The sequence below is a fragment of the Lepus europaeus genome, chromosome 6 (assembly GCF_033115175.1).
Source record: "Lepus europaeus isolate LE1 chromosome 6, mLepTim1.pri, whole genome shotgun sequence".
Lineage (NCBI taxonomy): Eukaryota > Metazoa > Chordata > Mammalia > Lagomorpha > Leporidae > Lepus > Lepus europaeus.
The window spans coordinates 10117946-10262124 of record NC_084832.1 but is presented as its reverse complement, the minus strand read 5'-3'; the positions used below and the strand labels follow the sequence as shown (position 1 = coordinate 10262124).

The 144179-nt window shown below is 39.5% G+C and overlaps 1 protein-coding gene and 1 long non-coding RNA gene across 4 annotated transcripts; one reads left to right on the top strand and one right to left on the bottom strand.

Moving 5' to 3' along the window:
• Positions 1-40859: 40859 nt before the first annotated feature.
• On the bottom strand, positions 40860-52356 carry LOC133761564 (uncharacterized). Its single transcript, XR_009866182.1, has 3 exons — positions 51905-52356; positions 41979-42328; positions 40860-41099 (listed from the first exon to the last, which is right to left on the bottom strand). It is a non-coding gene; the product is annotated as an uncharacterized LOC133761564 (long non-coding RNA).
• A 140-nt stretch (positions 52357-52496) lies between these two features.
• On the top strand, positions 52497-140305 carry TPP2 (tripeptidyl peptidase 2). 3 transcript variants are annotated; one of them, XM_062193961.1, is made up of 30 exons: positions 52498-52739; positions 60311-60439; positions 69764-69859; positions 71536-71640; positions 74660-74784; positions 80130-80293; positions 81874-82028; positions 82530-82606; positions 84287-84414; positions 85554-85653; positions 88755-88903; positions 92453-92568; positions 93099-93267; positions 93867-94024; positions 95000-95076; positions 97038-97144; positions 108981-109135; positions 110245-110361; positions 110593-110693; positions 113329-113425; positions 114259-114396; positions 115661-115905; positions 116147-116225; positions 118091-118129; positions 124321-124472; positions 129942-130038; positions 131010-131140; positions 136234-136441; positions 137143-137262; positions 139384-140305. In XM_062193961.1, the coding sequence occupies exons 1-30, from the start codon at positions 52575-52577 to the stop codon at positions 139471-139473; spliced, it is 3789 nt and encodes a 1262-aa protein (XP_062049945.1). In that variant the 5' UTR covers positions 52498-52574; the 3' UTR covers positions 139474-140305. The 3 variants fall into 3 exon arrangements, with proteins under 3 accessions (XP_062049947.1, XP_062049945.1, XP_062049946.1); XM_062193962.1 differs by lacking the exon at positions 118091-118129; XM_062193963.1 differs by lacking the exons at positions 137143-137262; positions 139384-140305 and having other exon boundaries at positions 52497-52739; positions 131010-131151; positions 136234-136360.
• The last annotated feature ends 3874 nt before the right edge of the window (positions 140306-144179 follow it).

The following is a 144179-nucleotide window of genomic DNA, read 5'->3' as shown; positions in this document are numbered from 1 at the left end:
TCTCTCTCTCACTGTCTATAACTCTGCCTGTCAAAAAAATTATTTTAAATTAAAAAATAAAATACAAATTAAAAAAAGAGTAAAAGTGCTCTCTATACACAAATGTAAAAAGATCTTTAGAAAACATCAATTGGAACAAAGCCAGAATGGTTGACATGCTAACTTTTATATTTTTAAAAAAAGAAAATATGTATACTTGTGTCTGTGTTTATTTCTGTCTGCATAAACCCTACAGGGATACACATGGAATTAATGATTATCAATTGTGGATTAATTGGACGGGGGTAGGAGGTGGATGGAAGCATAAGTATGAGCTACACCTCCCAAGATGAATTCTTTACACATTGCCTTAATTTGGAACAATGTGTTCCTATTACCTATTCAAATCAATAAATAAAGATTTAGGAAATAAAGATAAATAGGACATGGGAGGTCCTTGAGAATAAAGCAATTAAGTCCTGTTTAAATTTATATTCTAACCATCTAGCATAAAGAAATGTTAAATCCTTGAAAGGATAAATATATTTACCATGATTGGATATTACACAATGAATATGCATAATGCAGCATCACATCATATCCCAGAAGTATGTACAATTTTTATATGTCTTCATTTTAAAACACAATTTAAAATGTTTATTTTCTTTTAATAAAAATAAAATAAATTATTAAAAACTTTAAAAAACTTAAATGAAAAAATGAATACTTAAATATTCATTAAAATAATGTAATTCAAGCCAATAGCTTTTAGGCTATTTGGTACTTACATTAACATCATATATTCATAAGTATTGGGCTAGTTGAAAAGTAAATGAAATTATACCTTATACTCTTTGATCTCATGGAGGTTACTGTCAGGTATAGAAACAGCCACATAATGGTTAAAAAACAACTCAATTGTTTGGGTGATTTCATGGGGGAAACATAAATTTCACACTATAGATTTTCAGAAAAATGTGAGTTAAACTAGGTTGTGAGTCAATTGATCAACTGCTCCTCTCATTGAACATATAGATGTGTTCTGTGTGAATCTGCAAAGACATCTGACTTTGATTCACAGGTTTGCTATTTTAGTTAACGGATTGAAGCACAGATTAAGACAGTGACATCACAACAAACTCCACCAGAGAAAACAAAGCAAATAAGCTGCTCCCTCTTCACTGAAACATGACATCACCCCGTCCAGGGAACCTGTCGCTCAGCACTGAGGGATTGCTGCCCCCAAGAGTTTCATCAAAAAACTCCAAAGTGAAAGGATATTAAATTTCTTTTTTTTTTAACCCAGAAACATTTTAGTTAAGGTATACCAACTTCATGCATTTCATAAATACAAATTCAGGAACACAGTGATTCTTCTGATCTTACCTGCCCTCCCACCCACACGCCCACCCTTCTTCCTCCCTCTCCTAGTCTCATTCTTATTTTTTTTTACTATGATCTACTTTCAATTAATTTTATACCTATTAGATTAACCTTAAAGGGGGCCAGCACTGTGGCATAGCGGGTAAAGCCACTGTCTGCAGTGCCAGCATCCCATATGGGCACCAATTCATATCCAGGCTGCTCCACTTCCAATCCAGCTCTCTGCTGTGGCCTGGGAAGGCAGCAGAAGATGGCCCCAGTCCTTCGGCCCCTGCACCTGTGTGGAAGACCGGGGAGAAGCTCCTGGCTCCTGGCTTCAGATGGGCTCAGCTCTGTCCATTGTGGCCAAATGGGGAGTGAACCAGCGGATGCAAGACACCTCTCTCTCCCTCTCTCTCTCTCTCTCTCTCTCTCTGCCTCTCCTTCTCTCTCTGTGTAACTCTGACTTTCAAATAAATAAATAAATCTTTTTTAAAAAAAGATTAACCTTATACTAAGTAAAGAGTTCACTCCTCAACAATGGAGACAAGGGCTGTTCAATGTCATCACATTTAGTTTCAATAGTCAAGCCATGGAGGAAAGAAGACATGGCGGAGCTTCACTTTAGAATATGAGGAATAAACTCTGGAATAAAACAAAGAGAAGTTTGTTTGGAACTCCTAAGGGTAGAGATGAGCTGGTATAGCAATGGACAGTGACCATGGGGGCATGCCATCCAGTAACCAGGGGAGCAGCTGCATTGGGAACGTTAACTTGCAAGATTTTATTTTTTTTTTCTTGTTTCTGCCTCATTTTTCTCCATAGCTGCTAATGGTTAAAACCCATTAAACATTCTTAAAGGGCTCTGTGCTTGCTTCAATGATTTGGGAAAAGTTGTGAGATTTTATTCTGCTCATCAGTAAGCCAGGGGAGATAGGAGGGCGGGTCCAACAAGGATCAGAATCAATTGGGAATCACCATGGAAATGGCAGCCTGAACAGTGGACTTCAGGCAAGAGTGCTTCCTCGTCCAATAGGCAGAAGAAGGACGTTTGGAGCCCACAGCTGTCTCCTGGTGTCAGAGCCAACAAAGGATCAAAAACTGCCCCATGGGCCTTTTTGCTTCCCATGCCCCAGCTCTCTTTTTCAGGACCTTGAGCTGCTAATTCCCAAGAAATCCTACCAAGCCAAGGAGAACTCAGTTGGTTTCCAGTAACTAAGGGTTCAAGTTCCCAGATTCTGCTACCTCAAATGGGTAGGACATTTGCAAAGTAAATGTCCTATGTGTAAAATTCCTATGTAAACATTTATCAACTGTGTGTGCTGTTGTATAGGTACACTGTAGATTAAAATACATGGGGGGTGTTGTTTCTCAGAAAAAATATATTCCTAATGTCAAATTGTTGACTTGCAGAAATTTCTGAAGAAGCAGAATGGCCCTACAGAAAGGCTTGAAGCTGTGAAATCAAAAAGACAGCAATCTCAATTATTAATTTGCCTTATGTCAGCTGATTGTTCACTGAACCTTAAATTCATAATTTATAAAATATGGATAAAACTTTGCATTATGAGGCTAATTCAGAAAGTTCATGGAAAAAGGGAGTCAAAGATAAGGTATTTTGTTAAAAAAAGAAATTTTGAAATTCATGAATAGGTTTTCCATCATACACAGTTCCCATGAGTATTTTGAAGATCCCTCAAATTGCTTGAAGGACTTAGAAATTACATATATTAAGCACATACTATATTCTCAGCAAATAGTAGCTATTATAATACAATCATGACTAATTGGACTATGTTTCACAATGCAGGAACAAGTTAATTGATGTGCTAAAACATTCCATCTAGCCACTGAAGGGCCACAGGCCCATTAGGAAGGGGATACCAATGTTGGCAAGAAATAGGAATTGCTGTTATAAATAAGTGAGTTGAAATTTGATCAAAACCTTAATATTTCACTTGGAAAAAAAATTACAACCTTTAAATATCTGTAGAGGTCAAAGATATAAAATGTATCCTGTGCATTTAGGCTTGTTTAAGTATTAGACAGTTGGGACTGAAATGTTAAAATTGACAATAAACTATTCCTTGTTTTCCCTAAAGGCTGTAGACTTATATCAGGCATAAACAATAGTGTGTGCTGGGGGCTGAGGGAAGGGGTGTAGAAAATAGCATCCTGAATTATTACAAAAATTATCTTGACCTCGGGATCCCCAAAGGGCCTCATGAAATCTCAGGAGATCAAGGATATCTTTGGAACTTACTCTTTTAACTATTTAAATACCCTAAAAACAGGTGAAAAGACTGTTTTGAGAGATTATTGTTATACTTGTGTGAATCTAACTTCCACAAAATTGTGAATTTGTTGATTATCTCTATTCATACTTGAAAACCTTCTAAAGGTTACAATCTAATCCCTCAGCTAAGAGAAACAGAATTGCTGGATTTTATGCTATAAGATATGGGAGCTGAGAGCTGCCTCAGGGATCATTCAGGATGAGCTACATCTACACCCTGAGCAGCTTCTTACAGTGTAAGAACTTCGCATGATCCAACTTCTTAGACAGCTTTTTTTGATTGAGTTGATAAGATTCAGAACTCCTAAATCCATTTTATACTTTTCCACTATGATCTGAGCAGATTAAATTCTACACCCTCTATCTACAGTCCAGCACTCTCATGGGGTTCTTGTGATTTACCTTATTAGTCATCACATTGACAATCAGGTAATGGCTAAGCTGATGATCCCTCCTAAAAGTAATAAATGTGTAATTTCACAGAACCTTTATTCAAATAAGAAAGAGAATTTAAAGTTAAGAATTTTATGATTTAATGTCAATAGGAGCATAACAGGTTTTTGCTATTTGGAGAATGCAAGAAAAACTTACCCATAACCATATAATACAACAGCTAGTAACAATTTTAATTATTTCCTTTAAATAACTCTTAGCCAGAGCAATCACAGTACACATATGATTTAGAGACTGCTTTTTAAATTTTAATATTTATCATAAGCAGTTACCCAAAAGCTTCAAAATTTCCTTGTAACACGGCATCAAATGTATTATTCATTCTCTTGAAGCCACCTCACTCTTTTGTTTCCAGTATTTCACTCTTACAAGTAAATTTGTAACATATTCAGACACACAAGAAAGAAGAAAATTTTAGGAACAATGGCAGACTACTGGAGAAAGATGACCAGATTCTTCGATCCTAGGGATATTTTTCTACCTTAGTCAAGCTCCCTGGGTCCTGGGTTCAGAGAAATAAACCAATAGATACTGCAGCAGAGAAATCCTGGGAATTGGACAGGTGATCCAAGCTAGGGCTGCCTGGTTTTGCCAGCTGTAAGGGCCCTAAGCAATGAAGCCAACTAAAGAAGAGGGACAAGCATCCAGTCCAAGTTCAAGACTATATCCTGATTTGAACAAAGATAATAACTACTAGGTAAGTCCAGTGCAATGTGTCTTATTTTTCCCTCAAAACCAAAAGCAGAGATCGGTCAAGCCAATTATAGAATGAGAACTGACAGTTCAGATCTCAGAAACAGAGCAGAGTCAAGAAGGGAGGGTGATGGAATTAAAGACCAATATATGGGAGCGTCCAATGAAGAGACAGAGAGAAATCCAGAAGCCATGGGAGATTGATTTTAAGACTGTTGAATAGAGGTGACCGTGTAGTTAAGATAGTCAAACAATCAGAAAGGCTCTCTAGGGACAAATAAGCCCAAAATGACTCTCATGGAAAATGCAGCTTTTTAGGAAGTCTAACTTAGAGCTCATAGGTTCTAACGTGATTGTTAGGTCCAAACTTTCCAACACCTTCTTTGGATGCATGATACAGGCAAGGAACACAGAGTTGAATATGTCCTTGCTACTTTCTGTCACTCAATTATTTTTTCCTTGTTTCCTGAAGTATTTAAGAGGCATGCATTTGTTATGAGGGTAGGTATCCAAATGAAATAGACATAATGTCATAGATGCAATTGTTCTGAGCCAAGAATGAGATTTCTAATGTATCTTACATAGTTATTGTAAAGGAGAATTTGTCAAAATGTCCAACCTTACAGTAGACTCACAGCTGGCCTTTAATAAATATTAAATTGTTTTAGCTTTATAGACGTTCAGATCATCGACTACGAATAAAAAGTTAAAATCAGAGCCAAAGAATCTTTTTAACTTAGAAAATCCTTTGAAGGCCACAGAAACCCAGAAAACTAATGGGGAAGCCAAAGGGGTTGTGGAGGACCCAGCAATGAGCCACCAAGGCCTCACTTCAATGAGGAGATGTGACCCTACTGCTGCCTCCAGGGGTCAGCCCCTCCTGGAGAAGTCACTGCTGCAGGGGAAGGGGCAAGGTCTGGAAGGAGCTGCTGGAAACCAGAGAGAACAGCTGTAATAGAAGAGTGACAGTCAATAAGAACCTTTGGTAGATAGATGAAGCCAATGGCAAACACCCAGAAAAAGAGAAGCCATGGAAATTAATGCCCCGCCCCAATTCTCCTGTCTCTATCCCATCTCTGCTAAGGTCTCCCATTGGCCAGAAGCTAGGAAGGAAGGAGCCCATGGGCAATAGAGGTCACATGGAGCATGGAGCAGGGTGGAAAATGATAGAAAGGGGACCTGGAGGGAGATAGAAAGTGTCCAGTGCATAGTGATCTCTCCTTTCCAACAGAGCCTTTCTCCTGGGCAATCTAGATTCCCCAGCCCCCAAATGACCAAGATGTCCCACCCTGAGCTGGCCTGAAGATAAGCTGACTTGAATATGCAGAATGAGCACCCTCTTATCTCAGCAGGGGAGCTTTTCCCAATCTCATCTTCCCACCATTCTGGCGGCTTTGTTCCTCCAGCCCCCCAAAGTCACATACCAGACCCAGACTGAGTTCTGGGTTCCTGGCTTTGGGCTTATATAGCCCCAGCTATATAAGCTATATAAGCCCCATCTCTATGCCTTTAAAATAAAAATAATTTTTTTAAGTTGAAAATGTTACTTGTGATCTACTGCAGCTGGATCGCCCAGTTAGCATCCCTCCCACGTCTCTTCCTGCAGCCCTCAGACACCATGCCCCTCATCGGGACACACTCTCTCTGCCCTCCCCATAACCTTCTCCTTCCTGCCCCAGGCCCTTCTTTATTACTGTATTTGTCTTCGCATCTCTACTCCAATAAGTGTGATCACTCATACTAGCATAGAGGGAACACAGATGCCAAGGGATGGAAAATGCAAATCTGGCATCTGGCAGAAATGCCAAAAATGCATGCATCACATACCCAATCAAGAAATATGAGTCCAGTTTTATGCCAGTGTAAAAATTCTACGTTTTCTCATGGTGGCAAACCAAAATGGAGGACAACTACTTCTCTCTTGGGAAGACACTTTCTGCTATGAAGATCTCCATTTTTCCAACATTGCTGTTAGGTTAGCCACAGTTTACACCTACAATGTAGCCATTTTCAGATACATGGTTGTCACCCAATATAAATTTATAAATAACATTATTTTCTGTTGTTAGCTAACTCTTACATATTGCTGTTACAGATACCAATTAGAAGTAAATTCTCATGTATCACTAAAGCACACTTAAAAAGTTACCTGTTCATGCATTCTTATTACAGTAGTGATGCATATTCCAAGTAAGTTAATTGAATTTATTACTTTAGAAAGGAATCAAAAGCTTGAATCATTATTTCTTAGAAGCAAATTTTCAACTTACTAAAATGCAACTTACAAGAGTAGGTGTTTAGCCCAGTGGTTAAGATGCCAGTTATGATACCTGTATTGCACATCAGAGTTCCTGGGTTCATTCTCAGCTTCTGCTCCTGACTCCATATTTCTGCTAATTTAGATCCTGGGGGGCAGCAGTGATGGATCAAGCAACTGCGTTTGTCGTCCTCACCTGGGAGACCTCTATTGTTTCCAGGTCCTGCCTTGGGGCCAGCCAGGGAGCATTGCAAGCACCTGGAAAGTGGACCAGCAAATGAGGGGGCTCTCTCTGTCTCCCACTATCTCTGATCATTAAAAAATGTAAACAACTATAAAAATTCCCCCTCTCGATATAAATGTTATTAGATATCTTATTTGGGGCTAACAGTGAGAATTGATTGTTCTGATTCATTAATACACTCATGTCCTCGTGATTTTTATCCCAGGAGTAAATCTTTCCAAATATTTGGTTGACAAATTCTCCTTTCTGATCAGTTCACATTATAATTAAAGAATTACTATTTTTAGTTAGCAGAAGCTTATCCTCACCTTAGCATTTAGGGTAAGCATAAAATGTCAACTCCCTAGATTATCCAGAAATAAATTCCACGTGTGGAATATTCTACTGAAAAGGAAAAGCAAGAAGCTTCTCCTCTGGTGCACTCCTTTGTTCCAAAGATCTAATTTAATGTCAAAGTGAAGACATTTTTAGCATATTTTCCCAGCTTGGGACCGAACAGACGACTTCCCGTTTGAGGGGGTGTCACAGGGAGTCCTCTGAGCAGTCGTCGCATATGTATGTTCACCAGACTTCAGCGTAAACAATCGGGAAATTGCAGCCTGCCAGGGAGTTTGTGATCAGCTTGTTCCCTCAGGTATATCCATAGATCCACACTTGGAAATTCAGGGCTTGCTCTGTGTCTAAGCATTGCCATTTCTCCAGCCTCCAGGATGGTGGGCTGTAAAAATGGCATCAGCAACACAAGTCCTAGAAACCATTCCTCATAAATATTTATGGAGTATTTGTTCTCCTCAAGGCACTTTGCTCAGAAAACCTAAGAGTCTAGTCTATCAAAGGCGCCTTGCAACACCCAGCAGCTGGTAGTGCACTGCATGGCTTCCACTAACAGCAAAGAAGAGAGGCTTGGTTGTACGTGACATCTGCCATGGAAGATGTCTCCCAGCATGGATTCTATCCTAAGTCTTCTGCCTAGGGATGAGTATTAGGAATTCAGCTTAGCAGTCAAGTTGACGGGGGCTGGGGTAAAGTTAGGGCAACGCCCCAACAATGAAGACTGTAGTAGATGCAAAAACTGTGGTTCAAGGTTCACCAAGGACATGTCAGGTTTCTGTGGATGTTAGCCCTGTGATTCACAGGATGGTCTGTACCAGCCATCCCTGAGGGTTGTGCCCTCACAAGGCAAGACCCCATTGCCCCATTCTGGTGATGCCCTACGTTCTGTGTGGCATCCCTCTGCAGCACTGTTAAATACAAAAATGAAAATACAGCTGCTCCATCTCCTGCTTTCAGTTCTTCTCACGCGTGTCTCAGCCCCTAATTCCCATCAACTTACCTGATTTTCGACCTTCAAATTTTAAAAATTCATAACATTGGGGCCAGCACTGTGGCATAGCAGGTGAGGCCATCGCCTGCAGTGCGTGGGCACCAGTTCGAATCCCAGCTGCTCCACTTCCAATCCAACTCTCTGCTATGGCCTGCGAAGGTAGTAGAAGATGGCCCAAGTCCTTGGGCCCCTACACCCACATGGGAAACGTGGAAGAAGCTCCTTGCTCTTGACTTCAGATTGGCCCAGATCTGGCCATTGCAGCCATTTGGAGAGTGAACCAGCAGATGGAAGACCTCTCTCTCTCCTCTCTCTGCCTCTGCCTCTCTGTAACCCTGACTTTCAAAGAAATAAATAAATCTTAAAAAAAGAAGAAGAAGAAGATGTCCAGTGCCGTGGCTCACTTGGCTAATCCTCCGCCTGCGGCGCCAGCACCCCGGGTTCTAGTCCTGGTTGGGGCACCAGATTCTGTCCCGGTTGCTCCTCTTCCAGTCTAGCTCTCTGCTGTGGCCTGGGAAGGCAGTGGAGGATGGCCCAAGCGCTTGGGCCCTGCACCCGCATGGGAGACCAGGAGGAAGCACCTGTCTCCTGGCTTCAGATCAGCGCAGTGCACCGGCCGTAGCAGCTATTTGGGGGGTGAACCAACAGAAAAGAAAGACCTTCTCTCTTTCTCTCTCCCTCTCTCTCTCTCTCTGTCTAACTTTGCCTATAAAAAAAAAAAAAAGATGATGATGAAGAAAGGATGAGGGCACTTCAATTTGTGGGGAAACTTCATAAAAGATTATTTATTTCTGGGCCGGCGCCATGGCTCACTTGGCTAATCCTCCACCTGTGGCGCCGCACCCCAGGTTCTAGGCCTGGTTGGGTTCTGTCCCGGTTGCTCCTGTTCCATTCCAGCTCTCTGCTGTGGCCTGGGAGTGCAGAGGAGGATGGCCCAAGTGCTTGGGTCCCTGCACCCGCATGGGAGACCGGGAGGAAATACCCAGCTCCGCTTCGGATTGGTGCAGCGCTGGCTGTAGTGGCCAATAGGGGAGTGAATCAACGGAAGGAAGACCTTTCTCTCTGTCTCTCTCTCACTTTTTTTTTTTTTTTTTTTTTTGGACAAGCAGAGTGGATAGTGAGAGAGTCTCTCTCACTTTCTATAACTCTCTCTCTCTCTCACTGTCTAACTCTGCCTGGTAAAAATATTTTAAAAAAAAGATTACTTATTTCAGTGCAAAAATATTTTGAAATCCATGCTTAGTTTTTTTCACAACACATATTTTCTATGAACTTTTTGAAGAACCCAAGACTTTCTCCAGAAATATTATCCATTCATTCTTCATTGACGGTCATGCAAAACAATCATGATGTATACAGTGAATACCCATTGTCTGAATTACTTAGGAGCAGGAGTTTTTCCTACTTTGGGATATTTGTCTAGACTTTATCAATTAAGCACTCCTAATCTGAAAACCAACATGGCACTCAAAAAGTTTCAGCTTTTGGAGTCCTTTGGATCTTGGATTTTTCCTACTTCAGATATCCAATCTGTATAAGGCATTTTCTTTTCAATCTAAAAATATTGAAATATTCACAGTAGGAGCTGTTACTGTAGAGTAGGCATGACTGCCACTCTTCCATGGGAGGAACAGAGTCTCTTGAGATGGTATATTGAAAACTCTGGATTGCATTTGCAAGAGGCTTTAAATGTCATATTTCAAGAATATATATTGATTGACAGAACAAATAGAAATGAATTAGTGGGTTTTCAGAATGTGTAAGCAGCTTAATGAGGAAAATAAGCCAGGACAAACCTCACAGCTTGCTGCAAATTAAAATTACAGCGCAGGCACAGTATCAAATTTATACTCCTCTGCAACTGTCATTGGCTGAGGACAGGAAAGGATCCTGGAGAGGACTGAGAGAGACAGGATCTGGGTAGGCAGGATAAAGCCAAATAGCACCAGCCAGGACAGACAGACGGGGCCATCAGCCTGGAGATGGAAGCCCACCCACCAAAGCTGTCCTGCTCTGCTGACCTTGTGAGGATGCAGCAAAGAACACGGGGTGGGATGGGTCACTTGGCTCTGAAGAAATTGCGCATCAGATCATTTGCATCATCAGTTATAGGAAACCCAAAAATCATTGGCAAAGGTAATACCTGAGGATAAAAATGCAAGATAAGAAAGCCAGATTTGCAAATACAGAAAAGGAACTCAGCTTAGTACCTTGGAGCATTTGTACCAATAAACCAGAGCCACTGGAGGTCCAGGACTGGCTTTATGACTCACTGTTAGGAAACGGCCAATACAGAGATTTTATTTTAACAAGAAACACAGTTATATTAAAATAGCTCTTTGTTTTATGATAAATTAGGGCTTAGAAAAATCAAATGGTAGCTCTCCTCAGTCTAAACATGCAGTTTATGGTTTTTCAAAACCTTCAAGAAGGACATATATTCAGTTTGTAAGCTTAAATTTGTTGAAATTTTCCCCTCATTCTTAATTTAACTTGATGTGCTATAGATAAGTCTTAGAGACTTTCAAAGAAAATCTCTCTATTCATTCTGAAGTTTTCAAAATACTTCATTTTAACTGATGATATTAATTGTACATATTTATGGAGTTCAGTGTGATACAGCAACACATGTTTATGATGTATAAAGATTAGATTGAGGTAACTGGCATATCCTTCACCTTAACATTTATCATTTCTTTGTGGTGGGAACATTCAAAATGCTCTCTACTAGTTGAGATATACACTAATTTTCCTCTAAAGTTACCCTACTGTATGACAGAATATTACAAGTTATTTTTCCTACCAATTGCACCCCTAGATCCATTAACATGTTCTCCCCGCACCTGCCTTTCCCAGCCTCTGGTAACCCTACTATCGGCTCCCGATTTCTAGGATAAAAGGTGTGTGCATTCAGCGCTTTGAAAATAGTTAAAGGAGAGCAAATCAAATATTAACTTCCTTACTGAAAGAGAGAGAGAGACGTCTCGCCCAACTGAAGCATCTGGGAAACAATAAATTGAGGAAAAAAATAATTGATCAACCTTAACTGGGGAGATCTCCCACAGTCCTTGAAATACTTTTGTGTAGGAGATAAATAGTACAGTTAATGAGCTCACAGAGCAGATATAAATGATGAACTGGAGACACCTACAGGTTCTTGCCTGTGTAGAACACTGCTCAGGCCCTTGTTCCCTGCAGGAAATCTGTATGTATGGGCCCCCAATCAAGCCTGCCAAGTATACTTTCAGCTTTGATTACTGACTGACACCCAGATGACATGAACAGTTTTCACAGGTGAATATATAAGTGTATGTACAAAAATTGAAACTTTCCTATCATCCGATTTTAGAGAACAAATAAAATTAAAAATAAAGCATAAAGAGAATTGAAAATGAATCATGATGTGATTGGAAGGGGAGAGGGAGCGGGAAAGGGGAGGGTTGTGGGTGGGAGGGAAGTTTTGGGGGGGGAAGCCATTGTAACCCATAAGCTATACTTTGGAAATTTATATTCATTAAATAAAAGTTTAATAAAAAAATTAAAAAATAAAGCATAAATGTCTTAATATTTACATATCAACACGGGACTAAATTTGTGTATGTGTGCCTGAGAGTGATAGCAACAGACAATTTTTTTTTTAAGACAGAGATTTTTTTTAAAGATTTATTTATTTATTTATTTGAAAGTCAGAGTTACACAGAGAGAGAAGGAGAGGCAGAGAGAGAGAGGTCTTCCATCCAATGGTTCACTCCCCAATTGGCCACAGAGGCCAAAGCTGCGCCAATCCGAAGCCAGAAGCCAGGAGATCCTTCCGGGTCTCCCATACGGGTGCAGGGGCCCAGGGACTTTGGTCATCTTCCACTGCTTCCCAGGCCATAGCAGAGAGCTGGATTGGAAGTGGAGCAGCCGGGTCTCGAACCAGCGCCCATATGGAATGCCAGCACTTCAGGCCAGGCGTTAACCCTCTGTGCCACAGCCCCAGCCTCATCAACAGACCCTTTAACCTGCTTTGTTTCCAGATATTATTTGTTTCTACCACAAAAAGATAAGTATAGGAGGTGATTGATATGTAAATTAGCTTTCTTTAATCATTTACTATGTATATATACTCATATATACAAACATCACATTCTACATCATAATACAATGTAAGTATAAATATATATATATACGATTTTTGTTTTTCAATTTAAAATAAATCAATTTCTAAAGCCTAGGTGGAATGTCTCAACATGCTCTGGGTGGTTTTCAGCTCAATAGATTCCACTGATTTGGGCTAGGGGTAGTTTGAAGCAGGCAGAGCAGTTCTCATTTGATCACTCAGGGGGTTAATGATGACCATATTTGTATTGTGCTTTTCGGTTTGTAAGGAACTTTTATCAACATTTTCCCATTTAATCCTCAAGTAATGTCAATGGGTAGGAAGCAAGCACTACTTCCTCATACCATAAATGAGGACGTTGAGGAACAAGGAGGTTAGATAAGAAGGGCAACTCAGGAAATCATGAGGGAAAATCTGATAGCTCAACAAATTGTCTCTCAATATCTACCTTTGCATAGGCATCGAACTGAGTTGAGATATCTGCTTTTCTCCTTCCTCTGGTGGCTTTGAGTCAATGCTCACAGTCTAGAAATGCGAATGACAGAACCTCTGGGAAGCACTCCTCCAAGTCCATGAGAGCAAGTTAAGTGGGCAGAGGACCTGAACAAAATCCATACAGAGTAGACACACTTGTGAAGAAAGATTCTCATACACCTGCTCTCAAAACTGCAAAGAAAAGTCACAATGAGATTTCATCTTCCACTAATTAGATGGAGAGAAATCAGAAACCTGAGGATCCACTGCTAGCAGAGAGATGGGGCTACAGGGATGTCCATATTGCTGATGAGCCTTGACCCTGGCAGCTGTCTGGGGAACAAATGGGTCACAAAAAGGCTGTGGCCTTGCAAATATGAAACCTAAGTGTGACTGTCACAGGAATTCATATCTACGTCTTTAAGAGAGTGTGCTCGTCTGTTTTCTGTCACTATGATGAAAGACCTGAGGCAGGCTAATAAAGAAAAGAGATTTACTGAGCTCACAGTTCTGGAGGCTAAACTCCAAAATCAAGTGGCTCCGTGGGTTCAGCAGCCTTGGCCGAGGGTGTGACAGTGGATATCATGCTGGTGGGAGCATAGACAAGAGTGAGAGATGATATCAAGATATGAAGCCAGAGAGCAAGACTGGGCTCCTAAAATCTCTTCTGAGGGTAGTGCCCCAGTGAGCTCGGGACCATCCATGAAGCCCTTCCTGTTAAAGGCCCCATCACCTCCCAACACAGCCACCCAGAGGACAAAGATGGGATCAAGCCTTGGAGGACAAACCACATGCAAACTGTAGCAGAGGGCATGCCTGGGTGTGCGCACTGCTCTGCAACCCCTGGGGAAGTGCTAAGCCGTGAAGCAGCACGCGGGGAGGGGAGGGCTGTTAGCAACAATCAACAAGGTTTGCACAGGGAATTATAAGGCAATGCTGAGTGGGCAAAATAAGAAACAAAATGAGACAGTAACACAGCCTATGTTAGAATACAGGCAAAGAAGGCCAGCGCCGTGGCTCACTAGGCTAATCCTCTGCCTGCATCCCATATGGGTGCCGGGTTCTAGTCCCGGTTGCTCCTCTTCCAGTCCAGCTCTCTGCTATGGCCTGGGAAGGCAGTGGAGGATGGCCCAAGTGCTTGGGCCCTGCACCCGCATGGGAGACCAGGAGGAAGCACCTGGCTCCTGGCTTCAGATCAGCGCAGCGCACCGGCTGTAGCGGCCATTTGGGGGGTGAACCAACGGAAGGAAGACCTTTCTCTCTGTCTCTCTCTCTCTCACTGTCTAACTCTGCCTGTCAAAAAGAAAAAAGAAAAAAAAAAGAATACAGGCAAGGTCAACAGGAATACACATCCAAAAAACGTTCATGGAAATCATACTGTTTTTAAAAACTAAAAAGATTTTGAAATTATCTTGCACCAACGTAAATTTATCTTTAAATTCCATTTTTCCACAAATTTTTTAAAGTACCTTAATAAATGCACATGGAAATGTACTGCATGGGATAGAACTGCACCTTAAGGAGTGGGAGTCTAAACTAACATATAAGCAAGAGAGAAAAGGAAAGAAAGGAAGATTCTGTTCTTGGAGAAGACAAATGACAATAATAATATATCATCAAGGCATGTCTGAGCTCAAAGAAGACAAAAAAAAAAGCCTGTGATTAAATAATACTAGTTTTATTTTTAAAAAAGATTTATTGATTTATTTGAAAGGCAGAGTTATGCACAGAGAGAGAGAGGGGTCTTCCATCCACTGGTTCACTCCCCAATTGGCTGCAATGGCTGGAGCTGTGCTAATCCGATGCCAGGAGCCAGGAGCTTCTTCCAGGTCTCCCACCCTGGTGTGAGGGCCCAAGGACTTGGGCCATCTTCCACTGCTTTCCCAGGCCGTACCAGAGAGCTGGATCAGAAGCGGAGCAGCCGGGACTTGAATCAGTATCCATATGGGATGCCAGTGCTGCAGCCAGCGGCTTTACCTGCTACGCCACAGTGCCGGCCCCAATAATATTATTTTTATAAACTATATGAAGCAGATGGATCGTTTGCATGTGGGAAGGTGATTATGGGGGAAGAACCACTATAATCCAAAAGTTGTACATTCGAAATTTATATTTATTAAATAAAAGTTTTCTATTAAAAAATAAAAGATAAACTATACTAAGCTATCCATGTAAAAGTATTTGGCATAATTCATGGTACAAAGTAAATGCTAAAAGAACATTGGCTCATATTTCATGTTTTTTTTTCCTTCTAGAAATCAGAATATAATAGTAAAATAAAATGAAAGTGGGAGAGGGGGAGATTGGTGGATTATATGTTATACTGGCGTGAGTTTAGCCTTTGGGGTCCAAGACACAGTTGTCACTTATTAAATCTATAACTTGATCAAGATATTTAACTTTTTTGAGCTTCTGTTTTCTCATATCTGAAAGGACAAGACCAGTTGTAAGGCATGACTAGTGAATTAAATTACATAATATGTGTAAAATGCCTACTAGAGAGAATTTCACATTTTATTTCCCTTAATCATCCACTCTAAGGAGTCTATTGAAGTTACTATAATTTGTAGAGTCTTGCACTATCTTTTACCCTCTGGCTTCAACAGGTTGCCTTTGTCCCAGATTTTCATAATTATTTTTCCTGAAACACTGCATTCCTTGTCTCTCCACTCAAAACTGTAGAAAAATCCTGTCTTTGGGGCACATTTTATTTGTGTTTTTCTGCAGTGTGTTCAGTCAAATCACATCTCTTGACAGGAGAATGGAGCAACTCGAAGCAAGCAAGCATTCCAATCTTCACCATTGGTTGGTTTATATGCTTAGCATAACTCTTCATTCTTTTTCCTTTATGGAACCCTGAATTCTGTATGCTTTGTCATCTTCTAATAGAAATCAGGCCAGTGTCTTCGGGGGTAATTTTGTGACAATTGTTTACCACAGCTCACTCAAGTATCCCCCAGAGCAGAATTGTAATTCAACAGACACCCATGGGTGATTCAAGACACACTGGCTTGTAAAGGTGGACTCTAACCAGAAGATGGCACTGTTGCAAAACCAATGATGAATAAAAATATCTGAATCGTTTTTGATGTATGACATGTTGAAGGACTTGCTGGAGCACACACATGTACAGAAACAGAAAAAGATATTGGATGAAAATTTATACTTAAAGCAATCAAGAATCACAAACTCATAAATGAGGAAATTATAATTGCAAAACACATGTCTTAAAAGTTTGCTGTTAAACTTCTTATGCGATGGAAGTATTAAGCCTTTTTACTGTAATGTAAATTTAAAATATGTTATCTCAAAAACCAAAAAGAAAAAAAGGGAGAAGGAAGGAGAGTGGAAGGGAGGAAGGAGGGAGGGAGCGAGGGAGCAAAGGAATATCATTATGTTCTTAGAATTGTATCTACCAAGCACATGGAATCTGTTAAGAGCTAATTAAAATTTTTTGAAGTTTGCTGCCACAATAGTATGTGTATGTACATTTGACATTTACTATCCATTGTAGCCAGCTGCAAATATTACAGCTGTTTAAGCAAAGTAGCAGACAATTTTCTGGCCCTCATCATATAACAGGAAAAGCTCTAAGCATTTTACACAATGTCATGCAATTTTTGCAGCATCCCTATAGAAATGGCATCATGGCTATATTTGCATCCAAATTTTTCTAGAGGACAAAACAAACAGAGGTGAAGTCACTGGCCCCAGGTCACAGAGCCAAGGTTCAAACCATTGAGCCCAGTTCCCATCTGTGGACATAACATTGCACCATGCTACCTCTGAATGTTAGAAGGGACAATAAAGGTCATCATGTCCTATGTGCCCCCCTTTTCTGAAACAGAAGCCCTTCTTAGCCACTCTGTCAGGACAACTGAAAGTCCATCCCTTCAACATAGGCGCAATTCTAGGTTCCATGGGCTAAAGCTCCACCACCCACTTTGTACACTTTTTGAGCTACTGTGAGTATGACCTGCAAGACCAGGCTCTCTCCTCTCCCTTCTGTTTCCACTGGAGCCTGCCAACCCCCCATAGTCACCCTCGTTCTTTCTTGAACTTGTGACATGAATGCAGCTGTCTGAATCCCAGTGGTGGCCTGAGTTCAGCTTCTCCACCACAGATCCAGGGACCTGCGTGAACGTGGCAATGTGGTCTGTGTTCTTGACCTGTGAGTACCAGTGAAGAAGCTTCCTGGGGAGACCATCTGCCCAGGATTCAGAGAGGTCATCTAAGGACAGTGAGGACCTACAGCCAGGTGGGTCAGTCAGCGTTTTACCCTGGAGACGACCTAAGCATTTAGAACGGGGAGGGCAGGAGGGACAGAGGCACAGCACAGTTCCATGCTGTCTTTGAAATCAGAGAGAGTCCTTTGCTGAAGGCCAGGAAAGAGCTCGTGCAGGAGAAGTCTTCAGAAACATGGGACAGGTGCAACATACTTTTGATGGGTGTGAGAGGGGACGTGTTCCTGATGCCTGTCAGTTGGAATCTGGATCCTTATCATCCAGTGGACCTAGTATGCATGGAGCCTGCAGACAGACTTCACAGAAGAGCCCATCTGTGTGATCATGTGTTTCAATCCCTGCTCACCTCTGAAAGCTGCTGGAGTGTGGTTGGGTGGCGGAGGACTGGTTTCATGAGGGTTTAAGTGGAAGTGATGGTCAGAGGTCACAGGAGTTGAACACAGGCCAGCAGGTGCTTAAGGATGATCATGAGTCCGTTATTGCAAGACCTGTGTTACACAAATACTGAAGGGGAAGGTGGGGTTGAGTCCAGTGGTTAAGACACCCATGTCCCATGTCAGAGTGCCTGTGTTTGGTCCCCAGCTTTATCTCCTGCCTCCAGCTCTCCACCAATGCAGATGATAGGAAGCAGCAGTGATGGGTCACTCAATGGGTCTCCTGCCACCCATGCGGAGGACCTAGATTGGGATTCTGGCTCCCAGCTATGGTCCCAACCCAGCGCCGGCTGCTGTGGGCATCTGGGGAGTGTGCTAGCAGATGACAGTTCTGCTTCTCAAATAAATAAAACATAATTTTTCAAAAAGAAGTGCTAAAGGTAATTCTTCAGGCAGGAACAAATATGTGCTAAACAACCACACAAAAACATATAAAAGTACTAGTAAAGGTGCATGTACAAAATGAACACTATTATGATACTGTAATGATGGCAAGGAAGGCAACCTTAGACCTAGGATAAAAGTCCAAAGATGAAAGTATTTAGAATAATTATGACCATGAAACCTTGCTAAAAGACACACCACATAAAAAGAAATAACCATGAAGTGAGAAGGAGGGGGTAAAAGCATAGAGCTTTCATATGCAACTGAAATTGTAAGCTAACACCAGCAAGCCATTTGATTCAAGTCTCATGGCAATCATGTTGTATTACTGGACACCAACAGGAACTGTCCAAAAAAGATACCAAGAAAACAATTCTATTTACAACAGCAGCAAAAAGCATAGAATATTTACAAATAAACTTAACCAAAGAGATGAAAGACACCCTGAAAATACATAACCCTGCAGAAAGAAATTAAACAGTACACAGACATTCAGTGTTCACGGGAGACCCAGACTGAGTTCCTGGCTCCCAGCTTCTGCCTGGCCCAGCCCTAGTCATTGTGGGCATTTGAGGAGTAAATTAGCAGATGGAATCTCTGTCTCTCTCTTCTCTTTCAAACCCCCCCTTTTTGTCCACCCCCCACTCCCTCCCTTCTTCCCTCTCTGTATCTCTCTCTCTCCCTCTCTTTTCTCTTTCTCTCACTGGTTCCCCCTCTTTGTACATACCTCTGCCTTTCTCTCTCTCCTTCCCTTCTCCCTCTCTCTCTCTTTTCCCTGTTTCTCTCTCCCTCTCTCTTCTCTCTCTTTCCCCTACTCTCTGTATATAGCTCTGTTTCTCCCTCTCTCTCCCACCTCTCTCTCCCTCCCTTTCCAACTCTTTTTCCCTTGCTCCTTCTGTCTCTATTCTGTCTCTCTCCCCTCCAAGAGTCTATTCAATGGAGCCTTTTTCTAGCAACTTTAGGTGTATCTTAAAGACATTTTTAAAATATAATTTTTTAAAATATTTTATGCTAAATATGTTTTGGAGAAACAATATCATAGCTCTCTTCAAGAATAACGAGAACTCAGGGAAAGTGATTGACTTTAAAACCATTTAGAATAATTATGACCATGAAACCTCGCTAAAAGACACACCACATAAAAAGAAATAACCATGAAGTGAGAAGGAGGGGGTAAAAGCATAGAGCTTTCATATGCAACTGAAGTTGTAAGCTAACACCAGCAAGCCATTTGATTCAAGTCTCATGGCAATCACGTTGTATTACTGGACAATGTAGATGTAGATGTAGATGTAGACTTGAAAACCATACATCTGCTAAGGAATTAATTTCTTAAATATATAAGGAATTCAAACAACATAATAGCTAGAAAATTAATAACTTTATTTTAAAATGGGCAAAGGACTTGGGTAGATATTTCCCAAGGAAGATACACAAATGGCCAGTAGATACTTGAAAAAACTCTCAGCATGACTCATCATCAGAAAAATGTAAACAAAAACCACAGTGAGATAACCTCACACCTATTAGGATGCCTATTATCAGAACCACAAAAAAATAACAAGCATTGTTGGATTATGGAGAAACTGAAGCCCCTGACACTGTTGGTGGGAAAGGAAAATGCTGTAATCACCATGGAAAAACAATATGAAATTTCCACAAAAAATCAAAACTACAACTATCATGTAATTCAGCAACTTCTCCACTGGGTATATATATATCCAAGAGAATTGAAATTAGACTCTCAAAGAGAAATTTGCACTTCTGTTTCATTACAGAATTGTTCTCAATAGCCAGGCTCAGGAAATCCCAAATGTCCACCAACCTGTGAACTGCAACTTTACAAAAGAATGGAACTCTGCCGTGTGAGACCGTGTAGATGGACCTGAGGATGCTATGCTGAGTGACATGAGCAAGGCATAGCAAGACAAATACTTCATATTCTTCCTACATGGCATGTTAAAATAGTCAAAGGTATAAAAGCAGACTGGATTGGTGGTCATCAGGCGACTAGGGAAAGGGAAAGTGGGGGATTGTCGTTCAGTGAGCACAAGGTTACAGCTATATGAGTGCAACACAGATCTGCAATTAACCACAAAGTACTGTTTATTTAAATTTCTGTTAAGAGGGTAGGTCTCACATTAATGTCCTTCATACACACACACACACACACATACACAAAGGGACAGAAGAGAATTTTGGAGGTGACAAGTGCCTATCATCTGGATTTTGGGGATGCCAGCATGAGTATACATACATATACACACACGCATATTTCCAAACTCATCAAATTGTACACCTTAATTATGTGTATTTTATATGCTAATTACACCTTAAAAAGCTGGGGGGAAGGAATTTAAGGCATAGATACCCAATCACATGCATATGTTCAATGACTGTGAATAACCAGTACTATAATTGTACTCATATAATCAGTGCATTGTGACATCCTATATTGTAACTATATCTGTTACCTAAGTATTCTCTTAGGTTTTATTCCTAAAGTTGCTTAGTGGTGTGATACCAGCCAGATATTGACAAACCAAGATCTACTCTTATTTATTTACTTAAGGAACACTGTTACTCCTTGAGTTATTTTTTATTATGAGTGCATCATTTCCATGAAGTATATTCCACTGAGGTATAAAAAAATAAGTGTATATATATATATATATGTGTGTGTGTGTGTGTGTGTGTGAGAGAGAGAGAGAGAGAGTTTTCACTTTATCTGTTCTCCTAAAATAACCACTTTTTGGAGAACTTTATGTAATTAACTGCTTAGAGGTTTTGGGTAGGAATTAGGGACTTCTAAAATTTGTGTGTGAATTTTTTTAAAAAAAAGATTTATTTATTGGAAATGCAGAGTTAGAGAGAGGCAGAGAGAGAGAGAGAGAGAGAAACAGAGACAGAGAGACAGAGAGAGATCAAGATCTATCCACTGGTTTACTCCCCAAATGGCCACAATAGCCAGAGCTGGGCCAATCCGAAGCCAAGAACCAGGAGCTTCTTCCAGGTCTCCCATGTGGGGGCCCAAGCACTTGAGTCATCCTCCGCTGCTCTCCCAGGCACATCAGCAGGGAGCTGGATCAGAGGTGGAGAGTCTGGGCCACACACATGGGATGCCAGCACTGCAGGCGGTGGCTTTACGGACTATACCATAGTGTTGGCCCTGTGTGTGAATCTTTAAAAGTCTAATATCCATAATTTCTTCAGGGTTCAAAATTTTTGGTGGGATCTGTAACAGTTACCAAGTACAGTTATTTTTCTTCCTCTAAGTCATTCTACTATCAATTTCACTGAATGAGTTTTGTGCTTAAGCCTCTCACAACTGACGGGGTGTTCAAATTTACCAATCTAATATTCACCATTTAGCAGAATATACTTTGTGATGTTATGCTACTCTTCTTTCTTTACAGTGTTCATCAATTTGCAAATAAAACCGTGAAACTCTCTTCTTACTTTTTTTTTTTTTTTTGACAGGCAGAGTGGACAGTGAGAGAGAGACAGAGAGAAAGGTCTTCCTTTTCCATTGGTTCACCCCCCAATGGCCGCTGTGGCCGGCACAAGGCGCCGATCCGAAGCCAGAAGCCAGGTGCTTCCTCCTGGTCTCCCATGTGGGTGCAGGGCCCAAGCACTTGGGCCATCCTCCACTGCCCTCCCAGGCCACAGCAGAAAGCTGGACAGAAAGAGGAGCTACCGGGACAGTATCCGGCGCCCTGACCGTTGGTTCACCCCCCAAATGGCTGCTACAGCCAGCGTGCTGCGCCAATCTGAAGCCAGGAGCCAGGTGCTTCCTCCTGGTCTCCCATGCAGGTGCAGGGCCCAAGCACTTGGGCCATCCTCCACTGCCTTCCCAGGCCATAGCAGAGAGCTGGACTGGAAGAGGAGCAATCGGGAAGAATTTGGTGCCCCAAATGGGAATAGAACCCGGGGTGCCGCTGCCGCAGGTGGAGCATTAGCCTAGTGAGTCACAGTGCTGGCCCTTATCATGGACTTTATGCCTCCTTCCTTATGTTATTTCTTACAGCTAACACTGTATCTGTGTTACAAGCAAATTGAAAGCATGATTTTCCAACTGTGGAACATTTCTGGTCCAATTCAGAGTGACATGAATATCACTACATGAATGTAGATGGTTGGAATTGACATTTACTGAGTACCTTCTACATAGTAAACCTTGCCATATACTCTGTTAGAATATGATCCCTACTATTATCAAAACATAACTTAAGTTAGCATGAATGTGGAGAAAAAGAACTCTTAAACATTGTTGGTGGTAATGTAAATCATTACATTCATCATGCAGAATAGTATGGAGACCGAAAACAAATTCATCATACGGCCCAGACATTCTACTTCTGGATATATAACCAAAGGAATTGAAGTCAGCATATCAAAGAGAACCTGCACTCCCATGTTCACTGCAGCATTATTCCAGTAACCAAGACATTGAATGAATCTCGGTGTACATCAGTGGATGAATGGATAAAGAAAATATGTATATGTACAGGATGGAGTATTATTCTGCCATAAAAAGAATGAAATTATGATATCCACAGCAAAATGAATGGACCTGGAAGTCATTATGTTAAGTGAAATAAGCCAGACACAAAAAAAATGCCACTGTTCTTTCTCATACATACAAATCAAAAATTATAAACATATATAAATTACAAATTTTATAAACATATGTATATTAGATCTGAATGTACAACAGTAATTACTAGAGGCTGGGAAATGAGAGGGGAGGGGTCTAGATAATATCTACTAAAACACAGTAGGGTGAAGATTAGAGGTTGTAGTGTTTTGCAGCATAGTGGGGTGACTATAACTCATGATGATGTGTAATGTTCTGCACAAAGAACTGGAAGAGAAGGTTTAGTGCTGAGATCTAGCAAGTTATGTCATCACCTGTGTCACTGGCATCTCATATCAGAGCACCATGTTGAGTCTTGGCTGCTCTGCTTCTGATCTAGCTCCCTGCTGGTGCACCTGGGAATCAGCAGAGGATGGCTCAAGCACTTGGTCCACTGCCATCCATGTGGGAGACCCAGACGGAGTTCCTGGCTCCTGGGTTTGGCCTGGTCCAGCCTGGCTGTTGTAGCCATTTGAAGAGTGAACCAGCTGGTGGAAGATATCTTTCTCGCTGTGTTTCTCCCTCTGTGTCACACTGCTTTTCAAAAAAGTAAAATACATCATTAAGTTGTTAGACTCCAAATACAAGGAAAAGATAAGGAAGTAGAAAGCCTGCCTGGTATAGTCAGTTTATATAAATATAAATCAAAATATTGGGTTGCATGGCTTAAAATGTACAAGTGTTAAATGTTACTACAAAATTTAAAAGACACATTAAAAAAAAATGATCCCTATATTGTGAGTCAGGCATAGGAATCACCTTTTAGAAAGGAACAAATCGGGTCACTTTAACTGAAGTTGCCCAGCCAGTAAGCAACAGACAGAATTTAAACATAGTCCCCTAAATGTAGGCTTTTTCAGTGTTGCCTTTCTATACAATTCCCAGTATTTTTCTTTCTTGCTGGTTTGAGGGTGAGTAATTACTGCTTACTGCATGACCAAAATAAAACAAAACCAGGGACTGAGTAAAAAGTGGGACAGAGAGAATTTATTTCAGACAAAGAGGCCCACGGATGAATAGATAAACTCAGGAGACTCTCAGCCAGAAATTCTGAGGCACAAACACCCAGCCCAGGATCTCTGCAGGCTGAAAGGACAGCTTCAGTGTGGACCTTGGGACACTTCACAAACGACCTCTCACAGCTGAGATGAAAGCAAGAACAGCAGCTCAGCCTGTCTGAACAGTGGACTCAATTCACAGGCACAGGATCCTCATGTGGCCTGACAGGGACATCCTTGCTCCCTGCTGTGCCTCCTAGAACATTTGGCCTCCAGTTTGTGGCATTTTGTATAGCAGTTAATACTCCACTTGGCATGCCTGTGTCCCATATCCGAGTGCCTGGGTTCAAGTCCCAGCTCCAGTATTGATTTCAGCTTCCTGCTAATGTGCACCCAGGGAAGCAGCAGGTGATGGCTCTGCTTCTTGGGTACCTGCCATTCATGTGAGACCCAAATTGAGTTCCTGGCTCTTGGTATTGGCCCGACTCAGCCCTGGATGTTGTGGGTTTTTGTGGAGTAAACCAGCACAAGAGATATCCTTCTCTGAATCTCTCTCTCTCTCTCTCTCTATCTCTCATTGCCTTTTTAAATTTTAAAAGAAAAGGAAAATTGGTCAAACATCAGTAAAAATAAAAACAGTTTTCAAATGACTATCAAAAAGTAAAAGAATACAGAGTGCAGGCTAGGGTTAAATAATTCGGCAAGAAAGAGCCTACTGAGAAGATGACATTTGAGCAAAGCATGAAGGAAACAAGGGACAAGCCACCAGAACACCCAGGGAAGGAACATTCCAGGTCGGGAGGGAGACCTTGTGAGCACAGCGAGGAGTCTGGTGGGTGGGCATGCAGAGGGCCTTGTAGGCCCCTGAAGTTCTTTAGCCATCATTCCAAGCATCATGTGTAGCTTTCAGAAAGGCTTGAGCAGAGGAGCAACGTGACCACAGTTGATTTATGACAGAATCACTCTGGCTACTGCGTTCAGAACACAGTGCTAGGGGCCACTACAGGCTCAGGAGGACCAGTCAGGTAGGGTGACACAGTCACATTCCATCACTGTTCAGGAGTCACTGGTGATTCTCCCTGAGGGAGGACAACAGCACTCAATCTCATTAATCGTGGATTCCATATTTACAAATCTGCCTGTTTGCTAGAATTTATTTTTAACTCCCAAATCAGTATTTGAGGTGGTAAAAAATTAGCATTACCCAGTGGACAAGTTCTCAATTGAGAACAGACAAAGCAAAACTCTCCCTTCCTGTTTCAGCTCTTACACCATAAGAAAGTATCCCTTTCGAGTTCTATTCACTGCCATGAGGCTTGTTTTTTTTTTTTTATTTTGCATTTTTGAAATTTTTGTTGGCAATTTCACTGTTTGTAGGAGCCCTGAGTACAGCGCAAACCACAAGAAGACTGTGACATGTTTTACGGACAAAATCTATGTGTGAGATAAGCTTCATCCAGTCAGGAGGTATAGTGTCCAGGCCATCAGTTCAGTGTTACTGAATCAGCAATATGGACATCCAGAAAAGGAAAGAGGAAATTCGTTGATTACGTCTAGGGCCACTCCAGAAAGAAACATATACATATGTGATAAAAAGCTAAGGAAAAGGTGGGAGAGAGGCTAAATTTGTGGACTGAAGACATGACTACTGATTTAAAACACAAAGGACAGTATGGTTTTCAGACTGAAAGCCAAGAGAATTTGTCATGTGACATGACTTCAGGAAAATTTCCAACTCTTCTCAATTAATTTCAAAAAGCCACCTAGCATAAAACTGTGAAATGTACACATGAGGGGAGTTCTGCAGATCAATAGGCTCCTGGAGCAGCCTAGTTGTTAAGGTGCCCTCATCCTACAGAGTCCCTGGGTTCAATTCCTGGCTCCTGATTGCAGCTTCCTGCTAATGACAACTCTGTTCAGGTGATAGCTCAAGTATTTGTGTTCCTGCCACCTACATGGGAAACCTGAACTGAGCTCCCTGCTCCTGGATCTAGCATTTTCCAAACACATTTTATTGCCTCTAGTCTTCTTTAGCCTTATAGAACAAAATACTACCATTCATTAAGTCCCTGAATTTGATCGCTTTTAGTTCTGTTCTCCCAATATAAAAGTATACATACAAAAAACACCAGCAGAGTGTTACCTGGTACAAAGGTTCCAAGGGAAAACAGGCTCTCCATATTGACAAGGCTGGCTTGTTTGACAGGGATGTTGGCGAAGGAACCAATATGACACAAATGGCATTTCTATTGTCAAAAAATGTTGGCACAAGAGAATGGTGTATTCCCTAGTGCAGGAGCAAGGGCTCCATATTTGCTAACATGTTGGCTACGAACTTAAATAGCATGACTATTATAACTAACAGGAAATATCTGTACATCCCAATCTGTGTAGGACTCAGGCATGCTTGTGCTTCAAACAATAAAATGGAAGCAGAACAAATGTGTTTCTTACATTCATGCATATCATTCAGAGCTATCGTATCATTCACCACACTCTGCTTTTACTTGGTCACGTGATAGGCCAGCAATGTTTTAGCCCACTCTGCCACCCAGGGTCTGAACCTGTTGTGAGCCACTAAGATTCAGGGGGTCACTCTGAATACAACATAATCCAGCCTCTCTTGATAAAGGAGGTTCCTGTCTAATCCACATAAAGCATCACATTAGTGTGGGTGAAGAAGTTAGCAGTGGAAACGATGAGAAATAATAAAATTCTGGGTATATCTTGGAGGTACAATAAACAGGTTTTGTTAACTGATTCAATGGATGAAAAGAGAGAAAGAAGGTGGAAGTTTGATGTAGCAGTTAACTTACTGCTAGGGATGACTGTGTCCAATAAGGTATTGCCTGGTTCAATTCCCAGCTATGCAGGTTCCTGCTACTGTGCAATGAGGGGCAGCGGGTGATGGTTTAGGTACTTGAATCCGTGCTACCTACACAGGAGGTCTAGAACCCCTGGTTGTTACAAGCATTTAGGGAATATACTAGCAGATAGGCTCACTTGTTCCCACTCTTGCTATCTTTCCCATTTACAAAGAGCTCAAGAAATTCAAAAACAACAAAACAAACAATCCAGTTAAGAAATAGGAAAGGGATTTGAACAGGCATTTTTGAAAAGAGGAAATTCAAATGGCCAATGAAACTTGAAGAAATGCTCAGAATCACAAGCAATCAGGGAAACGCAAATCAAAACCAGAGTAAGGTTTCACCTCACTCCAATTAAAATGGTTCTCATAGAGAAACCAATAAACAATAAGTGCTGTCCAGGATGTAGGGGAAAACGTGCCCTAATCCACTGTTGGTGGGAATGTAAACTGCTACAGCTGTTGTGGAAGACAGTATGGAGATTCCTCAAAAATCTGAATATAGATCTAACACATGGCCCACCATCCCACTCCTGGGAATTTACCCAAAGGAAATGAAATCAGCATATAAAAGAGTTATCTATACCCCCATGTTCACTGTAGCTTAATTCACAATAGCTAAGATATGGAATCAACCCAGATGTCCATCAACAAATGACTGGAGAAAGAAAATGTGGTATGTAAACACTATGGAATACTACTTAGCAATAAAAAAGAATGAAATCCTGTCTTTTGAAACAAAATTAATACAACTAGAAACCATTATACTTAGCTCTCACAACAAAGAAAAGCCCAGGACCGGATGTATTCACTGCTGAATTCTACCAGACATATAAAGTAGAACTAACTCCAATTCTTGTCAAACTATTCAGAACAATACAAAGAGAGGGAATCCTCCCAAATTCTTTCTATGAAGCCAGCATCACCTTAATTCCTAAACCTAAAAAGCTGTGGCAGAGAAAGAGAATTACAGACCAATTTCCCTGATGAACATAGACACAAAAATCCTCAATAAAATTCTGGCCAATAGAATGCAACAACACATCAGAAAGACCATCCACCCAGACCAAGTGGGATTTATCCCTGGTATGCAGGAATAATTCAACGTTCACAAATCAATCAATGTGATACACCATTAACAAACTACAGAAGAAAAACCATACGATTATCTCAATAGATGCAGAGAAAGAATTTGATAAAATTCAACACCCTTTCATTATGAAAACTCTCTAAGCAAACTGGGTATAGAAGGAACATTCCTCAATACAATCAAAGCAATTTATGAAAAACCCACAGCCGACATCCTATTGAATGGGGAAAAGTTGGAAGCATTTCCACTGAGATCTGGTACCAGACAGGGATGCCCACTCTCACCACTGCTAGTCAATATAGTTCTGGAAGTTTTAGCCAGAGCCATTAGGAAAAAAAAAAAAAAGAAAGAAATTAAAGGGATACAAATTGGGAAGGAAGAACTCAAACTATCCCTCTTTGCAGATGATATGATTCTTTATTTAGGGGATCCAAAGAACTCTACTGAGAAACTATTGGAACTCACAGAAGAGTTTGGCAAAGTAGCACAAAAATCCACAGCCTTTGTATGCAGAGGCAATGCCACCAGCTGAGAAAGAACTTCTAAGATCAATCCCATTCACAATAGCCACAAAAACAATCAATCCCATTCACAATAGCTACAAAAACAATCAAATACCTTGGAATAAACTTAACCAAGGATGTCAAAGATCTCTACAATGAGAATTACAAAACATTAAAGAAAGAAATAGAAGAAGACACAGAAAATGGGAAAATCTTCCATGCTCATGGATTAGAAGAATCAATATCATCAAAATGTCCATTCTCCCAAAAGCAATTTATAGATTCAATGCAATACCAATCAAGATACCGAAGACCTTCTTCTCAGATCTGGAAAAAATGATGCTGAAATTCATATGGAGGCACAGGAGACCTTGAATAGCTAAAGCAATCTTGTACAACAACAACAACAACAACAAAAAACTGCCAGAGGCATCACAATACCAGATTTCAAGACATACTACAGGGCAGTTATAACCAAAACAGCATGGTACTGTTGGATAGACCAATGGAACAGAACAGAACAGAAACACCAGAAATCAATCCAAACATCTATAGCCAACTTATATTTGATCAAGGATCTAAAACCAATTCCTGGAGCAAGGACTGTCTATTCAACAAGTGGTGCTGGGAAAACTGGATTTCCACATGCAGAAGCATGAAGCAAGACCCATACCTTTCACCTTACACAAAATTCCACTCAACATGGATTAAAGATCTAAATCTATGACTCAACACCATCAAATTATTAGACAACATCAGAGAAACCCTCCATGATATAGGCACAGGCAAAGACTTCTTGGGAAAGACCCCAGAGGCACAGGTAGTAAAAGCTAAAATTAACAATTGGGATTGCATCAAATGAGAAGTTTCTGTACTGCAAAAGAAACAGTAAGGAAAGTGAAGAGGCAACTAACAGAATGGAAAAGATATTTGCAAATTATGCAACAGATAAAGGGTTAATAACCAGAATCTACAAAGAGATCAAGAAACTCCACAACAACAAAACAAACACCCCACTTAAGAGATGGCCCAAGGACCTCAATGGACATTTCTCAAAAGAGGAAATCCAAATGGCCAACAGACACATGAAAAAATGTTCAGGATCACTAGCAATCAGGGAAATGCAAATAAAAACCACAATGAGGTTTCATCTCACCCCGGTGAGAATGGCTTACATACAGAAATCTATCAACAACAGATGCTGGAGAGGATGTAGGGAAAAAGGGACACTAACCCACTGTTGGTGGGAATGTAAACTGGTAAAACCACTATGGAAGTCAGTCTGGAGATTCCTCAGAAACCTGAATATAGCTCTACCACATGACCCAGCCATCCCATTCCTTGGAATTTACCCAAAGGAAATTAAATTGGCAAATAAAAAAGCCATCTGCACATTAATGTTTATTGCAGCTCAATTCACAATAGTTAAGACATGGAATCAACCTAAATGCCCATCAACAGAAGACTGGATAAAGAAATTATGGGATATGTACTCTATAGAATACTATACAGTGGTTAAAAAATGAAATCTGGTCATTTGCAACAAAATGGAGGAACCTGGAAAACATCATGCTGAGTGAATTAAGCCAGTCCCAAAGGGACAAATATCATTTGTTCTCCCTGATCAGTGACAACTAACCAAGCACCAAAAAGGAAACCTGTAGAAGTGAAATGGACACTATGAGAAACAATGAATTGATCAGCCCCTGTCCTGATTGTTGAGGAACAAGTTACTATTTTATTCTTTTTAGTATTTTTTTGTTCTACTTAGTACCATTGGTTGAACTCTTTAATTAACATAAAATCATTCCTAGGCATATAAAATTAACTTAAAAGTGATCCCTGTTAAATATAAGAGTGGAAATAAGAGAGCGAGGAGATGTATAGTTCAGCACATCCTTACTTGGACTTACCCCTAATGGTGGAGTTAGAAACATGCCAGGGGATTCCAATTCAATCACATCAACGTGGCATGTACCAATGCCATCTTACTTGTTAAAGTAATCAGTTTAAGTTCATAATCAATCAAAAAGATAGGATTAAGTGTCAAAGGGATTACATAAATAAGACCAGTGTCTGTAAATAATAATTGATAGAATTAAAAAGGAGAGAATGATCCAACATGGGAAGCAGGATACACAGCAGACTCATAGAATGGCAAATGCCCTAAACAACACTCTGGCCTCAGAACAAGCTCTTGAGGCATTCAGATCTGGCTAAAAAGCTCATGAGAGTTTCACAGGCATAGAAAGCCAAGACACTGTGGCAAAAAAAAATAAAATTATCTAAATGAAAGATCTCTGTGAGTGAGATCCCAGCAGAAAGAATGGGCCATCAAAGGAGGTACCTTTCTCTGAAGGGAGGAGAGAATTTCCACTTTGACTACGGCCTTGTCTAAATAAGATCGGAGCTGGTGAACTCAAGAGGTTTCCATAGCTTTGGCAGCTCATGACAAGAGCCTCGGGTGATTACTGATGTCATAAATAAGAATGTCAATTGTTAAATCAAGAACAAGAGTCACTGTACACTTGCTCTCCATGTAGGATATCTGTCCTTAATGTGTTGTACTATGAGAATTAATGATAAAACTACTACTCAGTACTCTATACTTTGTGTTTCTGTGTGGGTGCAGTCTGTTGAAATCTTTACTTCTCTCTCTCTCTCTCTCTCTCTCTCACTCTCTCTCTCTCACTGTCTACATCTCTACCTGTCAAAAAAAATCTTTAGTTAGTATATACTAAGTTGATCTTCTGTATATAAAGATAATTGAAAATAAATCTTGATGAAGAATGGGATTGGAGAGGGAGTAAGAGATGGGATGGTTGCGGGTGGGAGGGAGGTTATGGGGGGAAAAGCCGCTATAATTCAAAAGTTGTAACTTGGAAATTTATATTTATTAAATAAAAGTTGAAAAAATAAAATCAATTAACCAAATGTGAGGGCTTATATCTTGACTCTGTTCTATTCCATTGGTCTACATGGTGTTTCTCATGCAGTACTTCACTGAATTTTCTACTTATCATATTTTGGCATTATCCTATCATTGTAAAATTCTAAAATTGAATTGAAACATACTTCACTATTAAAGAAGGAAATCATGGGGTTGGCACTGTGGCTCACTTGGTTAATTCTCCGCCTGTGCTGTCAGCATCCCATATGGGTGCCAGTTCTAGTCCTGGTTGCTCCTCTTCCAGTCCAGCTCTCTGCTGTGGCCCAGGAGGTCAGTGGAGGATGGCCCAAGTGCTTGGACCTCTCCACCCACATGGGAGATCATGAGGGCGCATATGGCTTCTGGCTTCAGATCAGCACAGCGCTGGCTGCAGCGGCCATTTGGGGAGTGAACCAGTGGAGGGAATACCTTTCTCTCTGTCTCACTGTCTATAACTCTACCTGTCAAAAAAAAAAAAAAAAAAAAAAGAAACCATTATACTTAGTGAAATAAGCCAGTCCCCAAAAGACAAATGCCATATGTTTTCCCTGATCTGTGGTAACCAATAGAGTACAAAAATGTAATGTATACGAGCAAAATTGACACTGAGATTTGATAATTGTTTATAGCCCTTGTCTCTACTGTTTAGAAACAGTGTTTTCTTATTATTTGTTGAAATCTTTACATAGTGGAGGTTAAGTCTATAAAATAAACTGAAATTATGTCATTGTCAAAATTAAGAGAATAAGAAAGGAATGAGGAGAGAGAGTGGGAGCATGGATGGGAGAGGGAGGGGAGGAGAAATATCACTGTGTTCCTAAATCTGTATAGATGAAATAGAAGAAATTTGCTCACCTTATATACATAAAAAATACAGAAAAAGAAGAAAAATAAAATAAAAATAAATTTTGTAGTAAAAAAAGAAGAAAGTAAGGAGAGAAGGGTTTGACCTGAGTAACTAGGAACATGGCGTTTCCATTAACTGAGAGGAGGAACAGGAAGAAGAGCAGATTTGGGGAGATCAGCAGTTAAGTTAGGAGTACATCAAGTTTGATATTCCTGTCAGCTATCCAAGTGGAGATATCAAGCAGGCAGTTGGAATTCGAGAGAAAGGTCAAATTAGAGATTCAAATGTTGGCATCTTCAGGTAGTAAAAGTGATACAGGTCATGGAACAAGTTTTCATCATCAAAGAAGTTAAGTGTAGATAAGCCAAGACTTAAACATTCAGAGATCAATAAAAAGGGGGGAACCAGTAGAGAAGGCTGAAGCTGTGAAACAGGAAAACAAGGAGGGTGGAGTTCAGATCAGAAAACCAAAGAAGGAAAGGCTATGAAAGAGGAAGCAGCATTTGACTGCATCAGTGCCACAGCTGATACAAGTACAAAGATAAGAACCAACCTTTGGATGTAGCAGATTAGAGATCCTTGAAGAAACAGTTTCAAAGGAAAACCTAAGGCTAGTGGGTTTCAAAGAAAACTATAAATCTCAAGTTCCAAAGGAGAACAAAAACAAGACCCTAAACCTAGAGGGTTCTTTAAAAAATGAGCAGGCTAAACTAAGACAGCAAATATAGAAAATCGGTAAAGTTTAAATTGTACCAGTGGGGCTGGCATTATGGTACAGTGTGTTAAACCACCCACCTGCAATGCTAGCATCTCATGTGGGCACTGGTTCACATCCCAGCAGCTGCACTTTAATCCACACCTTACATTCATTCCCTCACTGGCTAAAGCATCAGGAGGTGGTACAGGACTGTATAATATATTTTTTTTTGCTATTTTTTGTTATGTTTTCCAAAGTTTCATTCATTTATTTGAAAAGCAGAGTTAGAGAGAGAGAGAGCTTCCATATGCTGTTTCACTCTCCAGATGGCTACATTGGTCAAAACTGGGCCTGGCAGAAGCCAGGAGCCAGGAGTTTCATTTAGGTCTCCCATGTGGGTGGCAGGGACCCAAACACTTGGGCCAACTTCTGCTGATTTTCCCCATCCATTATCAGGGAGCTGGAACCCACATGGAGTGTCACAGCCAGCAGCTTTACCTGCTATGCCACAACAGTGGCCCCAAGATATTTTTATTTTAAATTAACAAATACACATCCATCAAAACTTTGAAAAATCATTAATAAAGACTTTAATTTTTTTAAAAAGCTCTTTTTCCTTGCTATCTTCCCCCTAATTACTTTTGTATTTCCCCAAACTCATCTTAAAGAACCAAGAAAGTATAATGAACTTACTGGAAATTGGTTGGTGCTCAACAAACACAGTAAACTTCAAAAGACATTAGAGAAACTCAGTTCAGTCTGGAGCCCCAAAATGCTACCACTGCATGTGGTACAAACAGACACACACACAGAGTAACTTTTATGACCAGTTCTCCATCTGTCATTCTTGTATTAAAGGAAAATAGAATAATTCCATGAAATCAAGATGTATTTTGTTAAAAAATTTATTTAAAAACTTTTCTGATTATACTCTATTTCATAAATTGTGGAGTAAGTTGTTTCATCTATCAAAGCCATCGATCAAGGCTTACAATATACCTCAATAGATTTTTAAAAATATTTCTTGCCAATTCAATACTTAGTTTTTTTTAAAAAAATCACCTTGTCTACTTTACCTAAGTCTTAACTCGAGGTGGTGGAATGTTACCAGGATCTGTCTTAGTTTATTGAATCTTTACTGCATGCCACCACTTTATGATCATAGCAATTGTTTATTGTCACTTGGAAGGTGTGTTTTTCTCATGCAACTCTTCTAACCCCTCCAGATATACAGGGGAGGCAACTGAGGCTCTGCTAAATTTAAGTGACTAGTTAGCAGCAGACTGTGACTCAGAAGGGAAGACCCTCTAACTTCTGTCTGAACAGTTCTGCATCCTCTGCATCTCTTGTTCAATTCAGTATGCTTGAGATCATTACTTGGATTTGATTTTAATTGGGATTCTAAACCTAACATGTTTTTAGGCCCTCAAAGTGTGGGCAGATGGATGGCATGTATGGAATCCAGTGCAGGTGCTGCAAATAACAAAGGTGTCAGTTATGTAGGGCCAAGACTGAGCCCATCCAGAGACTGGAGACTGTCCAAGGTTTGTCCTGCAATGCAGCAATGGAGGGCAGGAACTACACCTTGAACAACTGCTGCATTGTCTCATTTGATATGTTTGTCATCATCATGGTGACTCGCTGTCAAAGAACTCGGTGGGAGTATGTTTTTGCTGCTTAATATGTATCAGGAATTGGAGTGAAACAAAATAAGTATCATATGACCTATTCTAGTACAAGGCTTTATGATTAAGTAAGAAAATTTCAAAGACCTTCAAGTAAGAGTGGTGTGTGTGTGTGTGTGTGTGTGTGATTTCCCTTCTTTTAATTTTATTTGTTATACAAGTTTCATATATTTCAAATATACACATTTAGGAACATAGTGATACTTCCCACTCTACCCTCTCTCTTGCCCATGTTCCACATATCTTCCTCCTCCATTTCCCATTCCCACTCTTAATTTTTCCAAATATCTATTTTCAGTTTATTTAATGATTGTAGTTAAACCTACAATAACTAAAAGAGTTCAGCAAATAGTATGAAGAAAAAAATACTGTTCTACAACAGAAGAGACAAGGGCTGTAAACAATCATCAAACCTCAAAATGTCCATTTCACTCCAATATATTACATATTAGGTACTATATTAGCCACCTTAGATCAGTGAAAACATATGATATAAGTGTTTTGGGGACTGGTGTATTTCATTAAGTATAATGGTTTCAAATTGCATCCATTTTTTTTTGCAAAAGACAGAATTTCTTTTTTTCAGTTGTGTAGTACTCCATAGTGAATGTATACCATAATTTCTTTACCTAGTCAACAGTTGATGATATCAGAGTTGATTCTATGTCTTAGCTATTGTGAATTGTGCTGCAATAAACACGAGAGCAAAGATAACTCTTTCATATGCTTATTTCTTCTGGTTTGGGTAAATTCCCAGGAGTGGGATAGCTGAGTCATATGGTAGGTCTATATTCAGATTTCTGAAGTATCTCCATACTGTCTTCCACAGTGGCTGCACCAGTTTACATTACCACCAACAGTGAATTAGGGTGCATTTGTTGTTTATTCATTTCTGTGTGAGAACCATTCTAACTGGAGTGAGTTGAAATGTCATTATGGTTTTGATTTGCATTTCCCTGATGGCTAGTGATCCTGAGCATTTTTCCAAGCGTCTGCCAGCCATTTGAATTTCCTCTTTTGAAAAATGCATGCTCAATTCCTTTGTCTATTTCTTAACTGGATTTTTTGTTTTGCTGTTGTTGAGCTCTTTATAGATTCTGCATATTAACCCATTATCAGTTGCTTAGTTTACAAATATTTTTTCCCATTCTGTTGGTTGTCTCTTCACTTTGCTAAGTGTTTCTTTTCCAGTTCAGAAGCTTCTTAGCTTGGTGTAATCTCATTTTTCAATTTGGCTTTGATTGCTGTGCTTCTGGGGTCTTCTCCAAGAAGTCTTTTCCTATGCCAATGTCTTCCAGAGTTCCCCAATGTTCTCTAGTAACTTGATAGCATCAGGTTGTAGATTTAGGTCTCTAATCTATTTTGAGTGATTTTTGTGTAAGGTGTAATGTAGGGGGTCAGGCTTCTACTTCTGCACAGGGAGATCCAGTTTTCCCAGCACCAGTTGTTGAAGAGACTATTGTTGCTCCAGGAATTGACTTTACCTCATTTGTCAGAGATAAGTTGGTTGTAGATGTGTGGATTGATTTCTGGAGTCTCTATTCTGTTCTATTGGTCTACATGTCTGTTTTTGCCAGTACCAGGCTGTTTTGATTATAACTGCCCTATAATATGTCTTGTAATCAGGTATTGTGATGCCTCCAGTTTTGTTTTTGTTCTATAAGATTGTTTTAGCTATTCAGGGTCTGTTATATTTCCATATGAATTTCAGAATCATTTTTTCTAGATCTGAGAAGAATGACATTGGTATTTGGATTGGGATCACATCGAATATATAAATTGCTTTTGGTAGTATGGACCTTTTGATGATATTGATTCTTCTACTCATGAACATGGAAGATTTTTCCATTTTTTGTGTCTTCTATTTCTTTCTTTAATGTTTTCTAATTTTCATTGTAGAGGTCTCTGGCATCTTTAGTTAAATTTATTACAAGGCATTTAATTCTTTTTGGAGCTATTGTGAATAGGATTGATGGATTTTAAAAGTTCTTTCTCAGTCATGGCATTGTCTGTGTATACAAAGGCTATTGATTTGCCTGTGTAGATTTTATATCCTGCCACTTTACCAAAACTCTTTTAAGAGTTCCATTAGTCTTCCAGTGGAGTCTTTTGGATACCATACAAAGAGACTCATGTAATCTGTAAATAGAGACAGTTTGATTTCCTCCTTTCCAAGTTGCATCCCTTTGACTTCTCTTTCTTGTCTAACAGCTCTGGCTATAACTTCCAGGACTATATAAAATAGTAAAGATGAGAGTGAGCATCCCTGTTTGGTTCCTGATCTTAGGGGGAATGCTTCCAGCTTTTCCCCATTCAAGAAGATGCTGGTCATGGGTTGGTCATAAATTGCCTTGATTGTGTTGAGTAATGTTCATTCTAAACACAATTTGCTTAAGGTTTTCATCATGAAACGGTGTTTTATTTTACCAAATGATTTCTCTGCACCTATTGAGATAACCATGTGGTTTCTGTTCTTCAGTTTGTTAATGTGATGTATCACATTTATTGATTTGTGAATGTTGAAGCATCCCTACATACCAGGGATAAATCCCACTTGGTGAATGATCTTTCTGATGTACTGTTGGATTCAATTAGCTAATATTTAATTGAGGATGTTTGCATCTATGTTCAACAGGGATATTAGTCTATAGTTCTATTTTCCTGTTACATCTTTTTCTGGCTTAGGAATTAAGGTGATGCTGCCTTCATAAAAGGAGTTTTGGAGTATTCCCTCCAATTTTTTTGAATACCTTGAGAAAATTGGAATTAGTTCTTCTTTAAACATCTGGTAGAATTCAGCACTGAATCCATCCAGTCCTGGGCTTCTCTTTTTTGGAAGGATCTTTATTACTGATTCAATTTCTATCTTGGTTATTGGTGTGTTTAGGTTTTCTACATCTTCATGACTCAATTTTGGTAGATTGTATATGTCCAGGAATCTATCCATTTCTTCCAGGCTTCCCAATTTATTGGCATATAGCTCTCTGTAGTGATTCTTGATTATTCTTTTTTATTTCTGTAATATCTTTTGTTACATTTCCATTTTCATCTCTGATTTTATTAATTTGGTTCTTCTTCCTCTGTTTTTGGTTAGTTGGGCCAATGGTGCATCAATTTTATTTTTTCAAAAAAAACCGGCTCTGTATTTTCCTGAGGTTTTGTTTTTTTTTTTTTTTTGTTTCAATTTTATGAATTTTTTCTCTAATTTTAATTATTTCCTCCTATTAATTTTAGGTTTGGTTTTATGTTGTTTTTCTAGGCCTTTGAGATGCATTGATAGCTCATTTATTTGGTGCCTTTCCAACTTCTTGATGTAGGCACCAATTGTTACAAACTTCTCTCAACATTGCCTTTGCTCTATCTTATAAATTTTGATATGTTGTATTGTCATCTTCATTCATTTCCAGAAATTTTTGATTTCTCTTTTGATTTCTTCTATGACTCACTGTTCATTCGGAAGCATGTTGTTCAGTCTCCATGTGTTTGCATATGATCTAGAGATTCTTGAGTTGTTGAATTCCAGCTTCATTCCATTGTTGTCAGAGAAGAAGCATAGTTTGAATTCAATATTTTTGAATCTGCTGAGACTTGCTTTATGGCCGAGCATGTGGTCTATCCTAGAGAAACTCCTATGCACTGATGAAAAGAATGTGTGTTCTACAACTGTGGGGTGAAAAGTTCTGTTGGTATCACTCACGCCCATTTTGTTCTTAGTGTCAATTAGCTCTGCTGTTTCTTTGTTGATTTTCTAAGTTGTCCTGTCCACTGATGAAAGTTGGGTGTTGAAATCCCCCACTATTATTGTATTGGTGTCAATGTCTCCCTTTAGATCCATAAATGTTTCTTTTAAATAGCCAGGTGCCCTGTAATTGGGTGCATATACATTTATTATAGTCACATCTTCCTGTTGAATTGATTCCTTAACCATTACATAGTGTCCTTGTCTCTTTTAATAGTTTTTGGGCTAAAGTTTATTTTGTCTGATATCAAGATGGCTACATCTGCCTTTTTTGGCTTTCCATTACCATGCAATAACTTTTCCATTCTTTCACTTTCTGTCTGCATGTATCTGCACGGTGAGATTTGTTTCTTGTAGGCAGCAAATAGATGTGTCTTATTTTTTAATCCATTCAGCCAGTCTGCATCTTTCAACTGGGGAGTTGGGACTGTTTACATTCAAGGTGACTCTTGATAAGTAAGACTTGACCCTGCCATTTTTCCATAAATATTCCTATTGTTTACTTTGGATTTCTTTTGTACTTTTACTGGGATATTTTGTGCCTCCACATTCTTTCAGAGTGATGACTATGTTTCTGTGTGTAGCATATCCTTAAGTATCTTTTGTAAGGCTGGATGAGTAGGGAAAAATTCTTTCAATTTCTGTTTGTTGTGGGAGGTCTTTATTTCACCTCCATTCGTATGTGAGAGCTTTACCAGGTACTGTATTCTGGGTTGAGAGTTACTTTCTCTTAAGACTTGGATAATGTCTCGCTATTCTCTTTTAGTCTGTAAGGTTTCTGATGAGAAATCAGCTGTGAGTCTTAAGTGGAGATCCTCTGAAAGTAATCTGGCATTTCTCTCATGCACATTTTAGAATCTTTTCTTTACATTTTACTGTGGAAAGTTTGACTACAATGTGTCATGGTGACTATCTTTTCTGATCATGCCTACTAGGAGTTCTATGTGCTTCCTGTACTTGGATGTCCAAGTGGATTTTCTCATTTAGCCACTGAGTGCCCACAATCTCAGAATACACAGCTCCCACAGTAGCTGGGTGCAGAGGTTTGGCTCTGCCCTACCACCCTGTCCAGTTAACAGAGAAGCAGGTGTTCCCTGAGCCAGCTCTGCTAGACAGTTTGAGCCCCAGAGCCTGTGGTATGTTGGGAGGCTGGAGGACACCCCACTGTACTGTGTGGGTGCCCACCCACCTGTCAATCCTCCCAGTCAGTGGGTCTGCAGATTTTTCTCTCTGCTAGAATCTCTGGATCACACACATGAACAAGAGCCACTGGCTGAATGTTGCCCTCTCCCTGCCACTGCCACTGCCACCAGTACTGCCAAGAAGATGGCGCCCTGTCTCAGTCAGTTACTGTGTGCGTGCACAAAGGCTCCCGAGCTGCTGCCCAAGCCCAAAATGGCACCTGCCTTTTCTCAGCTGGTCAGTGGATGCTGCTGTGGGGGAGGATTAGATGAGATAAACATGCCCTTTATAATTCCACTGGGCCACTAGCCCCTGGGGCTCCAGTCCAGACTCACACCACACTCTCCTTCTGCTATATCACCACAAGTTGCTATAGTCTGTTCTCACCTCCACCTCCTAGTTGCCACTCACTCTGGCTCTCTGCTGCTGCAGTCTTGTGTTGTGTCTGTGTTAGTGCTGCACGTCTGCACCTTCCCCACAAGTCCATGGCATTCCTCTTCCTTTTGTAGAATTTCCAGTGCTGTTTTCTCTTTAATTCTCCTGAGTGTCCACTTCCTACACTTCTTTCTATTCACTATTTATCCGTAGCCTAGCACAGTATGTTGTTCCCTGATCCTCCTTGGAATCTCCTTCCCTTTTTTTTTTTTTTTTTTGTAAGATTTATTTACTTGAAAGGCAGAGGAGAGAGAGAGAGAGAGAGAGAGAGAGAGTCTTCCATCTGATGGTTCACTTCCCTGTATGAATGTTTAATATAAAGACATAGAGGAATCACAGGTCAATCCAAGAGCAGATGCTGAGGGGCCAGTGCTGTGGCTCACTTGGTTAATCCTCCGCCTGCAGTGCTGGCACCCCATATGGGCGCTGGTTCTAGTCCTGGTTGCTCCTCTTCCAGTCCAGCTCTCTGCTGTGGCCCGGGAAAGCAGTGGAGGATGGCCCAAGTCTTTGGGCCGCTGCATCTGCATGGGAGACCAGGAAGAAGCACCTGGCTCCTAGCTTTGGATTGGCGCAGCGCTGGCCGTAGCGGCCATTTGGGGAGTTAACCAACAGAAGGAAGATCTTTCTCTCTGTCTCTCTCTCTCACTGTCTATAACTCTACCTGTCAAATTAAAAAAAAAAAAAAAGCAGATGCTCAGTGGACTGGGCATTTCTGAAAGTAGAGCCGTAGAGTATGTGGTAACCCTGGGGTTCTAAGCAGGTCCTGGGGATATAGCTCTTGTGGAGCTGAATCTATGCCTTTACCATACACTGCAAAGCTGCCTGGTCCACTGTTTATTGCAGGTCAGGAGTCCAATTCTGGTTAAATCTCCTCTGGTCAGAAAGCAGGTGTGTTACTTTCTTCCTGCCCACTTAGTGGGGATCATAGGTGGGACTTATATAAATTGCATACAGAAATTTGGCTTCACCAAAATGAAAGTAGTTTTTAAGTTTATTTAATGTCTTTTTAAATATTTTATTTATTTATTTGGAAGTCAGGATTACAGAGTGGGGGAGAAACAGAGATAGAGATATGGTTCACTCTCCAGATGGCTGCAAAAGCCAGGAAACAAGAGCTTCTTCCAGGTCTCCCGTGTGCAAAGCAGGGGCCCAAACCCTTGGGTCATCTTCCAACGGCTTTTCCCAGGCCTTTAGCAGAGGGCATCCAGGACTCATGTGATGCCAGCATTGCAGGCAGCGCAATTACCTGTTAAACCACAACACCAGCCCTGGTTTATTCGTTGTCATACTTAACAGGCAGAGTGACAGAGAGAGAGAGAAACATCTTTCATATTCTGGTTCACTCTCCAAATGCCTGCAACAGCCAGAGCTGAGCCAGGCTGAAGCCAGAAGCCAAGAACTCTATCTGGGTCTCCTACAGGGGTGGCAGAGCCTCAAGTATTCCAGGATGCATTATCAAGAAGCTGGGTCAGAAATGGCAGCCAAGACTGGAACTGGCACTCTGATATGGGATACAGGTGTCCTAAGTGTCAAATTAACTTGCTGTGCCACAATGCCTGCCCCTAAATGTAGATTTTGCATTGCCTGAGAGATTTCTGGTTTAGAAGCAACTGTATTTGTTGAGAGAATCAATTTCCAACATCAAAGAGACTTAAAAATAAACCCACAGGGTTAAATAAATGGTGACACATTTAGAGAAATTTATAGTATGCAGGATTAAAAATAAATAGTACTTCTACATACTAATATTCATCAGGAAATATTGTAATGTTTAAAAAGTATAGAACAGAGATGTGTAAAAAATGAAAGAGGAAAAATATAAACATGCATATTTATGAATATGTATGTCATTTTATACACATAAGACATTTCAGGAAGGATATAAAGAAATTGAGATATAAAGAAATTGCTTTTCACATGACATTCCTAACTTCCTACAGCACCACAAGGCAGTTAGTCTTCATTTGCTTTCCCAGAATTTTTTATTTTCTCACTTAAAGTGACAGAACCAGAGACTATGTAATCAGTTATATCAAAAAGGGTTAACACTTGAATATTAAAAATCATATTCTGAATTAGAAACAATATAATAAATAATGAGTTGTTAAAGGTCACAATTATTTACCTGGGAAGGGCACAGTGTAGTTCAACTTCTATTTATTAAGCAGTTATTGGCCCACGCCATGGCTCACTTGGCTAATCCTCCGCCTGCGGTGCCGGCACCCCAGGTTCTAGTCCCGGTCGGGGCGCCAGATTCTGTTCCAGTTGCTCCTCTTCCAATCCAGCTCTCTGCTATGGCCCGGGAAGGCAGTGGAGGATGGCCCAAGTGCTTGGGCCCTGCACCCGCATGGGAGACCAGGAGAAGCACCTGGCTCCTGGCTTCAGATCGGTGCTATGTGCTGGCTGTAGCGGCCATGGCTGTAGCGGCCATTTGGGGGGTGAACCAACGGAAAAGGAAGACCTTTCTAATTCTGCCTGTCAAAAAAAAAAAAAAAGCAGTTATGTGCTGGGTACTATACAAGTGGAAAAAAGACTCCTACACAAAGTGGAGTAAATGAGGTACTATTTATTGATTTATTTATTTGAAAGGTAGAGTTACATAGATAAGGGGGGGGGGAGGGGGGGAGAGGGGGAGGGAGGGGAGAGAGAGATAGATATATATATATATCTTCCATCAGCTGGTTCACTTCCCAAACGGCCACACCACCAGCGGGTGGGCCAGGCTAAAGCCAGTATCCTAGAACTCACCCAGGTCTCCCATGTGGGTATATGGATCCAAGGATTTGGGCCCCTCCTGTGGACTTCCCAGTTGCATTAGCAGAGAGCTAGATTGGAAGTACAGCAACCAGGACTTGAAATGAGGCGCATATAGCATGCCAGCATTTCAGGCAGCAGATTAACTCATCGCATTATAATGCCAGCCCCATAGGTACTATTTCTTTAAGTATTCAGGGATTGTTATGTCCCTCACTCTCTATCTAGCAGTTCACCTACAATGATCACAGAGGGAGGTACACCTTTGTTATACATATCACATCACCAATGTTTGACTAGAGCGGAAAAAACATGTAACACCAATGAGACTGTGGTGGTAATCAGGACTGGTCAAACAAAATTATTATTCCTGCTATAGACTGTGTATGTATGTCTCCCCAAATTCATATTAAAGCCTAATCCCCAAAGTGATGGTATCTGAAGGCAGGGCCACTGAGTGGTATTTAAGGTTCAGTGAGGACTGAGTGGAGCCCCTCCCAATGCGGGAATGTGGTGAAAAAGACAGCCATCTATGAACCTGGAAGTAGACCCTTACAAAATATTGAATTTACCTGCAACTTCTTGCTGGATTTTCCAGCATCTAGAAATGTGAGAAATAAATTTCTGTTATTTATAGGCCTCCTAGTTTGTGATATTTTTATAGTACCCTAACCAGATTAAGACTGTTCCCTTGAGTACATGATATAACTGCATTTTTCTCCCTGGATCTTGGGCTTGGCCTTGAGATTTGTTTTGGTCAATGAAATGTGAGCTGAAGCAATGAAGGCTGTCAGTGCTAGTGCCTGCTTCTTGGTGCTCTTATTCCCTTGCAGGTGACCAGCTACATTCCTGTCAGTGCCAGCTCCTTCAGCCTGAATCCAAGGCTGACAATATCTGGGAGCAAGGTCCCCAGTGGCCTGCAGTGGAGATTGGTATGAAATGTCAAGTCATCACACCTCGGTCTTTCACGTTGCCACAGCAAAGCCCTTCTTGATGGACAGAGGTTCTCTGCAGGTCCTTACTGCAGTTCCAGGGAGTGTTGCAAAGCTGGAGAAGCTCCAGAGTAGGGGGATAGAGTTGAGTCTTGCACCAGTGATCATGATGTCCCCTCTCTCAGTGCTGCAATCAGAGGTAGCCCGCTGTGCAAAGTCACTCCCATGCTTCCCAGGACACGCCATTCACCCTATATGAGGCCAACACACTTTTGTCTTTAACTCTCCATGCCCTAATGGCTTCTAGAAATTGAGACTTCTGCTCCACCCAGTGTTTCTACTAGCTCTGTAGACAGGTGTAGACCTCTGAACCCAACAATAGCTGTCAACATGTTGTGAGAAGAAGGTCTCACAGGTTAGAGAGAAGCAGTGGAAGACTTCCACTGTGGATTGTAACTTGTTTACCTCCACCGCACTCCTGAGATGAGATGTATATCACTGCTCCACATTTCCCTACAGAGACTCCTATCTTTCCTATATGAAAAATTTAAATTTTCCTATTTACAGAATGTTAGATCTATGTCTGTAAATGAATAACCCTTTCTTACTATGCTAAGAGTACACCTTTGGCATATCAGCCTAATTCAGTTGCTACTTTCTCCTTTTCCCAGATAACGAAAGGAATTTGGGACATTTTGATTCCATTTATCTCCTGTCCAAATTTTTTGGTTTTTGCCACTATTGTTAGGTATCTTAATTCTATGTGTATCTTAAATGTTTATTTTTTATTTATTTGACATATAGAGTAACAAAGAAAAAGAGATATGGGGATGGCAATGTGGCATAGCAGGTAAAGCCACCGCCTGCAGTGCTGGCATCCCATATGGGTGCTAATTCAAGTCCCAGCTGTTCCACTTCTAATCCGGCTCTCTGCTATGGCCTGAGAAAGCAGAAGATGGCCCAAGTCCTTGGGCCCCTGCACCTGCACGGGAGACCCAGAAGAAGCTCCTGGCTCTTGGCTTCGGATTGGTGCAGCTCCAGCCATTGCGGCCATATGGGGAATGAACCAGTGGAAGAACCTTCTCTCTGACTCTTCCTTTCTGTAACTCTGCCTTTCAAATAAAGGAATAAATCCTAAAAAAAAAAAAAAAAAAGGGAGGGAGGGAGGCAGGGAGGGAGGGAGGCAGGCAGGCAGGCAGGCAGGCAGGCTTATCTGCTGGTTCATTCCCCAAATGCCTGCAACAGCAGGGGCTAGGCCAGGCCCAAGCCAAAAGTCAGGAACTTCATCCATGTCTCCCATGTGGGTGGCAAGGATCCAAGTCCTGGAGCTATCATCTGCGGCCTCCCAGGTTGTGCATTAGCAGGACACTGGATTGGAAGCAGAGGCAGGACTGCAACTCAGGCATTCCAATGTGGTATGCAAGTAAGTGGCAGCTTATCCCACTGAGCCACAATACCTGCCATGTGTATCTTTTCAGAATATATTAGGTACCACTAGCTGAGTAGATTTCAGCCTGGGCTGCCCATTAGAGCAAGGTAGGCACACAGAAAACATGCAACACCCAGGCTAAAACTCAAACCAATTAAATCAGAATCTCTGGGTTCTGGGAATCTTTGGACCCAAGTATTGTTATTTTAGGGTTTTCTAGGAGAGTCTATTCAATAGCCAAGCTTCAGAATCATCACCTTAATTCAAGCTTAGAACTAAATATAATTTATAATGTGCTAGCCTTGTTAGGAATGGTCAAGATTTTCTTTGAATTCATTCCTAAGTTTAGGGTATAGTACACTTTGCAGTCACAACCCAAAACTTGGGAAGTTTACCGTTGCTGCCACTACTCTTGTACCCATTATCCATTCCAAGTCTCTCAACTATATTCTTAAGAATTTGCAAAATCTCTGAAAGGCAACATTGTCTCAAATGTTAGGCTTAAGTCTTTGAATATACATCTTCTCCAGAAATTCTGATGCATTCAGGGAGGTATTTTTCTTTTGTGGCCCACGTTTCCTCATTATTCTCATCAATATGCTTAGTCCAAATCACCTGATTTACTAATTTATTGCTGAAGGCACAAGTACTGGAACGTGGTGCTGCATGAATTAATTTGTTTAGGAGATAGCAGGAATGCAAGACAAGGATCCTTTAAAGGATTCAGTTGTAGAAGTCTCAGGCTAAATGGATACACATACATATGAATGTGCATTTATACATACACACATACATATGTTGGCATAGTTGATGGTTGTCATTATTTGTTGGCATCTTATGAAAAGTCTTCCTATGCTTACGGAATTTTCCACAACGTAAGTCCTGCATTTCCACCTAGGAAGTCAGAATTTGATCTCTCCAGCTCCCTCTACAGTTAGACACAAGCATGTGACTTAAACTTTGCCCATCATGTAGCTCCCCTGGCTTTGGATTTGAGAACTGGTTAGGAGGCAATGGATTTTGCCACGAGGGGGCAGCAGTCGTGAAGTGTTGGGAATCTAAATCTCAAACTTTTTGTTATGAACTATTTCCCTCTGAGACCTCTGAGCAGCAGAGACAAAACTAGATTATATGAACAAGGATTCCTTTAGGGGAAGTGTGTTGGCCGGCGCCGCGGCTCAATAGACTAATCCTCCGCCTTGCGGTGCCGGCACACTGGGTTCTAGTCCCGGTTGCCCCTCTTCCAGGCCAGCTCTCTGCTGTGGCCCGGGAGTGCAGTGGAGGATGGCCCAAGTCCTTGGGCCATGCACCCCATGGGAGACCAGGAGAAGCACCTGGCTCCTGGCTTCAGATCAGCACAATGTGTCGACCGCAGCGGCCATTGGAGGGTGAACCAATGGCGAAGGAAGACCTTTCTGTCTGTCTGTCTCTCTCTCACTGTCCACTCTGCCTGTCAAAAAAAAAAAAAAAAAAAGGGAAGTGTGTGCACACAGTAAACTAGTCAAAAGTCCACAAAAGGTGGAGAGGCATCAGACCACGATATATGTCTGACTGCCAGTGAAAAAGAAGGTTGGGTGGCAGCATCCTAGACCTCCCTACAGTTTAGAGTAGGGGCCCCTGGAGCCCAACATAGCTTTCAAGGAAGCTTCCTGTCTTCCAGGATCCCTGTGCCCCAGTATTCCTGCTCTGCTTACTCTCTAGGAGCCACACCTGGGAGGTATAGTCTCACTGCAAATGCTGAAAATTTCTAAGTCCAATAGCTGGAATATTTTGGATGCTTACATGGAATTTGGATAAACAGATTGAAAAAATACTCTCTAAATGCTACAATGCAGAAACAGTTACAAAGGCGATGCATAGCAAACAATTGCTTTTTACCATACCTGTGCACTGCCTTGCAGTCTTAAATAGGGCAGGTGATGAGAAAGAGAACTTTGATCACATCTGACTCAGCATTGTCTGCTTTGAAAATTCTGTGTGGGAATTTCTTGTGCATCCAGACTATTACTTTACCCCACATAAGGTGACTGATGCCTTGGTCTACTGACCCTGTTTTGTACTATCCTCTTCTACCTCTTCCTCCCATGTAGAAGCCTTTTCTTTATTTATCTCTATCTTAATTGTGTCTTCCAAGTATCTTCTACCTGTTTGCTCCCAGTAGCCAATGAACTATCAAGTTGCGCAAGCTGACATGGTATTTAAAAATTCCTCTTAGTTGAGACTGTCATTAAATCAAAGGACAAGGTGCAAGCACAGAGTGCAGAATACTATGGTTTGAAGACAAAGAGTAAATTACTAAGTTAAAGTGATTTTTCAGGCACTAAATAAAATTGCAGTCTTCATATTGTGGTACAAAGTCACAGATAAATTCAACACACTCAATATCCAGACTCTGAAATCTCATCTCTACTGTTCTCTAAACTGACCAGCCTGGCACAGTGCCTGGTGTGGAAGGACAAATCTGTTCTCCTTTGTACACCTTATTTCATGGCTCTCTTTTTTTTTAGGAAAAGGCACACGCTGAATCTTACTGTATACCACTTGCAAGTATCACAGCCTCCAGAATGCCAAATCAAGGGATGACTTGAAATAGCCAAGTAAACTTTCTTTACCCAAAGTCCAATACCCAATCCAACACATCTTTTTTAAAAACAAGAATAATTTTGTTAAGATTACAATTAGTAAAGGTTCAGTTTCTTAAAAATATCCCAGAATTTACTAGGAGGAACAAGTGCTAAGAAAGAAATACCAATGAACACAGCACAGAGTGTGTGTTGGGTGTTATTATTAGGTTTCTTTGTTTGTCTCATTAAACCTACCTATTCTCCACCTTAAAAGGTTTTAGTAAAAGATGCCACTTGTCATACAGCAATTTGTAAAATAAGAGAAGCTGTCCTTCTGAATCCTGTTCATGTCACCTTCCTGGCATATTACATAACACTCTGATATCCTGGCTTTGCTCGCTGAAAGTTCAACACTGGCTTGATAGCTCCAATTTTATAAACAGTATGGAAGCTTTGTCCTTCCAGTTACAGTAATCCTGTCCTTAATAGTAGCATGACTTATCATACTATCATACTATGCATCTTTTTAAGTCATATTTTCAATAAAATTTTCACACTATAAATTTTAATCAAGGTTTAAGATTTATTCATGCTATTTTGATCAAACTTTTTGAGAGGATTTAAAGTGTTACAGATCCTCATTTGATTTAAAAGTTTTTATTTCAGACCATTTTTTTCAGACCATTTGTAAATTTTTAATTTACAAAGATTGTGAACCAGTGTGAGGAGTTCTCAAAAAAATGCACACCCAGCTTCCCCTAAATTTTTTTTAATCCGAACTTTTTAGCATTCCCTGTCTCTAGTAATCATTATTCTGTGTTCAGATCAAGTGCTTTGGTTTAGCTCCCATGTGAGGGAGAAAACACAGTATTTGTCTTTTTTTTTTTTCCAGATTTATTTTCCTTTATTATTTTAAAGTGTTATAGAGAGAGAAAGAGAGAAATATCCTCCCTCCTCTGGGTCACTCCCCAGATGGTTGCAACAGCTGGGGCTGGTCCAAATGGAGGCTGGGAGGCCAGAAGCTTCATCCAGTCTCCCATGTAGGTAGCAGGGGCCCAAACACTTGAGCCATCTTCTGCTGTTTTTCCCAGGCCATTAGCCAGGAGCTGGATTTGAAGTGGAGCAGCTGGGACACAAACCAGTGCCCATCTGGGATGCCAGCCTCATAGACAATGGCTTTACCCAGTACACCACTATGCCGACCCTAGTATTTGTCTTTCTGTGACTGCTTTATTTAACTTTTCTTTCAGTTCCATCTGTTTTGCTGCAAATCACAGGATTTCATTCTTTTTCATAGCTGAATAATATTCCATTGTGAATATATTATCTTGATCAACTTTGTGATCAAAAGATAACAATATGAAAGAAGTTTGAACACTTTGATCCTGAAAATAAAAATTTAACTTAAAAAAAATGGGGGGTTACCACTTGCAATTCCAGCACCCATATTGACGCCAGCTGGAGTACTGGTTGCTCCACTTTTAATCCAGCTCCCTGCTAATGGTCTAGGAAAAGCAGCAAGGGTTTGGGCCCCTGCTAACCACATGGGAGACTGGAAGCTCCTGGCTCCTGGCTTCAGCTTGGCCCAGCCCCAGATATTGCAGCCAGCTGAGGAATGAACCAGCAGATGGGATATTCTTCTGTCTCTCTCTTTCTCTGTAACTGCCTTTGAAATAAATAATCTTTTTAAAAAATAAATATTAGTATACATATTTTGTTGCAGGATGATAAATAATCAATCCAATTTTCCATTATAAATGTATATAAATTACATTAGGATAAATTCTGTGTCTAATGAAAATAAAGTTTCAAGATGAAATAGTGATATAAAATGTACAACTGATTTTAAATGAAACTTGTTCAGGTATTTTATAAAATTGGTAGGTATAAAAGAGTTACATTCAACTGGATATATTTAAATGTGTCAGGTAAAAACTGCCTTAAAGACCCCAATATTTATAATATGCCCCAAATTATATCCTTCAAAATTTCTTAAATTTACAATGACAAATTTGATGCCATCTTACTACTGCATAAAGGGATACATAATTTTTAAAAACATTTTTGTAGGAGACATAAGGAAAAACTAGCAACTTAGAGAACACTGTTACAATAGTCTAACAGAAAAAAAAAAAAAACCACAATAGTCTAACAGAAATTCTGCCACTTAGGTTTCACAAAATAGTTCAATCTGCAAGCTTTCATTGGGTGATCAGTGATAGGAGCACAACCTCCTGTGGAGAAACAAAGAAAAGGATTTCCAAAAGTTGTGGAAAATGGAATTAAAAGGGAAGTTTATTTCAGTGCTCCACAGGTAATTTTTTCTTACTAGGCATTTTCCATATACTTTCTGAAAACCCTTCACGACTCTCCTTTTCCTCTCCACTAAAGAGCACATGCTTCTCTAAGACTTGTGGAATGGAGAAACTGTCAACGAATCGGTGAAACCATTCCACTGCCACTCATTCCTCAACGTTCAGGGAGCCCCTCCTAAATACTCTGGACTGCAGACTAGGACTGGAATACACAGGGCTTCCTCTCGAACCAGGCACGCATAACCAGAGGTCCACACAGAGCATCCAGAGAGTTCAGAAACATGGGACAGGAGAACAAACACCCATCTTCGCAGTGAAGTACTACTTTGCTGCTAATAAAAAATTTATTTCATTTGATCGTTTGACTCTTCTCAGCGAAATCAGATTCCTTTAATTACAGAAGACGGCAATAACTGTATTATTAGCAGTTACTGTTACTCTCGCCAGCAATAAGAATCCGTTTCCTAGCACAGGGGAGTTGTTATATCACTCAAAATATCACTGAAGCTGTTCACTATTTGGAAACCGTGGCATTTGGTTGCTCTCAGTGCTGTTTAACCCAAGAGGTGGCACACCTGTAACCACCCACCCACCCACCCACCCACACACACACCTGTTGCTGTAGAACAAAGGCGATGCCCACAGTTCTGACACTTTATCTCAACATAAGCTGTAGCCTGTGTAAAGTCACAGCTGGGATAGAGGCGGCCCTCCCCACACGCACACGGACACACACACACACTCACACTCACACAGAGGTATCACTGAGGAGACTCTCACGGGCACGGACATGGACACGGACACACACACACACGCACCTATTGCTGTAGAACAAAGGCGGTGTCCACAGTTCTGGCACTTTATCTCAACAGAACCTGGAACCCCTGTAAAGTCACTGCTGGGACAGAGGCGGCACACCTGTAACCACCTACACACACACACGGGTATCGCTGAGGAGACTGTCACGGACACACACACACACACACGTATCGCTGAGGACTCTCACGGACACACACACACACACACACGGGTATCGCTGAGGACTCTCACAGACACGGACACACACACACAGGTACCGCTGAGGAGACTCTCACGGACACACACACACGGGTATCGCTGAGGACTCTCACAGACACGGACACACACACAGGTATCACTGAGGACTCTCACGGACACATACGCACACGCACAAGTATCGCTGAGGAGACTCTCACGGACACACACTCACGGGTATCGCTGAGGACTCTCACAGACACGGACACACACACGGTATCACTGAGGGCTCTCACAGACACGGACACACACACACAGGTACCGCTGAGGAGACTCTCACGGACACACACACACGGGTATCGCTGAGGACTCTCACAGACACGGACACACACACAGGTATCACTGAGGACTCTCACGGACACATACGCACACGCACAAGTATCGCTGAGGAGACTCTCACGGACACACACTCACGGGTATCGCTGAGGACTCTCACAGACACGGACACACACACGGTATCACTGAGGGCTCTCACAGACACGGACACACACACACAGGTACCGCTGAGGAGACTCTCACGGACACACACACACGGGTATCGCTGAGGAGACTCTCACGGGACACACACACACACACACACACGTATCGCTGAGGACTCTCACAGACACGGACACACACACGGTATCACTGAGGGCTCTCACAGACACGGACACACACACACAGGTACCGCTGAGGAGACTCTCACGGACACACACACACGGGTATCGCTGAGGAGACTCTCACGGACACGGACACACACGCACAGGTACCGCTGAGGAGACTCTCACGGACACACACACACACACACGGGTATCGCTGAGGACTCTCACAGGCACGGACACACACACACACGGGTACCGCTGAGGAGACTCTCACGGACACACACACACACACGGGTACCGCTGAGGACTCTCACAGACACGGACACACACGCACAGGTACCGCTGAGGAGACTGAAAGGGACGAGCCGCCCAGAGCGGCTCCGTGACGAGGCGGGAAGCCGCCGGAACAACCCGGAACCTCACCTCGCTTCACCAACGGTTTCTCCCAAACGCCAGAAGCCAACGGTAAGCAGTGAGGCCAGGCGCGGCGCACTTCACTCTCGGGTCTTTCCCGGCCCGGAGAGCCCACAAACTCACTTCCTGCGGACGCCACGCACAGCCGACGCCCGCCCCACGCGTCCCAGCCCCGCACCTCCGGATCTACGGCCTCGCCTCCACACTAGCGCCCGCGCCTTCCCCGCATCCCGCAGCTCCCAGGGCCTCAGCGAGCGTCAGCAGCTCCTCTGCCTGGGCACACCACACCCTCCAGTTCAGAAACCCCGCTGCTCCGGCCTCGTCGCTCGCGGACGGTGTGTCCGCCCAGGACGCCGAGAGTTCTGACTCGCTCCCAAAAACCCCCAAACGCGGGTCTCTGTACAGGTTCGAGAACCGAACTCCCCAGTTATGCTCTCAGACTCCGCCCCCTTCTCTGCAGCCCGGGCAACACTCGGGCCCGGCGCCTCCGAGCGGCGCCGTTGGCTTACGAAGCAGCACCTGATTGGCCGCCTCGCCCCGGCGAGCCGCGATTGGCTGAGGGCCGGCCGGCTCCTCCCCTCGCCCCCGCCTCCGGCCTGCGGCCACCCGTGTGTCCTCGCGCCGCCCGTCCGCGCGCAGCCTGGCAGTTTGCCTCTTCCTCGTCCTCCAGCCTTCGTCCATGGCCACCGCCGCGACCGAGGAGCCCTTCCCTTTCCACGGTCTCCTGCCAAAGAAGGAGACCGGAGCCGCCTCCTTCCTCTGCCGCTACCCGGAATATGACGGGCGCGGGGTGCTCGTCGCGGTCCTGGACACTGGGGTCGACCCGGGGGCTCCGGGCATGCAGGTGAGTCAGCCCCAGAGGGCCCGGGCGCGGGCGGCCGGGGACGCCGGTGAGGACGCGGCCTCGGAGCCCCCTCAGGCCGTGGCCAGGCCGGGGTGGGCAGCGCCGAGAGCCGGGCGCGGGAGGGTCCGCGGCCCGCCTAGGGGACCCGGCTGCGCCCAGGTGTCGGGGCCGAGGGCCCGGGGCCCGGCTTGGGCCGAGGTGCCGGCCCGGACAAAAGCGGCGAGCCTGGCGTGGCTGGCGTGGGGAGCCTGGGTCCGCCTGGGCGCTGCCAGGCCGGACACCTCTGGGCGCCAGCCCCCCACCCCCGCGCCGTTGTCTCGGGCACCGGTCCCTGCCAGAATCTTGCAATTTTTTTTTTTTTTTAAATCCCGGATTTGGGGAATGGAGAAGACAGAGATGGGGCAGAAGACCCTCCGAGAACTTGATTGCCATGGCTGTGATTTGGGGGATTGGGTTGTCGGGGAAGAATAGTTTGAACACGAGACCGGGTTTTCGAGAGGATCGCTCGGCCCACTTCCGGAATTGTTTCTTGTGGTTGTGTGTATTCTGTTTTTAAACAGTCTCCTGCAGTGTATGTGTGTAGGGTCATTGACTCTCCTGACTTTGCATTCGTTTTACGTAGGCATCGAGTTTAGTTTGTTTCGTGCAAACTTTTCATACCTTTGGAAACGATTCTTGTGTGTGTGTGTGTTGAATCTGGAAACATAAGACAACGTGTTTTAATTACTACGGTTTTCAAAAATTACTTAGTTTTGCCTTACGCACCTCTGAGATTTGTAGATCAGGGTACCATGTACAAAGGTAATTTTAAAAATGTGTGTCTCTGTTAGAAGCATTCTGGTTTTAAAAGTTTAACTTTAGTAAATTTAAGCTTTGGTTGAAATCCACTAGTTAACAACATTTTACTGGTGTTCAGAACTTTCCTGCCCAAATATTCCTCGACTAGTTCTGCTGGATTTTGATCTCTTGTTTTTACCAGTCTTTTCCTCTGTATCTTATTCCCCTTTTCTACCATAAACAGTAAAGTTTAATAAATCTTTCTCCTTACCCCAAATACACCCCTCCTCCCCATCATTTACAATGCTTTCTGCTAATTGAGGTTGTATTTTGGGGGCTTAGGAAAGTGGAAGCGTCTGGCCAACTTTGTACAGAAGCCCTCTAGGAATCTTACTTCCTGGTTTTAGTTCTTCATCACCACACTCTGGTGCGAGCACCCCACACCCGATGGTGGCCCTGCCAGGCAGCTTTGATGATGAGTTCCCTCCTGGCAACTGTAGTTTTTATAATCATTGTTGTGCTAATAACTCTTAAGACTTAAAACAGTGGCAACTGTTACCTCCTTGAGGCTTTATTACAGACTAGTAATGCTTTCCATTCTGCTGTGGCCTGTGTTTACATTTTATAGGGATAAGTGGGAGGAGAACAGCTGGGGTGTGCGGTTCACTGGTTCTGTTGTCAGGTTAATAAAAGAGTATCACAAAAATTTGGAGAAATACAGCTCAGTAGATATTTGTAGAATTTCCAGATCGCTTTATCAGAGTACTCTGTCAAGTACCAGTGATTTTCATGCTGCGGTATTGTTATGAAAATTGATTGAGATTAATTACATGTGACTTTTTAAAGTGCTTAAGAAAAGCATTAAATAAACAGTTTTTTTAAAGCAGGGATATTCAGTAGGAATTTATGCTGGCTCCTTAATCATCAACTCTCTGAAAGGTGAATGTGTTAGATATTTACATGTAAAAACATGTAAGTATTGAAACAATAAAATGTTGAAGTCAAATGAAAGCATAACTCTTTGGATAGCTATTTTTTAAAATGATTTATTTATTTGAAGGAGTTAGAGGGGGGAAAGAGACAGTAAAAGAGGAGAGAGATTTTCCACCCACTGGTTCATTCCCCACATTATTCACAGCAGCCAAGGCTGGGCCTTCAGACAATTTTCTGAGATAGTGACCTAACTACCTCCAATTAAAAGAAATTCAGCAAGGTAGACTGTGAACTTATGCGCCTAAGTGACATCTTTCTTTTTTTCTTGTTTTGTTTTTGAGAGGCGGAGAGAGCAGCCTCTCATTCACTAGTTCACTCCCCAAATGCCCAGACCAGAGCTGAGAGCTGGAAATTCAATCCAGGTCTCTGACATGACTGGCAGAAGCCCAAGTACTTAAACCATCATCACTGCCTCCCAGAGTCTGCGTTGGTGGGAAGCTAGAGTTGGGAACCAAACCTGGGTACTCCAGTCTGGGCTTCAAGCTTCTTAACCACCAGGTTAAGTGCCCAATCCCTGAATGACTTACTAAGGATTTTTGCCCTTTACAAATTTATTTTGTAGTTTCATGTATACATCATTAACACATTATGTTCCTAGTTTTCAATTATCCAAATATTTCAACTAAATTGGCACAGGTGCAGAGTTACCACACATGGTGTATTTACTGCTCAGTTTTTTTTTTTTAAGCTGTCCTGTTTATAGAACAGTGGGACATACTGAGATACAATAAGAAGGTAGATACAAATAAAAAGAAAGAAAGAATAAAATACAGGGAAGAGGAGGATGAACTGGTCATTTGGAAAGCCAAATGGGACCTAAGTAAAGGAATAGAGGCTTAAAGTAAAAACTTTAAGGCACACAGGGAGTTGTCTCATTCTTTGGCAATGTCCTTGGACCAAGTTCTCTTATGTGAAAGTTGTTTGGGCATGTATAAAATGGAGGGTGGGCAGCATGAGGAATAATAATTACACAAATGATTAAATATTTCCCCAGCAAATATTCAGGCACCTGCCAGGTGCCTGAGGTTGTGTGAAATGATGTAGTCATGCAAACTGTGATTATTACACAGATTGTTGAAGGGATGGGTTGGGGCTGACCAGTGAGGGGTGGGATAGTTAGGCTTCACTCATAAGATGAAACCTGGACTAGACCAGAAATATATTTATAATATATTTGGTAGTCAATAGGTCTCCCTGCTACCAACCAGTCTTTTCTTTGATCCATGCTTCACACTGCCAAACATTTTCCTTAAAAATAGACGTTGTATTATAACCTTGTTCCAAACAAAATGATTTTGAATCCCATTTGCTTTTGTGTAAGAATGCATAAACTTGAACATTGTGTAGGAGTGCTTTACCATCCAACCGTAGCCTCTGTTCTCACCATTTTCTCTGTCCATGGCCCCTTCAACCCCTATCCTTCAGTCTTTGCCTTGTCTTTTAGCATTTTCTACTTTTTCACTCTCCCAAATATTCAGGTCTTTGCTTGTGATATTTAATTTGTCAGCAAGCCTTCTATAATCACTCTTGCTTAATCCTTTTAAGACCCAGTGAAGTCTTGAGCTCATTACTTTTTAGGAAATAATGATTTAGTTCAGCCCCCAACATATACGTATGTGTGTTGTCTGCTGTTGTGTTAAAGGCCTGTGACTTCAAAGAATAGTAAGACCTAGTCCCTGCCAACAGAGTCTTTTGTCATTTGTAATTTTTGTTCACTCTTGGTTCTTAGAGCAATTTGTTCCTGTCACCCAGTAGCACTTAAAATATTTCATTTTAGTATTTCTGTTTATGTAACCTTGTCTTAGGTAAGTTAAATTTCCTTGCAAGCATGTGTCAAAATTTAGCTTGTGCAAAATGTGCTTGTAATGCTAAATATTTTTTGTTGAGTAAGAAAAATGTATATGAAGGTACTTTAAAAATTCATGGAAAATGAACATTATGAAAAAACTGCATAGATTTTAAAGTGTTTATACCAAAATAAACTTTTATTTCCATTGTTCCACAAACTTTTTGAAGTACCCTATTTATGTGTGTAAAGAAGAATGTAATTCCTCATAGAGAAAAAAGACTTGGGTAAGGTTACAAGTAGTCTGTAAAAAAAAATCTGCTCATATGTTCACTAAAATATAATAAAGAGCACAATAAATAAGCTGTCATATGTATACATGTACAGTTGAGTACTAATTTTAAATTTTATTACCTCTCTTTTAGTTAGCTTTGTCTCATTCACTTGAGCTGGGCTTTGTGTTCTTTTGGGAGTATTCTTTTATAGATACTGTTTTTATCTCTGTTATTTGTTATCCTGAATTGTAATTGTATCTGTTCATCTGTCTTCTCAACTGTTGGTAAGCCTTGTGAATGCAAAGATTGTCTTACTCGTTTATCATTATTTTTCCCAAATAAAAGTTAACTAATATTTGCTTCTGAAACTTTGCCATGCTTAAAACAATATTTTCAGTATCTTCTCTGAAATTTCAAGGAAATACTTTTACCCTCACTTTGTTTTATTTAGTATACTTCATGAAACTCCCTGCCTTTTGTTTGTTCCCTTTTCAAACATTTAGTGAGTGGCTCCCACCCTTGCAATTTCTGCCACCATAAGGATTCTTCAGTTCCTGACATTTTGGGAAAATCTTTGGCAGTTTCCATACATCCAACAGCATACACCCATAAATGTTTCCTAGTCGTCAACATCAGTACACAGGGTTTATTATCATAATTCTACCCATAGTAACCTGGTTCCTACTTTCAGTCCCTCTTTTCCATGTAGTGTCCCACACACATCTCACTGCCACTCAAAGTTGAGGATTAATTCCAATGTTAGTAGTTCCATTTCCTTCTTTACTTCTTCCAAAGCTGCATTGCAAAAATTTCAGGTTGCTTTTTTTTGGTTTTGGTTTTCTTTTTTTGCCTTTTTAAAAACCCTTCATTTCATAACCTAAATGCCTTTTTATCTCCAGTGGAGTGACTGCCTTTATCTCATGTTGTAGTAAGAAATACATGGATATGGGGCCAGTGTTGTGGTGCAGCAGGTTAATCCCTTGCTTGTGACATGGGTTCCACTTTCAATTCAGCTTCCTGTTAGTGCTCCTGGGAAAGCAGTGAGCCCCTGCCACCCATGTGGGAGACCTAGGTAGAGTTCCTGGCTCCTGTGGTCATTTGAGGAGTGAACCAGCAGAGGGAAGATTCTTTTCCTCTCTTTCTCTCCATCACTCTTTATTTCACTCTGTCTTACTCACTCACTCTGCCTTTCAAATAAATAAACCTTCTAAAAAATTTTTTTAAGCACATGGATAGAAAAAATGCATATATAAGAATTTTTAATGAGTGTGTGTGTGTGTGAGAGAGAGAGAGAGAGAAAGGTCAAGTTGGTAGTTATCTCTTCTTAATTTCAAGTCACTGAATTAATCTCTTCATTGAATGTGAAGGTTTGGGTGATTTGTGTTCTTATGGTGTCTTTCAAATCACATTCTTATTTGGAATGCATTTTAAAATAGATGAAATTAAATTATTTATTAATACATGTTGAAGCTACTCTTGTTTCCATTTTTGTTTTGGTAGATTTTCTTACATTTTTGTTCATTATGTTCTTTTTCCTTTTTTGAGGTACATAGCCTATCCCTTTAAAATCAGTGTCTGATTTAAGTTTTATAATTTCATCAGAGTCTGGTGTGATGTCTGCAGTAATTCTCTATTATGATTTTGAGCCTTCTGAGAGTTGTAACGAGTAAGACTGTTCCCAGGGAATAAACACTCAATTTAAGAATCACCATTCATAAAAATGACAGCAGTGGCTAGAATCCCTTTAGGGCCCTTTCAAGTCATCAGGCCCTAGATAGCTCCAGGGCAAAATGATTGAAGTTCTATTTGGGATCCACCAGCCAGTCTCTTGCTTTCCCTTGTAAAGAAAAAACGATGCCTTTGTTGTGTTGCCTGTCCACAGTGAGTTCCCTCTCCTTCAGAGTATACCTTAATTACAGAGCTTTGAGAATACTTCAGAGGAAATAATTGGTATTGGGGAGCGGTGCATGTTGGTCAGAAAAACTCATCAAACTGGACATTGAGCTTTGTCTCAAAGAATATGAGTTCTCCAGATAGAAAGAGTCTGATGACTTTCACATTTTTAACATTCTTGTTTCTTTCTTGAAGGGTAGAGGTCCTTTTTTTTTTTTTTTTTCCAGACTTTGTGTGTGTCTCTGTGCTTGATTCCTGCGCGTAACTCATTTCATATATCATGAATGCAACAAATTTCCTTTGCAAAGCTAGCCGAGAAATTATTTTTTCCACAAAAGCAGTATGAGCAATACAGTACTTCTGTTTCCTATAACAATTATACTGTGGCTCAAAGGACAATTTGGGGTCCTGCATGAAACCATACCTTAACAAAATCAGTCGTAACAATGTTATTAGAGACAGATCATTCAGTAATTCAGTATTTGCTGAGTGCTTAACAAACAATGTGAGACATTGGGTGGATAAAATACACCAGTTCTTGGTTTGTGGTGCTTCTTTGATAATAAGGGAAATAGATTTGTAAAAATCAACTAACTAGATAATTACAATTTGAATTATGTACTGTGAAGGAAAGAAGATACAGTGTGAAAGAACTATCAAGTTTGTATGGCAACCACCTAAAAGGTCATCAAGAGGCCTTTCCACATGGGTGATGCTTTGGTAGAAAAATGAAGGATAAGATGGAGTCTTGTGGAACAGCTGAATGGATAAAGAGTTCCAGGCAGAAGGAACCTGTGCACAAAATTTTAGCTTGTTCCAGGAATGAAAGGAGGGAGGTCAGTGTGGTTAGCCTTGGAAGTGACAGAGAGTGACCAGGGTCAGGTTGTGCAAGGCATTTTATATTCTAAGTGCTCCATGAGTCCAGTGGAGGTGTAACAGAGAAGAGTTTTGTTACACAGCTTATTTAATATTCTTTTTGTTGTGAGCCAACTGAGAAACTTCCAAGGAGACAATCTACATTTTGAATGCAAGAGACAATGATGACGATTTGAAGAATTAAGGTAGTGGTAGTGGGAAGCTGGAGATGAACTATGTTTTAGAGGAAGAGTTAACAGGATTTTCCAGTTCTTTAGTGTGAAGCCTGCATTGGAATAAAGCATCAGAGGAGGACGTCTATGTTTCTGCTCAAGCAGTTGGGTGTGTAGTGTTTCCTGAGATAGCAAAACCTGGAGGAAAAAAACAGATTTGGTGGTCAAGGGATTGAGGGTGGTGTTTGAAGTCAATTTTGGATTTAATTGAAGGTGCCAGTGTGATGTCCAGTAGTGAAATGGTACTCAACATTTTTCCCCTGAAGTTTTCTGCTTGCCCAAAGTGCACATTCTCCAGATCTTTTCTCCAATGTTACCTTCTTAATGAGGCATTGATAAGCTGAATCATATTTCTAAGTTCCATACCATTTGTCTTCTGTCCTAAGTTTTCTCTGTAGTATTGATTACTTGTTTAGTACTACTTTGTCTGTTGACTGCTTCCTCACAATGAGGTCTCTGAGAGCAGGGAATTCTATGTGTTGATCGTGCTTGTGTCCCTACCACCTAAAATAGGGTCTTGGTTAAGTGAGTATGTGAAACCACTTGAAGGATTTTGTGGTGTGGTATTTCTATAACTAAATGTTCTTAGATATGTCTGGCTTTTGGCTTAAAACAATTCAGTTCACTTTAAAATGAATCCAGATGTTGTAGGAAATGTTAAATAGACACACATACACACGAACATACAGGGCTTTACATTGTCTTTAAGGATAAAAAGATAAAATCTATAATTCATACTTTCATTGTCTCAATTTTCAGGTTACAACTGATGGAAAACCAAAAATCATTGATATCATCGATACAACAGGAAGTGGTGATGTGAATACTGCTACAGAAGTAGAGCCAAAAGATGGTGAAGTTATTGGTCTTTCAGGAAGAGTGCTTAAGGTTGGGCTTTCACCTTCTTGCAGTGGTTTCTTTTATTCCTTGTACTTTTTTTCCTCAAAACATCTAATTTTTTTAGCTTATATTTGTTGATAGGATATTCGTTACCTATTGCTGCATAACAAATTACCTCAAAACCTCATGGTTTAAAAAAGCAAGTAGTTACCACCTCATACTTGCAGTGAGTTGGGAATCTGAGTGGGACTTAGCTGGATGCCTCTCTGATGAGTTTGCCTTGTTCACATGGCTTCATCTGTGGGCTGGGGAAGACCTTGGTGGGGGAGTCTGTTTATTTGGTGGATTGTTACTGACTGTCCTTGGTTCTTCACCACATTGAGCTCTCCACACTGCTACTTTATGGCATGTAATTGTCTTCCCTCAGGGTGAGGGAACCTCACTTCACTGTATTCTGTTCATTGGAAGTGAGAATGTAAATCTGCCACACAATTTCAAGGGAAGGGGATTTCACAAGAACCTGCTTACACAAGGAAGTTTAGATCTTTGAAGAAGCCATTATTTTGTTATTTGAGAAGGTATGTAGATAGAATTGGGGTTGTTTTTTAATGAGATGGCCAAATTCTATTTTAAATTTTGAATAGAAAGTTGGAGAAAGTGGCTACATGGGATAGGGGTAGGAATGTTTGTTTTGTTTTGTTTTTATTTGAGAGTTGGGGGATGGGGGGAGAGGTTCACTTCTCAAATGCCCATAACAACCCCTGGCTGGGGCTGAAGCCCAGGGCCAGGAATTCATTCCAGATCTCCCACTGGGAGCAGGAACTCAAATACTTGAGCCATCACCACTACACCCAAGGTTGCCTTATCAGGAGACTAGAGGCAGGAGCAGGAGCTTGGAATTAAACCCGGAACTCCAGTGTGGGACACAGGCATCTTAACTGCTAGGCCCAGTACCTGCTCCTGCCATGGTAGTGTTGTCATTGTCATTTCCTGCTCTTCATAATTTTCCTAGTGAACTTATCATGAAGAAATACTGAGGCCCTAATGGCTATAGACTGGCTTTGCTTTATTATATGTTCTTGTTATAAAGGTTTGGACAAGTTAAGCATGAAAAATAATTACAAAGCAAGCATGATATGATTCATGAGATATTAGCTAATGAGTATGAAAACTGGCAAGAATTTGTGCTTTGGTAGTCTATCTTTTATAACAGTAAGCAGTATTAGTTTGGGGTGAGTTATGTTACTTGAGAAAACTAGAGAGCAGTCCTAGTAAGTCAACGGATTTAGAACCATGAAAGGTATTATTCTCATTTATTTCTAAATAGCTGTAGTAACCCAATTAGATTCTTAATTCTGTTCAATATGTCAACATAATTTAAAGACAAATATTACTATGTTTTAAACTCTTTAAGGTTATGAATAAAATATTGATTTTTTTAAAACTTCTATAGGTTTAGACTTTATCTGTAGAATTAATTTGGAAGAGGATTTAGCTCTTAGGTCCTTTAACAAAAATTTTCTTGCATTGTCTGTTATATAAATTCTTCCCTATTGTTTTTGTTGTTCTTTTTTCTGGCAATTCCTGTTAATTGGACACCAGACCTCTTGAATTATGTCTTTCTACCTTTTCATACTGCCTCTTTTTTTCTTTTCTGAAAGATTTCCAAAATTTTTTCAGCATTATCTTCTAGCTTCTTGTATGAGCTTTGTTAAATTTTGCTCATTTTTAATTCCAGAAGTCCCTTAATGAGCTCTCAGAGCATATTTTATCTATTTGTTTATTTACAACATTTTATATCTGTGAAAAAAATTGTCTTTTTTCTATTTCACTGCTTCTTCCTCTATCTTCCTCCTTTGTATTCATCTTCCTCCTCCTCCTGTTCAACTATCTTAGATTCCTCTTTTGCTTCCTCCATCAGCTTGTCTTCTTCTGCCTCTGCTTTCTCTCTTTTTTATCACTCTGTCCTTCTATTTCCTCCTCCTCCTCTCTCTGTCTCCTCGTCTTCCCTTTTTCTTATTCTCAACTTTTTATTTTAGATGTTCTTCATAGTTGTCTAATCATCTTGGTTGGCTGTCTCTTATTTGTGAAGTTCTTGACGTAAGTAGTGTCTTTTGGTGGTGGATTTCAATTTAGGGTAATGATATTTAGGAGGGACCCCAAAATTTACTAAAATACATTATTATTAGCATTGTGTAAGAGCTTTTGTTTGGTTTATTTTTTTAAATTAATTTATCAATTAATTAATTTGAGAGGCAGATCACAGATGGGGAGAAAGAGAAAGGTCTTCAATTGCTGGTTCACTCCCCAAATGGCCACAGTGGCTGGTGCTGGGCCGATCCAGAGCCAGGAGCCAAAAACTTTTTTTGGGTCTTCCATGTGGGTGTAGGGGCCCACAGACCTGGATCATTGTCCACTGCTATCCCAGGCCACAAGCAGAGAGCTAGATTAGAAGAGGAGCATCCAGGACAAGAACCTGTGCCCATATGGGGTGCTGGCACTGCAGGTGGAGGCTTAACCCACTACACTATAACACTGGCCCCTGTATAAGAGTTTTCATGGTTATAGTATTATATATATGACTGGGACTTGAGGTGACTTTCAACATGTCTCATCTGTCTCCTTTGCCTTCTACACTTCATAAAGTGACATTCTGGGTTTGTATACAAAGAGTTAGCGTGATTGGTGAAGTTTAGGCAGGATGTGGAATGGGACTGTGAGAGTCTGATTGCTTCTTATATAAACCAGCCACCAGTCTTCATGGTTTCAACTGCTCTCACTGTCCACATTATCCAAGTACCCACACAGAGGTGTTCAGTGATTTTGCCATAGTCACTAAAAGGAGTAATTCGTTAATCACAAGGATTCTGACTACTTGGATCTCTCCAACTCCTTAGGAAACTTTAGTTTTCAGAGAGCAAGGCAGTGCAATCTTCAGGTTTGCTTACCTCAGTCATATTTTAAAATGAAGTAAATGTCTATATTTTTCCTTCTTCCAAATAGCCTATCAAGTGATGAATGCCTTATTCTCCCAGTTTAAGATCCATTACTGGCTAGGCGCTTTGAACATTTAAGTAATCTCATTCTTTAAGGATGGTATTTGTATGCCTCTTTCAGAAACTAGTGATTGGTCACTTTTGGCCAGTGCTACTCCCATAAGCAGATAAAAGCAAAGAAGTGAATAGAAGAACCTTGAAACCTTTTACTGTAAAACAATGCTTACATAAAGTATATGCTACACTTATATAGAACTTAATGAATAATTAAAACAAAAACCATTGTGTATACCACCCAGATCAAGATTAAGAATATCCCCATATATTGGGAACTTCTTGTATTCTTTCAGATCACAACTTGTTTTACCTTTGTGTGATAATCATTTCTTTGCCTTCCTTTCTAGTTTTACCTGTTGAGCTTTACATGAATGGTCTCATTTCTGTATAATTTTATGTTAAATTTTCTTTGGTAGTTTTGAAAGATTTGAAATTGATGAGATGCATTAATATTGTTGGCATGTAGCAGTGGTTTTTCAGTTTCATTGCTGTGTGTTGTTCAAGGTTTATAAATACTACTTCCCTTTGTTCTTTTGTGATAGACAGTTGTTTCCAGTTTGGGACTATGACTAACCAGTCTTTAGAGAACATTGTTGTATATGTTGTAACCAGTGAAAGCACTTGGGTGTAGATGTTACCAGAATGTCTGCTTGGGATTGAAATTGCTGAGACCTGGAGTTTTTTTAACTTCACTATTTCACACCAAACAGTTTGTCCAAGTGTTTGTATTAAAGTAGATTACCATTAGTAGTGTCTACAAGCTTTAATAACTGTGCTAGCCTTCTAAAACACTTATTTTCGGACTTAATATTTGAAAGTACTCTAGGGAATCTGTATATCATATTGTGGTTTTAATTTGTGTTTCCCTAATTACTGAGGTAGAGCACCTTTTCTTACATGTACGCTTTTGGATTTTCTCTTTATGAATGCCTATTAAAATTCAGTTGCCTTTATTGTGTGCTACTGTGTTGTCTTCTTACTAATTGGTAGGATTTCTGTATCTATTCTCTTCACCTGTTCTGTGATTGTATGTGTTGCAGGTGTCCTCTCATTCTATGTGTATATTTTCACTCTACTCATGATGTCTTTTTTTTTTTTAATGACTTATTCATTTATTTGAAAATCAGAGCTACAAAGAGAGGGAGGAAGGAGGGGGCTTCCATTCACTGGCTCACTCCCCAGAAGGCCACAACAGCTGGGGCTAGGCCTGGGCCAGGCTGAAGCCAGGAGTCAGGAGCTTCTTTTCGGTCTCCCACGTTGATGCAGGGACCTAAGTACTTGGATCATCTTCCACTGCTTTTCCCAAGCCATCAGCAAGAAGCTGGATTGGAAGTGGAGAGTGGGGACATGAGCCAGCACCCATATGGGATGCCAGCATTGCAAGCAGTGGCTTTACCTGCTGTGCCACAACGCAGGCCACTCCATGTGATGTCTTTTGATGAGTAAATATTCTTAAATTTAGTTGAATATCTATTTTAGGTTTTTTATTAGAGCTTTCTATATCTTTAAAAAAATCTCTCCTGACCCCAAGATCATGAAGATAGTCTCCAATATTTCTAAAAGTTTCAGTTTTTCTCTTTATATTTGTTATTGAATATACCTGGAATTGATTAATATAGGAGTTGGATTTCCTTTTTTCCGTAAGTAGACCTAATATCCCAACACCAAGTATTAACATTCCATAATTTTCCACTAATTTTCAGTTGCTTTTTATTTTACAAACTTGAGTGTGTGGTGCTTATCTCAAATCTTGTTTCTTCTTCTCTCTATCCCTTCGGTTTTTGGGTGGTTTCTTCCCCCTTCCCTTATTCTAATTTTAGTAACATTCTGGAAATGAGTACAGTGGGTTTTTGTTTTTTTTTTTCATTTTACCACATTTAACTTGAAATCATTTTTAATTTTGCCTTAAGTATTTTTAAAAGATGTATCCATGCATAATAAATGACCAGGCCAAATCGAGCACAATATTTGGGTGCAGCAACAGCAAGAGGAAACTGTGTGCTGTCACATGTGCTATGTGGCTGACAAGACTAAAACAGTTTTAAGCCAAAACAAACAACCAGAACAAAACTCTTAAAGGATGCTGCTGCTTAGCACAGTGACACTCATGATGATACTTGGCTAGGCATCCTATCTCACGGAGTTAGAGAAGTGTGACGTAATTAGAGTATGATTTACTACATTGTAGTTACCATGTTATATGAACCATTTTAGAGATACTGACTTAAAATGGTCAGTATGTAAAGCTTTGATTATTATAGTAACAACAAAAATAACCATAGACGGGGCCGGCGCCGTCACTTGGTTAATCTTCCGCCTGCAGCAGCGGCATCCCATATGGGCGCCAGGTTCTAGTCCCAGTTGCTCCTCTTCCAATCCAGCTCTCTGCTGTGGCCCAGGAGGGCAGTGGAGGATGGCCCAAGTGCACCCACATGGGAGACCAGGAAGAAGCACCTGGCTCCTGGCTTTGGGCCAGCCCAGCGCCGTCCGTAGCAACCATTTGGGGAGTGAACCAACAGAAGGAAGACCTTTCTCTCTGTCTCTCTGTCTCTCCCTCTCTCTCTCTCTGATTCTACCTGTCAAATAAAAAAATAATAATAATAACCATAGAACACCAAGTTTGGAAAATAACCTATTCCATAGTTGCCTCATAAAGTTAACTTTATTCTAGGCTATGGTTGGATAACATAACCATGAATCTAGCTTTTATTCTTTGATTTTTTTAAATTTTAGTTTAACTTTTGTATATAGTCTGTTTTCACTATAAGGAAAATAAATTGTCATGATCTGAGTAGTATATGATTCCATAGACTCAGCAGGTTTTTGTGTCATTTATGATTAAATGTCATTTATGTCTCTTGAATTTATTTTCACCCTATTGTATATTTTAAGTAATTGTCATTAAGTATATCTTAACACCTCTTTATTTTGCAGCTTTTTAAATTATGCCATCCAATCTTTTGGTGTTTCACAGCATTTTGTAGTCTCTTCTTCAGGGCAGTTGCAATAGCTCAGGGTTACAAAGCCACCTGTGCCATGGAACACTTAGGAGTAAAATATTCTTTTAATTTGCCTACAGGTGACTACTTAACCTTTGTGTTGTTGCAGCCCTTTATTGTTGTTGTTACATCATAGGCTGTTGCAAGAATGTTAAAGATAAGAATCTCTAAAGAAGACTCGTAAGGTTTTTTTTTTCAACACACATGATTTTATTTATTCACTGATCTTTAAAGATTTATTTATTTATTTGAGAGCCAGAGTTACACAGAGAGAGAAGGAGAGGAAGAGAGAGAGAGAGAGAGAGAGGTCTTCCATCTGCTGGTTCATTCCCCAGTTGGCTGCAATGGCTGGAGCTGCGCTGATCTGAAGCCAGGAGCCAAGAGCTTCCTGGTTCAGGGGCCCAAGGACTTGGGCCATCTTCTACTGCTTTCCCATAGTAGAGAGCTGGATCAGAAGTGGAGCATCTGGGACATGAACCAGCACCCATATGGGATGCTAGCACTGCAAGCGGTGGCTTTACCCACTATGCCACAGTGCCAGCCCCAATTCATAAGGTTTTTAATGAAAAACACTAGTTTGTATGCCAATATATTTGGAATTCTATGTTCTTGAGATACCTGATTAATTCAGAAATGATTAATGACATTTAGGCTTTATCTGGGAAACTATTGTGCAAGGATGATGAGAATGAGTTGCGTAAAATATTGCATTGGTCAGGACTGACGAGTCAACAGCTCTGAATGGTTGATAGTTTAGCATCATAAGTTGTACACATTTAAAGGCTGTTTTTGATGATCAGGGTCATATGATTGCAGACTGAATATTCTTCATTTTCTTGATTGAGATTTCAAGTTGATTGATGCTCAGTGCATTTTATTATTCCCAAGAATCATAGGTAGTGATTATTTTCTTCCTTTTATGGATGAGTCAGTAAAAGCCTAGTAGTCCTACCTGGTTAGTGGTAGAGTTTGGCTTCAAAGCCCAATTTATTTGACTTTAAATTCTACATCTTTTCACTGAATTATTTGGTCTCCATGATACAACTGTGTTCCAGTTTTCACATTCCTGTTACTTTAGCAGGTGATGTAATTTCTCTTTGCTACTTTGCCTTCTCCATTTGTAAACTGGGCATGCTTTCTAGATCATTGTAACAAGTAAAAGCTGTAAGTATTATTTTTAAATACTATGAGATAGTTGAAAAAAAGTACCGTAAGATGTTATTTATAATTAATGTGATTTTGTAGAGCTTTTCTCTTGAGAACCTGAAGAGCTTTTTTTTTTTTTATTATCTATGCATTATCCTTAGAGAGTTGCAAAGGAAAATAAATTTTTTATGGATTTATTTATTGATTTGAGAGACAGAGTTACAGAGAGAGGGAGAGATAGAGTGAGAGAGGTCTTCCATCTGCTGGTTCACTCCCCAGATGGCCACAACAGCCAGAGCTGGGCAGATCCAAAGCCCGGAGTTTCTTCGGCGTCTCTGACGTGAGTGCAGGAGTCCAAACACTTGGGCTATCTTCCACTGCTTTCCCAGGCCATTAGCAAGGAACTGGATTGGAGGTAGAGCAGCTGGTACTCGAACTGGCACCCATATGGGATGCTGACGCCACAGGCAGAGGCTTAACCTACTACACCACAGTGCTGCCCCCCCCCCTTTTTTTATTTTTAAAGATTTATTTAGTTTTATTTGAAATGCAGAGTTAGAGAGAGAGAGAGAGAGATTGTCCATCCACTAGTTCACTCCCCAAAAGGCCAACACAGCTGGGCCTGGGCCTGGGCCAGACCAAAGCTAAGAGCCAGGAACTTCTTCTAGTTTCCCACGTTTGTAGCAGGGGCCCAACCACTTGGCCCATCTTCTGTTTTACCAGGTGCATTATCAGGGAGCTGGATCAGAAGTGGAGCAGCCAGCGACCATATAGGATGCTGATGCCACCCACTACACCCCAGTAACAGCCATAAATTCTTCTGGGGGCCTGCACTGTGACATAGCAGGTGAAGCTGCTGCCTGCAGTGCTGGCATCCCATGTGGGCGCCGGTTCGAGTCTCTGCTGTGGCCTGGGAAAGCAGTAGAAGGTGTCCAACTTCTTGGGCCTCTGCACCTGCATGGGAGACCCGGAAGAAGCTCCTGGCTGCTGGCTTCAGATCAGCACAGCTGATCCATCTGGGGAGGGAACCAGCAGATGGAAGACCTTTCTCTCTCTCTGCCTTTCCTTCTCTCTCTGTGTAACTCTGACTTTCAAGTAAATAAATAAATCTTTTTAAAAAAATTCTTCTTAATATGAACTATAAGAATTAAATAAGATTATGTAAATTGGTTCCCCTTCCTACAATTTGATGGGCAGTAGAGTTGATCAAGAGGAAAATGAGGTGTCATCTATGTTTAAAAAGTATCTGTTTTTTGTTTTTTGTTTTTTTTTTTTTTTTTTTGACAGGCAGAGTGGACAGTGAGAGAGACAGAGAGAAATGTCTTCCTTTGCCGTTGGTTCACCCTCCAATGGCCGCCGCGGCCGGCGCACTGTGCTGAACCAAAGGCAGGAGCCAGGTGCTTATCCTGGTTTCCCATGGGGTGCAGAGCCCAAGCACTTGGGCCATCCTCCACTGCACTCCCGGGCCACAGCAGAGAGCTGGACTGGAAGAGGAGCAACCGGGACTAGAACCCGGCGCCCATATGGAATGCAGGCGGAGGATTAGCTGGCCTGGAAGAGGGGCAACCAGAGTAGAATCCGGCGTCCCACCAGGACTAGAACCCGGTGTGCCAGCGCCGCATGGCAGAGGATTAGCCTAGTGAGCCTCGGCGCCGGCCAAGAAGTATCTGGAGAGGGTATTTCGCCTAATGGTTAAGAGCTGATTAAGATACTGACATACCACATTATATGCCTGGGTTTGAGTCCTGTCTCCAGCTCCTGATTCTAGCTTCCTACTAATGCTGAATGCTGGAGAAAGCAGTGAAGGCACAAAGGATTGAGTTCCTGTGAGTGATGTGGGAGATCTTGATTGAGCTCTCAGCTCTCAACTTCTGCCCAGTCCAGTCTAGTCCCTACTGTTTCGGGCATTTGGGAGTAAATCAGCTAGTTTGATTTTAATAACAGCAAAGCATTATATAAATGAAAGATATTATTCCTGTTGAACCATCTTATTTATGGGTGAGGGAAAAAGTCATGGAGATATTGACTGCTTAAAATATAAAAAAATGTTTCTCTGTGAGCCTTGTTTTTCAACTTGAGCTAATAGAATAGAAGTGAAATACTGCCCTCCCCCCAAGTCATGTGTCATTAGAATTGAGAAACATAAGAGAACAATTTTATCTTTTTTTCTACAGATTCCTACAAACTGGACAAATCCCTCAGGCAAATACCATATTGGCATCAAAAATGGCTATGACTTCTATCCAAAGGCTCTTAAGGAAAGGATACAGGTAACATTCAACTTGGCATCTTGATTTTCTTCCTACTGAAGAGAAGAAATTCTTTGATAAAGTCTCATTAATGCTTAACTGTTTTGGGAGACTGGGTGACTTTCAAACAATTAACTGCTTGAAGAAAGATGCTGTTCAATGGAACATTATCTAAAGTAGTGATTCTTAATCCTGGATACAGGGATAAGCTTAGGGAATCTATTGAATACACTGAAATTAAGTTTTTTTGTGTGTGTCCTTATGTTTTCTGGAAGGTGGAATACAGCTTTCATTGGATTTTTTTTTTCTTACATGAGAAAGGTTAGAGAGTTGATTTAAAATTCAGACTTTCTTACTTGTTTCTGTTCCTTTAGTTAATTGTCCCACTTCTCTTGCTGTTTAATTAGCTTTCTTGCTCTCATATTGTCATCATTCGGTATTAAGAAGAGGGTTAATTAAAACTACTGAAGTACAAGGAACACTAGTCTGTCATTAAGTGAAATAAGAGATAAACAAAGTGATAAGGAGCCTTCTGTGAAAAAGTGCTGTTCAGGAGAACTTTGTTTGATGATGGACTTGTTTGAAATGTTTAGTATCTGCTCTGTCCATCCTGGCAGCCACAAGCCACAGTAGCTTTTGAGAACTTGAAATGTGATTACTGTAACTGAGTAATTAAAAAGTAAAATTTATGTAATCTAAAATTTAAGTTTAAATAGTAGTGTGTCACTAGTGGCTACTGCATTGGACAATGTAGCTTTAGAAGATGGCTATAATGCCAGAAGCAGACATAACCCAGATTTCAAAGGTAAAATAACATACAAGCTTGAAAATGGGCCTGATGGATAAGAGGCATCTGCCTTTTTATTTGACCATAGTGTTCTTCAGGGGTTTATGAACCATAAGAAATCTGTATATTATCTGTATAACCTTTATTTATTTGTCAGATTATAATCATTCTGTCCTCCTCAAAAAATTAGAAAACAATTAGTGATAAGATATTGGATACTATTTTATCTTAAAATTTCAGGCTGAAATACATGGATGTAATGACATTTTAAGGTAATATAAACTTCAATCAGCAGTATTGATGACATGAACTATAGTGATTAAGTTAAAATGGTCCCTTTTCTCGGCTTAGTTGACTGTTCTACTAGAAAGGATTTCTTTAACTAACGTGCTCTGTTGGGAGACACCATGGGTTAAAGATACTAGAGATAAAGGTTAATACCATTTCAGTAATACAGAACCTTATTCAGTCATTGAAGATGGGGAAAAAATAATCCAAGAGAGAAGAAATAGAGAAAACCTGCATGTCTGTCAAAATGCAGCAGTAGTGTCTCTCTAGTCCCCTGCTTACACCTTTATGTGGGCCCAGGAAACAGTATTTTCCTACTTTAATTGACTGGTAATTGCATTTTGTCACTTGGTACTCCACTTTTTGGAATAGTGGAAGATTTAAATTGGGGATTGTGATACATGAAAACACATTTGAAGATACCCTTTTAAATTTGTTCTCTCAAAACCCAGGTACAATTAATTAAGTAATGTTTAATAATTGAGCCTTTGTTCTGTCAACTTCATTAGAAACCGTTTCTTTGTTGTGTAGCCTAACAGCTGATACCACAAGGTCCACTTCCAATTGACTGTACTTGAATATTTGTCATCCTGATTGTAAGGAAGTTATTTTGTCTTTGCAGAAAGAACGGAAGGAGAAAATCTGGGATCCTGTTCACAGAGTGGCCCTTGCAGAAGCCTGTAGAAAACAGGAAGAATTTGATGTTGCCAACAATGGCTCTTCTCAAGTTGGTGCTAGTCGCTTTTATTTAACATCACCATAGAACCATATTGCCATAGTGTTCTTAGAGGACTCATAGACTGTTTCTTCACAAGTTTTGTTTTTGTTTTTTTTTTAGCAAATTTTGTTTTAAGTTGGTTAATTTACTAATTTTTCCTTTATTATTTATCTGGATGTCAATTTACATATGTTATTTATCAATTTTCAAAAACTTCTTAATTAGCCTACAATACACGTAGGTAAAAGTACATAAATTGTGAATGTATAATATAAGCTGCATCCAGAAAACATTCTGGTGTCTCTTCCTAATTGCTGCTCCCTCCCTTCTACCCAAAGGCGACCACATTTCTGTCTGCTAATGCTGTAGAGAGCAGCTACTTTGCCTGTTTTGAATTTTGTAAAATGAAACCAAACATTATGTATTTTTTTATACATAGCGTCTTTTGCTCAATATGATGTTGTGATTCTCCTCCGTTTTGTAGGGTATTGCAGTTCATTTTCATTTCTCTGTGATATTTTATTGTCTGGATGTACTACAAGTTATTCAGATTGCAATATGCTTTGTCTTTAATTTCTTGAATCTTAAGAATGATGATATTTTAAATGTTCATGTGTGTGTGTGTTTAGTGGGTCATAAAGTGGTTGTACCAGTTTATATGCCCACAAGAAGTATATGAACATTCCCACTGTTCTACATCCTCGCCATTAAATCCTTTTTAATCAGTTTATAAAATGAAAATAATGTCTTTGCTTATTATGAAAATAATATGTGCTAGTAGCAGCTACTTTGGATAACACAGATGTTTAAAGAAGCAAATGAAAACCCTCGGAATGCCACCCCCTAGCGATGATTGGCACACCTTGGTGTTTATCCTTCTAAATTGTTCTTTTATTGCATGTGTGTACCTTTTCTTAATCAAAAATGGAATTGTATTAGTGGTTCTCAACCCTGGCTGCTATTAGAATCACATGAAAAGCTTTTAAAACTTTTCATGCTTGTGTCCTAGAGAGGATTTAGATTAAAATTTTATGTGGGAGGCAGGCAATTTTAAAGTCCCTTCCCCTCCTCCCACCTCCCTGGAGCTTTACATAGCATGCAACTAGTATTGAGAACCACTAGCTTGTAATACCTATATGCAAATTTAACTTTTATTTATGTAATCTATATATATTATCCTTTTTTAAGCAGCTGTATAATTTTTATTAAATCAATATTTGTACTTCTTCAACCTCTCATTGTTAGGCACATTAAATGTAGTATTGCAGGTGCTTTTTAAAAGGAATCTGGATTTCATTATCCATCATATTTTGTATACCAAAAATATCTATATATTTGACTGTTTCCTTTAAGGAGGAATAAATGTTGAATATATTAAATAAAAATGAAGCATAGCAAAATTTTTGGAACATGTGAAAATCAAATTTTTATTCATTAGTACCATTTGGGTGAAAGTAGAACAATCTACAAAAAATCTTTTGAAGCATATGAAATTGCTATTTTTGTATATATATCAAAATAGTGAAAGAATAGTAATTTTATGTGACTCAACCTAATGTATTCCATAATTATATGTAAATATATCTTTTTAAAGGAAGTTCGGAATACTTGGATTTTCAGTTAACATAAGCATCGAGGTTTTACTCCTTATTTCCAATGATTATGGAACGATTCTGTTGGGCTGGTTGTTTCCAAATCATCTGGGGATCTTTTAAAACAAAGTTCATATTTCTGGACTTTTCTTCTAATGCTCTGATTTAATAAGTGAGATGCACAATCTGTCTTTATAATAGATTTTCAGATAATTGTGATTTGCAGTGAAATTTGCTAACCACTGATGAAAATATTATTTCTTATTATGCCTATTTTTGATGACCTCAGGAATGTCATAGAGATGACTAACTTGCTCAGGATTGCACAGCTAATAAGTGGTTGCTCTGGTGTTGAATCTCATTTCCCAACGCTAGATAGTACTCATCCCACATTATTTGTAGAAAGCAAATTGGTTTCAAACAGTACTTGATTAGATATAGCTAACTTTTTCTGTAAATGGCTACATAATAAATATTTCCAGCACTCTGTCTTTGGCTGCTCAGTACTACCTTTGTATCATGAAAATGCAAACAATATATACTGTTGCTGTGTCCCAGTAGAACTTCATTTGCACAACCACGTCACAAGCTAGATTTGGCCCATGTACCTTGATTTATCAACCCCTGCTATACATTAATATGAAAATCATATTATGAATATTAAGGTTATTTTGTGTTTTAAACTATAATTGAGTGAAAAAAACTCTAAAATGTTGTTTGCTCAAATTTAGTATTTATATTTATATCTGTTTATTTTCTATTTAGTCATTTCCCTAATTATTTGAATACCTACCTTACATTTATTTAATAATGTAATTTAGAAGTGTTTTGGAGGGACAACACATGATAGTGTCAGTTCTTATTTAGTTTGAACATTAGTTTATTTTAAAGCACTTGGTTATATTCATAACCACAGAACTAAAATTAAGCTTAATTTATTCCATTAAATCATGTTTTTAGTTTTGCAAATCCTAAATGAGATGACTTATAGTTATTATTTATTTGAATCCTTAAATGAATCTGAGAAAAGGTCCTGATATAAATATCTAAAATTTTATAGGTAATTAATTTATGGAAATTTTATTTTAGAGTTACTTTTGTGATTGAGTTATATAGATTACATAAGCGACCAACATATGTCTTGGCCAGATGATACCACTAATAGGTAGCAGTTTCTTTCCCAAAGCAGGTAAAGTGAATGCAAGAAATAGTAAGGAAAAAGGGAAGTTTTTTTTTTTTTTTTTAATGTTTAGTGTTCATTATCATCTGCTTCAATAAGTTGAACTATAAGTTGCATAGGTATAAGAAGAAAAACTTCTTAATTTTCCAAGATAAAATGATTTTGTTACTGGGTGACATTTTATCTTCGGTTGCATGTTAATACAATTTCAGATGTACGGAGTATACTAATATTAATCTGTTTTCTAATTGTTTAGGCAAATAAGCTAATCAAGGAAGAGCTTCAAAGTCAAGTTGAGTTGTTAAATTCTTTTGAGAAAAAATATAGTGATCCTGGGCCTGTATATGACTGCTTGGTATGGCATGATGGTGAAACCTGGAGGTAAACTTTTATGTATCTTTTTAGATCTTTGTCATTTAAGTGTTTTTATCTACTCTGAAGAACATGAAATCCTCAGAGCTGCACAAGAGTTTCATTTTTTTGGCAGTATCATTCAACAGAATATTTGAGGCCAAGTTGACTTTTAAGTAGTTTTGAACTTCTCAGTAGTGATTATTTTTGACATTAAACCTGACCTTTAACTGTTTTAAAGAAACTTACCTCACCAACCATGTATTAGCAGATTCACTGTTGGTATATGTGGAAGTATTCCTAATTGAAGTCAGACAATTTGGAAAGTAACTGCAAGAGAATATTGCAAAGCCTTTTAAGGGCAAAGGAGGAAAATTGAGAGAAGATTTATATAGCCAGACAGTAGATAAGTTGAAGCTACACAGTGTGATGCAGTGGTTAAAGGTTAGTCTGTGAGTTGGAATCCTAGTTCCACAACCTGGAACACATTATTTAAACCTTCCTAAGCCTATTTCCCTGTCTGTTAGCTTGGATAATGCAAATACAGGGTTTGGGGAAAACATAGATTGATGTTTCTAGATAGAATAAGCACTAAATGTAACCTACTACTGCTAGTGTGTTTCTGTTTCTACAACTAATATATCAGATTTATCCCTCATGTACACCTTTCAGTTTCTAGGTGGCCCCTGCATTGCAGGTGTGTGTCTTGGAGTTTGTTTGTGTGTCTTCATGAATTACTATCTGGGCATATGTGTGTTTTTGGGTTTCTGCAATAAACAAGAGACCTTTCTTCAACACTTGTAATGAGTTATTTTGGATTTTGAGTCCCTGATGATACGTTTTACAAGATGTGTCAGATAGAAAATATGATGTGAATACTTAGTGTTCTCAGATTGTTCACTTTTGCAATACATCCTTCTTCAAAGAAGACTTTGCTCTCACAGGTGCAGATGCTAATTCATGATCTCATTGTGACTATATGAAGTGTTCAACTGAGTGAGAAATTCCTACTCCATTTGGGACTAAAGGTGTTAATAAAATACCTGCATGTAACTATTATAAACCAGATGGTAGCAAATATTAGTGGAAGCTTTTATATGCAGAGTAGTCCCATCTACTGGGGTCATATTTTAAGACTCCCAGAGGATGCCTGAAACTTCAAGTAAGACTCAGCCTGTGTATTCTGTGTTTTTTTACTATACATACATACATGAATTCCTGTACCGTTTCCATCTCAGTTAAATACATCTTGTACTGTGGCCATAACTTTAGTAGTTTGAGGTGTGACAGCAGAAATAGCATGAGTTTCTTTTTTCTTCACAATTTCATAATAAGAAGATTCATCATTAGTGTAAATCTTAGCAATCTCCAGATATTTTTTTTTTCTCTTTCCTTATTAAGTCTAGAATTTTTCATCTTTCCGCTTACACTTTGTGGCTTCTTGTTTGCACATTCAAGCTGCCAGCATCACCACTCTTGTACTTTGGGGCCATTATTAATAAAGTAAGGGTGACCTGAACATAGGCATGGAAATACTGCATTGGATTTGATAATCAAGATATCTACTAAGTTTTTAACAGAGAGGTGGCACATACTGCGTGACTACTCTGGACAAAGGGATGATGCATATACTACACAGGGTGGAGTGAGAGGCAGAGTTACAGAGAGAGAGGGAAAGAGAGAGGTTGAAAAGAGAAGGAGACAAAACTTCCATACGCTCTAACAGCCAGGACTAGGCCAGGCCAAACCCAGGAGCCTGAAACTCCATCTGGGTCTCCCACATGGGCAGCAGGTGCCCAAGTACTTGGCCATATTCCATTGCTTTCCCAGAACCATTAGTAGGGAACTGAAACAGAATTGGAGCAGTCAGGATTCAAACCTGTGCCCATAGGGCATACCACCATTGCAAGCAGCAGCTTTACCTGCTGTGCACAATTCTAGCCCCAAGTTCTTTTTTCTTTCTCTCGAAGATTTATTTATTTGAAAGGCAGAGTGATGTAGACACACGCATGCATGCACGCACACGCACAGAGAGATCTTCCATCATCTGTTTTGCACAACTTTCTTTTTTTTAAGATTTATTTATTTATTTGAAAGTCAGAGCTACACAGGGAGAGGAGAGGCAGAGAGAGAGCAAGGTCTTCCATCCACTGGTTCACTCCCCAGATGACCACAACAGCTAGAGCTGCGCCAATCCAAAGCCAGGAGCCAAGAGCGTCTTCCTGATCTCCCACATGAGTGCAAGGACCCAAGGCCTTGGGCCAGCTTCCTCTACTTTCCCAGGCCATAGCAGGGAGCTGGATCGGAAGTGGAGCAGCCGGGACTCAAACCGGTGCCCATATGGGATACCAGCACTGCAGGCGGCGGCTTTACCTGCTACGCCACAGCACTAGCCCCTCGCACAACTTTCTTAAGCTTCTTTTAGAATTTCTTTGTTGGCAAAGAAATGAAACATTAAGTAAGATAGTATCTAAAGTCCCAGAGTGACATTTTAGAAAACTTATTATAATCAGTGAAAAATACAACAGAATTATGCTTTCAGTTATCACTGGAATTACTTCTTTCGTATGACATAGTATATGCTCTAGGGCAGGGATGGGGAATGTCTGGCCCATGGGCAGTAAGCAAAGCAACCACAGGTGGGATTTGAATAAATCAGTCAATAAATCCGTGGCAGGCTGAGTTGGTAATTTTGTGTGGCCTGTGAGTGATGCTATATATCCAGACGGCCATTGGTCACAGGTTTCCTACCCTTGCTCTAGAGCTTTGATCTCAGAATCAGATCCATGCAGACCTTTTCTAAGGAGAATCTTGGAGATCCCAGTGTCTAGACTCTGGCTGCAAATGTTCTGTCCCAGAAATGGCAACCAATTTCTGAAGGGAGGTAAAGTGAACTAATCTGTAAGTACTTTGTTTCCATAAAGCATACAGAGTCTAGCCTTCCCAGTGCTGTACATGGACTAATTGTTAAAGGCATTATCTTCACAGTTAACAGGCAACCTAAAACAAACTCTTTTATTTGGTATTTGCAAGAGGCAAAGTGCCAGAAGTCACAGTCACTGAAAATTGAGCAAAAACTGGTGAACAGACACTGTATTTACAGAGTATTACATAAGGGAGAAGATTCTTTCCATAGGGAATCGACAAAGAAATGTGTGGAAAATGTCAAGAAATTTATTTTTTAAAAAAAAGACATGTTAGCTCCCCCTTCTCACATAGTGTGCTCTGTGAAGCCATTTTCATGGTCCATTTGTCTATATTATAGTAACTACTTGAATTAAGCCATCCAGGCCTTTAGAAACTTAAAACGTGCACCACATTCACTAACTCTCCTGAGTTAGTGCAGTCAATAATGCTGTTTGATACGATGCCTTGATTGTTGAGTCACTGTGCACTGATGTGATTTTAAGAACCTGGTGTCGACACTGTGTTGTAGCAGGTTAAGGTGCTGCCTGTGATGCCAGTATCCCATATGGGTGCCAGTTTCTGTCTCAGCTGCTCCACTTCCAATCTGGCTCCCTGCTGATGGCCAGGAAAAGCAATGAAAAAGATGGCCAAAGTATTTGTGCCCCTGTCACCCATGTGGGAGACCCAGAAGAAATTTGAGGCTCCTGGCTTCAGCCTGACCCAGGCTTGGATGTTGCAACCATCTAGGAAGTGAACCAGTAGATGAAAGACCTCCCTCTCTCTGTCTCTTTTTCTCTCTCTGTAACTCTGCCTTTCAAATAAATACATAAGTTTTTTTAAAAAAGAAAAAACTGACCTATGAAATGTGTCACTGTATTTGCTGTGAGAATATTGTTAATTGTTGATTCATTAATACTTGGATCGTCTGGCAAATATTTATTGAGTGCCTTCTTTGTACCAGGTAGACGCTCTAGAAACACCTATGGGTACTCAAAACACTATGGAAGCATGTATTGGAACCATCTGAATAAGATGAGAAAACTTTGAGAAAATTTTCCCAAAAATAGCATTTTGAGACTTGAAGGATCAGTGCAATTAGCTAATCAGAGAGGCTAGGAAAAGGCTTTGACAGTGGAGGGAAAGACACAGAGGGCATCAGAAGAACTGTAAGAGGTTTGGTGTGGCTGTGATGGGAGGAAAAGAGCAGGGGAGGTACGTGGAGATCTGATAATGAAGGACTTTGTTGTGGAGTTACAACTTTATGCTGAGAGTCATTGGAGAACATGGAAGGTTTTAAACAAGAGTCAGATGATCAGACTTTATATTACTAGCTATGGGTAGAAGCAAAACAGGCTGACTGCTTAGCCAGTCCACTTATCAGGAGCAGAGGTAGAAAAAACTGTGGAAATAGACATGCAAACTTTTGGGAGATGAACTGTGTGGTTAATTGCTCCAGGGGAGATGAAGGGAGGATATCATAGATGATGTTCATCCTAAATGCTGTCCGATCATAAATTTTGGAATGAAATTGATATTATCTATAGCATATGGAGCATTTGATGGCATATATTTAACCGGTTGACCTTAACTACTTGTTTTCTCTTTGCCTCCTTTCCTCATTAAAGTGTTCAGTTTCTTATACGTGGGTATACTCTGTGTCTTTGGACATACTTAAAAACATTTTGGGCTATCATATTGGGGTATGCATAAAAACAAGTTTTTAGGGATCCTTCCCAACTGTTGTAGTTTTTTTTTAACAAAACATATGATTCAGAATTTATGATAAATGCTCTCTCTGCTATACTAGTGGACTTCCATTAATTTGGCAATATTGGAAACTTGCTTATCTTGTTAAAACACAATTCTTATTTTTTAAAAAGTAAGCTAAAGTATAATAGCTAAAAATTTAAGTGGTGTATTTTCAATTTATGACTTTTGAATCAGTCTGTTCTAAAGATGTTTGTAATCTATTTAAAAAGTTAATAAAATAGAGAAATGGTAGAGTTCCTTCTGTGAAAAATACATGTTTGTCTAAGACTTTTATAATGAGAAAACCAAATATATAGTTTATTTAGTTTCAAGAAGCCTGCATAAACTTCTAGCAAAAGAAGAAAAAAGAAGTAAAGTCAAAGCCTGTGTATCTGAATTATCTAAACTATTTTAAAGCTCCAGGCCAAGCTTTGGTTCTAATTTCTCAGGTGGCCAGATGGCTTTTTAGGGTTCTATGGTGGACATGGAGGATCTTAAAGCGCTTTGTGCATGGTTTAATGACTGGTTCCTGTAAAGTGGTCTTATGTAAATTTTACTGCAAACCCTGTGAAACAAAGGAATCTAAACTATGTTGTATTTGTCATAGTAGAAGGAGTAGTAGGTAGCAAGAATATATATATATATATATGTATATTACATTTTCTCAGAAAAGTAAGGAAATTGATAAATTTTGCTATCTACTTTTTGACAATTAACAGAGCCTGCATTGATTCAAATGAAGATGGGGACTTGAGTAAATCAACTGTGTTGAGAAACTACAAAGAGGCCCAAGAATATGGCTCTTTTGGCGCGGCTGAGATGCTGAATTACTCTGTGAATATATATGATGATGGAAACCTGCTCTCCATTGTGACCAGTGGAGGTATTTCATTCCAGACTCATTAATGAGAGATAAATTGCTACAGTCCAAATTGGCATTACAGAGAATTTAATGTAGAAGTCCTAACTAAAAAGACTAGTTCTGAACCATAGATGTAATTTGATTGGGTAGCAAGGTATTTTTCTATTGTCATAACCATGAAGGATTCGTTCTAAAACTGATCCAACAACAGTTTGAAATGTCATGTGCATCATGTCTCTTGGAATTCCAGCTGTCTTATCACCAAGTGCTAAGGCCCAGTGCCAGTTGTCAATTGTCATTCTGCTTATATTGTTTTTCTGACAGTACTGGGATATTTTCCTATGCTCACATCTCAGTCTTTTAAAAAAGTTTTTTTTGTTTTTGTTGTTTGGTAATATATACAGAAATGTAAACAGATCGTATGTGTACACTCCTTGAAATACCACAAAATGGACAGTTTTAGGTAACCCCCACCTGATCAAAAGTAAAGCATTATGAAAACCCTCATCATGCCTCCTCCTAATCAAGGACTTACCCATTGTCCTCCCATAATTCATTACTGGCCTCGTTTCTATCTTCTCATTAGTTTTGACCATATGATGTTCCTATTCTTGTAGATCAGAAGTGATAAAATATGAGAGTTCTTCAAAAAGTTCATGGAAAATAGAATTAAAAAGTCAGTTTATTCTGATAAAAACATTTTTGGGAACCAGACAGTGTTTTTCATCATTCACATTTTCCATAATCTTTTTCAAAATCCTTTGTGTTGACAATTTCACAATTATTTAGGCACTTACCATTTATATAAATGAATTAATTCATATTTTTATGTTTCTTTGTAGCCCAACCTTATTTTTGTGAGCTTCATCTCACATTGTATAGAAGTAGATCTTATTGCCATATGTTGGATTGATACACTATGAATCCATTTTCTGTTAATGGATATCGAGGTTCTGATTTTTGAATTTTACAAACAATGCTGCTGTCAATATTTTTGTGTATGTCTTAGTGTACATGTGGATGCATTTCTGTTGGTTCTGTGGCTAGAGGCAGGAGTCCCAGGCCATATGTGTTCAGCATTTGCTCCCACCAGCAGTTTAGAATATGCACCCCCTGTCCACACGTGCTTTTATAGATCTCTAAAATGTTAACTATCCTGAAAGGTATGTAGAAGAAGCATTTCACTTTGGGTTTAATTTGCATTTATGAGGTAACTAATGAAATTGAGTGCCTTGTTATATCTGTTTCCTACTTGGATATCTTCTTGTGAAACACTTTTCAAAAGTTTTGCCTTTTGGGGTTGGGGTCTTTATATATATTCATTTATTATATATTTAAAAGATTTTTCATATATTCTGTTCTAAGTCTAGTTTGTGACTTAGAGTTTCGCTCTCAGTGAATGAGTAGAATCAGGGTACTGAGTGGTATATATAATTCAGGAGGGTTTTTTGTGAATTATTCATGACTTAAGATTTTATTAGCTACATGGATCACAGTATATTTTTGGTTATTTTTATCATGATTATAATATGCATACTGAATTGAGTAGATAGAACTTTGTCCGTGAGAGTATTTTCTCATTTCCCATCTTCTGCTCCCAGGAGCACATGGGACACATGTAGCGAGTATAGCTGCTGGGCATTTTCCAGAAGAACCTGAGCGGAACGGGGTAGCTCCTGGTGCTCAGATCCTTTCAATCAAGATTGGTGACACAAGACTGAGCACAATGGAAACGGGCACAGGCCTCATAAGAGCTGTGAGTATTTATTGAGTCATTTTTAAATTATTTTTATTAAAAATTATTATACTTTTTTGGCTTAACCTTTGTAAAAGAAAAATTGTTACATTCATCATTTTTAGTAAACCCCTAGCAAACAATTTTGCAATACTTTTTAAAAAAGCCTAGTGTGCTCCATCAGCTTAAGAGGAATTTAATACCTCCGTGTTCTGTACTTCATTTTAACATATGAATTATGTTTTACTTGAAATGTAGCCATTTTAGAATCTAGTAAGGACTATTTTATTCCTTCTACCTCTCACCACCTTAACCTCACTCCATTCCGGAAATGTTAGTTTTATTGTTGTTTGCTACTTACTACTTTACTTTTTTCCCCCATACATCACCATACACCAATAAATAACTTAGAAATCAGAATAAGATTAGTTAAAAAAACTATAATACTATATGTGTTTATTTTAGTAAGTAAGCTGTTTCTGTTAATTGCTGCCTAAACTAGACCTTTAATCTTTTTAATAGATGATAGAAGTTATAAATCACAAATGTGATCTTGTCAACTATAGCTATGGAGAAGCAACTCACTGGCCAAATTCTGGGTGAGTATTGTTAGCCATAGAATTTCATCTCGTGAAGAATATTAAATATCTTTAATAAATAGGTTAAATATCACAAAAGGAAAAACAACTATCACAGTGGTTAAATGATAACTGTACATCTCCTGGATCTCAGTCCCCATTCCCATGCTTACAGCTTTGATGTGAGTAATACCAGTTATTGTAGCTTTGATGTAAATAATAATACGTTATTGCCCTTGGCCTGAAATCTGAATCTTAAGCCTAGTGTTCCCTTTGGCTCTTACTTGGTTTGTCCACCCTTACAATTCTTCCCAAGACTTGCAACCCACAGAACTCCGATACTTTTTCACTGTCATCCTCTCCGCATTCTCACTTCTCTTCCCAACGAAATTAGATCCTATGTAGTTGTTACCATCACAGACACCCTGAAGCCTTCCTCACTTGTACTACCTGACTGGCTGTGAGCCTTGCTGAAATCACCTGCTGTTCCTTCGGTGATCCTGCACTCATCAGTTGGTTGTGTATATCTGTTGTTTCCATGTTTCCTCGTCCTTGCCGGTGTTACTGCCAGATCCACTGCCATAGCCTTGACCTCATGTTACTTGACCTTTTTTTCTTCATAGCAGTAACTGTTTGAAATTACCTTATTTACTTATTGATCACCTGTTCCCCAGTGCCACCACCAGGCCATTCAGATACACCCATCAGTAGGATTCTTTCTTTAAAGTCCTATCAAAATGGAAAAGTTACCAAGCTAGACCCTGTAGACCCTCTTGTCAAATAGGTTAATTTTCTCTGGTTCTAGGTTTGTTGTGAGACATCACTTTGCTGCTCTTCTAACATGTGCCCTGTCTTCCTCAGTCATTTCATTCTTTAATACAGTCTTGCCTCTTCTCACTTCATTATCTTACATACCTGAGTGTGTTTCCTTCTCTCATTTGACATTCATCCTTTCAGTCATCATTTCCTTGCTCAGATTGACCCAATACCTTTTCATATGAACTCAGTTTTCCCTTCATGGTCTGACTTCATCGCCTTCAATTAATGGCAGTAGTTGTTTTCTTGCTTGCTGTCAGGCTCTAACCAGATTTCTTCTGTATAAGAATCTTACTGCTTAGTTCTTCCTGTGCCTCATTTCCCCTTATTTTTGCCAAAAAAGATACTGTTTCTTTGACTTAAACAATTTTAGTCACAAATGCATGTACAGATTCTCAGGAGTTTCAACTGTATACATTATTTTAAGTGGGGGAATGGGAATTAAGCCACCTATTGCCCCACTACCCAGTCATTGTTAACATTTCAGTACTTTGTTCGTATTTACTGCTGTTTTTTAGTGCTGTACAGTATTGCATCTACTATTTTCCCAATATTTAATCTGGCCTTTTAACTCTTTTTCTTCACTAAAATTGAATTATGATGGATCACTTAAAACAGCCATATCAATTTTCACTGAAGAATAGATATGCCAGAATTTATGTAACCATATATTTGAACAAGACTGTGGTACTGTAAACACTTTGGAAATAGAAATTGGCCGTTTATGGATGAGAAAGTAAAGTCTTAATTTTAATGCACTTAGCTACTGTTTTAGGTCTTTAATGTGGAATCCATATTGTATCTTTTTAAATATAAATCATATCTGACAATATTTCTTCAAAAATGTGACAGTTTCATATGCTTAAAAAAAGTCTCTTTTTTCAGGAGAATTTGTGAAGTAATTAATGAGGCAGTCTGGAAACATAATATAATTTATGTTTCAAGCGCTGGAAATAATGGTCCATGCCTTTCTACAGTCGGTTGTCCAGGTGGAACTACATCAAGTGTGATAGGTAAGTTTCCTGTTTCAGAAATAGATTTAAAAACCAGCAAACAAAGAATTAATCAAATGTTAATTGTGTTTCTGCCATATACAAGATAGTGTAGACGTTAAGTGTGTGCTCAGGAACCTCAAAGTCTACTAGGGTAACCAGATTATCTAGAAATTGTTGTAATTTAAAACAGACTGGGGCTGGCACTGTAGTTTAGCAGGTAAAGCCACTGCCTACAGTGCCGGCATCCCATTTGGGTGCTGGTTTGAGACCCCACTGCTCCACTTTCCATCCAGCTCTCTGCTGTGGCCTGGGAGAACAGTAGAACATGGCCCAAGTACATGGGCCCCTACACCCATGTGGGAGACCTGGAAAAAACTGCTGGCTCCTGCCTTTGGTTGGACACATCTCCAGCCAATGCAGCCATTTGGGGAGTGAACCAGTGGATGGAGGACCTCTCTCTGTCTCTGCCTCTGCCTCTGCCTCTCTGTATGTAACTCTGCCTTTCAAATACATAAATAAATCTTTTTAAAAAATTTTAAATAGACTACTGGGGCCAGTGTTGTGGTATAGAGAATTAAGCTGCTGCCTGTAATGCTGGCTTCCCATGTGAATGCCAATTCTAGTCATGGCTGCTCCACTTCCAACCCAGCTCCCTGCAGATGCACCTGGGAAGGCAGTGGATGATTTACTTGGGCCCCTGCCTCCCTTGTCGGAGACCCCAGTGGAGTTCCTGGCACCTGGCTCCACCCTGGCCCAACCCTGGCTGTTGCGCCCATCGGGGAAATGAACCAGTGGATGGATGATCACTCTCTTGCTCATTCTCTCTGTAACTCTGCCTTTCAAAAAAATAAAATATTTAAAAAAAAAAATAAAACTTCCAGTGTAAATGGATTAACAAAAGCATAGAGTCACATTTAGATACATTAATATTTTAATATGCATAACAACCCTGTAAGATAGTTAATTTTATATTCAAAAGCAAAGGTCTTAGTATGAGGTCTGATGTAAAGTTCCCTGTTCCTTATTAAATTTCCTTTCCTTTTTACAAGAGAGACAACTGTTAGAGATATTACACAATGCATCAAAATGAACAGTGGATTTCGAATTGGGAATCCATATTTTGTTTCCTTTTGTTAATGATGAAATCCCTCCCACAGGTGTTGGTGCTTATGTTTCTCCTGATATGATGGTTGCTGAGTATTCCTTGAGAGAGAAATTACCTGCAAATCAATATACATGGTCTTCTAGAGGCCCTAGGTAGGTGCAAATAGTATTGCATATGTTTGGTTAACCTTTATGTAGTTAGGAAAGGCAGCATTTTAGATAATTTTATCAATTCTTTCTATTGCTTTTTACTTTTTTCAGTATTTTCATTTTGATTAATAATCTCATCTCAGGGTCAGATAATTAAAGAAAATATAATTAAATTACTCTGTTGTTACATGGATGACATAACTGTTCAGAGGATAAATTCTTATGCCTCTATCCATAACCCTCTAAAGAAAACATCAGGACCTGATTATCTTTAAAAAAGTAGTGATGACCTTCTTTTATATAATTTTGATATTTGAGTTTTAGTGAAACAAAAACTTAACTATGATAAAGCATCATAGTTGAGCCTGCCTACGTGTGTTCACATTTTGAAGTTAGAGCCTATGTGTCATTTGAACAATTTGTATGAGATCCTTAAGCAAGCAAGTTCTGATAGACAAATGAAATTCATCTGTTTGGTTCCCTAAGCCCCTCTGTGAAGTGTATTTGTCTGATTCCAGAAACTGAGTATCTTTCTCAGAAGTTATATTAAGTCCTAATTTGTGTAATCCTTCATATGGCATCAGTGGGTACAGGTGACTTCTAAAAAGTAAGTCCTATTTTATCCCTTTACCTGTTTGGAGTTAATTTAGAAAAGGAGTAGACTTTGAATTCACTTTAGTAAATGCCTTATTGCCTGTAATGTACAAGGACAAAATGAACAGTTTATGATTTGAATTCAGAATACCATTGTAGGATGATGGAAGTTAGAGAGGTGAGAGCAATCACTTGAACTTTTCATGGAGGAAATACTATTGGAGTACTTGGCCTTGAATCATGAATAGGTTGTTGAAGATAGAAAAGGGAACCCTATATGGCAAGGAGAGCATGAGCTCAAAGATAAGCAGGTCTTACTGCTTTGGGGAAATAATTAGTCTTGTGTCTTTGAAGTATAAAATAGATAACCAGATAATGATGAGAGATAGGATTATAAAAATTGGTTGGGATCAGGTCAAATCTGATGTTAAATTCTGAGTTATAAGTATGTATCTTCCTAGACTTCTTTAGGTAATCCTTCTTTAAAAAATAAGCTTGCTTCAGTAATTTATTAGAAACTCTCCAACATTGAAAACACCCAGGTTGTAGATCTCCACATGAATCAGAAGGATTTGTCCTGTACCAAAACCATAGACTCCACTCATCAGTCCCGTAATACCACTCAACTGGAGTGCTTCGGGTTAGCAGAGATTTGTGTGTTCTTTTCTGTCCAGTTGTTAAAAGTTTTATTAACTTTTTAAATTATCTTCCAGAATGATTTTTAAATTTTAAGTTTTGTCTTATAATCCATAAAAAAGCAAAGTAATAGAGAATGTCTAGACCAGTTTTTCTCAATCTTATTTTCCATAGTATATTCAAGGAATCATTTTCTTTTACATACCAAGGCATTCATAAATTATAGGGGAAGCTTAGATTAAGGCAGATGCTGGTTCACAAACCTGTTGTTCAAAAAAGTGAGAGAATTTGTTTTTCTGTGCAATAATATATTATTGCAAATATTTAATTATTAGCATATAAAATCCAAAAATCGAGTAATATTCACCAAATAAAATATATTTTGTGGTATTCTGAAAAATACCACCTCTCAGACTGTCAAATTTATACTTCTGTTTACTTGACTTTCTGGTGTTTCTTTTTAAAGACAGATTACCAAATAATGTCTACATAAGCAAGTTTTGAGTTTTTATTATGTTAGAATTTAGAAGAAAAATATCACTAGCTCTTTTGTTTACCGATTTCTTTTTCCTTGGGTAAATTCCCAGGAGTGGGATGGCTGGGTCATATGGTAGGTCTGTGTTCAGACTTTTGAGGTATCTCCATACTGTTTTCCATAGTGGCTTTACCAGTTTACATTCCCACCACATCCTCTCCAGCGTTTGTTTGGTGATTTCTATATGAGGGCCACTCTAACTGGCCTGAGGTGAAACCTCATGGTGATTTTGATTTGCATTTCTCTGATGACTAGTGATCCTGAACATTTTTTCATGTGTCTGTTGGCCATTTGGATGGAAAGCATTTCTTAAACCTCATTTACAGGATACTATTCTAAACACCTAGAATTGCTATATTGTTTAGCTACTGTAACAGTAGAAAATTAATGAAGAGTAATAGCAAGTAGTCAGTTAAGAATTCATGGCTCTTTCCAGTAAATTTTTTCACTTATAAAATACTCAGTGATCATTGTATACGTTAGTAGACCTTTTGATACTGTCCTTTTAGTCGTTCTCTGCAGGAATAAAAGCAGTTCACTTGACTGGGGGGAGAATGGTAGAGGTAGGGAATGCAATAGCTTCTGGGAAGTTTATGTCTGCTCTTCCAGAAGCAGGGAGTAGTGGACAGTTATGTTATACTTTTATGTGGGACAGAAGGCAGAGCTTGTGTCGATGGCACTGTTACCATGATCTTTCAGGGCCTCGGCTCATTAAATGAAGCTGAAGCCCTCAACAAGCATCCTACTAGACTTAAGCTGTCCAGTGTGACAGCATCAATCATGGGATGATAATCTGAATTGAACTGTGCTGTAAGTGTAAAAGGTACACCAGATTTTGAAGACTTAGTCTAAGAAAGAATGTAATTCATTTTTGATCATATTTTTACATGTCCAGTTAACTAAAGTATAATATTCAAGTTAATGTCACCAGCCTTTTGTTAGCTTTAGGCTTTCTAAACGTGAGAGAAAATATAATCACATGTGTAACCTGCATTATGTTTCTGTTGTGCAGCTACTTACTACATATAGAGTGTTCTTCAAGGAATCTGAGCACTTTGAATTTATTTTCTCTCAATATTCTTATACCTTGGCCTGTTAACACACATACACACAGAGATTTCTGCCACTTAGAAATAAATATGTGTGTGGTGAGAACTGGCTGCACTGGGCATTTTTTCCCCATTAACTACCCACAATAATGTCTTTTTAATTATTTGTAATGACTACAAATTGCGTATAGTATTGTCTTATTGTTAATTTGACTTGTGATCTTTCTGAGATTGCTCATGTATATTTAACTTTTACAATCATAAACAAACTTCAGTGGCTTTGTCTTTAGTGCTGACGGGGCCCTCGGCGTGAGTATTAGTGCACCAGGAGGAGCCATCGCTTCTGTTCCTAACTGGACACTGAGGGGGACTCAGCTAATGAATGGGACATCCATGTCTTCCCCCAATGCATGTGGAGGCATTGCCCTGATACTCTCAGGTAAGGACATTGCCTATTGCTCTTATCTTACTCAGATGAATACTTTTTTTTTTTGAAGATCTCATGGCAAGAACGTGTCACAGAATTAGTAATATCCTAAGGACAAATTAAAGCTTAAGGAAGAGAGTAATGTATGTGACAGTTTTAATTTTTAGTGTTTACTTTTTATTTATTTGAAAGACAGAGTGACACAGAGACAAAGAAAGTTCTTCCATCCACTGTTTGACTCCCCAGATGCCCACAACAGCAGAGTTGGACCAGGCTGAAGCCAGGAGCTGAAAGTTCCATCTGGGTCTCCCATGTGGGTGGTAGGGACTCAAGTACTTTAGCCTTCATCTGCTGCCTCACAGGACACACAGTAGCAGGAAGCTGGATTGGAAATAGAGTAACAGAGACTTGAACTAGGCACTGATATAGAATGTAAACCCCAAACAGTGGCTTAACCCATTACTCTACAATCCCTGCCCCTATAGTAATTTGAATGTATATTTATTCATTCAGAAAATAGGCTTATAAATTTATTGACTTTCACCTGTTAATTACTATCAAACTGTATTTTATCTAAATTAGTGAACAGAATAGTTTTCATTATTGTTAGGAGAGACAGATTTGAAACAAAATAAGTTGTTTATATTACGTGTTACAAGATGTTGAGAAGCAAAATAAGTAGAAAGTGAGGTGGAAATTTCTAGAGTGTCAAGTGGTATTAAATAAGGTGATATCAGGTTGACTAAGATGCAGGGTTAGGGTAGCCACACGGCTGTGAAGCTCCTGCCTCAGAGGTGTCACTTGGTTCAAATCTTGTCTTTGCTCTTCCACATACCCCTTCCCTGACAGTTGTAGCTGTCCGCTTGCACATTGCATCTTCCCCTTGTGCTCCATCTACACTGGTGCCAGAGAGCTACCAAAACAAGGCACTTACTTAAAAACCACTATTGGTGCCACATCATTTGAGTGAAATCTCTTAGGATGGATTCTGCCATGACTGTCTAACCTCATTGCCAGTCCTGGTCAGCCTCACCAGATATTTCAAGGCCTCTTGTGCCTCTCTGCCCAGAAATCCTTTCTACCATTTATTGGCCTTGCAGACAAATAAGCAGTCTATAAGACCCAGCTGGGGTCGGCACTGTGGCCTAGCAGGTAAAGCTGCTGCCTGCAGCACTGGCATCCCATATGGGCACTAGTTCCAATCCAGCTTCCTGCTAATGCTCCTGGGAAATCAGCGGAATATGGCCCAAGTGCTTGGGCCCTTTTCCCACATGGGAGACCTAGAAGAACCTTCTGGTTCCTGGCTTCAGACCAGCCCAGCTCTGGCCATTGTGGCCATTTTAGGAGTGAACCAGCAGATGGAAAATCTCTCTCTCTCTCTCTCTCTCTCTCTCTCTAATTCTGCCTTTCAAATAAATAATTTTTTTGTAAAAAAAAAAAAAAAAAAAAAGGACCCAGAATTCTATCAGATGTTCTGATGCAGGGTTACTGTTTGGCATCTTGTTAAAAGTTGGTCACTCCTCATGTTGGACCTCTGTCCATAATGAGATATACCATGAGAATTAGTGGTAAAACTTGTCTTCAAACTGTACATTATACTTTGTGTATCTTTGTGGGTGCAAACTGTTGAAATCTCTACTTAGTATAGAGTTGGTCTTCTGTGTATAAAATCAATAATAACGAATCTTAGTGAAGAATGGAATGGGAGGGGGAGTAAGAGGTAGGATGGGAGTGAGGTTGGGAGAGCGAGAATGGAGGGAACCACTATATTCCTAAAAGCTATACATATGAAATTTGTATTCATTAAAAAAAACTTTCTAAAGAAAAAAAAAAGTTGGTCACTTGCTTGATTTGCTCTTAGGGCAGCATTGTGTTTCCATGTTTGTTTCTTACAATATAAGTGTTTGCATGTTTGATCAGCTCTGTAAAGGGTAAGAGTGATGATTTATAGTGCTACTGTTTTATCTCTAACAACAGTCTGTAATACAAAACTGACAAATTGTTGGATTCCATATTCATCCCATGGAAAAATAGTTCCCTGTTCTGGGACTCAGCTTTTCATAAAGTAAACCCTGCAATCCAGGTTTTAGAGATTCTTATTCAATATGTCTGTCATTAGACTTAAAGTTTTGTTTTGTTTTGTTTTGTTTTTTTGCTTATTGACATTTCCCTAGTGTTAGAACATCCAACCACTTTGAAAACCACTGCCAATAACTGTATTGTTTGATCAGCAGTGTTTTAAAGAAAATGTCATTCAAATGCCTTTAGGAATTTCCTTCACGTATTTTTTTTTTTTTTGGACAGGCAGAGTGGACAGTGAGAGAGACAGAGAGAAAGGTCTTCCTTTACTGTTGGTTCACCCTCCAATGGCCACTGCGGCCGGTGCATTGCGCTGATCCGAAGCCAGGAGCCAGTGCTTCTCCTGGTCTCCCATGCGGGTGCAGGGCCCAAGAACTTGGGCCATCCTCCACTGCCTTCCCGGGCCATAGCAGAGAGCTTGCCTGGAAGAGGGGCAACCAGGACAGAATCCGGCTCCCCAACCGGGACTAGAACCCGGTGTGCCAGCGCCGCAAGGCGGAGGATTAGCCTGTTAAGCCACGGCACTGGCCCCTTCACATATTTATGTTACCTGTTCACAGACTGCATTAATGTCACTGCATGGACACAAGGGAATTTTTATTGAATGAAGTCTGTGTGTGATGCAGGCAGTTTGAGTCAGATTGTGTAGTTAAGTTGAATAAAAATATTAAGGGGCCTGTGCTGTGGTACAGCAGGATAAGCCACCTCCTGCAGTGCTTGCATCCCAAATGGGAAACCAGTTCAAGTACCAACTGCTCCACTTCAATCCAGCTCCCTACTGATGTGCCTGGGAAAGCATCAGAAGATGATAACCCAAGTCACTGGGCCCTGCCACCCACCCAGAGTTCCTGGCTCTGCCTTCAACCTGGCCCAGCCCCAGTCTTTGCGGCCATTTGGGGAGTAAGCCAGCAGATGGAAGATTTTTGTTTCTGTGTCCCTTCTTCTATCTAACTCTGACTAAAATAAGTAAATAAATCTAAGTGTTAAAGCCTAAGTCATTAAAATCAGAGAGGCTGAGGCCAGTGCTGTGGTATAGCAGATGAAGCAGTACCAGAATCCCAAATGGACACCAGTTCAAATCACAGCTGCTCCACTTCTGATCCAGCTCCCTGCTAATCCACCTGGGAAAGCAATGGAATGGCCCAAGTGATTGGTCTTCTACACCCACATGGGAGACCCAGATGATAATCCCGGCTCCTGGCTTCAGCCTGGCCCAGTCCTGGTCATTACAGCCATTTGGGGAGTGAGCTAGCAGATGCAAGACCTCCCTCTCTGTATCTCCCTCTCTCTCTCCATAACTCTGCCTTTCAAATAAATAAAATAAATCTTGAAAAATAATCAGAATTTTTCTATATCCCTATATATTTTATAGTACTGGAATTTATTCCAGTACATATATATTCCAGCATACTGGGTATGGGCAGAGGGAGTTTGAAAAAGTGAGCTCTCTAATAACTTCTTATTTCCATTTTTAAATTTTAGGTCTGAAAGCTAATAATGTTGACTACACAGTTCATTCGGTTAGAAGAGCGCTAGAAAACACTGCAGTGAAGGCTGACAACATAGAAGTATTTGCCCAAGGACATGGTATTATTCAGGTATTGTTACCTGTATAAGTAACAGATTGTAAAGCACCATTAAAATAATATCTCAGCTAGTAGTGGCTACAACAGTGATTTTCTAGATTATCTAGATAATTCTAGATTATGTGGCTATAGAACTGTAAGCAAAAAGGACACAAAAACAAATTTTATGGTTAAGACAAATTTGGTGCACCAAGGTAGAGAAATGTAATGGATATGGAGGACATGTGAAAGTTGAAACATCAAAGCAGAAAAGTAGAGGCAAAAACTTGTCAGTTGTAGTGGCAGGTGCTTCAGTTCCTGAATTAGGTCACTTGAAAATATCATGTACAATGGAAGAAGCATCCAATGGCACTTGACTGGCATTTTGTCTAAAACTATACAGTTGTCCTTAAAGTATTGGGTAGTTTAAAATACGAGGGAAATATAAGTTTTTACTTCTACTTTGCTACACCTAAAACCCAATTGATTGGTAATTTGCAACAAAATATTTTCTTGCTTCAACCATTTATACCTATTTACATCTTTTATGTTCCTTTAATTAGGTTGATAAAGCCTATGACTACCTCATTCAGAACACATCATTTGCTAATAAATTAGGTTTCACTGTTACTGTTGGAAATAACCGTGGCATCTACCTCCGAGATCCTGTCCAGGTGGCTGCACCTTCAGATCATGGCGTTGGCATTGAACCTGTGTTTCCAGAGAATACAGGTAAGCAATAGAACTGATGATGAGCTGAGGTATTCACATTTGTAGTTTGAATGAATGGTGTTTAAGAGAAAAATGCTGATTGGGCTGATATTCTGAAGTGAAAACATGACAGCTTCTTAGAGACTTAATGGAAATTGCTAGAGCAAATAGGGGATCCCACTGCAATGGCAGTTGGGCTAGCCTCTTGATTACTGATGAAAGCAATAGAATGAACCTCCGTGGATAATCAATTACTGATAAGATACCAGATTTCTTTTGTTTCCCACTTTTACTACCTGGGTATAAGAGAGCTTTCAGTTGGAAAGGGTGAAGTAGAAGCATAAGGGCGGACTGCAGCTCAATTAAAAATGCCCATTAAAGTTTCTTATTTTAAGATCATAGCAGTGTTTGATGAGAATATGAATGGATCACAAATATTCTAAAATGTAAGGAAGATTCTGACTAACAAAGCTTTGTTTTAGATGGATGTTCATGTCAAGGGTATTTTACAACCAAAGTTGCCAGATTTCCTAGACAGAAGATAGCACTTTTTAAAATGGAAGAAAATTGGAGAAATAAAAGAAAAACTAATTTTTAATTTTTGGTCTTTTTAATGCCAGAAAATTCTGAAAAAATATCCCTTCAGCTCCATTTAGCTTTAACTTCAAATTCATCTTGGGTTCAGTGTCCCAGCCATTTGGAACTCATGAATCAATGTAGACACATAAACATACGTGTGGATCCCAGGGGCTTAAGAGAAGGATTACATTACACAGAGGTATTGACATATCTTCTTTACTCTTTTTAAAATGTTTTAAAGTTAAAAGTAAAGGATCCCAAGTGTATTTTCAGTGTATTGCTTTTTGTTGTTCAGAAACAACATTACCTTTACACTTGATAGATTTTGCAGCTCTTTCATTAAATCCGTATCCATTTGGTCAGGAACGTATTTTAAGAATATCTTGCAGGGGGAGATGTTTGACAGAGCAGTGGAGACAATATCCCATGTCAGAGTGCCTAGGCTCCTCTCCTAATTCCAGCTTCCTGCTAATGAATATGCTGAGAGACAGCAGTGATGGCTCAAGTTATTAGGTGTTCCTGCCACCCCTGTGGGAGACCTGGATTGAGTTGACGGCTCCCAGATTGGGCCTGGCCCAACCCTGTCCTTGAGGGCATTTGGAGAATGAACAAGTGGACTGGAGGTTCTTGTGTTTTTTCTCACTCCTCTATCAAATAAATAAAAATTATTTATTGTAAATATAAAAAACAGAATATGTGTGCTTATGTGAAAATGGGAATAGAAAGAAGCATAACAGCAAAGCCTTTTGAAATACCTTTCCCCCTGATTTGACTTTTGTTTAATTCTGTTAAACATAGGTTACAATAAACATTTAATGCTCAGATGAAGAAAGCATCTGTTAATCAGATAATAGTGTAGGTAAGCATAGAACAGCATAATGGTGTACCTCTGATACTAGTTTAAACTAATTTACGGTTGAGAGTAATTAAAATGCACTTATTTTGTATTTGCTGTCCCATTTCCTCGTTAATCTGAGTTAGGGATTGTTAAACGCGTATTTGGGCTTTTTGTTATTACTGATGTGACCTAGAGTCAGGAAACTGATAGCAGTTTGTGTTGAGGAATCAGCTTTAAATTTAGATTAATGTATTCTGTGACTAGGTTATACCTTATTTTCTGCTTTTGTGAAACTTTGCTTTATGAAAATTGAAACTTATTGTTCTTTTTTTCGAGGTATGTGGCTATGATATAGCATCCCCAAATGCAGGTCCTCTTTTCAGAGTTCCAATCACCGCAGTTATAGCAGCAAAGTAAGTGACAGGTTATTCACAGCTTACTGCTACATCTTTATTTTCAGTGTCTGTTTATGAAGTAGTGTCACATTACAGGATTATTAGGCCAGAACCAGGTAATGACCGGCTGTTCTAACTGCAGTTATCTGATGGTACCTAGTATCTGCCCTGTTGCTCCCACCAGGATTGCTGATCCCTTCTGTGTGCCTTCATCTTACCCAATCCCTCTGGAGGTTTGACACTATTTCTTCATTCTCCACCATCCTTTTTCATTCCTCTTGTGTCTGGATTACTGTCTCCTTCTGGTTCCTGTACTTTCTAGTCACCTGTGTATCTAGACTCTTCATTTTCCATTTTGTTCACCCTGGAACCATAATATTTCCTGACCAAAAATACATAGTGGTACCACAAAAGACCAAGTTCCTTAAAACAAAAATGATCCCATACAACTGTAGCCCCAGCCAATGCTTCTTGACATTGTGTACACCCTGTCGCACATTGTAACCAGCTCACTAATTCTGACACTAAATTTTCTAAGGATTTGTGCAGTTGGGTCCTTTGCTGGCCTAAGTGAAGGAGTCTCTTCTTTTTGCTTCATGGCACTTTTTACATGCCCCTGGAAAGACTGGATCCAGTATGGTATAATTTCTTATTTAATTTCTGCATTCCTTGAAGGCACAAGGGCTATATCTTAACACCTACTCTTATGAGTCCGATTATATAGTATGTACAAGACAAAATAAATTGTTCAGTAGATGAAGGGGAAGATTTGGATTATGAGAGTCCGTGAAAGTTCTAAATTCACAGTTTCTATTGAGTTATTTGAGTAAATACTAAGTAACATGTCTCAGCCCCTGAGAAAAATGGAGTGAATTTGAGGATATTGCATTTAAAAAGTTTAATGCACATGGAAAAATTGCATAGCAGTAGATACCTAGCCATTTATTCTCCTGAAGTCCAACAGGAATCTAGACAAGGTGATTGGATAAGACCTTAAGGAATCAGCTGATACCCTCTCCTTCAGGACTCTTGCCTGTGCTCCCTTTGAGTGAACCAAGTATTCTATTTTCCCCTGATATTTCTTGCTACTCAAAGCACAGGTGTGATCTTCAAAAAGTCCATGGAAATGTGTATTACAAAAAAACTATGCCTGGATTTCAAGATTTTTACAACAAAATAAACATCTTTTAATTTTTTTCAATGAACATTATGAGTACCCTCATATTAAATTAAATGTGTCATGTTGCTTTTTCCTCCCTACTAGATTGTATAAGGTAAAGGATCATGTATTATTCTTTGTTATATTTCTAGCTCCTAAGAACGGTGCCGTATATTTAATAGACAATGATCCAGTGTTTGTCATGGTAAAAAGAATTTCTTTCTGGAATATACTTGGTGCTTCCAAAGTGAATAGTTTTACGATTGACCTTTGTATTTATTTCTTACAAAATTACGTTCATAGTACTTTATCTTTCTTCTTTATTGTTTAATAACATTCGAGTTTGAAGCCCACAAGAGGACTTACTTAAACCAATCTTATAACTATGTATAAGACAGTGTCAGTGTCATATAACATCATTTTTCATTTTACTATCAAGGAATCACTGTGTAGTAATCCATAATCTAGTAATTAACAAAATTTGGAAATGTTGAATTCCTTTAACAGAAAGACTTAGAGCACAGGAAAGAACAGGAATTGCACACTGTTTTTTTTAAAGTAGTATATGCATAATTTATAGATTAGAAAATGGATAAGTAGGAAGAATCATCTATACTTCACTATCCAGAGATTATCTCTATTAACATATTGCAAAAATGACATATAATGCATACACTGCTTTGTAACTAGCTTATAAATCCCTGTGTTTATTTCTGATGAGCTGTTCTTTTACATTTGTTCAGCAATGAGTACCAGGGGGCTTAGTACAAATATAAAAATGTTTTTATGAAAATGTCACAATTAATAATTTTATTTTCAGAGTAAATGAATCATCACATTATGATGTAGCCTTTACAGATGTGCATTTTAAACCTGGTCAGATTCGAAGGCATTTTATTGAGGTTCCTGAAGGTGCAACATGGGCTGGTAAGTACATAAAGCCTGTCTTGACACTTGCTTTATTTGCATTTGTTTCTCTAGTTATGACTCTGTAAAGTATATGTATATACATTTTTTTCTCCTGTATTTGGCACCCTAGATTTGCTATTAGGTTCAAACTTTTTTTTTTTTTTTTAACAGGCAGAGTGGACAGTGAGAGAGAGAGACAGAGAGAAAGGTCTTCCTTTGCCGTTGGTTCACCCTCCAATGGCCGCCGCGGTTGGTGCGCTGCGGCCGGCGCATCGCGCTGATTCAATGGCAGGAACCAGGTGCTTCTCCTGGTCTCCCATGGGGTGCAGGGCCCAAGCACTTGGGCCATCCTCCACTGCACTCCCGGGCCACAGCAGAGAGCTGGTCTGGAAGAGGGGCAACAGGGACAGAATCCGGCGCCCCGACCGGGACTAGAACCCAGTGTGCCGGCGCCGCAAAGCAGAGGATTAGCCTAGTGAGCCGCGGCGCCGGCCCAAACTTTTTTTTTAAGATCTACCTATTTGTATTGACTCACTCACTACTGAGTTTAAACATGTAGCAGTTGCTTAAACCTCAAGATGCTGAATTTTTATGATTTTAGAAATAGGTTTTTTTTTTTTTTTTGACGGGCAGAGTGTACAGTGAGAGAGACAGAAAGAAAGGTCTTCCTTTGCCGTTGGTTCACCCTCCAATGGCCGCTGCGGCCAGCGCACTGCGCAGATCCGAAGCCAGGAGCCAGGTGCTTCTCCTGGTCTCCCATGCGGGTGCAGGGCCCAAGGACTTGGGCCATCCTTCACTGCACTCCCGGGCCACAGCAGAGAGCTGGACAGGAAGAAAAGCAACCGGGACAGAATCCGGCGCCCCGACCAGGACTAGAACCCGTTGTGCCAGTGCCGCAGGCGGAGGATTAGCTTATTGAGCTGCGGCGCCGGCCTAGAAATAGTTTTAATGTATGTAAATTGAAAGTGTAAAAAATTTTCCTTTAGTGTGATTGAAATTTTGAGAGTAATTGATTGCCTAAAACAATTCTACTGAGTTATGTGTTACAGTATTATGAGAGTAATTATATCATGGTTTCATGCAGAGCTTATAAGTGTAGTATATTTTTCCTTCACAGGTTATATATCTTAAACAGTTGTACAATTCAGAAGCCAGTACATGGAGGGGAGGAATGTAAACTATCATATCTAATTTACATTGATGGAAAGAAGTGAATGTAGGCTGGCAAGAAACTGCCACCCAATTTAAATTAACAGCCAATATTACAGAGTACTTCTTGGATTGGCCTTCTGCTGGACACCTTATAGAGTATTTCATCCTTTCGGAATCATAACCAATTTGATACCATTAATAATTATGGCTTACAGGCCGGCGCCGCGGCTCAAAAAGGCTAATCCTCCGCCTTGCGGCGCCGGCACACTGGGTTCTAGTCCCGGTCGGGGCACCGATCCTGTCCCGGTTGCCCCTCTTCCAGGCCAGCTCTCTGCTGTGGCCAGGGAGTGCAGTGGAGGATGGCCCAAGTGCTTGGGCCCTGCACCCCATGGGAGACCAGGAGAAGCACCTGGCTCCTGCCATCGGATCAGCGCAGTGCGCCGGACGCAGCGCGCCTACCGCGGCGGCCATTGGAGGGTGAACCAGCGGCAAAGGAAGACCTTTCTCTCTGTCTCTCTCTCACTGTCCACTCTGCCTGTCAAAATAAATAAATAAAAAAAAATAATAATTATGGCTTACATTTGACATAGGATTATAATGTTGTAAAAACAGATTTCTTTTTTTGTTTTTCCCAAAGAAACCTTTTATTTAAGGAGAACAAATTCCATAATACAACTTTAGGGAAAATAGTGATTGTTCCCACAAATTCCATAAGTACAACTTGAGGAATATAGTGATTCTTCCTACCTGCCTTCCCACACCCCTACTTCCCCCCACCTCCTCCTCCCTCTCCCAATGCCAGTCCCATTCTCCATTAAGATTCATTTTCAATTAACTTTATAGGCAAGAGACCAACTCTATACTAAGTAAAGATTTCAACAGTTTGCATACACACACACACACAAAACCATTTGAGAACAAGTTTTACAGTTAATTCTCATAATACAACTCATTGAGAACAGAGGTCCTGCATGGGAAGTAAGTGCACAGTGATTCCTGTTGTTAATTATTTACACTGTTACTTAGGTAAGACATCTATGATCACCTGTGGCTCTTGAAATTAGCTGCTAAGGTTATGGAAACCTATTAAATCCACAATCTCCATCAGTATTTAGACAAAGCCATCAGCAAAGTGGAAGTTCTCTCCTCCTTCAGAGAAAAGTAAATCCTTCTTTGATGGTCACTTCTTTCCACTGGGATCTCTCTCACAGAGACCCTTCATGTAGGACATTTTGCCACAGTGTCTTGGCTTTCCATGCCTAAAATGCTCTTATGGGCTTTTCAGCCAGACCAGAATGCCTTAAGGGCTGATTTAAAGTTATTTAAAGCAATTTTCATTCCATGAGTCTGCTATGTGGACTGCTTCCCATGTTGGAACATTCTCTCCTTTTTAATTCTATTATTGTTACCAGACGCTTGATCTTATTTATATAATCCTTTTAACGCTTAATCCTATCTATATGATCACTTTAACACTTAAGATGGCATTTTTACCACGTACCTTAATGGGATTTGTGGTCCCATGGCAAGTTTTTAAACTGTACCCTTAGAACTAAGTCCGTAGGAATGTATGCAGAACTATATAGCTTTACAGTTACAAACTTCCTCCTCCCTCTCTTATTACCACTCTTATTTTTTACTGGGATTTATTTTCAATTAATTTTATATACATGATTAACTCTGTGTTAAGAGGTCAACAAATAGTATGAAGAATAAAAAAACACCTGTTCCTTGAAAGTAAAGACAAGGATTATATCCAAGTCCTTGCTTCTCAGAGTGTCAATTTCACTTCTACAGATTTCCTTTTGGTGCTCTATTAGTTATCACAGATCAGAAAGAATATGTGGTATTTTCCTCTTTGAGACTAGCTTATTTCACAAAGTATGATGTTTTCCAGATTCATCAATTTTGTTGCAATTAACCGGATTTCTTTTTTTTTTTTCTATTGCTGTGTAGTACTCCATAGTGTACATATTCCATAATCTCTTTATCCAGTCTTCTGTTCATAGGCATTTAGGTTGATTCCATGTCTTAGTTATTCTGAATTGAGCTGCATTAAACATGGGATTGCAGATCTTTTATTTGCTGATTTCATTTCCCTTGGGTAAATTCCCAGGAGTAGGATGGCTGAGTCATATGGGAGGTCTATATTCAGGTTTCTGAGATATCTCCATACTGTCCTTCCATAGTAGTTATACCAGTTTACATTTCCTCAACCAGTGGATTAGGGTACCTTTTTCCCCACATCATCTCCAGTATTTGTTATTTGTTGATTTCTCTATGAAAGCCATACTAACTGAGGTGAGGTGAAACCTCATTGTGGATTTAATGTCCACTTCCCTGACAGCAAGAGATCCTGAACATTTTTTCTTTTTTTTTTTTTTAACTTTTATTTAATGAATATAAATTTCCAGTGTACAGCTTATGGATTACAATGGCTTCCCCCTCCCATAACTTCCCTCCCACCTGCAACCCTCCCCTCTCCCGCTCCCTCTCCCCTTCCATTTGCATCAAGATTCATTTTCATTTCTCTTTATATACAGAAGATCAATTTAGTATAAAGATTTCAACAGTTTGCACCCACACAGAAACACAAAGTGAAACATACCGTTTGAGTACTAGTTACAGCATTAAATCACAATGTACAGCACATTAAGGACAGAGATCCCACATGAGGAGCAAGTGCACAGTGGCTCCTGTTGTTGACCCAACAAATTGACACTCTAGTTTATGGCGCCAGTAACCATCCTAGGCTGTTGTCACGAGTTTCCAAGGATATGGAAGCCTTCCAAGTTTGCCGACTCTGATCATATTTAGACAAGGTCATAAAAGACAGAGTGAGGATAGTAACCAATGATCCTAAGAGTGGCATTTACCAGGTTTGAACAATTATACAGCATTAAGTGGGGAAGAGGACCATCAGTACACACAGGTTGGGAGTAGAGCCATTGGTGGTAGAGTAGAGGTTATGATTACAAAGGAATGAGGCCCAAGTGCACTAGACAGGGCCTAGAACAAAGGACAGAGTCATTATTAGAGGAGCTAAAAAAGGTGCTGTCTAAGCCACAAGTAATTTTTCTGATTGAGAGGCAAATAGAACATTTTTTCATTTGTCTGTTGCCCATTTCTTCACTGGATTGTTTGTTTTGTTGTGGAGTTTCTGATCTCTATATATTCTGATTTTTAAGCCTTTATCAGTTGCATAGCTTACAAATAATTTCTCCCATTCTGTCAGATGCTTCTTCACTTTCCTGAGTGTTTCTTTTGCAGTATGGAAGCTTCTCAATTTGATGTAATCCTATTTGTTAATTTTGGCTTTGATTGCCTTTGCCTCTGGGGTCTTTTCCAAGAACTCTTTGTCTGTGTCAGTGTCTTAAAGGGTTTCCCCAATATTCTCTACTAATTTGATGGTATCAGATTGTAGATTTAGGTCTTTAATCCATTTTGAATGGATTTTGATGTAAGGTAGGGGTCCTGCTTCATACTTCTGCATGTGGAAACCCAGTTTTCCCAGCACCATTTGTTAAAGATACTGTCCTTTCTCCGGAGATATAAGTTGATTATAGATGCTTGGATTCATTTCTGGCATTTCCATTCTGTTCTATTGGTCTATCCATCTGTTTTTGTACCAATACCAGGCTGTTTTGATTATAACTGCCTTGTAGTATGTCTTGAAGTCTAGTATTGTGATGCCTCCAGCTTTGTTTTTGTCGTATAACATTGCTTTATCTATTTCAGGTCTCCTTTGTTTCCAAATGAATTAGCATTTTTTCTAGATCTGAGAAGAGTGTCTTTGGTATTTTCATTGCTATCGCATTGAATCTGTAAATTACTTTTGAAAGAATGGACATTTTGATGATATTGATTCTTGCAATTCATGAACATGGGAGATTTTTCCATTTTTTTTCCTTTATTTCTTTTTTTAATGTTTTGTAATTCTCTTGGTTAAATTTATTCCAAGGTATTTGATTTTTTTTTTAAGCGGTTGTGAATGGGATTGATCTTAGAAGTTCTTTCTCATCCATGGCATTGTGTATACAAAGGCTGTTGATTTTTATGTATTGATTTTATATCCTCCTACTTTACCAAACTCTTCTGAGTTCTAGTATTCTCTTAGTGGAGTTCTTTGGATCCCCTAAATAAAGAATCATATCATCTGCAAATAGAAATATTTTAACTTTTTCCTTCCCAATTTGTATCCCTTTGATTTCTTTTTCTTGCCTAATGGCTCTGGCTAAAACTTCCAGAACTATATTGTATAGCAGTAGTGAGAGTGGGAATCCTTGTCTGGTTCCAGATCTGAGTGTGAATTCTTCCAGCTTTTCCCCACTCAGTAGGATGCTGACCGTAGGTTTGTCATAAACTGCCTTGCTTGTGTTGAGGAATTTCATTCTATACCCAATTTGCTTAACGTTTTCATTATGAAAGGATGTTGTATTTTATCAGATGCCTTCTCTGCATCTATTGAAATAATCATATAGTTTTTGTTCTTCAGTTTGTTAATGTGATGCATTACATTGATTGATTTGCGAATGTTGAAGCATCCCTGCATACAAGGGATAAATCCTGCTTGGTCTGGGTGAGGGATCATTCTGATATGTTGTTGGATACGATTGCCTAGAATTTTGTTGAAGATTTTTGCATCTGTGTTTATCAGGGAAATTGGTCTGTAATTCTCCTTCTCCCTTGCATCTTTTTCCAGGTTTAGGAATTAAGGTGATGCTGGCTTCATAGAAAGAATTTGCAAGGATTCCCTCCCTTTCAATTGTTTTGAATAACTTGAGAAGAATTGGAGTTAGTTCTTCTTTAAATGTCTGATAGGATTCAGCTGTGAAGCCATCTGGTCCTGGGCTTTTCTTTGTTGGAAGAGTCTTTATTACTCAATTTCTGTCTTGGTAATGGGTCTGGTTAGGTTTTCTATGTCTTCATGGCTTAATTTAAGTAGGTTGTATGTGTCCAGGAAATCTATGCATTTCTTGTAGGTTTCGCAGTTTGTTGGATTACTAGCTCTTTGTAGTGATTTCTGATGACTCTTTATTTCTGTGGTGTCTGTTGTTACATTCCCTTTTTCATCTCTGAATTTATTGATTTGGATCTTTTCCTTTTTTCGGTTGGTTGGGCCAGTGGTGTGTCAATTTTGTTTATTTTTTCAAAAAACCAGCTCTCCGTTTTGCTTTTGTATTTTTTGTTTCAATTTTGTTAATTTCTTCTCTAATTTTAATTATTTCTCTTCTACTAGTTTTGGGTTTGGTTTGCTGCTGTTTTTCTATATCCTTAAGATGCATTGATAGCTCATTTATTTGGTGCATTTCCAATTTCTTGATGTAGGCACCAGTTGCTATAAACTTTCCTCTTAACACTGTTTTTGCTGTATTATATTTTATTGTTTTCATTTGTTTCCAGAAATTTTTTGATTTCTCTTTTAATTTCATCTATGACCCATGTTCATTCAGGAGCATGTTGTTCAGTCTCCATGTGTTCACATATGTTCTGGAGATTCCTAAGTTGCCGATTTCCAGCTTCGTTGCATTGTAGTCTGAGAAGACACATGGTACAATTTTTATTTTTTTGAATTTGCTGAGACTTGCTTTATGGCCTAGTATGTGGTCAATTCTAGAGAAAGTTCCCTGCACTTTTGAGAAGAATGTGTATTCTGCAACTGTAGAATGAAAAGTTCTGTAGATATATTAAGTACATTTGGTCTATAGTGTCAGTTAACTCTGTTTCCTTGCTGATTTTCTGTATGGTTGGATCTGTCCATTGCTGAAAGTGGGGTAGTGAAATCTCCCATTTCTATTGTATTTGAGTCTATGTCTCCATTTAGATCCCTTAACATTTCTTTTAAATAGCCAGGTACCCTGTAATTAGTTGGGTGCATATACATTTATAAATATTACATCTTCTTGTTGAATTGATCCTTTAATCATTACATAGTACCCTTCTTTATCTCTTTTAACAGTTTTTGTGTTAAAGTCTATTTTGTCTAAGTTAGGATGGCTAACCAGCTCTTTTTTGGTTTCTGTTAGCATGGAGTATCTTTTTCCATTTTTCACTTTCAGTCTGCCTGCATCTTTTTGGTGAGATGTGTTTCTTTTAAGTAGCAAATAGATAAGTCTTTTTTTTTTAATCCATTCAGCCAGTATGTGTCTTTTAACTGGAGAATTAAGGCCTTTTACATTCAAGGTAACTATAGATAAGTAATGACTTTGCCTTCCCATTTTTCTATAAAGATTCCTATTTTTCTTACTTTGGATTTCCTTAGTACTTCTACTGGGATATTTTCTTCCTTTACCTTCTTTCCTAGTGATGACCATGTTTCTTTGTTTCTGTGTGCAGCACATCCTTAAACATCTTCTGCAGTGCTGGATGGGTAGTGACATTTTCTTTCAGTTTCTGTTTGTCATGGAAGGTCTTTATTTCACCACCCTTCATAAATGAGAGCTTTGCAGGGTATAGTACTCTAGGTTGACAGTTCTTTTCTGTTAAGACTTGGAATATATCTCATCCTTCTCTCCTAGTCTGTAGGGTTTCTGATGAGAAGTCTGCTGTGAGTCTAATTGGAGATTCTCTGAAAGTAATCTGTCGTTTCTCTTGTGTACATTTTGGAATCTTTATTTTTTTCTGTGAATAGTTTGATTACAATGTCTCATTGTGAAAGTCTTTCCTAGTCATGTCTATTAGGAGTTCTGTGTGCTTCCTGTACGTGGGTGTCCCTTTCTTTCTCCAAATTAGGGAAATTTTCTGTCATTATTTCACTAAAAAGACCTTCTAATCCTTTCTCTCTTTCCACACCTTCTAGAACTCCTAGAACCCATACGTTGGGTCGTTTGATAGTAGCCTGTAGATTACCAATAGGTTTTTTCAGTTTTCTAATTTCTTTTCCTTGTGTTTGGTCTGATTGTATGATTACCTGTGCTTTTTCTTATACGTCAAATATTCATTCTTCTGCTTCACTGATTCTGTTGTTAAGGCTTTCCACTGCATTTTTATTTGTCTATTGAATTCTTCATTTCTAAGATATCATTTTGATTTCTCTAAGATCTCAATTTTGTGGGAGAAATCTTTCATGTCATGCATGCATTTCATTAGTTCGTACATTTTCTTCTGATTACGTCTAAGTAATCCTATGATCAGTTTTTTGAATTCCTTTTCTGGCATTTCTTCAAACTCATCATCTTAACAATCTAATATTGAAGTGTGTTCTTTTGGGGACATCATGTTGTCTTCCTTATTCTTGTTTCTTCAATTCTTGTGTTTTTAATTCAGCATTTGTGGAGATATTTATTAGTTTCTTATTTGTTTTTGCACTGTGGTGGCCTTTATCTCTGTACAATTCCTCTGTAGATTAGTGGAGTGTCTGCTTTCAGTGAGTACCTAGAGGTATGTGGTGGGTGTGGCCAGGAAGCTCTGTTCAGTTCTCCAGGGTGAATGGCATGTCTGAGGTGACACACCCAGGGTTGGCCTGATAAATCTCCTGTGTTTTTTGTTTGTTTCTTTCTTTGTTTTGTTTTTTATCAGAGAGGAGATTTGTTCTTATCTGTTGGTGTAGACTCAGCTGAGCTCCTCTCCACAAAGGAGACCAGTGCCTGGGTGCTAGCCCCAGTGGGTAATTATTTGTCCACTGTGCCACAAGGGCCACATAGAGGATCTGTGCAGTCCTCAGTGTAAGCTCAGATTCCCCAGCAGTGCCCCTTACCAGGTAAACAGGGAGCCCTGAGCTTGTGGAGCCTCCTACAGTGACTGCCCAAAGTCCCAGCCACACCCTGAGTCTTCCCACTCAGCCTCAGTGTTTTCACAGTCCCAGCACACAAGCCTCCAACAGTCACAAGCACCCAGCCGCCTGTCTTATTCTCCCCACCAGACTCAGGAGTCTCCACTTGGCTGGTTGCTGGGTGTGGACACAAGCTGGTGCAGCTGTTATGTATGTCCAAAATGGCACCTTGTCTCTCTCAGTTTGTTACAGGTTGCAGTTGCAGAGTGATTGGGGAGGGAGAAGATGTGCCCCTGCTTTGTGTTTTCTCCTCTAGTTTGGCAGTTACACTTTGCCCCATGGGCTCCAAGCCAGATCCCCTCTAGGCTCTTGGGCCGCTTTTCTGCCAGTGGCTTGGGCTGCTGCAGTCTGATCCCACCTCCCTCTCCAAGGCTATTGTGGAGGCTGTCAGCTGCTGGGGTCCTTAGTTGTGCATGTCCATGCCCTCCAGTAGGTCCACTGTGGCGCTCCAATTTGCTTACTGTTTCCTCTGCTATTTTCTCCCTAACTCTTGCCTGAGACTACACTCCCTACTTTTGCAAAACCATCTTCTCCTAGACTAGAGCAGCAAGCTCCCTCCCTGCTCCGCCATCTGAATCCTTTCCCAAAACAGATATATTTCGTCTGAGGGATATCAGAGGAAATGCAAGATTTCCCTTGTTACATGTAATTGTGTAAGGGCAAAATAATAAATAGCAAAACCTAGGAATTAAAGCAACAAACTGAACAGATCCACTACAGTCTGTTAATTGCATACTTGGTAACAGTGGAACTGTTGCAGTATCTGTATCCTTTTGAGGATAATCAGGAGTTACACTGGACTCATTCTTTAAATATCCTTTTAAGAATCAACCTTTTCAAAGAACTAACAAGATGAGCTACTTAGAGAAGGACTCTGCCGGAGACCTTTTCTTCTAGATGAGGGTCTTGGGAACATCTGGTCCAAACCCCCGACTAACTCTGTGGTTGAGAACCTGGGCCAGGCAGACTGCTTGGAGTAAGAAAAGCACAGGCTTTGGAGACTGTCAAGGCTGGGTTCAGATCCAGACTCTGCCATACACTAACAGTTCACTGGGACAGGTTTGTTACTTTTTGTTTATTAAATATTTATTTTTATCTGAACAGCAGTTACAGAGACGGGGGCAGAGGGCAGAGGCAGTGAGAGGTCTTCCATCCACTGGTTCACTCCCCAAATGGCTGCAACAGCCTAGCTTAAACCAATCCAATGCCAGGACCCAGAAGATCTCCCACACAGGTGCAGGGGCCCAAGGACTTGGACCGTCTTCCATTGGTTTCTCAGGAACATTAGCAGGAGTTGGATAGGAAGTAGAATAACCAGAACTCAAGCCTCCATATGGGATGCCAGCATTGCAGGTGGCAGCTTTACCCACTGCGCCACAACACTGGCCCCAATTCTCTGAACTTTCTGTTTCAGCTAAAATGTTGTTTGCTGTAAGTATTGGATTGTTAGTGTTGAGATTACATTCATTCACTTGACACTTCTTCAGGAGGGTGGAATCAGAGGTGTTGAACAGCTGTGGGGTACCATTCACACAAGCACCCTGGAATTGTAGAATTCAAAGATCTGTTAAAACGTGCACTAATATTAAAGAGGAAAGTCAGTGTTCACTTAATATTGAATTTGTTATTTGGTGGTAAATGTCAGTAATTACTTATAATGTCCTAATTATGATTTGTTTAGGTTGTTATTGAAGATAGTTATACATATAAATAAATTTATGAAATTAGAATAAAAATAGTTCACTTAACAGTCTTAGATTAGAAATGTACTACAGGGGAGGGGTTTGACTGAGCAGTTACGATGCTGCCTGGGACATGCACATCCCACATGAGAGTTCCTGGGTTTGAATCCCAGCTCCACTTCAGATTCTTGCTTCCTTTCCTACTTAGGCTTCCCTGGGAGGCAGAAGGTGAGCACTTGTGCTTCTGCCACCCACCTGGGAGACGCAGATAAAGTCAGGTCTGGCTGTTGTAAGCATTTGGGCAATAAACAGCTCTCCCTCTCCCTCTCCCTCTCCCTCTCCCTCTCCCTCTCCCTCTCTCGCTCTCTCGCTCTCTCACTCTCTCTCTCTGTTGTGTGTGTCTGTCTCTCTCTGCCTGCCTCTCTCTCTCTCTCTCTCTTTCCCTTCCCATCCCTCTGGGGGGGGGGGGCGGGGAGTGGAGAGTGGGAGGGAGGTGCCTTTCAAGTAAATAAATCAAATGTTAAAATCAGCAAGAAATGCACTACAGATGATGTCTATTTCAGATATTTAGAAATGTCATCATAACAGATATGTATGTTCTAAGCAACTGATTAGGTTTTGAGAGCTCCATGCCTCCTCGTCCCTGAGAACCAGAGAGCTGAGGTATGCTTCAGTTCCCTTGAATTAGAACATAAGGTACTTTTTAGATAAGCTATTACATTTGTTTCACCATGATTTTGGCTTAGCTCCAAACTGTGCCTCAAAGTGAAGCTAAGTATTTTCTAATGGTCATACTTTATAGAAACAAGCAGGACACAAATAGACTGGAGGGAGAGGTTAGGAAGAATTGTAAGTTATTAGAATTTGGGTGTAATAAGAAACAGAGGTTTCCAAAATTGAAATCCTCTTCCTTTTATCAGGTGTTAATTTTCAGATAAAATAGGAGGAAGCTCAGAGGGATTTTTAAAGGTACCTATGAGAATAACTTTTTGTACATCTGTGGACAGCTTGCTGTTTCCTTATGTTTGCAGCATGATTGTTTACTTGAATACCAGTTTATTTATTTAATATGGAAAATATTCTATCCTGCCAGCCTTACTAATATTGTCATTCTTTGTTTTTAAGAAAATATACAGATTTTATTTGTAATATTTCTTTCGCTAAACAAGTAGGCCATTTTAAAACTTCTTTATATACATTTTAAGTCTTAATCATTTTAAAGCTTTCTTTTCTTTCCTTCTCTTTGTAGAAGTGACAGTGTGTTCATGTTCTTCGGAGGTGTCAGCCAAGTTTGTTCTTCATGCTGTACAGCTTGTGAAGCAAAGAGCATATCGAAGTCATGAGTTCTATAAGTTCTGTTCCCTTCCAGAGAAAGGGACACTCACTGAAGCTTTTCCTGTCCTAGTAAGTTTGAACAGTTTGGAATCATAAACAGTTTCTTTTGCTTTTTGGTATGGGTCAACACTGATTAAATCTGATGTTAGACGTTGTATTTAGAGGACATTGCAACTTTACATTTTGTTATTGTTAAATAAATGAAGTAGAAAGATAAATCTAATTAACATACTTGAAAGCAAGTCTGATGTTAATATTTGTGTCTTTTTAACTCTTGAATAATTTAGTCAAAGAGAAGTGCTAGTTGATAGATTCTGACACCCTGTGACTGATCTAGATTGTTGCCTTCGGATATTTCCTTATTTAAGAGTTTTCTGCATCTCACATAAGTTCATTTGTTAATGCCCTTTTGTTGAAAATCCATGAGGTTAATTCAGTTTATAGGTGAAACTGCTACTGCTTCATGTTTAAGTTTTCCTGAATAATGGCAGATTGCCATCCACTCATACCTTCACAGTTGGAAATGATGACTAGTGCATCCTCCATAGAAAAGGAGTATGCTGATGTCTTCTGTTAAACTCCTACTTTGTGTTTTCAGTTGCTCCCATAGCTACTAGTTAGTTTCATTTGTGTTCTGGATGTCAGTCTCACATAGTTCTTAAACTTCTTCATGTGCTAATTACTAGAAAACTTGATTTAAAACTCAGTGCCAGGAGTAGTTTTTCTTTATTTATTGTTGTACTTTTCAGTAAGAAGGAAGACTAAGTGAACATTACTTCATTACCCAAGAAGCAGCCGTGGCTGTTGAATATGCCTTACAGAGTCATCCTTTCTCTTGTCATTATTCTCAGTTGTTTTTCTTTTGGTCCTAGTTTTTTATTCCACTTTGTTTTCCCACTGTATTTTATTATGTGTGCTTTTAAAAGCTGCCTTGCATCTCTTCTGACCAGAATTGCAGAATTCTGTATAAATGACAGTGTATGTTAATGCCAGCACTCTGTCTATACAAGCATGGCTAGTCTGTCTATTATCCTTGCTGGTAGAAGTTCTTTGAGTTTTATTGCTTTAAAATAGGAAAAGTTTGAAAGTACAGGATGCTTCTGAAATAGCTAATATCTTACATTCTGAAATTTGAGCAAAATTGAGATTTTTGTACTATGATTTACTTCTATTTGTAGGGTGGAAAAGCAATTGAATTCTGCATTGCTCGTTGGTGGGCAAGTCTCAGTGATGTCAATATCGATTATACCATTTCTTTCCATGGGATAGTGTGTACTGCTCCTCAGTTAAACATTGTAAGTCCTACAACATTTCCATCATTTTGAATGTCAATTATTTGTATTATTGAAAAATTATTTCATTGGTTATATTTAAACTTTAGTAGATAAATTTTCACTGCTTCTGAAAAATAATAGTAACCTTTATTCATGGATACTTACACACTTTATACTATATACTTTTATTTTTTAAGTACAAATTATTTTCAGTAAAATATGGGGCATTAATTTGATACATATTCTTTGTAGCATGCATCGGAAGGAATCAACCGTTTTGATGTTCAGTCCTCCTTGAAATATGAAGATCTGGCTCCTTGTATAACTTTGAAGAGCTGGGTCCAAACATTACGGTATGACTCAGATATGTTGTTGGGGACAGATCTTGTACTCTTTAGAAAGAGTCATTTTTTTACCTTTGTTTTTTAATGTTTATTATTTTTATCTACTTGGAAAAAGCAAGAGAGAGTGAGATCTCCCATCCACTGCTTCACTCCTTAAATGCCCACAATAGCTAGGACTGGGCCAGACCCAGAAACTACAAGCATGTCTCCTGCATAGTCATCAGGGACCCAGGCACCTGATTCATCATCTGCTGCCTCCCAGGATCCATTACCAGGAAGCTAGATCTGAAGTGGAGTAGTGGGGACTGGAACCAGCAGCACTCTGGTATGGGATGCGGTAATCCCAAGTGGCCAGTTAACCCACTGCATGACAGTGCCCATCCAGAGTCATTGTTTGAATCCATCTGAGTACTGGAGATAAAAATTCATTACTTCTTGCCTGGGAATCCTCACTTTGTCTTAAGATGAAGCCCCAGCAACAGCTTCCAGCCTCACTGTCCCTCTTGACTGGCAGCATTAAGAATGGCAAATAGAGGCTGGCGCTGCGGCTCAATAGGCTAATCCTCCGCCTAGCGGCGCCAGCACACCAGGTTCTAGTCCCGGTCGGGGCGCCGGATTCTGTCCCTGTTGCCCCTCTTCCAGGCCAGCTCTCTGCTGTGGCCAGGGAGTGCAGTGGAGGATGGCCCAAGTCCTTGGGCCCTGCACCCCATGGGAGACCAGGAGAAGCACCTGGCTCCTGTCTTCGGATCAGCGCAGTGCACCGGCCGTGGCAGCCATTGGAGGGTGAATGGCAAAGAAGGACCTTTCTCTCTGTCTCTCTCTCACTGTCCACTCTGCCTGTCAAAAAAAAAAAAAAAAAGAATGGCAAATAGGTGATCCCAGTTATGAGTGATTAGGATCAGTGGGCATTAACCTTTTTATTTTTTGCTATAAAGTAATAAGTTAGCATTCTGTCTGATATTATTATGTGAATCCTTACCTGATCATTTTCAGAAATTGCAGTACTGGAAAGTTTCTTGAATGGTAGAAATTTAAGCAGTTAAATATTTTTGCCATAACAGCTTCTCTATGAAAGCAGGGCCAAGACCTGTGCTCACATATTCACTACATTATAAAAGATACATGGTTTTTGTAATTTGACTGTAATTTACATCAACAAGAAGCCAAGTACTAAATGCATTAAGATAACCAATTGGAGGCAGGTGTTTTGTTGCAGTGGGTTAAGCTGCCCCTTGAGATGCCCACATCCCTTATGGAGGTTCTGGTTCAAGTCCCAGCTACTCTACATCCACTCTGGCTTCCTAATGCATCTTGGCAGGCTGAAGATGGCTCAAGTGCCTGGGCTCCTGCTGCCCGTGTTTGAGACCAGGGTACAGTTCCAGGTTCCTGGTTTGGGACTGGCCTTTCTCTAGCTGTTACGGGCATTTGAAGAGTCAAGCAGCAAATGAGAGACTCTCTCTCTCCCTCTTTCCTTCCTTCCCTCCCACCCCCTTTTTCTCTTCATGTGTGTGCATGTGCTTGTGTCACTCTGCCTTTCAAGTAGATAAAAATAAATATAACTTTCTTTTAGGGAGATAACCAATTAGAGAAGGTAGTGAGCGATATGGTAATGTCTAGATACACGACCTCCTAGAATTATGAGTAAAATTAAAACTTTCAACTTTTGAAGATAAAATAAATTGTGTCATCATCCTGCCCTAAATTTCAACAATTGGAAGTAAATTTAAAGGAGTAGATTATTATATTTTACTGACATTATTAACTATGTTAAAAAATTTACTTTCCCAATCTCAGTACTTTCCTCTGTAAAATCTGTACCTTAATAGCTTATTTCAGAGAGTACTAAAAAGATAAAGTATCCTGGGTCAGGATGAGGGCTTGGTGTAGTCCTTGGAATGTGGGGAGCAGTAGCTGGCCTGGTGAAGTCCATGATGTGCCCACACAGCACTGTTGGTGGTATGCACGGCAGGATACAAATCAGAACCTGTTTTCTAGCACTGTCAGTATTATTATCCTACTGTTGGGATTTGGTTGTGTTAAGAACTGTTTGCAGGGCCAGTGCTATGCTGTAACTGGTTAAAGCCCCGGCCTGTAGCATATTCCATATGGGTACCAGTTTGGGTCCCAGCTGCTCCGCTTCTGACCCAGCTCCCTTCTAACACACCTGAGAAAGCAACAGAGAATGGCCCAAATCCTTGGGCCCCTTCACCCAGATGGGAGACCTGGAAGAAGCTCCTGGCTCCTGGCTTCAGATCTACTCAGCTCCAGCTATTGTGGCCATTTGGAGAGTGAACTAGCAGATGGACGACCTCCCTCTCTCTGTCTGTCTCTACTTCTCTCTGTAACTCTGTCTTTCAGATAAATAAATCTTAAACAAAAAATAAAAAAAGCTGTTTGCAACATTTGAAAATGCTTTTATTGTGGAAATATTTCCTTTGTCATATTTATTGCAAAATTTAACTATATATGTTGGTACGATTTTTTCAAAAAATTATACAAGTTAATGATTAAATCTAAGAAGGACAGTTTTCAGGAATATTAATCTATCTCTTTTTGCAATATGTTATATAAATTTTCTTGCCTATAATTTTGTCTCATTAAATAAACTCTAGAAGCAAATCAGTTTTTAATTGCCTCATTACAGCCCAGTGAGTGCAAAAACAAAGCCCTTAGGATCAAGAGATGTTTTGCCAAATAATCGCCAACTTTATGAGATGATTCTGACATACAACTTTCATCAAGTAAGTGCCTAGTAAAGTATACTCTTACCTATATAGTGTTTTGTTTATGAATAATAAAATCACAAGTGGAAGGACAGGATATGATATATGAGATATAGTCAAGTAACTAATACTGTTTAATTTAGAATCATTCTTCAACAAATTATGATTTGTAATTAAGTACCATTCATCTGTGAAGTCATAAAGTGTAATTTAATGGTGACCTAGCCTTCGAGCATCAAGTTTTATAGTCACCTGTACCTGCCTAGTGATGCCATCTGACCAAGGGATGGTTAGATGTCTCACATGCCACCTTTGCTAAATAAGGTACTGGGGCAGATTGCTTTTTGTGAAGCAGACCTTGGAAAAGTGGAGAAAAGATCAGGCTAGCTCCTAGTTGAAATGACTGGTAAAAGTAATGAAACTGCAGTTAAATGCTGAATCAAAGAACTGTTATAGAATCAATGAGATATTATTGAAGCACAATATGAATTTGTTTTTACTTTGATGGAAATGTTTGATTTCTGTGAATTGCTAGATTTATATATATATATACATATATATATATATAAAGTGGGTAGAGGTTTAGGAAAACAGAAGAGTGTCACAAAAGTTATAGAAATTCTCATTATACTGCTTTATGAATGAATACAGATATCTAGGCTTATACTTTTTAAAGTCTGTAAAGTAGAAGTGCCTTTATTAGTGCCAAAATACTAGATGTTCTGCATTTTCAGAATTTTTTCAAGAACTTTTAGTATACTTTTGTTAAAAAATTATGTCAGCAATATTAAAAATTTATAGTAGAAATCATACATAAAGTATGTTAAGTAACCATTCTTATCTTTTTATAGCCCAAGAGTGGGGAAGTAACTCCAAGTTGCCCACTACTTTGTGAATTATTGTACGAATCAGAATTTGACAGCCAACTGTGGATTATTTTTGACCAGAACAAAAGACAGATGGGTTCAGGAGATGCCTATCCACATCAGGTATAACAGAATTAAAGACACTATTTCCTGAACTCATGAATTTCTGACTTTTATTGTAATATTAGTGGTTTTTAAACACCATGATTTTGCATTTAGTACCTTTACAAACCCCAGGGAGCTCCATTGTTGAAGGACAGCATGACAGCTTCTCTGCATGCATTTGAGCTGAAGCCCACTTGGGGGCAAAGGGGACAAGGATGACAGTGGAGATGCTGGGTGGCATAGCTTTTTGTGTGTAGTATTTCTGCTTCCTGCACACTACTTTCAACTGTCTGAAGTGGAAAGCAAATCATCTGAGATGCATGAGCATGTGAAATGATCCCAGGGCTGAGTGAGATTCACCAGAAGCACTGCAGTAGTGGCCGCTGTCTTCAGTTTATTAGAACTTTCAGGTTGAAAGTACATGACAACACCGTCTTTTGTGCTGTCACATTGAAGGGAAAAAATTTTTTAGTCATATAATTTAGAGAAATTTTATCCAGGAGTGAAATATTATAAGGAAATAGATAGTTCCTATAGTTTTATGCAGAATAATGAAAATAATTTATCTAAGTTTTAAGTTATTAGCCAATCAAAAAATGAGATTTTTTTTTTTTTCTCAAAGCAAGTGGTATTGTATCTCAGTACATACTGGGTTTGTGCAGTGCTGTTATGTTGGTGACTGTTTACATCTTCTCAGAAGAAACTGCTGCTGTAGAATACAGCATTCCATTTTGTTATGTGTATTATATAGGGTCAAACATCGATTTCTATTCCTTGGTCTCTGATGACTTCCTTTTTTTCTGTAATGAGGGAGATGACATTCTGGTTATAATAAAAAGACGTCAAATGTATACACTCATGTATGTATATTCATTTTAGATATTATTTAGAACCCCAGTTTTACTAATTTTTTGACACTTTGTGTATGTCTTAGATGACCCACAAACTAGAAAATGTTTGCTTGTGACAGACTTGAGCAGATACTGATTGAGCTTACAATATCAGTGTGTCCTGTTGTAAAAGGAACAGCTTTGGAGTCAGACCTTTTTTAAGTTCCCTGACACTTTTCTGTGTGGCCTTAGTCAAGTCACTTGATGTCCCCTGTCCTGTTCACTAGCCAGCATGTGGCTAACTTTGTGTGTGTGTGTATATGTAAAGGTATGGATACTAGCTCACAATGTGTCTCACATTTTATAGGCACTCAGTCACTGTTGCTCTTTATCTTCTTGCTGTGGTTTCAGCTTACTTGGTTAAACTTATTTCAAATGTTTTTCTTTTTCAGTATTCTTTGAAATTGGAGAAAGGAGATTATACAATTCGACTACAGATTCGTCATGAGCAGATCAGTGATTTGGAGCGTCTTAAAGATCTCCCATTTATTGTTTCTCATAGGTTGTCTAATACTTTGAGCTTAGATATTCATGAAAATCATAGCCTTGCACTTCTAGGAAAGAAGAAATCAAGCAATTTGACATTACCTCCCAAATATAACCAGCCATTCTTCGTTACTTCCTTGCCTGATGATAAGTGAGTGATAATGTCACATTTACTTAATGCTCATCTTATGTACACTGTAGTCTTTTTAATGTGAGTCCATTACATTAGGCTGAATTAATAGTATGTTTTCATGTATCATTTTAGGCTGAAGTTATTTCTTACTTTGATTTTTGAACTCTTAGCTATGGGAATGATTTCAGGGTGGAATTGTTTTGATATTTTTTTCCTAAGTTATCCTTGTGAAACTTCCATCTTTGAATTCTTTTATTAGAATACCCAAAGGTGCAGGACCTGGATGCTACCTTGCAGGATCCTTAACATTATCAAAAACTGAACTTGGAAAGAAAGCTGTAAGTATTAGTTTTTTCACATTGAAATTACCTATTCTAAAATTTTCATTTCTTTAAAGATAGAAATTAATTCCACTTTGCACTTTACAGAATGAGTAAAAGAGAAAATATCCTTGGAAAAAAATATTTTTTATTATTTTTCATATTTTTCCCAAGTTGCTAGTGAAGGTAAATTAACTTTTGGTTGCCTTTTAAAATATGTCATATTTAGATATTAAGTATGTGTTTTCACAAGCCCAACTGTGGTAGAATGGCCCAACTAAGTACTTGGGCCCTGAAACCATCCTAACTTATCTCACTACTATGCTTGAGCTTCCTGTGAAGCATGTAGATCCAAATCAAACATGGCTAAAGTGAATATCTTTAAAATTAGCATAGAATTTTAGCAACATAACAGTGAAAGGGATCTATAAATAGATGTGGTTCTTTTTGGGTGCTTCCAAACACCAGTCAGAACAATTACTACTAATGAAAAGTAAATTTTCACACTTGTGTGGACCTTTCTTTTGTTGGAATTTTACATAATTACATAAATGAGAGAGATTTTGGGGAAGCTGCCTTTTTATAATTTCACAGTGTTTTTTATTAGAAATATGGTTGTTGTAGTTTAGAAACAAATGTTACAATTTTATAGGTACCTGTGTTAGTGCTTCTCCATCTGTGTGTTCATTACAAATTTATTATGTGAGTAGTGTTTATATAGTTCTGTCATCTTTTGTCATATTACCATTTTAGCTCAATGCCAGTGAAAGTTTTCATTCCTAGAGTTCTACATTTCTCTTAGGCATTAGTTCTCACAAAGCAAAGTAAGTCTACCGTCTAATGCTAGAGGCTATAAGTGCCGTTATCAAAATGAGTAGATCTCATACATCTTAAAAAATTGTCTTCACTTCTTGCCACTAATAAACCAAAAAGCCATTCATTCACTGTCATTGAAGCATAATTTGGGAATTTGATGCTTAGAAAGAGCTGCCTTACACTAACATTTTAGGTATCATTTCACTTATACTACTAATACATATGAGTACCTACTTTACTGTAATTTGAAGTTAATCATTAGTTAAAGCTAATAGAATCTGTATATGCACTGATTTAAGAATTCCTGGTAGTCCTTCTCTGTGGATTTTATTTTATGGGAAGTGTAGCTGCTTCAGCTGTGGATTTTCCACCAGATGACAGGTGACTCTTGTGAAGAGTCTGCTTCCTTAGAAAGAGTATAACAGAAATGGCATTGTTAGTCAAAGTGTAACTTTAGGATTTCAGATGTAGTACTTGGCAATGTGTATTGTTTCACTGGCAATTTTTGAAATCAAATTGTAAATGTGTGAGATTAAATTTGTTGATCAGAAGAGGCAGCAATAATCTGAATTTATGTTACAGTTCTCATAACATTGTCTGTTTAATTTTTCCACAGCAGTTTGCATTTCTTATGTGTTTGGTAGTTGGGATAGTAACTGTTAGTTTTACTGTACTTTGAATTTCTCAGTGTCCAAATGATGCCTTTTATAAGAATGCATAGGCTTGTGTGATTAGTGTGACATACTTTAAAATCAAAATCTATAGATCATCACCTAAATTTACTGTCTTTAAAACTTTTTATAAACAGATTTTGATCTAATAGCTTTTTGAAATAAAAGGTTGAAAAACATTTTTCCCTAGAGTTAATGTATTTGGGTGCATTTTTCTTTTAAAAATGAAGTGGCAATTTTGCTTTTTAAGAGCATGCCATTTTGATCATAGACTTGACCCTCCTAAGTGCTGTGACGCATACAAGTGGAACATAAACTGGAAGAAAGTTAGAGGAGGTGTCTCCATCCTGTGTAGACTGTGCATGTGTTCTTACAGAATGTCCTTCTAACTCCCAGGGGCAGTCTGCTGCAAAACGACAAGGAAAATTTAAAAAGGTACTGATTGTCAGTTCTTAAAAAAGATGTCTTAAAACCTGATTTACATAGTAGTTAAACTTTTTTTATGTCACTATTACAAATCTTTTTTAAAAAATCTCTTTGTTTCCTTTCTTTACGTTCTGCAGTATAGTGCTCTTAGCGACGCTAAGCTATAGATATGCTGATTTTCTAAGGATTTTTTTTTTAAATCAGAAATTGCTGGAAGTCCCTTGTTTCCTGTGTATAGAAAAATTTCTTATAATATCAAGTAATAGATGAAATTTTAAATATTCAAATCCTAGAGAGATGAATTTGATTTTTTTAGGTGTGTAAGCCAAAACACTTAATTGTTTTAAAGTTTAAAGGCATTTTAAATTGAACAATTTGATTAATAAAATAGTCCGCATTTTTAAGTGATGTTTATTTTGTTCTTTTTTATTATTATTATTCGAAAGTCAGACTTACAGAGAGAAGTCTAGGCAGAGAGAGAGAAAGGTCTTCCATCTGTTGTTTCACTCCCTAATTGGCCACAATGGCCAGAGCTGCACTGATCTGGAGCCAGGAGTCAGGAGCTTCTTCTGGGTCTCCCATGTGGATGCAGGGGCCCAAGGACTTGGGCCATCTTTTTTTTTTTTTTTTTTTGACAGGCAGAGTTAGACAGTGAGAGAGAGACAGAGAAAGGACTTCCTTCCGTTGGTTTACTGCCCAGATGGCCGCTATGGCCGGCACGCTGCGCTGATCCGAAGCCAGGAGCCAGGTGTTTCCTCCTGGTCTCCCATGTGGGTGCAGGGCCCAAGCACTTGGGCCATCCTCCACTGCACTCCCAGGCCACAGCAGAGAGCTGGACTGAAAGAAGAGCAACCAGGACAGAATCTAGCACCCCAACCGGGACTAGAACCCGGGGTACCAACGCAACAGGCGGAGGATTAGCCTAGTGAGCCACGGTGCTGGCCTTGGACCGTCTTCTACTGCTTTCCCAGGCCATAGCAGAGAGCAGGATCGGAAGTGGAGCAACCGGTTCTCGAACCCGCGCCCATATGGGATGCAGGCACTGCAGGCAGTGGCTTTACTGGTACGCCACAGCATTGGCCCCTATTTCATGTTCTTAACATCTGTCCTAGTTCTGAAAAGGCAGAGATAAAAAGAGCAGTGGACAGAGCAAGAGCAGAAGTAAGGACTGTTGGCCCAAATTAAAGCTTAACACCAGGGTCACAACAGGTTGAAGGCATAACTCGTTAGCATGTGGTCTGGTTGACTTCCCTACACTTTATTATACAGTCTTTGATGGAGTGCTGTAGACACAGTTAACTCAGACAAGAAAGTTCCTATTTCACATAGCATAGAGACAGGAATGCACATTAGATGAGCTATCTGGTGAAGATTGAGTGACATCATTCAGCATAAAGAGAGCTTAATGACATGAAACTAGAGATGGCCATTTTATAACAGATAAAACTGCTATATTAAGTATCTTCTGAAGCAGTGACAGGCACTTTGTTTGAATGAAATGCATCACTAGAAATCCATCTTTCCAGATAAAGCACTCTATAAAGACCAGCTGTTTCAGCTGGGTGTCTTGATCCATTTGAGGACTTGTAAATTCATTTAATGGAGCAAAACCACCATTAAAAGAAAAAACAAAGTAGGAAATGTCAGTTTACTGACTCAGAAGACTGTAATTTTATTATACATGTTGATATGTGTATCTTTGGTACATTGTGAAAATAGTTTGAAAGCCACTGCTTTGGAAAACAAGCAAAAGATATTCTTGGAACCCATTAAAAGTAGAGGGAACTTGTCCTGAAGATTGTAGCCAGTTTTTTTCTTTATTTTTTACGTTTTGATGGGCCTTTCAGGAGTTTGGGTAGATTATGCTTGGATTAACTTATAGAAGGGAGGAAAGTGTTAAATGAACAGGAAGTTGTTATTATTTGGAAGTTACTAAAGCTTTGTATGAAGAAGTTGGCAGCTAGAGTTGCCTTTGCTTGTTCACTCTAAACCTATATCTTTAGTGCAAGTACACAGTAAAACTGTTATTTTGAAAATAAACAGTATAATCACAATTTTTTTGGTTGGTAATAATACCAGCCTGCACTTTATCATCATCTTCCATGGATTTGTTCACTTGATTGCATTGACTTTTGATGTGGAAAAATCCACCAACTTTTTAAAGTTCATTACAGTATGAAAGAATACAGTTACTTTTATCAGGTCATAAATAACATGCAAATAAGATATTAATCTTTGAAACAGTTATTTTAGTTTGTAAAAAGCTTAACTTTTTTTTAGTATATAGTTATTAAGAACTAAAAAAATTGCAACTTTTTAACCAAATTTAAACAGTGGTGTGTTATATTGCCCAAAGAGTAGCTTCTGTGTTGGCAGGTACTTTTGACTTTCTAAAAAACATTGTTCAATTCTTGCAATACTTCATGGCTAGAAAAATTCTGTAAACTTATTTTTAAGTGTCTACTATAGAAAGTACTTTATAGCATTTCTATCCTGATGATTTTTCTTGACTGACTCTTTAAACCACAATCAAGATTTTTTAAGATTTAAGGTCGAAAATCATTTCTATTACATTGATCTGGGATTAAGCCTTTGAAAAGTGACTTGTGAAAATACTTGACAAAAAAACACAAATTATCATGATAATGCAAATGAAAAATAACTTTTTTCTTTTGATTAGAAATTAAGCCTACCAGGCTCATAATTTTTAATAAAAAATTCTTATTGTGAGTATTTTATTGGATGGTAATAGCATAATCACTAATTTGACATATTTAATACATAAAATGCTAATTATAAAACTCATACAATTTTCCTTAGATAATTTATCATAAATTTTGTGTCTTTTGTGCTTTGGAGTAATAGTTTGAGATTGCTATGATAAGTGAGTTTTTAAAGGTCTTTATTAGAATGAAATGTTAATTATATGAAATAATTTTACTGGATTACTCATTTTAGATTACATTTTCTCTCTGTACTTAGACACTAATGGCAAATGCTTTCCCTTTACGTTTAAAGGGAGGAATTGCCTCACAACACACAGTCTTCCTACCAGGCATTATCATACCTCTCTCTAGTTGGGATAAGCATGGGAAGCTAAAGGACACTTGCTCTTAGAGTGAGAACTGCCAAGCAAGTGTTCACATTCTAGCACAATGGATGACAAACATGATTCTAGGAGAATAATTATACTATAAACACTAGAGACCCCTCTATACCTGACTTCTTAGATACGTTGTCTATGCTGTACAGATGACATTGAAGCAGTCTGTTAACATCAGTACTAGGTAGATTACCAGCTCAGATTTTACAGGTGCATTGTCTTGGCTTTTCCCAGGAAATGGTCCATCTAGGAGAGGGACCCTCAAAAAGGGGAGAAGGACGGGTGTGGAGTCCTGAAAGAGTTAACCCAAGCAGTAGCCCTCTTTCCTTTTTCCATTCTTATACTTCACATATAAGGCCTTTGTTCCCAAACTACTGGGTCTAAGACCTCAGAGGGAGAGTGGTACAGACTGACCACAGATAGCTTTACATAGGTTATTTCACAGTCAAGTGTTCTGAGCTTTTTTTTTTTTCTTTAAAGATTTTATTTATTTGAGAGGTAGAGTTACAAACAGTGAGAAACAGAGAGAAAGAGAGGTCTTCTGTCCACTGGTTCACTCCCCAAATGGCCGCAATGGCCAGAGCTGCACCAATCCGAAGCCAGGAACCAGAAGTCTCTTCTAGTCTCCCACACAAGTGCAGGGGCCCAAGGACTTGAGCCATCTTCTACTGCTTTCCCAGGCCATAGCAGAGAGCTGGATTAGAAGAGGAGCAGCCAGAACTAGAACCAGTGCCCATATGGGATGCCAGTGCTGCAGGCAGAGGATTAACCTACTGAGCCACAGTGCCAGCCCCGTTCTGGGCTTTCAATGAGTCATATCGGAGTAGTAGTTACTATTTTGTATTGTCATCCTATTAGCACTCCAGTGGTAGGTCTTCCTTTTTACTATTCTTTTAAACCCTCAAATTAAGTTTAAATGTGAACATTGATAAAATGGTCATTTTTATACAGTATGTGTGTTTAAAGATCCTATTTGGGGGGAAATAGGGACTTGGAATACAGTTTTCGATTGAACTTTATAAGGTTTTTCCTGAAATTGCCATAATTAGGGCAGTGAAGTCTTTCTGGTAATATGATTTGTTCCAGTTTCAGAAACTTTGTTAACTAAAATGAATGTAAAATTTTAATGTAGCAGCATTTTTAACATAAATCTGAAGATAAGGTTTGAGAAAATGACTTAATAAATAATGGTTTATTTAAGACACGCAGTTATTGTGCTGAAAACAGATCTAACAAGTATAATGTGATTTCATTTCACAAATTCTGTGTTACTTTTCTTAACTAAATAAATACATGCTAATACAATAGATGTGATTAGACTCCACTTCTCTGCTCTCTTCAAAGCAAAACTCAAAGGAGGTATAGCTGTGTTTACTTGCATTCTGTATTCATTGGTCTTTGCTCATAACTGCACATGACACTGTTCTTGTCAGTGAGATCAAGCAGCTCTAATGCCAGGTTTTCTGGTCCCTGCCCTGTTACGCACACTACTTCTCAACCAAACCATCCATTGATAATTCCTCTTTCTTCATTGTAGTTTCTCCATGACCCCAGATTCTGTTTGTTTTCTGTCTTTCTCAGTCACAGAACATTTAATAGTAGAATGCTTTGGACTGACCCTTTCCCCTAAGACTTGTCCCTGCCAGTTATATTCAGCCTTATCTAATTTATAGTTTTCAGTACCAAAGCAAGCACTGTTGATTTCAGATCTGTTCATGTCTTCCATTTTGCAGCATGCTTTTATCCTAAGGTATTACAGGGATTCCTAGGTTGGCTTCCTAACTTGTTTTCCTGCCTCCATTTTTGCCTTCTTTGAGCCATTCTCCAAATAGTATCCAATTACTAAAAACAGCCAAAATGTTAAATCCATATAGGATCCATAATCATTAAAAAAAAAAAAAGAAGAAATCTTCGTTCATATCGCTGTCTTGCATATAGCTCTGGTATTAGGCTTCTTAGTGCACTTAGAATTATGTTTTATCAAGCTGTACTTAACTTTCTCAGGACGTGCAACAGTGTTTGTTGTTTACCCAGCTCAGGGTGTCTCACTTGTTCATCTTGGGCTGCTGCTTGTCTTCAGTTGGGTTCATGTAGATGAGATATTACCTCTTGAGAGTGGCTTTCCATTACCTTGTCTACATTGGTTCCTCCACCTTATAATAGTCACATTGTCCTTTTACTCTTTTTTTTTTTTTTTTTTTTTAAGATTTATTTTGTTTCTTTGAAAGAGTTACAGAGAGAGATAGAGACACAGAGAGAGGTCTTCCATACACTGGTTCATTCCCCAGATGGCTACAAAGGCCAGAACTGAGCCAATCTAGAGCCAGGAGCCAGGAGCTGCTTCCAGGTCTTCCATGTGGGTGCAGGGGCCCAAGGGACTTGGGCCATGTTCTGCTGCTTTCCCAAGTGCATTAGCAGGGAGCTGGATTGGAAGTGGAGCAGCCGGAACTGGAACTGGCACGCCTATGGGATGCCGGCCCTACAGGCCAGGGTTTTAACCCACTGTGCCACAGCACCAGCACCTGTTTTAATTTCTTCGTATCATCTGTCACCATCATGAAGTATTTACTTACTTATATGTTTATTATCTGAATTCCCATATTAGAATTTGCCCATAACAGCAGAAAGGGCCTTGTCCGCCCTGTTCATCACCTGTTCCAGAATTGCTTATTACTTTCAGGGGCTCAGTCAGGCCATTAGATTTTATAAAGATGTAAATGTCTCCTTTAATTTACCTGCAAAAGAGCATCTTTTTTTCTTTTTGGTTTTAACTTGTTTCCTCCCCTGATCAGATTTAATATGTGAAAGGTCAATGTATTTTTGTTAACATTCTGTCAAGCAAAGCTAAGAAAACCAAAAACTCTTAACTCTTTTATTTTAAAACAGAAATTGAAGCATCAGTATTTTAAAGTTTAGGAGAAAAGTAATGAGATCTCAGATTGGAATTTTTGATGTATTTGTGACGCTTTGAGTCTAGAGTACAATATAATACAACCCAGGTGCAGTCCTGTGTGGACATGATATTCAGCTGTTGAAGATGATTTTAAAGTATGCAAAATAAGTATATTAATCTAAGAATTTCTCTCCACATTTATAGGATATAATCCCTGTGCATTATTACCTAATACCTCCACCAACAAAGACTAAGAATGGCACCAAGGAGAAGGAAAAAGATTCAGAAAAGGAGAAGGACTTAAAAGAAGAATTTACAGAAGCATTACGAGATCTTAAAATTCAGTGGATGACAAAGTAAGTTTTTTAGTGGATTTTAATCCTGTAGATATTTTATTTTTCCAGCTGTAGCAATAAATGTATATGTCATATTCAAACATGTTAATAGCATGTGGTAGGATTATATTTATAAATTTTGTTGTGTATATTTTTATAGTTACCTTTTATGATAGGAATCTTTAAAATATGTATCTTTTAATTTACTCCAGAATATCATGAATAAGAAAGTGTCATATTTACCCTCCAAAGACAATCATTGTCCTGTATTTTTCTGTTTGTACATATAGCAAAGGGAGTGATACTGTCTCCTAGTTTTCAATTTTTTATTATGAACATTTCCTTTGACACTTATTAGCCCATTAAAATGCTGTTTTTAATGACTGTGTAGTTTATGGTCTGCTGAGTGTATTATCTATTTAAACATTTTGTCTGGCATTTATGTGACTATAGCTTTTCTCTGTAATGCTTTGATGGACATTTTTGTCATTAAGGTTTTTTTTTAGGTTCTATCAGCATCTTAAATATAAAATTATTGAGTCACATTTTTTTAATTTTTTTTTATTTCATAAATGTAAATTTACAAAGTGCAACTTTTGTATTGTGGCTTCCCCCCAACCTCCCTCCCTCCCATGGCCCTCCTCTCTCCCTCTGCCATCCCACCCTTTATCGAGTTTCATTTTCAATTACCTTCATCTAAAGATCAAATTAATATATACTAAGCAAGGATTTCAACAGGCTGCATTCACACAACCGCACAAGGTATAGGGTATTGTTCCACTAGTAGTGTTTTTAAGTTTCATAGTAAAACACATTAAGGACAGAGATCCTATGTGGGGAGCATGTACCCAGTGACTCCCGTTGTTGAGTTAACAACTGGCACTCATATTTATGACGTCAGCAATCACCCAAGACTCTTGCTATGAGCTGTCTAGGCTATGGAAGCCCCTTGAGTTCACCGACTCTGAACTTGTTTAGTCAAGGCCGTGTCACAGTGGAGGTTCCTTCCTCCCTTCAGAGAAAGGCACCTCTCTCCTTGATGGCCTGTTCCTTCTGCTGGGGTCTTGTTCACCAGGGTCTTTCATTTAGATTGTTTTTTGCCACCGTGTCATGGCTTTCCATGCCTGTAAGATTCTCATGGACCTTTTAGGCAGATCCGAATGTCCCAAGGGTTGATTCTGAGGCAGGAGTGCTGTTTTGGGCATTTGCCATTTTATGAGTCTGCTGTTTTATTCTATGAGTCTTACCAAGGAGGCAGGTACCAATGCCAGCGCACTTGGTAAAGTGATAAGTATAAATACACAACCGATCAAAAAGATAGGGTATATGTTGAAGAGATTTCACAAATAAGACCAGTGTAAGCAAATAATGAAGGATAGAATTAAAAGGGAGAGAATGATCCTGAGGGGGAAGCAAGACACACAGCAGACTCATTGAGTCACATTAATTTTTAACAGTTGCTGTGTTTTGCCAAATTGCTTTCTAGCGTGAATTTATTAATTTATACTTCCTTTACCAGTACATGAGTGCTACTACAAGATTCAACAAAGGCCCTTAGTGCTGTCTTTATATATATTCTTTAGTGATTATTAAAGTTGAGCTTTTTAAATGTCATCCTTCATTTTTTATGTAAATTGTATCAGTTGAAAATGTTCTTTTCCTATTTTTCTATCATGACATTAGAACATTCTTGTAACTTTTAACTTCCTAATGTTAGAGGAAAAAGAACACTTTTCTGTACTTGTTGCAGATTTTTCCCTCCACTCATTTTTTGACCTTACATTTTTACATAGTAAAAATTTATTCTGTATAGTCAAATCCTTTTTTTCCATGTGTGATGCAGCATTGCTTATTTTCTGTGGGAGTCCCTTTAGCTGACTAGCCCAATTACCCAGTCTTAAAGAGGACAAAAGTTGTAATATGAAGTGACTCCCAAGGATTGAACCATGATAATGATAATTCCACTCCACATTGATAAATACCTTTGCACTTAAAGCTAGATTGTTCCTCCACCCAAAGATAAGTCTTTATGTAGGTCTCTCTCTGGCTGATTGCAGAATGTGACAAGTAAGTGACAGTATAATGGGAATTCTCGGAAATTAAATGGAAGAGAGTGACTTTGAATATAAAGATCTGAGGAGCACCTTGTTCCTGCTCCCCAGTGAAACGTGTGAAAATTATTTTTAAAACAACAGCCTTTTAAAGCCTTGTCCTAAGGGCATACAGCAGATGAATAAACATCTACTCAAAAATATCTATGAGAATTTGGCAAGAAAAGTGAGAATCTGTAGTATTTGTACCAAGGCTGATGCCTGTCTTCGCCAGCCACACCTCCACCTCTACACTACTCAAAACCTTTACACTTCAGACTGGTGCCACAGCGGACACAGGCTCCCTCTCTGCCAATTCCCAGGTGGAGGGAGGGGTTTCCTCCTGGGAGGAACAGGACATTATTTTTCATCCTACCCAGCTACCTGTTGCTGAGACTGAGTTCCAGCTGACTTTGGTCAAATGATAGAGGCCCCCTCTGTTCAGCCCTCACCTGGGAAGTGCTGTTGAGAACACTGGAGTCCTAATGCTCACAGAAGACTGTGGCTCCACACCAGACAAGGCTTCTCTGTCCCTTTCGAACATACCCATTTCCTAAAGTGGGTGTGTCACTCTCCCATCCCTACTCCAAGACTTAGGCACAGAGATTTTGCCAGTGGAGCAGGAAATCATAAAACCAGTAGCTCCTAACTTTTCCTGAATGAACAGACTTCACTTCTGACAGAAAGTAGAAAAATTTGTGTCTAAGCTCTCTCAAAAGCAGGTGGGGAAAAAAGAATGAAAAAAAAAAATTTTAACAGCCTTCAAAAAACTGGTGAGAGTACCAGGAAGGAAGAGAGAAAGCAGAAAACCTAATGGGTGAAGACTCCACCTAGTTATTATAAAACATAAATCTACATGTCCAGGGTGCTCAGTGAGCACCAGTTAAAACAGTTGTGAAGAAATCCACAGATGTATCATAGTAAAAATGCTGAAGGTCAAGACCGGCGCTGTGACGTAGAAGTTAATACTCTGCCTGCAGTGCCGGCATCCCATGTAGGCACCTGTTTGAGTCCTGGCTGCTCCACTTCTGATCCATTTCCCTGCTAATACACCTGGAAAAGCCACAGAAGGTGGCCCAAGGCCTTGGCCCCCTGCATCCCCTACACCGGAGACCCAGATGAAGCTCCAGGCTTCAGCCTGGCCCAGCCCCGACTGTTGTGGCCATTTGGGGAGTGAACCAAACAGAAGGAAGAAACCTCTTTTCTTCTCTCTTTCTCTGTCCCCCCCCCCCCATATCTGCCTTTCAAATAAATAAATCTTTTTTTAAAAAAAAAAAATGATGAAGGTCAGCTGTAAGAAGAATATATTCTTAAAAGAAGCAAGACAAAGACGACTCATCACTTAGAAAACGACCTTGAAAACACTACAGAGGCCAGCGCTGTGGCGTGGCAGGTAAAGCCACTGCCTGCAGTGCTGGCATCCCATGTGGGCACTGGTTCGAGTCCTAGCTGCTCCACCTCCTATGCAGCTCTCTGCTATGGCCTGGGAAAGCAGTGGAAGATGGCCCAAGTCCTTGGCCCCCTGCACCCACATGGGAGATCCAGAAGAAGCTCCTGGCTTCGGATTGGCCCAGCTCCAGCCATCGCGGCCATTTGGGAAATGAACCAGAGGATGGAAGATCTCTTGCTCTCTCTCTCGCTCTTGCTCTCTCGCTCTCTCTTTAAAGGAGGAGTTGGATTTTTTAAAAAAATGTTTATTTATTTGAAAGTCAGAATTACACACAGAGAAAGGAGAGGCAGAGAGAGAGAGGTCTTCCATCTGATGGTTCACTCCCCAATTGGCCGCAATGGCTGGAGCTGCACCGATCCAAAACCAGGAGCTTCTTCCAGGTCTCCTACATAGGTGCAGGGGCCCAAGGTCTTGGGCCATCTTCTACTGCTTTCCCAGACCATAGCAGAGAGCTGAATTGGAAGAGCAGCCGGGACTAGAACCGGCACCCATATGGGGTGCCGGGGCTTCAGGCCAGAGCGTTTACCCGCTACACGACAGCGCCGGCCCCTCACTCTTTTTCTCTCTCTGCCTCTGCCTGTCTATAACTCTGCCTTTCAAATGATAAATAAATAAATTTTGAAAAAAAAGAAAACAGTACACTGAGTGAAAGTAGCCAGTCTCAGAAGACCACATATTATGTGATGCCATTCAGGTGAAATGTCCAGAATAAGGAATTCTACAGCCAGAAAGTAGGTGAGTGGTTGCTTAGGGTGGGGCGGTTAGGGAGAGTTGATAGCTCAGTGCTGAAGAGCATCTTTTAAACATGACTGCTGTGATGTTTGCATGTGTCTGTTAATACACAAAAGTTATTGAAATGTACATTTTAAATGGGTGAATTGTGTGGTATGTGAAATGTATCTCAAAATTATTTTTTTAAATGTGAAATTAAAAGTCTTGTAAAACATGCAAGATTTAATGACAAAGTACTTCAAATTGTATTAGAGAACTAGATAAATTAGTTGCAAAGCATCAACAAATGTGGTTAAGACTAGTGAGAAGAATGATGCAGAAAATTAAAAGGATGTTGAAAACAGAAAACAGCAAAGAATTTATATATAAAGATCTTTGAGAATTTATGAAGCCTTAGTACATTTTTTAGACAAAATCTTCTCTATAATTAAGGTATGGTTATTTAACATGTAAAGTGAAAATGTTTATTTTGCTCTGGGAGGAATAAATAAAATCAGTTTATTTGTCCTTTGTACTTAGAATAAGCACATAGATGAATATATGACTTAAATTTTGTTGTTTGTATTATTTTCATAAAATTTCACTCAAAATCCCAGTCAATCTTGTTTTTTATACTGTTACTATAATATTTTATAATATTGATAATATTTTAAACAAATTTAATCTTTCTGTGATATCAGTAATTTACCATATTTTTGAGTCATTCTAATCCATACAGTCAGAAAGAATTAAGTTTTATTCACCTTCCCCATCCAGGAACATGGTCTCCTTATTGATTCAAGACTTTAGAATATTCAGAAAAAATAAAAATGTTTTTATGCAATCTTATTTAATACTATTTGTGAATATCTCTTTTTTAAAAAAATCTAGTGTGTAAGATGGTATATAAGAAAACTATTTGCTATTATCTGAACATTTAATTGAATTTTAATCAAAACAGTTTTCAGTTTGGTGTTGTTGGCTTTGTAGGTATTCATTAATACTAGCTGCAAATGTTAATCCTTTCAATAACTGCAGTTGACGCTCTGTCTCCAGGTTCCCACTAGTGGCATGCTTGTTGTGTCTGTACTGAATGTTTGCATTTTTTTTCTTACCATTATTCCCTAAACAATATATTATAACAGCTGTTTACAAAGCATTTAGAATTGTATTAATCCCCTTCAGATATGCAGAAAAGTTCTTTTTTCATAAAAAGTGAATTTTTTCTTTCTCACATAGATTGGATTCTAGTGACATTTATAATGAATTGAAGGACACATACCCTACTTACCTTCCTCTGTATGTTGCACGACTTCATCAGTTGGATGCTGAAAAGGTTGGACATGCTCATTTTTAACATTTTATTAGGTTTATAATTTTAGATAAGGTTTATGTTTTGAATCAAGATGCAGTCTTACCTCCTCTATTTTCCATTCTTACCAGCTGAAAACATGTTTCCCCAAAGTGAATTTGGCATTAACTATTTTTATTGAGGCAGTTGTCTGGCCACTGCTGTGAGTTTAGTTTAGGATTCTTGGTCATGCTAGATCAGTGAGAGGAATTCTGGAAAAGACACCCTAGGGACTGTTTTCATGACCTTAGGCCACAGGGTGGAGATCAGGAGGCAAAAATCTTGGCCATTTGGAAATCTAAGCACTTTCAGTGAAAGCTTTGTTAATGATTCTCATTTGTAAGAATTAGCTATGGTGCCAGACTGTCTTAGCAAGATCACTCTTTAGTAATCATGGCAGTTGGAAAAAATCATTGTGGATTTTGAGTCAGCTGGACCTCTTAAAAGCCTAACAAGAGATAAGCAAAAGTCTGAGAACATTATAATCATAGTTATGACTCTGTTGATTATAGTATTACTCTCATTGTCGTGGTTTTAATGGGATAGAAAGCATTTGTTTCGTCAAGTAGTCCTTATTTAACTTGGGTTTTCAAGTGTGGGTCCAGAAGAGCAAGAACTTAGGTGATCACATTTCTAAAATGTTAAGCACAAAGGGAGTTGCCTTTATGAAAAACATTTAAAAGTTTTATGAACTTTATATTTTGCCTACTCTGACCATTGAACTCCAGCAAGGAATGGAAACTACATGTTTTCATATGTGAGCTCAAGTTTTCTAGATATGCTGGCAATTTAAAAAAAAAAACTTAGGAGTTAGGGTGGAGTCCCTGGGCTATAAATGGTTTACACAGTCCCCTCTCACTGTGGTTAGAACTTTTTTTGAAGCAACGGAAATGACAGTGCTTTAGTAGACTGATTGATACACCCATTTTTTTTCTTATTTCTTTTTTCCTCCCCAGGAACGAATGAAAAGACTTAATGAAATTGTTGAAGCTGCAAATGCTGTTATTTCACATATAGATCAGACGGCCCTAGCAGTTTATATTGCAATGAAGACTGACCCCAGGCCTGATGCAGCTATTATAAAAAAGTACCTAACCAGTAAATAATCTTTCTTGCATCTCATTTCTTAGTTACTTGCTTAAAAACTAGGCACTAAAGTTACTTAGATATTCTTTTCTGATGTTTAATTATATTCTTGGAGTCAGAATTATCAGTATTAAGACACTCCCTCCTTAGAAATTTTGTAATTGTTTTCTTAATTCTTTTAAGAACAAATCCAAGGGAAGTAGTTTGCCTCCTCTGCTGTCAGGGATTTGAACAGTTTTGAGCGAGCAGTCCAGCCACTTGTATTTGTGTAAATTGGAGATAACAGAGAACACAAAAGCGCAACACCCTGTAAAATTAAACTATTTGTGGCTGGCTGTGCCACAGTGGCTTAAAGTCCCAGCCTGCAGCACTGGCATCCCATATGGGCACTGATTTGAGTCCCAGCTGCTCCACTTCTGATCCAACTTCCTGCAAATGTGCCTGGGAAAGCAGCAGAGGTTGGCCCAAGTGCTTGGGCCTCTGCACCTGCGTGGGAGACCCAGAAGGAGCTCCTGGCTTCACATTGGCCCAGCTACGGCTGCTGCGGCCATTTGGGTAGTAAACCAGCAAATGGAAGACCTTTCTTTCTCTTTCTCTTACAAATAAAATAAATCTTCAACAAAAAAGAAAAAAATTACATTCCTTTAAAAAACATATTTATTGACCCATGGCATGAAAAGCCTAAAATTTAATTTGTAATGCCTAATGAAATAAATGATAAAACAAGTAAATTAGTTTGAAATTATTATCTGACAACTTTAGTTTTATAGAATTTTTTTTTTTTTTTTTTTTTTTTGACAGGCAGAGTGGACAGTGAGAGAGAGAGACAGAGAGAAAGGTCTTCCTTTGCCATTGGTTCACCCTCCAATGGCCGCTGCGGCTGGCGCGCTGCAGCCAGTGCACCGCGCTGATCCGATGGCAGGAGCCAGGTGCTTTTCCTGGTCTCCCATGGGGTGCAGAGCCCAAACACTTGGGCCATCCTCCACTGCACTCCCTGGCCACAGCAGAGAGCTGGCCTGGAAGAGGGGCAACTGGGACAGAATCTGGCGCCCCGACCAGGACTAGAGCCCGGTGTGCCAGTGCCGCAAGGCGGAAGATTAGCCTAGTAGCCACGGCGCCAGCCAGAACTTTTTTTTTTTAAGATTTGTTTATTTCTTTGAAAGAATTAGAGGGAGAGAGATCTTCCTTCCTCTTATTCACTCCCCAAATGGCTGCAGATGAAGCCAGGAGCCTGGAACTCCATCTGGATCTCCCAAGTAGGTGGCAGGGGCCCAAGTACTTGGGCAATTTTCTGCAGCTTTCCCAGGCACCTTAGCAGGGAGCTGGATCAGAAGTGCAGCAGCTGGGACTCGAACCAGCACCCATGTGGGAAACCTGAATTAACTTCACAGCGCCTGACTCCTGCATGGTCCCAGCCCTGGCTCTTGTGGGCATTGAGGAATGAACCCTTGAATGTGAGACCTTTGCCTGTCCCTGTCTCATTGTCTCTCTGCCTTTTGAATAAATTTTTTAAATGTTTTTAATTAAAATAGGGGACTACTGTTGACCTTAACCTTAGAGACTTAGAAATAAACTAGGATAAAACACTGTAAAAATACTAAGAGTGAAGCAAATTTTTCTTTGGCAACATTGTATCAGTTTGTCATGCCTTGTAATTAAGGTATGTTTCCCCAGGCCTTTGCTTTGGCCAGACTTAGGTGGACTTGGACCAGGTTGTGTTTGAACAGAGGACCACATCCAGGTCTGAAGTGAATTCCTCTCAAGGCCAGATGCTGTCAGGGAATATTAAGTATTTCTCATAGGTTTCATCTATTGCCAGGTAGCAGCCAGACTTAATGATTTTTCTTGTGTCAAAGATAATAAAATTAAAAACAATATTAATACTTTGTATGTAATCTGACATCAAATTTTAATTAAGTCTATATTGCATTTTGCTTTTTTAGAAATTAAGGTATCTGATTGAAGTTATATTTCTTCCTTTTACAAAGGTTGTGATGGTTACCTACCTAGATTCATTTAAAAGATGTTAATTAAGCCATGTTAATTAAGCGCCATGGCTCAACAGGCTAATCCTCCGCCTAGCGGCGCCAGCACACCGGGTTCTAGTCCCGGTCGGGGCTCCGGATTCTGTCCCGGTTGCACCTCTTCCAGGCCAGCTCTCTGCTATGGCCCGGGAGTGCAGTGGAAGATGGCCCAGGTACTTGGGCCCTGCACCCCATGGGAGACCAGGAGAAGCACCTGGCTCCTGGCTTCGGATCAGCATGGTGCGCCGGCCGCAGCAGCCATTGGAGGGTGAACCAACGGCAAAAGGAAGACCTTTCTCTCTGTCTCTCTCTCTCACTATCCACTCTGCCTGTCAAAAAAAAAAAAAAATGTTAATTAAGCAAATGCATAATGTAAGGCATCACTTAAAAGAACTTATAAAATGAAGAAGGTGACCGGCGCCGTGGCTCAGTAGGCTAATCCTCTGCCTGCGGCGCTGACACCCCGGGTTCTAGTCCTGGTCGGGGCGCCGGATTCTGTCCCAGTTGCTTCTCTTCCTGTCCAGCTCTCTGCTGTGGCTCGGGAGTGCAGTGGGTCCTGCATCCGCATGGGAAACCAGGAGAAGCACCTTGCTCCTGGCTTCGGATCAGCGTGGTGCGCCGGCCGCACCATGCTGGCCGCGGTGGCCACTGGGGGGTGAACCAACAGCAAAGGAAGACCTTTCTGTCTGTCTCTCTCTCTCACTGTCCACTCTGTCTGTCAAAAATAAAAAATAAAAAAATGAAGAAGGTACTCTGAGAAAATTTACAATCTTATATGAAATGCAAGTTAATCGCTATCAAATATTTTAAATTTTAAAATCTATAGAAAGGAGAGCTGACTTTCTTCCAAGTAGGGAAAATACATTGAGTTAATAAGCTATTCAGTCTGAGCAGATCAGTACTAAATTTTACAAGCATGCAGGAAAGGAATAGTATAGACAGGTGGAATTTAGATTATTGGAATTTAAGATGGTACAATAGAGTGCTTGCTGGTAATCCAATCTCCATCTGCCAAGTGTAGGACACCTGTGTCACCCTACCCCCCAGCTTCCTTTTGACGTCCACATCCTTCCTGCCTCCCTCTGGACACCTGGGCATAGTCGGCTTTAGCATGAGTGATAAAACTGTCTTGTCAGTCCAGCTGTTCCAAGGGCCCCATTCTCTTTCACAAAATGGGTTAATCGTACCTGAAGCCTGGAGTTGTCGTAAGGCAAAAATAAAATACTGTTAAGACATTGAGGATGATGCTTGGCATCTGAAAGGTAGGGGTGGGAGGGTGGCTTAACAGATGAGAAGCTGTGTAGGTCTTAAACCCCAAGAAGCTACTCATCAGTTCTTTGATTAAGTCAAAACTTAACAAGCTGTCCCCAGACAGCTTCTCATGTAAAGAGAATGGAAGTTGGTTGTTCAGAGTTTGAAACTCTGGTGTCTTTGGGTATAGTTTCATCTACATTGCAAGTGTCGTTAAGGTTGATTACTGCCCTCTTAGATGAACTCTGCAAAGGTGAAAGAATATCTCCATAACTCTGAATCCACGTTGTCTCCCCCCTCACTTTGAAGGTACAGAACCAAATCAGCTTTGAACCTCTGAGAAAGTTCCAGTCTTGGAAAGTGTTTCAGCAGCAGCCTTTTCCCTGATAGTGAATGTTCTGTATCTTGTAGCCTCTTAAATAGCCAGCACTCACTCATAAGTGTGCAAAGTTAGTGGGTGAGCCCTCCAGCAGCCAAATTGTTGGATTTGTAATTGTGTCTTCTACTAATCCTCACTGGTTTTACAATCCCAGCGAATTTTATATTCCACTGTGGATCCTTCTGAATCACTGTCAGGTCATCCCGCTTCTAAATGCCTCATGACATTTTCTCAGCACTGGAGTCTTCATTGTCCATTCACATATTTGGTATGAGTTGGACAGAATGCTCCAGAAGAGCAAACATTCCAGATACTAATGTTTCTCCCTGGAGTGTTGGGTGTTATACACATATTTCCTTCAGTGATGATTGACTGAATGACTGCTCTGTGCCAGACAGTGTCCTAGGCACCTGCAGTGTATTGGAAGGAAACAAAGGTGTCTGCACTGGAATAGCCAGGTTCCTGAAGAGATTCAAAGCACAGATTCCAGAACCAGACTTCTAAGCTTAGGATCCCAGATCTGCCACTTCCTAACTGGAAGACAGTCAGAAAATTGCTTCATCTCTATGAACTTGTTTCCTCCTTTGCAAAATGAGGATAATGTGTTGAATGCAAAACAAATTAATATGTTGAAATGCCAAGGCAGTTGCTGGCATATCCAGAGTAAGCATTTTATTTGTTTGCTGTGTTACTACATGAAAGTTTATGACTAGAAGGCCGGCGCCGCGGCTCAATAGGCTAATCCTCCACCCGTGGCGCCGGCACCCCGGGTTCTAGTCCCAGTCAGGGCGCCGGATTCTGTCCTGGTTGCTCCTCTTCCATTCTAGCTCTCTGCTGTGGCCTGGGAGTGCAGTGGAGGATGGCTCATGTGCTTGGGCCCTGCACCCGTATAGGAGACCAGGAGAAGCACCTGGCTCCTGGCTTCGGATCAGCGTGGTGTGCCGGCTGCAGCGGCCATTGTAGGGTGAACCAACAGAAAATGAAGACCTTTCTCTCTGTCTGTCTCTCTCACTGTCCACTCTGCCTGTCAAAAAAAAAGAAAGTTCATGACTAGAAAAACCTCTGTGTATATGTACACATTGATAAAAACATGAAAATTGCTATTTACCCACTGACTGAAGACTATAGATATTGGCTTAATTAAGAATTATAACAGAATTTAGAACCAATTAATCTTTCAACTCTGTTGCTTATGGCATTCTGTTTCAACCAGGTATGGCTACCCTAACTTATTAAATCTGTGTATGTAATATAGTGGCTTTTTTGGTGTTTATTAATAAATTTATTTCATGTACAATATGGGAATATATACATGGATTCATAATATTTCTGCATTGTAAATCTTAGGTAAGAGAATGCATGGATGTAATTTCATGTAATTCTGTATTTTTTAAAGAAACTTTACTGTTATATGAAATATTGTTTTGATTTGCTCTGCAGTGATATGGACAAGCAAAAATCGACCCTCGTAGATGCCCTTTGTAGGAAAGGCTGTGCACTGGCCGACCACCTTCTTCACGCACAGGCTCAGGATGGGGCTATTTCAAGTGATGGAGAAGGACGAGAAGAAGAAGGAGAAAGTACTCTGGATTCTCTGTCGGAAACGTTTTGGGAAACTACCAAATGGACTGATCTTTTTGACAATAAGGTAAATCCGCTGCTTGTGGTAACCCAGCTCTGGCTGATGACCTCACAGGACCCCTGCCCCCAAGCCACCCCTTGTGCCCCATTGCCTGCCAGAAGAAGAGAACAAATAGAAGGTGGCTGAGCTCCACTCCGAAAAAGATGCCTGATCCCTCAGATCTTCCTGACCTGTTTTGAAAATGCTCTACCATTATTTTATCTGTCTACAAAGTGGCTGTTTAACCATTATAAATAAATAATGCAAGTATACTTCATAAATGCAAGAGTTAAAGATAAAAACTTAGACAAAAGAAACATGTTTATATAATTTCATGCTTTTTTAAAGAACTTTTATGTCCAGTTAAATTTTCAGAAATCTATAGTGATTATATTTTTTGTTTCTACCATGATTTTCTTTTTTGTAATTGTTTGTTAGCTGGGATGTCTTCTACATTCAAGAGACATTTTGCAATGGATTCTAACAGCAAGTGATTCCTCATAGTCCTACTTAACTTCCCAAAAATAAATTATCTGTTCTGTGAAATTGCCTAGGCCTTTTGGAGACATTAATTATTCTTTTTAAATAACTTCTAAAATTTACTTGATATAACATAGTCATTTTAAAAGCTACACTTCTGTTAAAGCCTTAATTCTTTTGCTACTAAAGCTACATGCTTTAAAACGCAAATGTTTCATAAATAAGCTTTATCTTGCTTTGTATTACAGGTTTTGACATTTGCATACAAGCATGCATTAGTTAACAAAATGTATGGGAGAGGCCTTAAATTTGCCACTAAACTTGTGGAAGAAAAACCAACAAAAGAAAACTGGAAAAATTGTATTCAAGTAAGTGGTATTTCTACTGCTACAGTTAAGGGTCCTGTCCATATTGAATAGTGACAAGATTACTAAAAGGGCTATGGTTGTGATATAACAGGACTGATTTCATCATGACCAGTTTTTATTTTAATTAGTGTAATGTGAACTATAAAGTAAATACAAGACTGTCAACCTGCTAGTTAAATATTTTTCACTCCTACCCAAATAATTTATATTACCCTCAAATGTTTTCAACAAGGACAAAATCTATTAATCATAACTAAAAAACAAAGTTTCTTCTTTAGGAAAGAAGCAAGTAATTGCTTTTAAACAGATGTTGCCTTATTTTAAAATGGTTGAACTTTTAGAGTTTATATTTGATTTTATTCTTCGTTTCAGGTGATAGCCCATTTATTTCAGTTGAGCATTTTGTCATATATGCAGAGAAAATTCTATAGTTGAGCTTTCTGTACAGCTTGTCAGATATAAAAAAATTACTGAATACTGCAGAAATTATTTTAGTCTTACATTGTCTTTGTAAATGCAGAATTGGTTTATGTGTATTTTATATTTGAAGGTAGGGAAATTTTGCTGGTGCCAAATGTAGCTGTGGGTCTCGTCTAGGCTGATGGTACTTGTGTAATGTGTACACTCTGGGTGTAAAACTGGTCACCAGGTTCCTCTGAAAAATTTTCATCATCACAGTAAACTGCAGCTCATCTTTACTATTTCTGTTTACCTTTGTCAGTCAGTCCAAATTGTAAGACTTTTTAAATTATATCCTTCAGATTTTTGATGAGGTTAAGAGAATTCTTTTGGGAGGCACTTGTTAATACATACTGTGTGACTTTCAGCACATAGACTATTTTTGTATAGCTAGTAATCTTCCCCCAGAAGTGTACATAAGGAGATATTCTATAATTTGTCTGCCCTTCACTTAGTCCCTCTACTGTCTGTTCTCCATACAGCACCCATAGAAGGTTGTTTTTGATACCTGACGTGTTTGGAATGAAGTAAAAACCCACCCGTACCCCCCCCAACCCACCCCCCCCACCCCCCGCCTACTTCTCCAGCCCCATCTCCTATCAGATGTGCCTTTCTAAATTCACTGTGCTGCTACCCCACCAGCTTCTGCCTGGCTAAATCAACGATGCTCTTTCCTACTAAGCAGCCTTGGGACTAACTCTTGCGGCTGTGTGTAAAGCTCTCCCCACATTATCAGAGTCAATTTCTTGTCATTTAGATTTTAGCTTAAATGTCACCTCCTGAGAGACCTTGTCTTGACCATCTAACTTCCGTTTTTTTTGTTTGTTTGTTTTTTGTTTTGACAGGCAGAGTGGATAGTGAGAGAGAGACAGAGAGAAAGGTCTTCCTTTTTGCCATTGGTTCACCCTTCAATGGCCACTGCAGCCAGCCCATCGCGCTGATCCAAAGCCAGGAGCCAGGTGCTTCTCCTGGTCTCCCATGGGGTGCAGGGCCCAAGGACTTGGGTCATCCTCCACTGCCTTCCCGGGCCATAGCAGAGAGCTGGCCTGGAAGAGGGGCAACCGGGATAGAATCCGGCGCCCCAACCTGGACTAGAACCTGGTGTGCCAGCGCCGCAAGGCGGAGGATTAGCCTGTTAAGCCACGGCGCCGGCCTTGACCATCTAACTTCCCTCAGAGTGTGCTATACTTGATGACTATTTATGTGTTTATTCCTATTCATCTATTCATCAGTTTACTCTGTTATTTATTTTTCCTGAATATAACGTAAGTTTCATGAAAGTGGGAACTGAATTCCTTCAGTGCCATTTTCCCAGTGACTAGCACTGTGTTTGATTTAAACTAGACATCCAGATAAATGAATGAAGGGAAGTTAGGTTGGGAGGAAACAAGGAAATAGATAAGCCAGGTGGGAAGGAAGAGAAGAAAGTTAGAAGGAAAGGAAACTTGGTTGAGATAATAATCAGAAGAATAAGTTGGTTGATAAGAAAGTTGATTAGTTTATAGTAAAAAGGTTGGTTGGTAGGAAGGTTGATGGTTGATGGAAGGAGGGTTCTATGTGCTACTACTTTATTAGTAGTAAATGTTTGATAAAAATTTACCTTTAATAGTGAGCTTCAAAATTGTCATTTTATTTCATAATGTATTACTTGTTTTATTGTAGCTGATGAAGTTACTTGGATGGACCCATTGTGCGTCTTTTACTGAAAACTGGCTCCCCATCATGTATCCTCCTGATTATTGTGTGTTCTAAAATAGAAGCACAAACTAAATTTTAAAAAACAAAGTTTTATAGTGAATGGATGTAAGAACAAATTTGTGACATTTTTAGTCTAATGCATGTTTTCATCCACTATCAAATGCTGATTATTAAAATGATGTGTATTTATCAGAGAATTCACTGGCGTGTGGCTTAATACATGTAAATCTAGACCTCTTACATCATGGTGTTTTCTTAATGCCTCATATTGCTGGCAGGTGGATGTGCCCTGCCTGCCAGCCCCTAGCATTTTGAGTTGCAGCTTATCACATGCATGATAGGTTTTGAACAGTAACTTTTAACTGCAAACCTGTACAATTCTATTTTTTATTTTATAAATGAAAAGGGTTTTAATGTGTTCAACTTTAATTTTTTTCAAATGTATGAAGGCCTTAAAAAAGCTACAATAAGCGTAGCTAAAATTATTTATTGGAGTATAAAATAATAAAACCTCACTTCCAGATTTTTTCATTTAATTTTTTTTTTTTTGCAAACGTTTACATTCAATTAAGGAGAAAAAATCAGCACAAGTGTGTGGCAATTGCGTGAATTTAATTGCTTCAGTAAATTTTCATCTTTGGAGTTATTACAGGCAAGTCATGTTGTATCCTTTTGAAGTGCAAAGCGTCAGAATGAACGAATAATACATGTATAAGTGCCAGACAGCAGTCTTATTTGGTAATGTAAGATACACATATGATATGTTTATTAAAGTGGAAATAATGTAAAACACATGAAATAATGTGCAAAACCAAGATCATAGTACACCATATGCACTCTGATACCTTAATTTTTTATAAATAATAAAAGTGAATATTGAAGCTTCTTAAAGTTGGTCTTAATTTTTCATAATCAAATTTTGGATTATATTGAAAATAATATATTGAGTTCTTTGACCAAAAGATAAACATTGGGTAAGCAATTTTATAATGCTTCTTATAGGCTTGCAATTATTTGAATATGTTTACAGTTCTTATGCTGTGGTTATTTTTATTTTTTATTTTTTGGCTACTCGCCTCTTGCTTCTTTCATTCTTTCTCCATGAAATAAATAGACACAAGTAGATAATATTAAAAAATCTGTAATCACTTATAGCAAATTTTTTTGGGGGGGGTGTAATTTTTTAATCTTGTTCCCTTCTATCAGTAATCTGGCTAGTCATCTATGACTGTTTTAGTTTTATATGATGAACCCATTAGAGCTTTTATGAGAAATTACATCTAGGAGAAAAAACATAAACATTTTGCACACAATTTGGAACATCTAGAATCTAAAGCCCATCTATGAACAGCCACGTGCTTTTGCTTTCTAATATATACAAGTACTGTCATCCACACACTTGGGTCCTGGTAAGTTCAGAAAAGGTAGGGTAATTTTCCAAGGTCATGCTGCTCATTGACAGATTGTGAATTACAAAACCTGTTTTACAACTCAAGTTTTGCTATTCCAGGTTAGTAAACTATGGCCCCTTGAGCAAAACTGCATTGCTGCCTGTTTTATAAATAAATAAAGTTTTATTGGAATCCAGCCAAGCCCATTCATTTATGAGTCCTATCACTGGGGGTAGTTACACATAGCTGCCATGTACACTACTGTTTATTTTTTGTCTAGATCATACTGTGCTTCCTCATTCCAATCATGGTGGCTAATTTTTGCATAACACCTAGCGAGAACAAATGCATAAGCTAGGTAAAAAGAGCTTGAAAGAAAAATGGTACAGACCGCACACTCTATGGCCTCTTTCCAGTCGTAAAAAGCATTTCCAGTTATTGATAGGAACTTTGCCATCATGGAGTTTCTTGTTGCTTCTTAATATTACTTGCTTCCTAAGATAGCTGCTCATTATCCCAGCAGAGCCCACCCTGATCCTCTTAGGCACCTCAAACCTTTTCTTCTACCTTCATTCCACTCTTGAAATGCCCAGAGGCTGGATGACTGGAAGCCTTAACCAGTGTCTCTGCTGTCCGATCCTGGCTCAGGCACTGGAAAGCCAAATCACTTAACTCCCATTTAGAATTCTACGAAGAACTCTGCACCTGCCATCCTGCTACCCTGGGAGAGCCTGGTTAGGGCCCATCTGCCTACCCTTCACTGTAAAATACCAGGTCGACCTAGCTTTGCAGACACAACTGTTTTAGTTTCATTTAAAACCCCTGCTTTCTTGAGGGGATTTCAAACAAGCAAGTATATGATTTACTCAAGCCCATGTCCTCAGAAGACATGTAACCATAGTTGCAATATGAACGCCAGGTGTCCTGATTTTCTCTATGCAGATAGAACTACTTCCATTCCCAGCCAAGTGAACCAACTCACTCCAGAATCTGACTATGCCACTCATCTTTCTCAACATGAATAGGACGTAAGCCAACTGAAAATAACCTTCTATAATCCCCTTTCATTTTATGTATGATTTTGTTAATGTATTTGCATATGCCGCACTGTGAATAAGCTATCTCAAAACTCAGTGGCTTCCAACCATTACCTTGAATGTAACTTGGCTGGAGTTTGGCTGATCAAAGTGGATGTTGCCCTAGGTGGTTCCAAGCCTGAGTCATTGAAATGTACAATTTACAGGAGGAACAGAAGATAGAGCAGCAAATTAAAGGGCACATTGGTGGTGCGGTTCATGTAATGCAGTAGGTAGAAATGCTATGAACAAGCAAGATAATGGAACCAATGATTGAGACATTTAAAAAACATAGCAAGCAGTCAGTGAAACATGTGGACCTTATTTGGGTCCTGATTGAAAGGAGCTGAAAATAAATATGGGGAGACAAGGGGAAATTTCAACACTTGATGTTTTAGTGTACTAAATTAATATTAAATTTTAAATATAATATGATTACATATATAGATAGAGAAAAAAATTGTAATTTGCTCCTCATTAATAGAGGAACAAATAAGTGGGTGAAGATTTAGATAAAACAAGACTTTCCATGAATTGAAAATGTATGGGGATGAGGATTCACAGTACTGTTCTACTTATTTAATAGTATTTAACAGCTATAGTTGCCATAAAATAAACTGCACATATTGAAAGTTAAAATTTGTTTACTTTTCATATATATTAAATTTTCCATACTAAAAAGTTTAAAGAAGAAGATTCTAACTACAATCTAGCTTTTCTAAAAGAGTGGATTTTTGTCTACAAACCATGTGATCATATCCCTGGGAAAGTGAAAGATAACGTTTGTTAGTCTAAGAAAATATCCAAGGGACAGGGTCCCATTGCTAGAATTCTCTACATCATATGCTTGAAAGGTAGAAGATTTGAAAGAATTTGCATGACTTTTGGGACAAGTTTTTGGGAAGAGTTTTGTTGAAGTATAGTTTTCTTTCATTGAAATTTGATCATTTAGGTATACAGGTCAGTAACCAGCATAATTTAGCGTTTCTCATCGTCTGAAAGAGTTCCCCCATGCCTCTGGACTGTCAGTCTCCATTCCCACTTTTAGCCCCAGACTGCTTTCTGTCTCTATAGTTTTGATCTCTAGAAATTTCATAAGGTAATCAGACAGTGCACATCTCACCCAGGTAGTTGGGTACCTTGGTTCATTCTTTTAGTAATACAAGTATTCCATTGTCTGATATACCACTTTAGACCTGTATGGTCCACCAGTTGATGAATAGCTAGCTTGTTTAAATTTGAGGCTAATGATAATGCTGCTATGAACAATCATTTGCAAGTCTTTTGTGGAGGTATGTTTCTTTTTAACATTTTTTTTAAAGATTTATTTATTTGAAAGTTAGAGTTACACAGAGAGAGAAGGAAAAGCAGGGAGAGAGAGGTCTTCCATCCGCTGATTCATTCCCCAATTGGCTGCCACAGCTGGAACTGTGCTGATCCAGAGCCAGGAGCTTCCTCCAGGTCTTCCTGCAGGGGTGCAGGGGTCCAAGGACTTGGGCCATCTTCTGCTTTCCCAGGCCACAGCAGAGAGCTGGATTGGAAGTGGAGCAGCCAGGACTCAAACCGGCTCCCATATGGGATGCTGGCACTGCAGGTAGTAGCCTTACCCACTACATCACAGCACCAGCCTCTGTTTCCTTTTAATACCATAAGAAACTTAAACCATTTTCCAAAGTGGATGTACCATTTTTTAGGCCACAAGCAATGTGGGAGTTTTTGCACATGTTTTTTCACAATGTTTGAAGGTTTTACACATCCTCCTCAACACTTGATATTGTCACCTTTTGAACGTTAGCCATTCTGGTAGTTGTGTTATTGTAGTTTTAATTTGCATTTCTCTAGTAAATAATGAGCTTATTAGACATTCACGTGTCTTTGGTAACATTTCAGCTCCCCAGTTTCTTGCTCATTTTTTCAGTTGATTTGTCTGCCTTATTATTGAGTAGTAAGAAGTCTTTATATACTGCATAAGGCCTATTTTCAGATAGAGGTTTAGCAAACATTTTTCTCGTGTGTTTATTTATTTTGAAAATTCATTTGGAAGGCAAAGCGACAGAGACAGGTATCTTCTAGTCCATGCACAGACAAAATCGCTGCAAGGTCGGGACTGGGTCAGGGTGAAGCCAGGAGCCCCAAACTCAGCCCAGGTTTCCCATGTGGGTGGCATGGATCTAAGTACCTGCATTGTCACCAGCTGCCTGCCAGGGTGTGTGTTAGCAAGAAGCTGAAATCAGAAACAGAGTCAGGACTCACCCCAAGCACTGTAATGCAGGATGCAGGCTTCCCAAGTAGC

Excerpts from the sequence above, each read along its gene's own strand:
- TPP2 (XM_062193961.1), top strand. The coding sequence starts at position 52,575 with ATGGCCACCGCCGCGACCGAGGAGCCCTTCCCTTTCCACGGTCTCCTG. Across the intron at positions 69,860-71,535 it reads CTCTTAAGGAAAGGATACAG|AAAGAACGGAAGGAGAAAAT; the intron begins GTAACATTCAAC and ends TTGTCTTTGCAG. Across the intron at positions 136,442-137,142 it reads CTGATCTTTTTGACAATAAG|GTTTTGACATTTGCATACAA; the intron begins GTAAATCCGCTG and ends TTTGTATTACAG.